At 35.1% G+C, this 144,179-nt stretch overlaps 1 protein-coding gene and 1 non-coding gene across 4 annotated transcripts; one reads left to right on the forward strand and one right to left on the reverse strand.

Moving 5' to 3' along the window:
• The first annotated feature begins 9,881 nt into the window (after positions 1-9,881).
• On the forward strand, positions 9,882-96,575 carry UBE2E3 (ubiquitin conjugating enzyme E2 E3). 3 transcript variants are annotated; one of them, XM_012785820.3, is made up of 6 exons: positions 9,882-10,109; positions 11,578-11,796; positions 13,587-13,637; positions 90,617-90,749; positions 93,750-93,897; positions 95,938-96,575. In XM_012785820.3, exons 2-6 carry the CDS (start codon positions 11,603-11,605, stop codon positions 96,033-96,035), a joined length of 624 nt encoding a protein of 207 aa, XP_012641274.2. In that variant the 5' UTR covers positions 9,882-10,109; positions 11,578-11,602; the 3' UTR covers positions 96,036-96,575. The 3 variants fall into 3 exon arrangements, with proteins under 3 accessions (XP_012641274.2, XP_075861838.1, XP_012641272.2); XM_076005723.1 differs by lacking the exon at positions 9,882-10,109 and adding an exon at positions 10,158-10,534; XM_012785818.3 differs by lacking the exon at positions 9,882-10,109 and adding an exon at positions 10,645-11,041.
• Positions 96,576-115,490: 18,915 nt separating this feature from the next.
• LOC142872469 (small nucleolar RNA U13) lies at positions 115,491-115,592 on the reverse strand. Its single transcript, XR_012920726.1, has one exon. It is a non-coding gene; the product is annotated as a small nucleolar RNA U13 (small nucleolar RNA).
• Between the last annotated feature and the right edge of the window lie 28,587 nt (positions 115,593-144,179).

The raw sequence follows: 144,179 nt of genomic DNA on the forward strand, positions 1-144,179 counted from the left end.
CACTAATTTGCAGTCCTACCAACAGTGTATAAGCGTTTCTTTCTTTGCATCCATGCCAGCATCCACTGTTTCTGGACATTTTATAAAAGCCATTCTGACTGGGGAAAGTTGATATCTCATTGTGGTTTTAATTTGCATTCCCCTGATGATTAGTGACATTGAGCATTTTTTCATTTGTTTGTGGGCCATTTGTCTATTTCTTTTGAAAAGCTTCTGTTCATGTCTTTTGCCCACTTTTTAATGGGGTTGTTTGCTGATTTGCTTGTGTTTTGGTAGATTCTGGTTATTAGCCTTTTATCGGATGTATAGCTTGTGAATATTTTCTTCCATTCTGTAGGTTGTTTATTTGCTCTGTTGATTATTTCCTTAGGTGTGCAGAAGCTTTTGCATTTAATTAGTCCCATTAATTTATTTTTGTTTTTGCTGTGATTGCCATTGGGGTCTTTTTCATAAATTCTTTTTCTAGGCTGATATCTAGAAGAGTTTTTCCAACATTTTCTTTTAGAATTCTTATGGTTTCATGCATCATATTTAAGTCTTTTAGCCATGTTGAATCAACTTTATAAATGGTAAGAGATAAGGATCCTGTTTCAATCTTCTGCATGTGACTATCCAGTTTTTCCAGCACCATTTATGGAATAAGACTTCTTTTCCCCAGTGTATATTGTTGTCTGCTTTGTCAAAGATTACTTGGCTGTATGTGGATGGTTTTATATCTGGGTTCTCTGTTCTGTTCCATTGGTCAATGTCTCTATTTTTGTGCTAATACCATGCTGTTTTGGTTACTAGATCCTTGTAGTATAGTTTGAAGTCTGAAATAGATTAACAAAATCTGGTATATGTATACCATGCAGTAGTACTCAGCCATAAAAAAGAATAAATTAATGCCTTTTGCAACAAATTGGATGGAACTGGAGACAATTAGTCTAAGTGAAGTATTTAAGGAATGGAAAAACAAATACCATATGTACTCGCTATTAAATTGGAACTAACCAATAAGCACACACATGCACAGAGGGAAGTAAAACTCAGTGGAAATCAAGCAGAAGTGAGGGGAGAGGAAGAGATGAGCAAAAACCTATCTAAGGGGTACAATGAACACTATCTGGGTGGTGGGCACACTTATAGCCCTGACTTAAGCATTACAAAAGCGATCCATGTAACCAAAAACATTTGTACCCCCATAATATTTTGAAATAAAACTAAAGACAGTAAGTGCTACAGAAGTATTTGCTATATTTATTCAATGAATATTTATTGAGCTCCAAAAGAGTGCTAGGCACTGCAGATACAATTATGGTGGCACAGAGTGGGTAAGAGAGCCCAACATCTGAAGTATCCCAGGTGAAAGGCTAAATTCTGAATTCTATTCTTCTTAAAAAAAAAAAAAAGATAACCTGTCACAGTGTAAAAAAAAATTCAACTGCTGCTTTTTAACCATGTAATTCTCCTAAGATAAAATTTGTTTTCTTTCTCTTAACTAATGCCTACTTCTTCAGAGGCTGCTCTGTATGTGTGCACATGTGTATGTGTATGGAAGGAGATGTTACCTACATTCAAAAATACAGGTTTTTCAATTGTTGGATAGGTACTCAATATTTGTTGAACAAGCATATAAATATGCCTTTCACTTCTTCTGGCCTCCCCTTTAATTTATTGGGGGTGGGTGGGTGAAAGCACAATTCTAAAGGGCTGCTTATTACATAAAGAATAGGCAAAAGAAATTCTGCCATTGTTTTTAGGCAGTAAGCTCCTGTCCTTAGACCTCGAGGCTCTCCCTCTTAAATCATCTTCCTAGATCATAAGGCCTGTAGAGCAGAGATGATATCATATGTTGTTTGGGACATACCTTCTAGCATTGTGATTTATCCTTTGAAAGACATTTGCTACATTTTTTAAATGAATAAAGTCTCAGATATGCAAATAATTGTATTTCTTAAGTTCAGTTTTGTTGTGCTGTGCTTTTTGTGTGTATAGCAGAAATGCTCACAAGGTTAAGTTACAGCTTTTTTTTTTAAAGAAACTTTTCTAGAGACAAGAAAAAAAAATATAATTAATCTGACCAGGAAATAGAAATCTTACTTGATAAAGTAAGATTTGATAACGTAATCTTGTTAAAAATGAAAACTGGCATTAATTATTTTCTTACGAAACTCCAAATAACTAGAATTGCTGATATAATTTTTCCCATTTAAATTGACAGCTGGTTTGAACATTCGTATGTTTATATAGCCAATATAACAGGGGAATGGAAGGTGACTGGTTATGGTATACTTTATATAAGAAAGACATTCAAATTTTTAAAAGCCAAATTGAATTTTAACAGTTAATCAACTCATGTGGATACATATGGCCTTAAATCATTGCTAGCATAAGTATTTCCTTTAAGCACTGTTAGTGTTAAAAAAAAAAAAAAAGCTACAAACCATGTTAGTTAATTCAGTGTGTTCAACATCACTTATTTAAACAAGAGCCTAAATCATAAGGGTTCCAGAATTGTAAAAGACGTTCAGACTCTTTCATTGTACTGATGAAGCAACTGGTTGAAACTTTTTATAACCAGAAGTAGAATGCAAGATAGCAGGTTTCTGGGTCAATGACCACAATGTTTTGATTAAGGGGTAGAGAAAGTTTGACCAAATATGTTTTATTTTCCATCAGTCCTTTTAAATTCCTCTGCCAATTAGTCTGAGATTGATTGAAGTTGTTTGAGTTAAATCTTAATTGCCAGAATTTAGCTTTATAGAACATATAACTTGATCTCTTTTATACAGATATTTTATTAAACAGGTTAGAAAATTTTTGCTGCCCTACTATATTTTTACAAAAGAACATAAGTCTAGAGCCTAATATTCATTCTCTGACCATGGTTCTATTAGAAGTTTAGTGAGAAAATGTGGTCACTGTCCCCTTGACATTTATCTCTGAAGTCAGGGTCATATACCAAACATCCATAATTTATTCAAATGTATGAACTTACTGTCCTTTAATTTCTCGAAATACCTTTGGATTCTGGTATGCTTGACTTATGCTACCTTTCATGAAAATCGGTGCCATAAACATACTAAGCAGTGTGAAAAGATCATTTTTCTTCTTGTTGTTATTATATAATATTTCCTTCAATTGGCTTTGAGAGTGAATTAGGGTAACTTGGTTACTATTAAGGAATTATTTACTAAAAGCATTGTCTTAGGCACAAAAAATAGATACAGGATAGGACCTGACCTCATTCTAGTAGGGGGAATATATTACAGAAATAATCACACAAATAAATATTTACTTATAAACTGTGATAAGAGTTATATAGAATATATAGAATGTTATGATTGAGTATAATAGGATTATGAACTTTATGCTATCTTATCAGAGAAGGTCTCTTTCATGCTTATGAACAAGATGAGAAAAGACTGTTACACTGACACAAGAATTTTCTGATTACATCCTTTTGACAATCTCAACAGGAGGTAGTGACCTGGGAAACTGGGCTATCTACCCTGGTGGATATGACAGTATAGTGGAATGGGCATAGAATTCCAAAGTTCTATCTACAGTTCTGTCAAAAGCTATCTTTAAGACTTTGGTGAAATCATTTAGTGCCTCTGATCCTCAATTTCCTTGTTTGAAAAAGTCTAGTACTTCAACATCCTTTTCTTGGATTTCACAGTACACAGTGTCCACTACTTTATGAGCCTGAATTGGATAGGCTCCTTACCTCTACCACACACAGAGTATATATTATTGAAAATTATTTATCACCATTTTTAACCCACTCACATCACTTTGTGATGTTTACTTTAGCTGAGTTATTCTGGGATATTACAATCCAGAGAAGTTAAAAACATATGCATTTTGACATTTTACTAGGCATACCTTTGAGATCTTTTATAAATTATGATGAGCCTCTAGACTGCCCTAAAAAAACAAACAACAAAAAAAACTAAAGAATTACTCTTAACATAGAAACATCCCATTTAAAAAATATTTTGTTTTACTTTTTTAGTTATAGAGATATTCAACTGGAACAGAAAGTTGTTTATCATGTCAAATTAAACTACTTTACTTACAGCCCCAAATGAAAGCATATTGTTCCTTACTGGGTCTTTTCCAATTAGGTAACCATTTGTGCAATACAGAAGAGGTAGCTGGAATCACAAGTAATCAGGCTTCTTAATCCAAATATGTTTGCATATTTCATTCAAATCTCTTTTATACATTTTTCAATCATTGTGCATACAATTTTGTTTTCTGAAGCAGAAACCATACATTTAACCTGATTTTACACATGAGATATTGTAAGCATCTCAGGAAAATTTAAGTGACAATGTTAAGTAAAAATATCAATTAACAATATGGTGGGTGATATCTTTTGTTTGTTTTATTTACTAAGGAGGACATGAGCTGATCTCACGGAAAAGGATTTACCAACAAGGACAAATTGATAATAAAAATGTTAGTTATAATACTCATCATTTTATATTCATGTATCATATTCCATTGAGTGAATGAACCATAATTTACTAAAGCACAGCCCTTATGTTGGACAGTTTGAGTGGTTATCATTTTTATATAGTATAAATTACATTGGGATAAACATTATCAGGCATATAGTATTGGAAAAATATTTTGGATTATTTCCTTAGGATAGATTCCCAGAAGTAGAATTACTAGGTTAAAGGATATGAACATTTTTATGATTCTTGAAACACAGTGCCAAATTGCTTCCCAAAAAAGGTTATATCAATTTACAAAGCCAACAGCAATTTGGGAAAGTGCCCTTCTCATAATAATCTCACAGGTATTTGGCATTACAGAGTTTTTAGATTTGCAAATTTTGTGGGCAAGAATGTAGTACCTCATTTTAATATCTATGTCTTAGATTTTTTAAAAGTAAAGATCAATACTTGTTTACATACAGTTTAATAATCTTGAATCTAACATGTTTAACTATCTGTGATGTTTTGATATTTTTATAAACCTACACAATATTATATGTGATATATACTAATCCCTTTTCATAGTACAAACCATTTTGTCTAGTCTGTTGTTTCAAGTTGGTGCATGTGTATGTATAGGAAAGCATATTAAGGATTCAATTTTTGTACCTGGTAAAATATATATTTTGTCCTGTGATTTTTTTCTCTGTTGCTTTTTAGCATAGTATATCATAACTCCTCTTTATATATTAAGTACTCAAATTGTTCTAATTTTTCAAGGAGTGACTTTTTAAAAACTCTTGAATTCATCTGTAATTTTGTTGATGTGTGATATAAAGCATGGTTCTAAGTGATCTTTTTCCAAATTGGTAATTTGTTACATCAGTTGTTAGTTGCATAATCCTTTTTTTTTTCTGTGTTTTAGGTAAAATCTCATTTGCTATATAGTATAATATCTAATTCTTGGTTGCTTCTTCTTCAGTGACCTTTATTTCCTTGAACCAGAGCTGTTTTCTTTAAGGTGGATTGTCCTCACATGCCTTTTTCAGGATTTTAAAATTGCTCTTCCCTATTTTTTCTTACATAAACTTTAAAATTTTGACAAATTCTAAAATAGTCTGTTACAACTTTCATCATTTCTTTTAATTTATATAAGAACTTAATTAAAAAATCATAAAAGAAAACAGCACTTATTTTTACCAAATCTACACCTTTGCATTTATTCACATTTTCCCCCTCATTATAAAAGTAGTACCTGCTCATTAAAGAAAATTAGAGAAATACTGAATTTCAAAAAAGGAAAAAAGGTTATTCATAGTCATTCTAAAATCTAAGTATAATTAATGTTTTGGAGTATTTTTCTTTCAGACATTTTGTCTTCCTAATTGTAAAATTATGGTACATATTCATTTGACAAATATTAATTGAGCCTTTACTTTGGGCCAGATACCTTGCAAGGCATTGAGTCAGACTGATTTCAGGTAATAAAGCAGACAAAATCCTACCCTCATTAGCATTTTATCATAATCTGTTTTTGTATTTTTGCCTACTCCTCACAAGTTTTATTTTATTAACTGCAAGTTTCATACAGTGGGTGAATCAGTTTGTGTAAATCATTTTTCTATAGTTGGGTATTTCCAATTTTTCAATGTTACTTTTTCCCACATTTAGAATGTTCCCTTAAGATACATTTCTTGAAATGGAGAAATTTGGTCAAAGAGTATAACCACATTTAAGGCTCTTGATAAAACTTCCAAACTGCTTTTCAAAAGGGTTGTACCAACTTTCATTGCCACTGGAAATGGACAAAGGTAAATATATTTTTTAACCAATTTGCCAGCAATGATTATAATCACTAAAAATTGTTTTTTGTTATTTTGATAGGTATCTCATTTTAATATGCCTTTTTGGATAACTAGTAAGGCTAAAATTTTTTTATAATGTTAAATAAATATTTCTTTAAAAATTTTTCTCTTCATGCCTTTTGCCCTTCTAAGGTGCTCACATTTTTGTTTCCTGTGTAGGAGCCCTTTATAAACACATGAGCCTTTTTGGGTATGTACCCTCCCTTAGAGTCATCTCAAAGGAGAACAGCAGGAAATGATTACTGAGTTAATCTGAAGTCCTTGAAGTCAAACCAAGGCTTATGCACCTTTCCATATCCAGGGGCCAGCTCCTGGTCTGGCACACAACAGGTTTCCAAACATGACACAATGGAGACATACCTAGATGTGGAGTAGTGCATTGGACCTTGGGGGGTCCAGAGAGACTGGGACTAACATTGGCAAGCATGGCTTTGTAAACTAAGGCTGGGCCAAGAAATATCTTCCTATTAAACTAATCCAGTTTGTATGGGTAGAAAGAGAAAATTGTATAGCAAGAGGATTGAAGGATATATGTAAATGGAAAGCATAAGAAACAGAAAAAAAGTAGGGGGTAAAATGAAGGGGTATTGAGAAGAGTTATTGTGTGGAAGGAAACCAAGCACCCTAAAATCAACAAAATAAATTAGTAAGTATTTATTCTACATCTATTATGTATGAGTTATGCTGCTGGCCATGGTGGGTGAGTTAAGATCTGCAGCCTCACCCTGGCTTACATGATCACTCAATTCAGAAACTTCTTAAGCAACTCAGTGATATATCCTGTATAATCTTGGTTAGATACAGATTTACTTACGTATATAGATAACACTGAGACTCATCGAAAGGCTCAGGAAAAAGCATCTCCCAAACTAGAGAGGTGTAATGGATTCTGGGGCCTGCCTTGTCTGCCCTTACTATAGGGACAGGTCTCTTTTAGTCATATTTGGTAGAAAAGGAAAAAGGAGGTAATTGTGGTAATATTAATATCTATTGCAATTGGATTCAGTATCTTTCTTTTTATCTCTATGCTTTTCAGGGTTGTAAGTGACAGGCTGGCAGGACCCCATACCAACAGGAAGGAAAAAAAGAGACTGAGAGGGAACAATCTTGAGGGAGCTGGGGTACTACCTTCAGGAGCGTTATTGCAAAACTTTTTGTTATATATTTTATAAGATAACTGCACATACAAATTACAAATTTGTATGCCCCCAGAGTGTCTATAAAATATGATCTCTAATTTCAAGAATAGACATAGCCCCCCAAAAAGAGAGAAAATAGTAACAAAACAGGGTGTCCTGTGAAGAAGAACTTCACATTCGAAGCAATTTATAACTTACAAGTTGCTTCTGGTCAAGGTGGTGGGGTCCTATTACCTTGGAGGGGAGCTGTGAGCTGAAAGGAATCATCTGAACAACCCATTTAGTAAGCTGAATGAAGGCAGCAGCTAGGCACCCAACATTGTGGGGGCAGGCCGCTACTCTCCCTAACCTTCTGGAGACATTTGTTCTCTTTATGGTGACTTTAACAATATGATCAGTATTACTTATTGAACACCTGTTAAGTTCCAGGTATTGCTAAGAGCATTATCTATATTATCTATGTTAACACTGGCCCTATTAATCACTCCAGGTCCAGCCCAGTGTCTCTTCTGTTGACCTATACCCCATATTCCACAACTCCAAGCTGAATTAATAATTCCATTACTAATTATTAATTGACAATTAAGAATGCTTTACTCTCATTGTTTATTCCTTTAATATGGCACTTCTCATTCTGTAGCCTTACACTGCTGGTTGCCCTGCTACACATGGAGCTCAGTAAAAGCATGAACAACCCATCTTCCAAGCACTTAGTAGTTCCTAAACATTCTGTTGAGTGAAACTCCGTGACTTCAAATTCACCAAAGAATCATGAAATTTCTGAGCAGGAGAGGACTTAGAACCTTTGATACAATCTCCTTTTACACAGGAGAAAAATTAAGTTGAAATAAGTAACTTGCCTGAAGGCATATAAACTTGGTAGAATGAGGATTAGAATCTAGGGCCCTGGCTTTTTAGCCCAATACCCTTTCCTCTACAGAAGAGGTTACCAAAAACACAACTAAGTATCTTTATCTACCAACTTCCTGGCCCCACCCAAATCCCATCAGCAATTGGCATTTAGGCCTTCAGGCTATTTCTGTGTTATTAAATTTCCTAGAAGACCCTACTCTTAATATATAGTTTTCCATTTACAGCTCCCCATTCCAAACAAAGCTCTAACTCCAAATTGGCTGGCTTTTGCTGTATAGCATCACATTGTGAAAACTGGGGGAACCCTTTGCTTGTATTTTCACTAACAAGTTCTTCCCAGAAGCGCCCTTTGATCCAGCCAAATCAAAATGCTCCTCTGCACACAGCCATCCTCTTTGTTGAGATAGGAGAGACATTCTTTCTGTTCATTCTGAATGGAATATCCTTCGTCCTTATGAACCTGGTGAACTTTAATCAACTGTTCCCTCTCTGCACTGGGAGCTCCTAGCAGGGAGTAGGGAGACCTGGCTTTAGTCACACAGTAATTGAACGTTTGTGTGTCTAGCACCCAGCAGCATAAAGCCCTAGATAAAGTTCACTGAATGAATGTGTTTTTGGAAAATTACATAAATAAAATTTGCTCTTTAGAGTTGTGAGCAACCCTTTACCAAAACTTTTCTACTTGGAGGAAAAGTTGGCTCATTCAGACTTTTCTTCTGTTCTTTAACTCTGGTTCATCTGTTATAATTCTGCCATTCTCACTCCCTCTGTGAACTCCACATTCTTCCAGCACCCCTGCCCCTGGACACTTGTGGGAGAGGAATTCACAAATTCCTTCGAGCCTCCATCACTAGAACAAGTTCTCAGTAGCTGAAGAAGGTCTGGGCTGCAAACAGGAAGTTTTTGTACTCCAGCTACTTTGTGCCCGGGGGGCAAAAACTCCACCTGGAGACTCTGCAAAAAGAATAGTAGAACAAACAAAACTAACCTTCGCTGTCCCTATCTGAAGCTCTTCTGGGTGGACATTCTGACCCAACATCATTTAGGGCTTCTCTTTCCAGAACTGCCATCTCCCGTCCAAGGCAGAATAGTACTACAGGAAAGTGTCAAGTTTTAGCCCTCGCCCTCCCTTGCTCAACTCCTCTCCCCCACTTTTTAAAATCCTGAGCGGGACATTTAAAAAATTGTTTTGGATTTTTAAGCTTTCAAACCATCCGAAAAATAGTCCCCTTTGGCAGCGACAGATGCAGGTTGTGAGCCAAAGAGAAACAGACTGGTCCCCTAGTCTCCAAATCCTTTTTACCTCCCTTAATGCCCCTTCCTCTAGCCCCCACGCGGGGCAAGAGGCAGCTCTCCCCGGCCTCCGTGCTGGGCTCAACAACACCCACCGGCCCCCGGGCAGAGGCGGGCGCCCAGCCACGCGCCCAGGGCCCTTGCCTAGGTCGTGGGGCCCCGGGGTCCCCAGCGGCCCGTGCGCAGCGGAGGGGACGCAGCCAGCCCCGGGTGGGTGGGTAGCCTAGTGGGCAGCCTCGCCCCAGAGGCTGGCCCAGGCCGGAAGCCACCCCGCGGCACGGCGGCCCCGCGAGACGGCGCCCGCGCCCCCGCCTTCTCTGGCACGGGCTCCGCGGCCAAGGGCGGCAGGGGCCAGCCCGCCGGGTCCCTGCCGCGCTCTTTGTCCTGGCCGCGCGCGGGCGGACGCGTGCGCCCCCCGGGCGAACGGAGGCGCGGAGAGCGCGCGCGGGAGCGCGCGGGAACAGCTCGCACCCGCCGGCCGCCGGCGGCGCGCACCCCTCCACCAGGCAAGCTGCGAGCACGCGCACCGCCGCCGCGCCCGCCCCTCCCCCCGCGCTCGCCTCGGAACTTGCTGACTGCGCGGCCGGGAGGAGTCGAGCCGGGCGGCGGCGGCGGGAGGCCACAGCGCGCGGGGGTCTCCCGCGTCCCCTCCGCCTCGCCGGGAGCTCGCGCCCTCGCCCAGCCGAGCTCCCACCCCCCCTTTTTTCCGAAGGCGCTGGGCGGCGCCACCCTCCGGCCGGAGCCCGGCACTGCACAACCCCCTCCGACTTTCAATGTTCCACACTCCCCGGCCAGAGCCTCCTCGGCTTCTTTTTTACCCTCCCCCCCCTTTCCCCCCCCCAGCTGCCTCCATTTCCTTAAGGAAGGGTTTTTTTCTCTCTCCCTCCCCCACACCGTAGCGGCGCGCGAGCGGGCCGGGCGGGCGGCCGAGGTAAGGCGGCGAGGCCGGGGGGCCGCGTGGGGGGCGGCCGGGGCGGCGGCGGCGGCGGTGGGGGAGGGGCGGGGGCGGGGGCGGGCAGCTTTGTTCGCGCCGGGCGCCCGCGCCGCCGGTGTCCGCGAGCCGCGGCGGGGCCGGCCGGGCTGCCCGCATCACTTGGCGCCCGGCGCGGCGAGCGCTGCCCCGGCCCCCGCGCGGCCCTCCCCACAAAGGGCCGCGGAGCTGCGTGGCCGCCGGCCGCGGCTCGCCTCCGCGGGCGCGGAAATTTGTTGTACTTCTTGGGGCTTTGTTTGTTTGTTTTTCCTCTGTTTCCTTTTTTTTTTTTTTTTTCGTTATTTTGGACAAAATGTCGGTCCGTGATGTAAAAATTGAGCGAGGAACCTTGGTGGCATTGGGAGCTTTGCAGAAGGTGCAGTTTGGATTCTGCTTTTCCCAGGGTGGCAGCTCGGTCTTGGCCGGATGAATCTTCTCTGCTGGCCGTGGAAGCAACTAGAGCAGCTTGTTAGTTGATTTTTAAATTTCTAAGTGTTGTGTTTAAAGGCTTTACGTGCACAGAGGAGAAATCGCCACCTTAAATAAGCATATGGGCGATTAACAGGGTGTGTTTTCCTCTGGGAAAGGGAATTTGGTAGCTTTGACCAATGTCAGTGTGTAAATATTTAGACGTTATTAGTGACTTTTTAGCATTTTTCAGCGAGATCTGTTATTTACAGTGTGTCATATGTTATTAATGCTCGTTGCCTAAGTTCCTTGGCAAATCTGTTTCATGCTTTCTGAGAAAGTAGACAATTGATAGATTGTCCAAGAGATGGAAAAAAATGTGAGTGGGTTTTCTAACTTGAGTTCGGTAAATCCCTGAACGCTGGCGTTCTGAGACACATCACCTCCCCTATAACCTTGTTGTACAATAACTGTGAATACTTTTGAAGCTTTTTCATTAAAACACGGTTTTAGGTGAATACTAAGAGAAGAAAATGCTCTTGTTTTATTTCCTAGATTTAACATTTTTCTCCTTTCACCCCCATTCTCTTTAAAAGTTTTCCAAGAGACAACTTCAGCAAGATGTCAAGTGATAGGCAAAGGTCCGATGATGAGAGCCCCAGCACCAGCAGTGGCAGTTCAGATGCGGACCAGCGAGACCCAGCCGCTCCAGAGCCCGAAGAACAAGAAGAAAGAAAACCTTCTGCCACCCAACAGAAGAAAAACACCAAACTCTCTAGCAAAACCACTGCTAAGTTATCCACTAGTGCTAAAAGGTAACGTGTAAAAGAATGATTGAGCAGTGTCAGGTCGTCTTCCAAGTGGTTGGACGCTTTTGTTGGTTTTCCATCAGTAGCAATAGTTAAGAAATGTTTGCTTCGTGATCAGTTTTATTCATACTTGAATGAGTTGTCATTCTTTAGGTGGTATATGAGTGACCTCACTAGAATTACGCTTTTCAGCAAACTTATCCCTGAACTTTGGTAACTTCAATAAGAGTGTCCTTGGGTAGAGATTAGACTAGCATTCTGACAAACTGTTTAAGGAGTTGGCAAGGAAAATTTGCTGAACCCAAATTATATGGTACATTGGGGATGTTTCCTTTTATGGGTCATAATTTTCTTTAATGAAATTGACACTCCTAGAGATTAGCAGTATCTCTCTTCATGAAACGTAATGATCAGAAATGATCACATTTGCTAGAAAATTTGTAAATTCCAGGCCTTAGCTATATTTGAAAGCAGATTTAAATTTGTGTGCCAAGTCTGCCTCCAGTTTTACAAACACAACTTTAAATCCTGCATCACAGGTATAACTTTTTGTAGTAAAGTTATGATTATCCCTCTGTGTTCTTGTAAGGGCAAAAAACACTGACAAGTAGCCATTTACAATTTTAGGTGTCTTTTGGTGATCGGAAACTTTCATTGTCCTTGTGCCTCTTCACTCTAAAACTTGTTGGATGTGCTTGACACATTAATACTCAACAACAGGAGAAACATTTTGTTGAATATAAGTGAAAGATCACTTGGTTCCTGTTGATTTGTATTTTCTGTGATGCTGAAAAAAAGATGCTATCAATGGGACTCCATCAGCGGTGGTAGTAGTAGTAGAGTATCCACAAACTCTAGTAATTATTCACAAAATGTATTTACAGCATTAGATTATTCTTATTACAACTAAAGGAAAAAGAAAATGTAGAAACTGATCAAATATTGCATTCTGTTGTGATTCAGAAATACTCTTATTTTTCTATGGATTTTTATCTTTATCATATCAGTAATCAGGTAATAATGAGAATATCTTATTGAATAACAGCAGTCTTTGAAATAATTTAATATCCTCCATTTGTTGTAATCTTGTTGAAGAACATGTTAAACATATCAAGTTTGAAAGCCCTTAAATTTGAATAAAATCAGAGAACTGCTGACCCCCCCCCCCCCTTAACTCAGGGCTAAATATTTTTATCCTCTCTCAAAATTTATTAAATTTAAGTGCTGTGTCTACGATCAGGGAAAATCAGAAATGGTTAAGTGACAATGCCAAGTAGTCTTTGGAAGTTTTTTTTTTTACTAGTAAAGATATTTGTAAATTTTAAACTTTTTTTTTTACAGGTAAAATATTGTCAAAACTATTAATGTGCTTCTGTGATGGCCTGTTAATTTTTAGCTCAGTAAAAGTGACTTGAAGTCATTGTCAAATATTCTAGTGCTTTCCCTCCTCCCTTTTTGTCTCATTTGCATATAAGCTTGAAAAGAGAATTTCTTTGCTAAAAAGTGTTTGAAAATAGATTATATATCCTTTACTGAGTAGTAGTGGAAGACTATTTCTTAAACCAGGTGTAAATGACTTACTTATTTACAGTAGCAAGTGAGAAAAAAAGCTGCAAAGTTTCTGTTAAGGGATTTGGGTTATGCCTCTGAGAACAAAGAGGAAGCAGCCATGTTAGCATTACTGAAGGCAAAGCCAGCCTTGCATTTAACTGCATGGTGGTAGAGGGCAGTGTAATTCCCCGGTTATTCTGCAGACTACCTCAAATCCTTTTTGTCTGTTCTCATTTCACTAACAGAATTCAGAAGGAGCTAGCTGAAATAACTCTTGATCCTCCTCCTAACTGCAGGTAAGAAATTTTGTTGTTTTGATTTCAGATTGTGGAAAAATATCAAGAGATTTATGTATTGCTTCTGGGTATGTGTGCAGCAGAAGAGGCTACATTTGCTTTACAGCTTTGCAACTGCGTTAGAAAAAAATTGTCTAAGGTGAATTAAATAAAATTGGGAGGAAAAAATACTTTTTAGCATGTATCATATACATTGTGGATTTATAAATATACTACTTGCGTGCTTAGATTAGCAGGAATAGGGTTGGTTTTTGTTGTGTTGTATTTCTGGTAGAGTGTGTTTATTCAGAAGTATATTGCAGAAACTTCTAAAATTTTGTTAAGCTTAAAAGTTACTGCTTATGTGCTATCTGAACTGACCTCCCAAATTTGTAAATTGCTGAATGTGGTGTTACAAAATGTAAATGTAGTAAACAAGAGTATAGTTGTTTCTGTTTGATTTATTCTGTAACTTGCTTTAAGGACAGATTTTATGTGCTAAGCTAATGGTTTCAGTTTTCTAGAGAATGCATTGTTGGGATTATTTACATTTTAAGCAAATGTCCTAATTGCTTGGGAAATTTCTCAGTAATTTTGGTAGTTGAAATATGTGTGTGAAAAGCAGTAAATGAATTAACTCAGGCAGAATAATTTAAGATTGTTGGTTGGTATAAGATACATTAAAAGTTGCTGGTTGATAATTTTTCCCCAGTAATTGTTTTTCATTTCATCTATAGTATTCTGGGTTTTTACAAAATTTTACAAACTTAGAAACAATATAATTTGCATAGAGAGATGTCCTCAAGAATGACAGTGGCAGTTTTATAGTTTGATAGGACGATGTTTTAGTGTCTAACCTATATTTTTGCTACAAGTTGTGTTCATTTGTGATCAGACCCTCTCTCTGAAGTCTACTTGAGATGTAATAGGGTATAATCCAATTGCTTCTTATTGTGTGTGTTAACTGGATCCTCCGATAAGGTGATCTGATCCTGATTTATCCAGTGAATTAGCGGTTTTGCTTATACTTGTAATCACAACCATTTCAGTTCAAACAGGAAACATGAATGTAAACTAATTTTAAGGAGATAGTGGTGTGTCAGATCTCAAAGTATTACTTAAGAGCTGTGCTGTCCAATAATGTAGCCACTAGCCACATGTGGCTGTTGACCACTTCAGTTGTGGCTAGTCCAAAATGACATGTGCTGTAATGTAACATACACATTGGATTTTGAAAACTTAGTACAAAAAAAGAATGTAAAATACTTCATTGATTTTATTTTATATGTTTATTATATGTTGAAATGACAGTGTTTGGATATGTTTGGCTATAAAAATGCTATTAAAATTAATTTCATTTTTTGCCATTTTAATGTGCTTATTAGAAAATTAAAAATTACACATGTGACATATTTCTACTGCTTTAGAGAACAAGTAAATCAAAGTATTTCCTTCCAGCCTTCTAAATGGTATGTCAAATCTGTAGCCATTTAGGGAGGTCAAGTTAAATTTGTTCTCTGGAAGAATCACTTAACTTGCAGAGTGTATTCTGATATTTCCCATTATGAAAGATGTAAAGACCTGTCAATTCAAAACTCTTAAATGTTTTTAAATTGCATGTAAGGTCAAACATTTTTAAAGGTTTCTGTTGGTTTTCTGCAAATGGCACAAACTAGTGTATGTGCATAAATCTAGAGAGCCCAATAGACATGTGTTGAGTGACCTCAGAGCCATAGCCTAGCGTTGCTGTTGCTGAAGAAATCTGCTTTACTTGTTTAGCCCAGGAATGTTTCCTCAAGGTCACTGAGGATTATGTTAGAGGGAGTAGAATCTTTCTGTGAGATAGAAAGTTTCTCTTGTCTTATATTTTTCTCTTTGCCAGACTTCATTTAAGTCTTTGAAAAGATGCTTTACATTTAATGATTAGACTAGTAAAATATCAAAACTCTGGGCTTGCTTGTGAACAATACCATATGTCATCTCTCCTTTCCCTTTTTATAACCTGTGATAACTGTCAACTATTGCAAATGACATAGTTCTCAAATTCTTTTAATATATGAGTTTAATTGTGACTGCGTAAGTGAGTAAAGAAAGAGCAAACAAAATGTAAATCTTAGGGGATTGGGAGAAGTTGCTGCTGCTTATTTGGGGACAGTGTTCTTCCATATGCCTTACATGTAAAATACCCACTCACGCATGTCTTCACAGTCTTTTGGGTGGAAGAAGGCCTTGTTCTTGTCCTTGAGTGGGAATTTGGGCACTGAGTTTTTAGTAGGGGCATTTCAGGATTTTGACAGATAAAATTTAGCTTGAATTTGTATTGTATTTTTCCCTTCATGTCAGATCGGCGATAGATTATGATGTTATGGTCTTTTAATTCACAGGTGCTTAGATGAAAATTTTAGCTTTATGGTGATTGTATGGTTTAAATTTATGAATTTATGCTGTAATTAAAAATGAAATTCTATATTCATAAATTCTAGAATATGTGAATTCCTATTGCCTGAGATCTGTGAAACCTAATACGTTTGACTTTCATGTCTAGTTATTGAATCAGAATTCCATTATGATTTTGAATATGATTTTTACAAGCTTGTCAAAGTATGTGATTAATTTAATTCTTTAATTCTTCCTCAGGGAAGAAATGTAAAGTATATCTGTGTACATTCAGAAAAAAGTTGATTGATATACAAGAAAACTCGGCAAAACCAGAATTATTTAAACTAGGGAGATTTTCTTAATTCCTTTCCTATGTTTTAATTCCTTAGTTATTACACTTTTATGTCTAATATATACCCAGGTGATCTTAGGATAGATTTAATTATTAAATTAAGTCAATGACTTTAAACATGTTTTAATATATTTTGACAGTATTGGTATTTCTTTTCCTGGTAGTATAGTTTGATACTGATGTTATTTCATGATAGTTTGACATAGATGTTATTTCCAGTGATTTGATGGTATTTCAGCTTTTAGGACTGGAGGGTCATGGCCAAAGTGTCTTAAGCATAGAGATATAATATTTGTTGGTTTCAATTTATACTATTTATATACTGGCTTTTAGATTAAGGTATAAGTAATTGATAGACCCACGAGAGTGAAGGAAATTGTATTATGGACATTTCCCAATCTGTTTTTAAAGAAAATTATTGACTGGAATTGTTCAGTGATGTTTTATTAAGACATTTACCTTCCATTGGTTTCCCAAAAGGTGTCCTTGACCTCTCAGAGTCACCGCATGTGCAAACACCAAAAATTTAGAAAGGTACTGGGTTTTTAATTTGACCCCTACTTTCTTTTTATATATGAAAAAGTACAAATATACACTCTTAAAATATTCTTTAGTATGTTCAGATTAAATCTGTTCTGAAGTAGATATTCAGGGGTATTTGTAAATAGTTTTTGGATGTGGAAAAGACATTACTGGGAGTAGGTATTACAAGCATGAAGTTAATAGTATTCACAATATGTTGACTGGCAAAACCTGAAATCAGGTACTATAATACTTGCAAACTTTGACAACTTCTTTTAAAAAAATCAGAAAAGAAGTAGTTAGGTGCTAAACTAGAACTTGCTTGTTATCCTGATTGTTTGAGGATGAACTCTACTTCCTTTTAAGGGTTGCCACCACTTTCCATCATTTTCTAGGGTAGACTAGAACTTTGCTACATAACAGGTGATCTGCAAACCTGCACCATCTGCATCACAGGTGAGATTGTTACAAATGCACACTCCTGCTTCCTAAAACAGAAGTACTAAGTCATAATCTGAATTTAACAAGATTTTTAGGTGACCTGTATGTATATTAAGGTTTGAAAAGTGCTGGTACAGTAGCAAATATGCTCTGAGTTCAGATCCATGCTCTGCCACTTACTGGCTGTGTTACTTTAGATTAAAGTTATGAAATATTTCTGTCCTTCAGTTTTCTCAGCTGTCAAAATGGGGATTAAAATGCTACCTCTCTTTAGAGGGTTGTTGTGAGGAGTAAATGAATTAATATATTTAAAGTCTTGTAGCAGTATAAATTGGGTCAGTAAAGTGGCCACAGCAAGACAAAAGTGGGAGAGACAGTGTAGCAGCATGCCCTCACTCTTGCTGGCATATTTTCTCCAGTGTGTCCACATCTTACTGTGGAAATAATTTCATCTGGGTCAGTTCACCACCTTATTGAGTATGTATCAAGCAGTTTGTGTTTTAATGTTAGTAAAAGCAGTTGTCTGGAACTTGAGTAAAAAGGAAAATTAGCCTAAAAACATTAGGCATAGATGAATAAATACTCTGTCCCTTTTAAAGGAATATGCATGAAGTTATTGATAGTTAATTCAATAGAGAATGCTACGATTGTCCAGTAAAGTATAATAAAAAATTTTTAGAAAGCACTGATGATTCTGTTTTCCCCCTTTTAACTATCCCATTATAAGAATTTGTGGTTTTGCTGAGAATAGAACTATATCAATATTTGTAAAATTTGGATTCTGGATTGATACAATTTACCAGTTACCTAAACATACATTCCCTCCTTGTTTGTGTTTTAAGGTGAGATTTTGAAAGCTTTTTCTAAAAAGCTTTTTGGTGTATGAAGGCAGGTAACAATTGAAATAACATATTTATATAGCTTTCTGGATTGCTTATTATATAGTACTTGCTTTTTTAAATTCTCCTGTAGATATAGATAGGTTCCTTTTTATTTTTTACTTATACATTTGATTATTTTTATTTTACTTATATTAGTGTGTGTTATGTGAAGGTACCCTATTATATAGAACAAAATTGTGTCTCATTAATTATCTAGTCCTTTTATATTTAATTCTTCCAAAAAAAAATCCTGGAACTCCTTTTTATAAAAAATTGAATCTTAATCGGAAGCTTGCTTTATGAGACAGGTAAAACGCAGAACTAGTCTGTAGGTATTTTTCATTCCACTGTAGACTGGTCATCTACAGATGGATAGTTTTTATTATTAGTTTTAGTATTAATTTAATTTTGGCAATCACCAGAGACCTTAAAAGTCATGAGGATTTTTCCAGGGACTCAGGCATTACTGATAATTTTAAATGGTTTATGATCAAAGTGAGTTGATGTTTTATTTTTCAGTAAGCCAATAGTTGCTTCAACATAGCTGTAGTACAGTACTTTGTCAATGCTGTATTATAATTATTTACTTTGTCTACCTTCTGCAAGGGTTAATGTTCCTTGAAGGGAGAGATTGTCTTACTCATTTTTGTATCTCTTACTTCACATGATGCTTAGCATATGGGGCTTTGCATATGAAGTCTCTTGAATTGACATAGAAATTCCAAGCAAAACAATGACTTTGGATTGGAGAAAATTTATTAAATTATTCCATATACTCTTTACTTTTTTTCATAATTGTGATATTTAATATGATTATGCAAAGGTTATTTAGCAACCATTTTTATTTGCTTATAAAAGGAAATTGATAATCACTGTAAACCTAATTTCCTCGATATATACCAGTGCAGCAGAAGGAATAAATACTGTTGTGTGGCTAACAACATTTTCCAAAGGAATAACTGATTGAAAACAGTATTCTTCCCATCAAAAAGATCACATTTTTATTACAGTTCTGTTAAGTTCAATGCGGATAATGTAATTAGAAGGTGGGTAAAAACTGCTTTTGAGAAAGTTATGTGGTTACTTTACAGCTATATGCTGCAAATTGTGTTCCTTTCTTAGGTAACTAATTGGTACTTTATTTCATCCTTGGAGTTGCTGTAACAACAGATGGATATGTTTAGTTATCAGGAAAATCAACAAGTCTTTCTTAGAGTGCAAGGGCTTTCAGATTGAAAAAGGAGAATTTTATCTTTCATTCCCTACAAATATGAGATAAAAGCATATAATAAAACCACTTGTCCATCTACAAAAATAGAAAGAAATTTTTTCTTCCCATACTGATTTTGACAGGTAAGTATTAATATATTTGGACATTTTATTAGAATCTAGAAGCTGAAACATCTTTAAACTTTTAATCTTTCTTTTGCCTCTGGATCATTGGTTCTCAACTGGGGCAGTTTTTACCCTCATGAGGATAGAAGACAACTGGCAATGGCTGGAGACATTTTTAATTTTCATAACTGGGGGAGAAAGGGGCTACCACTGATATTTATTTAGTGGCTGGAAGTCCGGGATGCTGCTAAATACTTTGCAGTGCATAGGATAACCCCCCCACAATAAAGAATTATCTGGACCGAAACCTCAGTAGTAATGAGGTTGAGAAACCGTGCCTCAGGTAATTTGTTCCTATACTTTGCCTCTTGACTTTTCGGATAGTTTGCCTTTGATGTTTTTCCTCTCTTACCAGTGATGCCTGCTTGATACATTCATTGACCTACAACTTTCTCAGAGCTTGTATCCTCACCTCCTGCTACTTCCATGCTATAGTTTACATATATCTTACATCATCTGACATATGTGCATATTTTTTTTTATGTGAAACCACAGGAATGACTACCTTGAGTATCTGCTAAATTATGGTCTTTTTGAGGCCAGGAATGCTTACAGCAGTATTTTTATTTTTTTTAGGTCTTCTACCAGTTAATTATACCCCTGTATGATGTAGCTTTAGGCTGGTTCTGTCTATTATGTTCTACTAGGAATATTGAATTAACATCACAGAGAAATACCATTGGAAAATCATCAAAATTCAGTTTTACATTAGATTACACACAGATTAGAAAGCCATGCTCTTCATTGGAGTTTTATTTTCATCATTAAGATAATACAGAGGTTGCTTCTATTGTCACAAGTCCACAGTCTTTAATTTTAGATGTATTTCAGAATGCTGAAATTTTCAGATTTAAAAAGATAAAATGATGGATTTGTTGTATTTTATGAACTACCCCCACAGCACTCCATAATCAAACACATTACTGTTTCTACAACAGATATGTATGAATATTCATTCTAAATAGGATAAGCAGAAACTACGCATAGGTTCAGGTCAGTTCAGATTAGGTGTTGCTACCAAATTATTTTGCACCAATCTTACCAAAAACTCTTTGTTTTTTAGCACTTTTGGGATTCCAGAATTGTGGATAAGCAATTATGGTGCTATCCAGTAGTTCCTTCCTTATCTGTGGGGGATATGTTTCTCAAGACCCCCCAGCGGAGGCTTGAAATGGTGAATAGTACTGAGCTCTACATATACTGTTTTTTCCTATCTGTGCATGCCTGTGATGAAGTTTAATTTATAAATTAGGTACAGTGAGATGTTAACTTTCCTTTGTCATATATTTGGCTTCCCTTTGGGATACCCATATTGCCAGCATCACTGTTCTTGGGCTTTGGAGCCATTGTTAAGTAAAGTAAGGGTTACTTGAACACAAGCGCTCCCAAGATGACTACTTAAGTGACTAAGGGCAGGTAGCATATGCAGCTTGGATGAGCTGGACGAAGAGATGATTCAAGTTTGGGGCAGGGTGGAGCAGGGTGTGAGCTTTCATCATTCTATTCTACTCAGAACAGGGCACAGTTTAAAACTTTGAATTGTTTACTTCTGAAATTTTACATTTAATATTTTCAGACAGCTGTTGACTGTGGGTAACTAAAACCACAGCGGAACTGTGGAAAAGGGGCCACTACTGTACTACTTCTATTACATGACAATGACTACAGCTACTACTTATGGTGAAAGGGTGTTTTTGTAGTATTGGTTTGCTTTCCTTTTTACCTGTTTCCTATTAGCTGATTTCAGCTTCTCAGCTGATTTTCAGCTTATTTTTGGATTATTGTGGTTTTTTTGTTTTATTTGTATGCTTAAATAGAAAAAAATTTTAGATTCTTGATTTTAGTGTTCTTTCCTCTTAAGGTGAAACTATACATTATATATCAGGGTTTTTTAAAGTTCTGTGTATGTTGGATTATTTTTCCACTTTGCTTTCAAATATTGTCTTTTAATCATTCTGTTCATTTTGGAATATATGGGATTGCACAGAAAGGAAGATATTCTTTAATACTTAAGCATGAAACTTGCCATTTTTATGTATGTATTTTGTCTTGTAGCACAGAAAGGAAGATATTCTTTAATACTTAAGCATGTAACTTGCCATTTTTATGTATGTATTTTGTCTTGTAGCATTTAAGTGCAATTAGGCTATAAAAGGAGACATTAAATTTGCTAGCTGTGTTGTGATTACAAACAAACCTAGAAGTCTTAGTAGCTTAATATATTAAAGTTTATTTCTTGTTCATATGCAGTCACTGTAGGTCCAGGGACTCTCCTGGGTAGCTTTTTGGTGTGTTGACTTGAATCTGTGCTGCTTGTGTTCTTGGAGGTCTGCCATTGGAGCATGTGTCCAGGCAAGAAACTTGGAGGGTAATGTGGCAACTTTTAAGTGCTTTGGTCTGGAAATAAAGGCTTGAACTAGTCACAGGGTCTTGACTAATTGCAGGGTGACTGAAAAATGTGGGAAAGCATATGGGTATTCAGAGAGATACCAATTTCTCAGCCTCAAAGGAGCTACATGGATAGATAATCACACACTCATGGTCTTCCATGAATATGTGACTTTCACCCTCACTTCAGAAGAGTAAAGAGGAAGTAATTGAATACCAACCTGGTGCTGTACGGGGTTTCACAGTACAGTAACCTGTTAACACAATATTTTGGTTAATTCTCAAAACAACTCTATGAAGTAAATATTTAGATTTCAAAACTGAAGGTGAGAGTTGTTGAGAACCTTGCCAAGTTCTCATGTATATATAATAGATCCAGGGCAAAAATCTAGATTTACTTTTGACAGGAACGCATTTTTTGTACAGTGCTGTTTTAGAAATCTGGTAAAAGCAGTCAGAGCTGATTATAGATCTATAGTTGCATTCTTGGTGTAAATATATCTCATGTGTTTGCTTATCTCTTAGAGGATCCAGAACTGTTCTCATAAACAAGTACAGTCTAGATGATGAGTTGGGAAAAGAAGAGAGTTTCCTTCTTTGTCTTAGGGGTGCCAGGCCCTTCTTGCATTTTTCTTTTTTAAATTATCATTCAGAAACATTTTCTTTTCAGGGGGTATTCCCCAAGTGGCCAGCTCTCTCTTGTCTTACTCTCTTTCCTTGTGAGGAAGAAGGTCAGGGATTGAATGTGATCATAATGGAAAAGGTCAATCTTTGTTTTTCTGCCTTGTAGTTCTTTGTGTATGGTTGTCTTGTGGGAAAAGGAATAACTTTTGAATTTACCTCTACTTTTTTCTCTGGCGTATTGTGAAGGAATCATGTTTATGAATTAATTGCCTTAAAGTTGGGAAAAAAATCCCTCTGCAGATAAGAATTTCTGTGCTCCGGTCCCATAGGATTTTAAGGGATTTTTAAAAGCTGATATCAGCAACATGTGCATGTGTTATCTTTTAATACTGTTAGTAGATCTGACTTTTTGTAGAAATTTGGCTTTATATTAGGTCCTGAACTAGTCACAGGGTCTAGTATTGTTTTATTAATGTATAGTTTCGTAGTTTATTTAAACTGTTTTTTCCTAAACTTGTGAATGTATACAAATATTACTCCTGGATATTGTATGGGGATTTGCTTTTGTCTAATAACTCTTTTTGGAAAAGGAACTGGTCTGCTTAGCAAAACAGACCTAATGTTATCAGGGTGACCTGCCATGTTTTTATGGTTTTGATGAAACTAATGAGTTTTATGAATCAAATCTGTGTCTTGTATCTTGTTTAAATGCAGTATTAAAGTTAAATTCTAGAACTTTTAGGTTATTTTTGTTGATATTTCATTGGTTTTATAGGGGCATATAGGTAAATAGCATAAGCTTGTTTATTACACCTATTTTAGATGTGATGGTCAGTGGGAAGTGATAGAGTAGTATAAAAGTAAGTGTCAGATTTCTAGGGTCATTCAATTCTTAAAAATCCCAGTCTCTTTTGGTCTTTGGTGTATATAATAATTGTTTTAATTTTACAGTTATTTGCCACAAAGAACACTTTGAAAGGAATTGCAGTATTGCAGTGCTTATTCATTGTCCAAGATTTAGTCTGCCTGTTTTGGAGGGATTTGGACCAGTTATGCCATTCTAAAGTTTCTTTGCTGCTTCAGTGTCCCAGAGCAAATATACTTTGTCATTCTGTTTAACTTCCAGCTTGTCTGGGGAGAAATAAAGACATCTCTAGTCCAAAATTGCTTTGGGGAGTATAGCTCCATATCCTTTAGTCTGAATGAAAGGCCTAGGGAAACATGAATTTTGTTACCTTTTTATTTTATTTTTCTTTACTTATAAATCATCATGATGATCTTCCCTTTTGTATCTTTGTGTCTCACTTTTTATAAACACTGTTCATTCCCTTTCTGAGGGTGGTTACTTCTAGTTAGTTTTGCCATTTACAATTTTATAGGTCCTTTACAAATGAATCATTTTTTCACATTAAATTTTAGTAGGTCAAGAATCCATTTATTCAGGGTCCCCAGGAGAATCGATCTCAGAAGATTGTGGCTACATATTTTTTATGGCTTCCTATTGCTTTCTGTAGTCTTCTCAATTTAAACAGTAACAACAACAAAATATAGAGGGAGCCATGAGGCATTGGCTTTATGATTTATTTTTGCTTCACACTTGTTTCTAGGGGCATTGGTGTTATTTGTTGGATTTGTGATATATACGCTTGTACTAAATTTACCTGGTATAACAATGAGGAAAAACCTGACATTTGAAGGCTTTGAACAGAACTTAGGGATCCATATGGAATTCAGTGGCAGTTTTAACTAGTGTGCCTTTAATTTTCCTTTATTTTACATTTACACCAGTGCTTTTTTTTTAAATTTCAGAATATTATAGGAGTATACATGTTTTGAGTACATAATTAGCTTTTGTGCAGTTTGAGTCAAAGTTGTAAGTGCCCTTCACCCAGATAGTGTGCATTGTATCTGTTAGGTGTGAATTTACCCATCCCCTCCTCGCTGATCGATCAGTTCAATTTAGTATTGAGTACATTTGGTGCTTGTTTTTCTATTTTTGTGATACTTCACTTAGAAGAATGGTCTCTAGTGCCATTCGCGTTGTTACAAAAAGATACTAGATCACTGTTTTTCTATGGCTGAGTAGTACTCCATGGTATACATATACCACATTTTATTAATCCACTCATGTATTGATGGACACTTGGGTTTCCACATCTTTGGGATTGTGAATTGTGCTGCTATAAACATTTGAGTGCAAGTGTCTTTTTTATAAAATGTCTTTTTTTCCTTTGGGTAAAAACCTAGTAGTGGGATTGCTGGATCAAATGGTAGGTCTATTTTTAGTTCTTTGCGGTATCGCCATACTACTTTCCACAGTTGGTGGAAGTGCAAACTAGTATACCAGTGATTTTTAAAAAAATTTAGAAGACATTTTTGTTTTATCCTCCCAGATGCTTAATTTCTCCATTTCCATTAGAGGATTTTGCCAAATATTCATTTTGTTCTTTTTTAAGCCCTGAAATAAGCATGTTGCAAATGATCACTTTTCCCTTCTACTGAGATTTCTTGATTTTTTTTTCATTAGCTTTTTATTGTGGAGAACTTGAAACATATACAGAAGTAAACAGACTAGTATGATGAAGGTCCGTGTAACCTTCATCCAGTTTCATTAGTTATCAATTCATAGCAGATCTTCTTTCATTTATTTATACCCACATCCATTTTACTCTCCCATATTATGTTAAGACAAATATCAGGCATCTTAATATGTGTTTTTAAAGATGCAGATATTTCAGTATACATTTTCAAAAGATAAAGACTTTTTTTAACTTAACCACGATGTCATTACATTAATATACCTAAAAATTTTACAGTATTTCTGTAATCAGCCATTATTCAAATTTACAATTGTCTCGTGTATTGTCCTCCCCTTCTCCAAACTTATTTGAATGAGAATCTAAATAAAATGTGGTTGACCCTTGCGCAATACGAGTTTGAACTGTGTGGGTCCGCTTACACATGAATTTTTTCCAACAAATGTGTTGGAAAAATTTTTGGAGATTTTCAAAAATTTCAGAAAACTCACAGTTGAACCACATAGCCTAGAAGTATTGAAAAAATAGGAAAAAATTAAGTATGTCACAAATGCATAAAATTATATACGTATGAGTCTATTTTTTCGTTTACTACCATAAAATATAAATCTGTTGTAAAGTTAAAATTTATCAAAACTTGTACATATTTACAGACTGTACATGGCATCATTTGCAGTGGAGAGAAATGTAAACAAACAAAGATTCAGTATTAAATCATAACTGCATAAAATTAACTGTAGGGCATACAGTACTACTATAGTAATTTCATACCCACCTGTAGTATTACCTGTAGTAGTAAATTATCTGTAGTAATTTCATACCCACCTCCTGTTGCTGTTGCTCAGGTATCTACTTAAAACGTGTGACACTAATCATCTCTGCGTGAGCAGTTCATCTCTCCAGTAAATTTTGTATTGCTATAAAAAGTAATCTCATGGATCTTGCGTATTTTTCATCGTGTTTAGTGCAATACCGTAAACCTTGAATAACACCATGGGACCCATATGAAGTGCCACTAGTGATGCTGGAATTGCTCCCGAGAAGCAGAGAAAAGTCATGACATTACAAGAAAAAGTTGAATTGCTTGATGTGTTACTGTAGATTGAGGTCTGCAGCTGCAGTTGCCTGCTATTTCAGACAAACGATTCATTTTATAAACACAACATAAACTTACTGTATCAAATACAGCATAGTTCTGTAAATGTATTTTTCTTATTTTCTTAGGTTATTATAAGAATATGATATATATAATACGTATAACATACAAAATATTTGTTAATTGACTTTTCGTTATTGGTTAGGCTTCCAGTTAACAGTAGACTATTAGTAGTTAAGTTTTTGGGGTGTCAGAAGTTACACTTGAATTTTCAGCTGCATGTAGGTTGCCTTCCCAACCCACCTATTGTTTAAGGGTCAACTGTAGATACATTGTGATTGGTGGCTATGTCTTTTATATTTTCCAATCTATAAAATTCTCATTTTTTTTTTGTTTTCATTTTTGCACTTTATTTATTGAAAAAACTGGGCTGGGTTCTTAGAGTCTGTATGTTGCTACCTGGATTTCTATGGCATAGTTTAATATCTTTCTTTGTCTTCAGTATTTCTTATAAATTTGGGAGTTAGGTCAAGAGGCTTGATTAAATTCAGGCTTTTTTTTTTCTTTTTAACAAAAGTGCTGGTGGTGTGCTTTTCTACCAAGACACACCTAAAATCTGGTTGTCTTTTTGTGATATTAGCAGCCTCACATATCATGTCAGTTACATTGTAAAGGCAGGATAAATGCTTAATTTTTTCCCCTTGTTTACCAGTTTTTTCTTCTTTTTCAAAATAATGAATTTGTTTCCTAGTATCCTTTATAAAATCATCGTTAACTCATATTTGTTGTGTTTCCATTGCAGTACTTCATTATATTGCCATTATTATCCTTATATAACTTCTTAATTTTAAATAAACCTCAACTTAAATTGCTTTGCCTTAGGATACCTTAGATGTATAAAAGTTGCATGGGCCTATTTGGTGGCAAAACAGTGCAAATAGTGTATTCAACCATTGCTCTAGGTATTACTTTGAAAATTGAATACTTATTAAATATTGTTTTAAATATATGACATTCTTTTGGCCACTTCTTTGTCAATTGTTACAGATAATTAAGTCTTAGGATTAGAATACTGAAATATCTTTATTAGAACTATAGGTCTGTTTTAAGTTTTGAATTAAACTGAGGCAGTAGATTAAGGTAGAAGGCAAACCTTTATCAGAAGCAAATTAATTTATCACAATAATTGAATTTAAAAATCAGTGCCCCTTGGATAGCTCAGCTAATAGAGCTGGAGGACTGTAGTTAAAAATTGACCCTCCTTACATATACATGAATGGGCCTAGGAGGAAGGGGAAAAAATGAAGAAAAAAGTAATATATTTTAAAAAAATTAAAAAGAAAAAAGAAAAGAATTATAAAAGAAAAAAAAATTAACCCTCCTATCTGTATACATAAGCAACCTCCTCCTTCTTCTCTAGTGTTTCTCAACAGGAACACCTTAGACATTTTGGGCTGGATTGTGCTTTGCCTTGGAAAATATTGAACATCCTTTGACTCTCCTGACTAAATGCCAGTGCAGTAGGGCTTCTCCCTGTGTTGTGGCCACCAAGAACCGCCTTCTCCCCCCATTTCCAAATATCTTGGCAGAGAAGGGGTTATCACTTCCACTTGTAAATTAATGGTCTAGATTCCACACTGCAGTGATAACAAATCATAAGGCTATAATAAACTAATTTTGTATAGCGTCGTTTTGAGTAATGCATAATAATTTGTAATAGTCATATTTTTTATGTAAAATCTATTATGACCAAATTTTTGTGATTTTTTTTACTGCATATGAAATTGTCTAATATGCAAAAAATATTTTCTTCCTCCAGCATTTTACTTTTTATACCTCCTTCAGCTCTGAAATCTCAGTAAATTTGAACTTTGTGCATGAGCTTAATGTATATATATGCACACACTGTTGCAAATATGTGACTTTATGTATCTCTTTGGTCTTTTCATTATTAGTGAATTTTATTTACAGGAAAACCCATGTTCTTAACAGGACTTTTCTCTTAGCTCATTGCCTCAAACTACACTTTTTCTTTTCTCTTTTAATCTTTTCCCAATTATCAACCTCTTTGTAAGAGTTGTTTTTTTTTTAATCCATTTAATTCTGTCATCTTTTCCTGTCTTATTATCTGCTGTCCAGCTTCCCATTTATTTTTATTTTATTGAGCCGCCATATATATAGATATATATTCTCCACTTTTCTCTCTTGTTTTCTTTCATCTTTTTATAATCTGGTTTTATCTCTTCCAATTTATTTCAGAAAAATTATTTGGTGATCTTAACTGTCAGTATTTTTTCATATGATTTATTCTTAATTCTTTTTTGTTTTATGTGCCCATCTTCTGTTTAGTTTCAATTTTTCTGATATATTTAAGATGTCTTTTTCTTCTAATTACTCTTCTTTAGCATTTACTTTTATGTGTGGTATCTCACTCTCATATCTTTTATCCCTTCCCATCTCCCCTAGGCACTCATGCCACATTGAATTTCAGCTGCTTTTTGATTAAGAATCAGAATCTCAATGGTTGTCCCTCAAAATTTTCTGCATCTGTCTCCTAATTTATCTTTATTTTTATTTTAGCTTTATTTTATTTTCCATTATGTATGGAAGCCCTATACTCTAGCAAAAGTGTGTTTCCCACCACCTGGGTAAAACTTGAGTTTTCTAGGTCCTGCATCTTTGTTTACCTTGTTTCATTGCCTAGAATGGCTTTCATCCTCCAAATGGTAGTGATCCTTTAAGGCCCGTTTGGGGCCGTTTCAAATCCTACCTCTTTGTGAATCCTTTCCTGCACATCTCTGCCTCTTATCCTGTGACCTTTCTTCCTAACTAAGTGGGCACTAAGACTGAGTACAGATCTTATGTTTCTTTATATTTTCATTTCTTAATATACTGCTCTTGCACTATATGAGAATAATTTTAATTAACTTAGTTAAAAGTAGTTAGATTCTAGCCAGATTCTAGAAAACTAGCCAGATTCTCAAAATGTGGAGCACCACAGCAATCTTGCTTTGAACATACACCTTGATTTGCATCTGTTGTCTTGGCATAAATATTAATAGGGTTTCCTTTCACTTTCAGAAATACCCCTGTTTGTATGATAAATTATAGGGTTGCCCTTACCCTGTTGCTATAAACGGGAGGTATTCTGGTTGGGCTTTGTGAATCAAGAGTCTTATAATCAACAGTTACCCAAAGTAGAGATTCTGATTTAGTGGACTAAAAGTGGCCTGAGAAGATGTATTTTTAGGATGCTTGTCTAAGGATTCAAATAGTAGTGGCTCTCTAACTATTCTTTGAGAAATGGTCATAGTTGAGATGGGGAGAGTGGAGAAGGGGCAGGGGAAGCTAAGTACCATTTTCCTCTATGAAGCTAGAGAGAGACAGTTAAGATTGTGTTTCATACTTGATTTTAGTGGCTACCCATTTCTTAACCTAAGTACTCCCATACTTTGCCCTGTGTCATAATGCAAAATACTGTGGGTAATAGTGTGTATGGGAGAAGTCTGTACTAGAACATTAGGGCTATATGTACACATGTATAGATTTATAGACTTTATGAGAGGCCAGGTACAGTGGCTAACACCTGTGATCCCAGCAATTTGGGAGGCTACAGCAGGAGGATCCCTTGAGGCCAGGAGTTGGAGACCAGCCTTCATCTCTATAATAAGAAAAATTAGCCAGGCATGGTGCTTTGTGCCTGTTGTCCTAGCTACTTAGCAGGCTGAGGCAGGAGGATCAATTGAGCCCAGGAGTTCAGGGTTGCAGTGAGCAATGATTGTACTGCCATCGTGCTCCAGCCTCTGTGACAGAGTGAGACCCTGTCTCTTTAAAACAAAAAAGAGAGACTTTATGACAATATGAAATTTTAGTGTAAATAGCTGAAAATAGAGTAAATCAGAACTTATAAGATACAACTCTGGGAGAAGATGGAGTGAGTGTAAAGCAACAGTGATATCCCTAAATCTCACTAGTATGTGTTTTCATTCAAAAAGGAGTAAAACAAAAAATCTTAAACAGCAGTCCCTTCAAATAACAGAGGACAATTCATTTGAAAACATGGATTATCTATCATTTGATTATTTGTAAAATAAGTTTTTTCAATTTATAATTTGTATTTTTGTTAAATACTTTTTTCTGTAGAATTGCAGAAAAGATGTTTTAAGTGTCTAAGTGGTAGATATTTCCTATGTTATATTCTGTTCTAGAGCATAAGAAAAGATGGAAAACTACCTTAACCATGTTTTGAGGCAAATGTGAACCAAATCTGTAAGCATAATACCAATACAACTAATTGACAATTATCTAATCTCAATGAACAAGAATATTAAAATTATTTAAAAAGTGGAATTTATTAATTATAAGAGTAGTACCCCTCCACAAAGGAAGTTTGTTAGAAGATTGCAAAGAATGGCAGTTGCTAGTACTTTGACATAACCACAATAGTAGGCTAAAGAAGAAAAATTGAACATTTCAAGAAATACCACATATAGAAAAAAGCATTTGGCATATTTTATTCATTTATCAGTTGTGAACATTTGGGTTGCTTCTATGTTTTTGCTACTGTGAATAGTGCTGCTATGGACATTTGTGTAAAAACATTTGTTTGAATACCTGTTTTCAGCTCTTTAGGGTATATTCCTGGGAGTGGAATTGCCATGGCATATGGTAATTTCTCTGTCTGACTTTGTGAGGGACTCCGGAACTAATTTTTATAAAAGCTGCACCATTTTACTTACCCAACAGTGAGTGTACCAGGATTTCAATTTCTCCACATCCTTGCCATATTTATTTTCTGTTTTGTTATTTTTTTTCATAGCTATCCTGGTGGGTGTGAAGTGGCATCTCATTGGGGTTTTGATTTGTGTTGCCAAATGGATTAAAATCTTATGTATTATAAAAGGTTAAGCTATCGGAAAACTTTGGAAAATGGGTATATGTATTATTGGTTGGATCTAGAACATTCACATTGTACAACTCCAGGGGGCACCATTCATAGTGTACGCTATATTCGGCGCAGCACAGAGTAAGTACAGTTTGAAGGACATCCTCTGAAGTTGTGCTGTGTGGTGGCCATTATTAGACCTTGAAGAATAAGTTTTTGAATTCATAAGCAAAATCACAAAGGAAATTATTGAAATTCTAGTATGTAAAGTAAGAACCTTGAGCTTTGAAAATGAACAAAACATTAAACACACAGGAAAAATATCTGCATTATCATTACAAAGAATGTATATTACACATAAAGAGTTAATTCATGTCAGTATCAAAAGTATCAAGATTCACTATAATTGGATGAAGAATATGAATTCATTCAATCTATTAAAGAGGTAAAAATTACAAACAACTTTGGAGAGATTACATTCCTTGGACTGTTTCAAAACCTATTGAAAGCTGTGAACTGACTTTTCAGAAAAATACTGAAGAATTTTTGGTTTTAGAGACCACAGAGTTCCTTTCAGTTTTATAAGCATGAATTATTACATTTAATGTAAATTAGTGTGAGGAAATGAAACAAGGTAAAATATGTCACTTTATTCAGGAAAGATAGGTGGTAAAAATACCAGTGTAGCTTCCAGAAGGTTGAGAGCTTGCATTTTGAAAATAGAATTTTAAGAGCTTCATAAAAGTCTGGGGAAAAGAAACATACAATTATGTTTTGACTTGGGTCTTGGAAGTCCTTTCCACCTACTCACTGAATGTACGAGGTTCACATAAAATCACTGAATCTCCATTTGGGAGAACAAGAAGTGGAAATCTAACCAAAGAGACAATTTGGAGAAGGGGGTGGGTTGATGTAGTAGGTTTGCTCAAACACTAGGGAAGGAGTAGGCAGAAAATTACAGAAAAAATAAGGGAGATTAGAAGCCTGAAGTGGCCTAATGAAGCTTCTTAAAACTGAAGGTAAAGATTCTAACATGTAGGGGCTATAGGAAATCTTTTAGGATATTGAAAGAAGAGTTGGGATTTAGAAGGTAACCTGAGTTGTTGTGGTTTTAGAGACTTGGGTAACTAACAAATGGATGTTTGCAGGGAAGAGGGTAGGAACCATCTGGATGCAATTCACCTGTTTGTTAATATACTGTTTTCAAATATGGATGAAGGGATTACAAAATTTTATTATTTTTAATCCTCTAATAAGATAAGGCTATCCTCACTATTAAATATTTGGTGACTAAAAAAAAAATGTGTTTGACTATATCTTTGTGTTTTAAGATGGAAGTTTACAGAGAAGTTTCACTTTTCCAGCTGTTGCATATGGAGATTCAGGGGCTTTAATATCACAAGCAGTAGATAGCACAGTATATAGAAACACAGTTGGCATTAGCTAGAAATACATAAGGCCTTCCACACCTAGCATTTGCTGGCAATTAAAATTCTAGGGATTAGGTTGACTTTATGGTTGGTTTACCAATCACCTGTTGGAATGGATTTGTTTTAATGGATTTCTGTTTAAATCCATTAAATATCACTTGTTGGCTATGTGATAAAAGCACTAGTACATTATTGACAATACAATGTCTTTTCAAGCTTAATACATATTGCTCACTGCTGTTAGGCATCTGAAGAGTTGTATGAAAATGTATGGAAAGATGACAGGAAATACAGAATGTTTAAACTGGCATATACCTATCAATTCACAAAGCCTCTTTTTTTTTTTTTTTTAAAGACAAACTTAGAAATGATTACAAATGAAGAAAAAACTCTAAATTCAGAGATTTGGATGCTATGTTTTTAAATAGTGCTTTCCAATAAAAATACGACGCAAGCCACATATGTAATTCTCAATTTTCTAGTAGCCATGTTAAAAGTTAAAATAAGTGAAATTAATTTCAATATTATTAACTCAGATATCCAAAAATCACTAATTTTAACATGTAATATAAAAATTATTAATGAAATATTTTACTCTTTTTTTGGTATTGTATTTTTGAAATCTGCTGTATATTTATATCTAAAACAGAGTTCAGGCCGGGCGCGGTGACTCACGCCTGTAATCCTAGCTCTCTGGGAGGCCGAGGCGGGCGGATTGCTCGAGGTCAGGAGTTCGAAACCAGCCTGAGCAAGAGTGAGACCCTGTCTCTACTATAAATAGAAAGAAATTAATTGGCCAACTATTGTATAAAGAAAAAATTAGCCGGGCATGGTGGCGCATGCCTGTAGTCCCAGCTACTTGGGAGGCTGAGGCAGGAGGATCGCCTGGGCCCAGGAGTTTGAGGTTGCTGTGAGCTAGGCTGACGCCATGGCACTCATTCTAGCCTGGGCAACAAAGTGAGATTCTGTCTCAAAAACAAAAAACAAAAAAAATAAAAATAAGACAGAGTTCAGACTAGCCACTTTTTAAAGGCTTAAAACAGCCACAGGTAGCTATCATCTATTTTCAAGCCTCACAGTGGCTATAGTATTGGGGCAACATAGATTTACAATGTTTGCTCTGTGTTCTTCTGCCTATCATGTATTATCTTTTCTTCCCTCTTCCCTCTTTTTATAGTGTATAGATTTCAAGAACTGGGGCACACCCTAATTTGTAAAAGGAAGATTAACAGCCCTTTCTTGGCTAGAGGTAATTAGATGTGAAAGGTCTGAAAGGAAACTCAACACACATTGCAAAAATACAGGTTGTGCTTTCCAAAGGATTTTGGTCTAAAACCTGTCTCTCTGCCCACGGGTCTTTGTTATTGGTATCTTATGTGGTATATGCACACGTTTTGTTTTAAGAGAATCTCCCTGTTCCTTTTGGGAATGGAGAATATATACTAAACATCACTTTTATGACAGGAAGTGTATTTATTTGGCTTAATTAGTATTCCTAGATGGAGGAGTTTATTTAGTAAAGAGCTTATATTAGATTTAAATATATTTTCATTGTTGTTCTAAGCTGAAATGTCATTTGTTATGAGTTTAATTTTTATATTAACATCTTTTAAACGAACATGAACTAATAATGTATTTGTAACTGTTTTATCATATTACAGATAATCTTGCCATTAGCAATTCTCATGTTTCATACCTCTGACGAGCAAAATGTGATACTCTCCAGACATGTTTAGAAGTACTTTGTAAATAACTTTAAGTCAAATTATTTGTGTCTTTCTAAGAACTTCCAGGAGGGATAATACTGTATCAAGATGTAAAATTGACAATCTAATTATAATGGAATTTATTGGATATTAACTTTAAATATGATATGGTTAGTTTCCAGATTTGTGATTATGATTTTGGATTGTGATTTTATTCACTATAATGTCATAAATGAGTTTGCTGTTTTCAAACACTAAATTTTAGTATTATAAAACTTCATAAAACAAAATTTATTTATTTGCACATAGTACCCAATAGAACCAGACTATATTTTCCAAATCTTCTAGTCATGGACATTTTTATTGCCATCTACTTTTTTCTTAGATGATGACTTATGACAAGCATCACTTAATTTCAGTTATGCATGCCCATTTGAATATAATTTCAAGCGCATTACTTGCTGAGTGTGCTACATACTATTTTAGGTAATTTACATGTATTATCATTTCTCCATTCTCCCAAGAAGATATTATTATGCTCTTTTTAGAAATGAGAAGAATAAGTCCTTCAGAAATTATATAACAAAAGTCATGCTAATAAATGATGGAAGCAAGATTCAGACTGAGATCTGACTCCAAAGATCATGCTCGTCCTTGTACTGCCTGAGATGTTCTGATGACATCAGGTATAAAAGTGTATACATGGGAATGTGTATGTGAGGTTGAGGTAGAGGGTTAAAGAAAAATCTAATACAATGAAATTAATCAGTTTACCACAATACTTTGCTTTTCCCTTCATTTTCCTTTGTATTATACGGAGTTTGAAATTGACTTATGGCAACTTCATTAACTCATAATTTTTAAAGTTAGAATTGAAACCAGTATGTATAATAGTTTTAGTTGTAAAACTTGACAATATAATGTTAATATTTTAAATCTCTCATTTGTATACACAAAAAATTAACTACATAGGTAGCTGTAGCTTAAGAAACAATATAATTGTTTTAAGTAACTTTTGAATTGGAGCTTAATATGTTTAATATCAGGAATACTTGACAGTTTGTGTACGTGTTTGCATGTGCTTAGGGCTTGTTTCTTTTTAAAGAGGCTAAGGCACCATAGTCTGCTATATTGTGAAAAAAGTATATATATATATATATATATATATATATATATATATATATATATATATATATATTAGTAAGCAACAGCCAAGACCATTGTTGCTTCATGGCCTTTTGTGAAATGTAGTTTTGAAGGCTAGTGTTTGTTGGTATGTTAAATCTTAAGGCAAACTGTCTTTCAAAGGAAATGTTTTGAAACGATTTTAAGTAAAATCAAGACTTTCTATTTGCATATAGTTGCATACTGGCAGCCTATAAAAACTCAGCACTGTATCTGTGTGTGTTATTTTAAAAAATTAACTTTAAATGCCTTTATCAGAACTCATTTGGTTACGGTGGCAGAATTCACAAATCAAATTTGGCTTAATCAAAATGTGAAATTGTTATTTTGTATAACTGAAAAATTCAGGGTAGATTTACCCTTTGGCCTGCTATCAGCATCTGACTTACCTTTCCATTTGCTAGCTCTCCTTCCTTTTAGTTGACCCCATTATTAGAAAGACTTTCTCCTTGCAGTCACAAGATGACTGGTAGTACCACCCAGCTACTTTATTCAAGTTGAGATGCAGTGTGAAATAGTGTGAGTCCTGGCCACAGTTTTTCCATCAGAAGTCTAATTGTATTTTATTTACTCTAGTTGGGTTAGTCATTAAACCAGTGACAATGGAGTGAGGGTTATGGAGGTGAAAGGTTATGTATGTATGGTTCCTCCCTAGGTCACTGCTCTATCCCTGAGATAGGTGTGGTATTAACTCCACTGGAAGCATATAGCTCTGAGAAGTGGTACAAATGTGAAATGGGTTGCTACAGTTAAGTTAATGAAGGTGAATAGCAAAATCAATATATCTCTGTTGTAGTAATAGGCATTCTCTATTTTACTTCCTCTCTCCCTATTATACTGGCTCACTTAACTAATTTACATTACCTGTATGGCACCTTAGAGACATTTGGGTTTGACTTCCCTGGTTTATATCTTCCTATTATCAGATGTACTGAAGAGTTTGTTATGGTTATATATATATATTTTTCTCTATTTAACATAGCAGTTCCCAACCTTTTTGGTACCAGGCACTGGTTTCATGGAAGACAATTATTCGTGGGGGTGGGGGTGGAGCTCTGTGGCCTGGTCCATAATAGGCCGTGGACTGGATTGGTACTGGTCTGTAGCCCAGGGGTTGGGGACCGTAGATTTAACAGATCTACTTTTATGGTTTTAGTCTTTCGGATATCTATGTCTTAAGCATTACATGAATATAGAATTACATTTGTGTGAGTTGTGAAGTGGCAAAATGCTTATAAAGGGTTGGATTAATTAGTTTTTTCAAGTGACTTTATCAAAACAATTTACTTATTGGTTAAACCTCAGCTGGAAGTCTTCAGCTGCCTCTGCCAGTCTCTTAGAAGTGCCTGTAGCCACAATTTTGGCTCCTGTATATAGGTACGGCTAAGCCAAGAGCTACTGATCTAAGAACCAGTGGATGTTTTGAGGGGTAGGAGATGGCATAGCTGGAATGGAGGAGGTCCAAGCCTAGTCCTTCTACAGGAACGTCATTGGGAGGCATTTCCAGAGTCCCTTACTCTGATAGCAAGATGGAATTAGAGTGAGGAGGCAAAAGTCTGTAGATTTGGGATTTGTGTGAAGAAGATAAAATTAACAAAAAGTGAGAGCTAAACCTGAGCATAACTAGTGTGGAAAAAATTCCTCCATCAAGATACTTTTACCACTGGCATTAGATTGAAAGGCATAGAGTTTGCTCACATAGGCATGGCTTCTCTTGTTGTAAAGGTGTATATTTATTCTATCCATAGTGTTTATGATTTCAGATTTTGTTGCCTTCTACCCTTTGCCTTTCCAGATTCCATTCAGACTAATTGAATTTTAGATAAACAGTGAATAATTTATATAAGTGTGTCCCAGATGTACATGGGGCATACTTATATGCATGTTAAATACTAGAGGTGCATACTAAATATTTCTTATTTAACTGAAATTGAAATTTAACTGGGTGTTCTTTTTGTCTTTAATTAAACTTTTTTATTTCAAGAAAATGAGAGATTCATATACAGTTGTAAAAAATAATTCAGGGATTTTCCTGTGTTTTTATTTGCTGAATTTGACAACCCTTTCTGGATCTTTTCACCATAAGACAACCTAACCCCAAAACATTTGTGTTTGCAAATAACAAATATTAGTTAGAAACCTTTTGGGGTCCTCTAAGAGAATAATGATTTTTGAGAGACTAATCTTTAAGATACTACTGAAATTATTTCAATGTTTTTAAAACTTCAGAATAAAACATGCAGAATTTGTAATATCTAATAATCTTTCTAGCAAGATACTGCATTGGAAATGTTAGGGAACAGTGAGCAAATTTAGCTCGAGGCATCTCTAAGCAGGTAATATTTTGAGCCATGTAGTCTCCAGTCTCTTTTATCCCCCAGTACGTCAAAGTTTTTCCACCTCCTTGACCCAGATTTGGCAAGAGGATTATAATCCTGATCTTTTCCAATAGGCTGTGGTGATTTTAATAGTGATTTTGTAACTGTGGAATTGTAATTTGGATACATGAGATCCTAATGCCCACCACCCCTTTGAATTAGATGAGGTAAAGAGATGAGTGATCCTTCAGATTTTCAGAGATTTTGAGCCTGATCACAATAGCTTACATCATCATCCTTTTCCCTTATCCATCAGTAGGTGATATGGCACGGGGAGACACATGGCCAGTTTGTTTGTCACACAACTACTTAGTCAACCTAGCTGTTGCTCCTCATTGATAATCAGATTTCCCCCTTAGTACTTTTGTTGTTTTATCAAGGGAATAGACTGGACTGGGGAAAGGAGAGGAAGTGGAACCAAGTAAAACTGAACTAAGTAAAATTGGTTATCTCCTTTTTCTTTCTTTATGCTTGGAAATACCTGGGCAGATACTATAGAACATTGTTCTCTAATGAGATGCAAATTGGAGCTGGAATTAATCAATCCATTTGATCTTCCAGTGGATGAATTTTGGTTTCCAGTTTTACCACCCCTGAAGGAGCCCTGCATTGACATATTCTTTCTGCCACCACTCTCTATGAGGCAAGACATGAATGGAGACCAGTAGAGCAGAAGGTGCTGCTGCAGGGTTCTATACACCAGTGCTGTCCGAGAGAACTTCCTACAATAGTAAAAGTGTATGCTGTCTGCCACATGTGGCAATTTAGCACATCAGATACGGCTAGTGTGAATGAGGAATTTATAATTCAGTTTTAAGTATTTTAAACTTAAAATACTTAAAATTGAATTATAAAACATAGTAAATAGAGTCATGAACTTTTTTCAAGGGTTCTAGAGGAAGGGGAAATTTCACTTTTCCTTGTTCCCTACTCATCCACTGAAACTAAAACTAGCATAGAATATTTTGTATTCTGAATTGTCTATTCATTCAGTCTGGCTTTTTAAAGTAGGACTTGAGAAATGATGAGATTTAACCTGTTTAAACTTTGGCCTTGCTGATAAAATAACCAATTGTAACATTAGGAGGTCTCAGTATTATAGACAAATATGATTGGTATGCCAGTCAGGTGGTTATTTTGCATATAGTATTTTGTTTCTTGTAAATAAGATTTGTCTGGAAGCTTTGTGAATAATTCTGCTAATATTTATTGAGTGATTACTATGTTCCAGTCAGTATTCTGAGTCTCGAAGTAGATTTACGAGTGTTATCCTTACCTTGAGATAAGAAAATTGAGATACAGAGAGAGGAAGTACTTTCCTAGGATCACACGGTTGGCAAAAGGTGGAACCAAGATTTGAAATCAGACAGTCTACCTCTAGAGGTCATGCTCTTAACTGCTAGACTGCACTAGTCTCTTACGTTGTTTTTAAAGTGGTCATAGACATTTCATTTGTATGTGAAGCTGACTACTAGGGGAAATGGATTCCTACTTCTAGCAGAGGTCCAGCTGGATTATATGCTGCAGCCCTGATAGTGTAAGGGAAGGTTTCCAGTTGCAAACCACTGAGGGCAGTGCTGGAGGCAGCTTCAAGTTCCAGCAGAGAGGGAAGGATCAGGTCTGGCTGTGGAGTCTCTAGTGGTGAGGAGGATGGAGGGAGGAATTCTTAGTGGCTTTGGGTTGGAAAAAGGGAATGTCATTTGGCATGTTTAAAGCATATCAAAGAGCAGTGGGTATGCTTAAGTCAGGTCGGCTTCCTACAAGCAAATGTTAAACAGTTACTGAGTTGTTTGTGATGGTTTAATTTCTTGAGAGCTAACTTGAAATAATTTCATATATTATGACCATATTTCTCCCTTGTAATCTTTGACAGAGTCTTTCAGTCTTGCAGTCTGTACTTTTTCCTCATCATACTGGGCTGTAATTTGTTTTATTTTTCATGGGAATATAAAATTAGTTGAATGAAACATTGTTGGATCTTGATGCATTAAATATTATAACAATGCTAAGGATGGTTATTCTAAAACAAATAAATGGACACTTTATATAAAGTAGTCAAAAAGTAAAGGAAGTAAGTGATTTCTTTTAGTCAACTCTTTCACCTTATATCATTCACCATCTTTGGAATGTCTGGTCTAGTCCTTGGTTTTCTTCCTTAGTAATTGTTTTTTGTTGTATTTTATTTTTGAGACAAGAGTCTCACTTTGTTGCCCAGGTTAGAGTGAGTGCCGTGGCATCAGCGTAGCTCACAGCAACCCCAATCTCCTGGGCTCAAGCAATCCATCTGCCTTAGCCTCCTGAGTAGCTGGGACTACAGGCATGTGTCACCATGCCCAGCTAATTTTTTTTTGTATATATATTTTTTAGTTGGTCAGTTAATTTCTTTCTATTTTTAGTAATGATGGGGTCTCACTCAGGCTGGTTTCCAACTCCTGACCTTGAGCAATCCGCCGCCCACCTTGGCCTCCCAGAGTGCTAGGATTACAGGCGTGTGCCGCCACGCCTGGCCTAGTAATTGTTAATGTAATATCAGTGTGATGTTTTTCCTAGGCATGTAATATTTTTGACGTTAAGAGATTGGGCACATTACAAAACAAGTAACTGAAAAGTAAGTGACCCTTTTCACTATTTATCTATATAACCAACTTTGAATTATCGTAATGCTTTTGTTTATTTTAGTGTATATAGTTGTTTGAAGTCAATAACCCAAAATGGTTTTCCTCTTTTTAGTGTTTATTTTTCTAACTTCTACTAAAGTGTTCATTGTGAAAATTTCTTCTAACAGCTGTGCTGTGGGCTACAGCTAAGACTAATTCCTTTAGGAGATGTAATAGGTACTGTTTTAAGGATTTGTTGATATCAAGAATTGCAGGGTGATATTAATAAAGCGTATTGGCCCTTAGTTACTTTATAAATGCTTATTTATCATTAATATATAACCTGGTTTTCTTTCTAAGCTAACTTTTCCAGTTTTTAAATACATTTTTTACCCGTCATTGATTCTTTGCAAATGTATTTGTATTTGATATTATAAATACTGTTTTTATTTTCTGTTTTATTTTAGCCAGATATGTGGTTGCAAGTGTAATCAGATTCTGGTCACATCCAGTTGTTACCCATTCTGGATTACAGTAATTTTTTACCAACTATAAACAGAGTAAAATGAAAGTCTACCACATATTAATTCTCCTACTATACTGGTATAATAATTGGGAAATACATGTTTGTAGTAGGCTGTGTTTTTTATTGTCATTCTCTGTAGTTCTTATTTTCATTCAGAGAAATCAGTAGAAATCTTCATTTCCCGTGTACCAGAGCTGGTTACAGGTTTAGTAACATGTTACTATAATTATATTTTGTTTGTCATATCCTACGTTGAGGGATTAGTTTTTTGAGGTGGTCACTTTCAGGTTTTCTTTTGAAAATAAGATTAGTGGTTGATATTTTTAGCTGTAGAAGTCAAAGGATTGTTTGCGTATTTCGAGATTTTGCATATCTGCTCTAATCTCTTTGTGTGCTCTTCAGTAAGGGAAATGATCTGTAGGAACTATATGCACGTTTTTATATTTCTTTACGATTGGAAATTCTCCTTGCTGTGATGTAAAAATTCTAGTTAGGATTAGTATTGTTTTAGTTAGATTTTGGTAGTTTTGTAGCTGCCAAAAATGGATTCAAAAGTTACATATAAACTGGGTTTCACAGTTATAAAAGGAAATTGGTAGAATTTTTCTAAATATCCTCAACACTTTTCCTTTTTCTATATTTGTATAAACAATGCTTTCTAGTGGGATCTTAGAATAACTAAAACAGCCTGTGACTGATAAAAACCAATTTAGGAAAAAAAATCTTTTTTGCTAAGAAGAGGTATGATGTTATAGAGTATTGGATATATTTACCTCTTGTTGGTTGTTTTTGTTGTATCCTCTTTGTTTTTTCATTTTATGCTTGCATGTCTTCATTGGCAACATTCAAGTCTGCCTTGGACTTCTACGTGTTGAGTACTTATTTGCAAAAATGAACCCACTGATTTCTTATTAAGGGAGTGCCTTGAGTTAAAACTTCCTACTGAAGACTTGCAAACTTCAACTTCACATCATACAAAAGGCGGGGCCTTTACAGACTTACCTAATATAAACCGTTCACTTAGTAAGATTAAGGAGAAATTTTATAACTTGAGCACAAGGTCATTGCCTTATTTTTCAAATTTTATTTTTATTTTAATTAGAGCCAGAACAAAAATCCAGATCTCTAGGCTTCAGTTCTCTCTCAGTCCATTTTGTGTTGCTATAACAGAATACCTGAGACTAGGTAATTTATAACAAATAGAATTTATTGGCTCAAGTTCTAGAGGCTGGGAAATTGAATATCCAGGTGCCAGATATGGTGAGGACCTCCTTGCATGGATGCTGTTCATTCCATGGTAGAAGGCAAGAGAGAGAGGTGCAGTGCAGACAAAGAGAGGGAGAGGGAGGAGTAATGAGGGAGGAGGAAGGAGGAGAAGGAGGGCAGGGGAGAGGTAGAAACAGTCTGAAAAGAGCAAAATGGGCTAAACTCATCCTTTTATAACCCACTCTTGAGATAATGTTATCCATTCAGGAGAGGAGAGCCCTTGCAGCCCATTTACCTGTCTGAAGTTCCACCTCTTAATACTGTTAAAATGGCAATGAAATCTCAACATGAGTTCTGAATGGGGACAAACTTTCAAAACATAGCAAGTCCAGTGCTTTTTCCAGGGTACCTCAACCAAAAATAAACAAAATTTTCTTTTAGAAAAATAACATAGTGGCTACAAAGGAACCATGGTATAGAAGTGTCATTTAGTTATAATATTAGTTGCTAGTTAATGTCTTTCCATTCTACAGCTTTCATCTTTATACCAGCCTTGTATGAGCTTTAACAGTTTAATCGCTGAGATCCTCTAGCAAGTAGTATTATAAAAATTGGATCATACCATTATTTATTATTATTTTGGTTTTTAAAATGAATGAACCATGTGTCCTCTTTTTAACTGCTTTTAGGAGGAGCAAATGATAAGGATTGACTGTAACATGTTTTCCAGCCATTTAATTTCACTTTATGAACAGTGATTTTTATTTACTTGTTTTTAAGTTCCCTGAGTGAAGTTTATTAGGCAAAATGGACTCTATAGAATGTATCATATTTTCCTATCACTTCAGTATTCTCAGAATTAAACTATCGTTTTATGTGGAAGATGTCATCTTTTGAGAGCAAGCAATATGATGGGCCGCTAACTCCAGATTTCTGTCCCTTGCAAAGGGTACGTGTTCCTTTTCTTGCAGCAACACTTAATAGGCTAGCAACATTGATTTGCTTAAATAAATCCATTGCATATATTAGCATATACTATACATTTTCATATATAATATGAGTTATATTTCATTTTGTCTTATTCAGTTGACATTCAAGGCATTTGTCAGTTACAGTTGTCATTTGAATTGATTTTGTCTTATTATTTATATTATTTCCTAGATAGTTTGCTATATATTTTAGGTACTTTAGTACTTATTTAAATAAAAAAACAAACATGGCTAAGTAATACATATGGTTGAGTGAGTGGGTGTACATATAATACACTCACATGTATATGTGCTCTCTCATGGATTCGGATTTGTGTGTATAATTGATTTTAAGTCATTTATCTGACAACCACACATTGTTAGATAAGCGCATAAGAGATTTAACATGTAATGGCCATAAAATAATCTCTTTGTTATGCCTGAAGCCAGTTTAGAAGGTCTGACTGGGAAAGTGAGTGCGGTATATTCTACTTATATAAATAGCTTGAAATACACACACACACACACACACACACACACCCCCATGCCTATTTATGGCTTCATATATATGTATAGATATTTATTTGTAATTAAATTTAGGTTTTGATAAGGTATTAAATCATTTGATAGCATCACATTAAAGTTTTATTTAACACGCTTAAAGGCATGAATTTAGAGAGATTGACAAGTATTGGTATTTTTCATATAGAATATTTATGGAGTCCCTACTATGTGTTAGACGTTATGTGCTGTCTAGAATATAACAGTGAACAAGTCAAGCTTTGTCTGTGCCCATGCACTTCTTCCTAAAGGGAATCAGGAAGACATCATACACATTATTTTTTTTTTTTAAGGGGAAATCTGACTATATTGCCCAGACTGGCCTTGAACTTCAGGCTGAAATGATCCTCTTGCCCCAGCCTCCCAAGTAGCTAGGACTACAGGCATGTGCCACTGCACCCAGCTACATTAATTTCTTTAAATTGCAAATATGTTAAATGATGAAGGAAAAATACTAGGTGGTATTATAGTGTACCGTAGGAGTTATGTTATCTATTGCTATTTAACAAATTACTCCACAGTTTAGTGGCATAAAATAACAAACACTATCATCATACTTTCTATGAGTCAAGGATTTGGGAGAAGAGTAGCTGGGTGGTTCAGCATCAGGGTCTTCCATGAAGTTATAGTCAAGTTTTCAGCAGGCTGTAGTAACCCTAAAGACTTGATGAGTTTGGAAGGTCATATTCAAGGTGGCTCACTCACATAGCTGTTGGCTGGAGGTTTCAGTTCCTCCTTGTTATTATCTGGAGGCCTTAGTGTCTTGAAATGTGGGCCTGAAAACAGGCTGTTTAAATGTCCTCATAACATGGTAGCTAACTTCCTCTAGAATGAGTGATGAGAGAGAGAGAGAGAGAGAGAGAGAGAGGAAGAGAGCGCGCGAGCGAGCGAGCTAGCACAGGAGCACACCTGTATGGGTACACCACATGAAAGCCTCATTGTCTTTTCTGACCTTAGCTTGGAAGTCATACAGCATCACTTCTACATTCTGTTGATCAAGGATGTCACAAAATCCCACCCAAATTCAAAGGGAGGAGAAATAGACCATTCTTCTTAATCGGGAAATGTCAAGTTTCTGGAAGAGCATTTGGACCAGCAGTGTTGATATGGTCATTTTTGAAAAATACAAAAATTTGCTGCAGAAGGGAGAGCAAGAAGGGACACTGGGAGATCAGTTAACATATCTGTAGTAGTCTAGGAAGGAGATGATGGTGGTGGAAGGAGGTATAAAAAGAATTAGATAAATGCAAGAGATATGCCAGGGGGTAGACATCTATTAAATGAAAAAATGTGGATGGTGAAGGAAATGAAGATGTTAGGGATGACTCCCAGGTTTCTGACATAAGCAATTAAGTGGATGTGGTACCACACTCTTGGATAAAGAAATCCCAGAGGATGTGAGGGTAGAAGTTTTTGGTTTTGTTTTCAGTGGTGTTATGGTTGTGGTGGGTGGGGGAAGATTCTAAGTTCATTTCTGAACAAAGTGAGTTTAAGTTACTTGAGGAACATTCAGTGGAAATGGAATGTTGATGTTCTATCTCAAAGGCGCAGTCTGGGTTAGAAATAATTATTTGAAGATTTTAGGTTAATATGGTAGTACGCATGAAAAAGGTTCATCCATCTGAACGGACACTGAGAAGTTAAAAAGAGGGGAAAAAAACTTTGAGGAATGTCAACATTTAATGATTGGTTAGAGAAGGCTATGTTATCAAACAAGGCTAAGAAGGACTGGCCTAAGAGGTTAGAAGAAAGCAAGGAGGTTATGTTAAGGAAACTTTAGGTAGAAAGTATTTCATGGGTTTGTTGTAGTCAAGTAAGTTGACGACTGAATAATGTTTATTGGATTTGGCCTCTTGGAGGTGACTTCAGCAAAGTTGCTTTTTGTTTCTTGTTTTGTTATTTCATTTTTTTTTATTGATATAAAAATATTTGGGGGGTACATGTGATATTTTGAGGCCTGTATACAGTGTGTAATGATTAAATCAGTGTAATTAGGGTATCCATCACTTCATCCACTTATTTTTATTTATGTTGGGAATATTATAGTTCTTGTCTTCTAGCTATTTTGAAATATACAGTAAATTATTAACTATAATATCCCTACTGTGCTGTAGAGGTGAAGACAAATTGTAGTGGTGTAAAATGTGAGTGGGAGGGAAGAGCCTGGTTAGGGTTGATATATTGAAGAGATCAACATAATTTTTGAAAACTAAATAGAACTTCTGGAAATTCCACAAGGACTGAAAAACCTATTTGAGGGAATGATTGAGGAAAATTGTCCTGGTCTTGCTAGAGATTTAGACACACAGGTATAAGAAGCTTACTGAACACCTGGAAGATTCATTGCAAAAAGGCAATCACCAAGACACGTAGACTGGCCAGATTTAAAAAGGAGGAGGAACTCCTGCAAGTCATGAGGCAAAAACATCATCAAGTAACTTACAAAGGAAAATCTTGTCAGGCTAACTGCAGGCTTGTCAACGGAGACCTTAAAAGCTAGAAGGGATTGGGGCACCATCTTCAGTTTCCTTAAGGAGAAGGAATGCCAGCCTAGAATTTTGTGTCCTGCAAAACTAAGTTTCCTATATGAAGGAGAAATAAAGATTTTGCCCGACAGTCAAACACTGAGGGAATTTGTCAAGACTAGACCTGCCCTGGAGGTAATATTCAGAACTACATTATACATGGATCAGCACAATAGAAACCCACCAATGTAAAACTACCCCAAAGGGTAAGGCTTGGAGCTCATAAAAAACAATAGTAAGAGAGGTAAAACAAAGCAGTAAAGTACAAACCAATAGAACAAACAGAACAGCACCACGTATAGCATTTGTGTCAATCAATGTGAATAGTCTGAGTATCCCACTCAAGAGACTTGGGCTGGCTGAATGGAAAGAAAAATATAACCAAAGTATCTGGTGTCTCCAGGAAACACATCTAACCCACAAGGCCTCATAGAAACTCAAGGGGAAGAGATGGGGAAAAATATTCCCTGCAAATGGAAACCAAACAAGAACGCAGGTGGAGCCATTCTCGTATCAGATAAAATTGACTTTAAATCAGCAATAGTAAGGAAGTACAAAGATGGTCATTATTTAACAGTAAAGGAAGCAATTCAACAAGAAGACATAACAATCCTAAATAATTGTGTACCTAATACAGGAATGCCCAGATTCATAATGCAGATTATACTCCATCTAAGCAAAGAGACAAACAGCAGCATTGTAATTGCTAGGGACTTCAATATCATACTCACAGAACTGGACAGATCATCAGAGCACAAAGTAAATAAACACTGGATTTAAACGGGACTATAGAACAAATGGTTCTGACAGACATTTACAGAACATTTTACCCTAGAATTACTGAATATGCATTCTTGTTATCAGCACGTGGAACATTCTTCAAGATTGATCATACCTTAGGCCACAAAACAGGTCTCAACAAATTCAAAAAAATCAAAATCATACCATGTATCTTCTCAGACCAAAGTGGAATAAAACTAGAAATAAACTCCAAGAGAAATACTTGAACATACACAAACTCATGGAAATTAAACAACCTTATGCTGAACGATTATTGGGCCAGTAATGAAATTATGATTTCTCAAACTGAATGGCAAAGGGGACACAAACTACCAAAATCTGTTTGTTTCAGCAAAAGCAGTCCTAAGGGGAAAATTCATATCCTTAAGTGGTTACATCAAAAAGACAGAAAGGTCACAAATTAACAATCTAATAGTAACAAATCTCAAGCAACTAGAAAAGGAAGAACAAACCAAACCCAAAGTCAGCAGAAGAAAAGAAATAACTAAGGTCAAAGCAGAACTAAATAAAATGGAAAACCAAAAAACAGTACAAAGGATCAGTGAAACAAAAAGCTGGTTCTTTGAAAAGATAAACAAAATTGATAGACCTCTTACTAGTTTAACCGGGACTGGAAGAGAAAAGACCCAAATAACCTCAATCAGAAAGGAAAAAGGAGATATTACAGCTGATACCACAGAAACACAAGTTTCATCAGTCAATACTATGAAAATCTCTATGCACATGAATTTGAAAATGTAGAGAAAATAGACAAATTCCTGGAAACACACCACCTTCCAAAACTCAATCAGGAAGAAATAAAACTCCTGAACAGACTGATAATGAACAGCAAGATTGAAGCAGTAATAAAAATCTTGACCAGATGGATTCACAGATGAATTTTACTAGACCTACAAAGAAGAGTGGTACCCGTACTGTAAAATTATTCCATAATATGGAGATGGAGGGAATCCTCCCCAACTCATGCTATGGAGCCAGTATCACCTTGATAGCAGAGCCAGGAAATGACACAACCAAAAAAGAAAGCTACAGACCGATATCTGTTATGAATATAGGTACAGAAATCCTCAATAAAATAATACCAAACCGAATTTAATAGCACATTAAAAAATAATACACTGTGACCAAGTGGGCTTCATCCCAGGGATGCAAGGATGGTTCAACATATGTAAACCAATAAATGTGATTCACCACATAACCAGAAGAATGAACAGGCCATATGATCATATCAATAGATGCAGAAAAAGCATTTGACAAAATTTAAAACCCTTTTATGATTTAAAAAAAAAGCCCTTAACCTAGGTATAGACGGTTATCTTAAAATTGTTAAAACCATATATGACAAACCCACAGCCAACATCATACTTAATGGGTAAAAATTGAAAGCATTCCCACTAAGAACTAGAATAAGACAAGTGTGCCCACTGTCACCACTTCTGTTCTGCAAGGAGCTAGAAGTGCTACCCAGAGAAATAAAGGGTATCTAAAAGGGGAAAGAGAAGATCAAACTATTGCTTTTTCCTGACAATATGATCTTGTATCTAGAAAATCCCAAAGTTTCCACCAAGAGACTTGTGGAATTGATAAACAAATTCAGCATAATCTCATGTTACAAAATCAGTGTACACAAATTAGTAACATTTCTATGCATTAGTAACAGTCAAGGTGAGTGTCAAATCAAAAACTCACTACCATTCACAATAGTTACAAAGAAAATAAAATACCTAGTACTATACTTAACCAAAGAGGGTGGGAAAAGATTTCTACAAAGAACCACAAAACACTAAGGAAAGAAATCATAGATGGTACAAATAAATGGAAAAATATATCATGTTCATGGATCCATAGAAACAGCATTGTTAAAATATTAATACTACCCAGTGTCCTTTACAGACTTAATGCAAGCTCCATTAAAATACCAACATCAAATTCACAGATCTAGAAAAAATAATTCTGTGCTTCATTTGGAACCAAAAAAGAGCCTGAATAGGGAAAGTAACCTTAAGCAAAAAGAACAAAAGTGGAGGCATCATATTACCAAACTTCAAACTGTACTGCAAGGCTATAGTAACCAAAACAGCATGGTATTGGCACAAAAATAGAGACATCAACCAGTGGAACAGAACAGAGAACCCACATCCAAAACCATTCACATATAGCTAACTGATCTTTGACAAAGCAGACAACAATACCCACTGGGGAAAAGAAGCCCTGTTTAATAAATGGTGCTGGGAAAATTGGAAAGCCACGTGAAAAAGATTATAACAGGACTAATATCTTGCACCACTCACAAAAATTAATTCAAGATGGACAAAAGTCTTAAATGTAAGGCATGAAACCATAAGAATTCTAGAAGAAAATGTTGGAAAAACTATTCTAGATATCAGCCAAGGCAAAGAATTTATTTAAAAGACCCCAATCGCAATCACAACAACAACAAAAATAAATTAATGGGACTTGATTAAATGAAAAAACTTTTGCACACCTAAGGAAATAATCAACAAATAGACAACCTAGAGAATGGGAGAATACATTTGCCAGCTATACATCCAATAATGGGCTAAGAATCAGAATCTACAAAGATCTAAAGTAAATTAGCAAGAAAAGCAAAAACCAATGTAAAGTGGGCAAAAGACATGAACAGAAGTCTTTCAAAAGAAGATAGGCAAATGGCCAATAAACACATGAATAAATGCTCAACATCATGTCACTAGTCATCAGGAAAATGCAAATTAAAACCACAATGAGATATCACCTTACCTCAATCAGAATAGCATGGATGCAGAGAGAAAGGAATTGCTTATACATTGTTGGTGGGACAGTGAATTAATACAACCTCTATGAAAACAGTATGGAGATTTCTCAAAAAACTAAAAGTAGTCCTACCATTTGATCCAGCAGTTCCACTACTGAGTATTTACCCAGAGTAAACAAAGTCATTTTATCGAAAAGACACTTGCACTTGAATGCTTATTGCAGCACAATTTGTAATTGCCACAATGTAAAATCAACCCAAGTGCCCATCGGTTCATTAACGGATTCATAAAATGTGGTATATGTGCACCATGGAATACTACTCAGCCATAAAAAAGGACGAATTAAAGCCTTTTGTAACAATTTCTTTGGAATTGGAGACCATTATTCTAAGTGAAGGATCTAAAGAATGGGAAAACAGATAGCATGGGTATTGATACTAGATATTGCATTGAAACTAACTGATGAGCATACATGTACACAAAGGGAAGAAAAACTCAGTGGAAATCAAGTGGGGCAAGGTATGGGGATAGGGATGGGTGAAAACCTACCTAATAGGTACCGTGAACACTATTTTAATGATGGACACACTTATAGCCCTAACTCAAGCATTACCAAAGCAATCCATGTAATTAAAAACATTTGTACCCCTTTAATAATTTGAAATTTTAAAAAAAAGTCCAAGTGGTGAAATAAAAAAGTATATTCTTAAGAAAATAATGCAAAATGTTTCTTAAAATGGTGGCCGTATTAAAAGACAATGTTATAATTTATTGAAGAATGAACAATTTTTATTATGTGATAAAGGCAACAGTATTACTTTGAATTTATCATATCAACAGATAAGAATGGAATAAAAGTAAATTAATTGGTTTAGGAAGTTATCAAGAAATGATAGACATATAAAAGTAAATGCCACAAATTATGTCAAAGCAAAGTGGTAACAAGAATTGGGATGTACTGAAAAGAAGGCACAGAAATCTGAATAGAGTATAGTCATTAACTCACTAGTATATGGTCCTTGTCCCGTACACTAGACATGAAACCCACAAAGGTAAGTCTGTAGCTCAGTTATTTTACAAATAACTATACTAGAGGAGCCCAAAGTAGAAATTGGGTACTCTTCTCACCAGCCAATGTTGTTTCTGTTGTATAGTACGATAGAGCTTGTCAGAGCTGTGAGAATGAGACCAGAGTAATTATCAGTGAACACTAAAATTTGTTCTACTAAAGTGGCTTTGTGAAGTCACAGGAAATTTTAAAATTTAAAATAACCACATGCTACTTATGGCATTCATATGACAGACCTTGAAATAAATGGTAGTGAGCAATGTAGTGGGCTTGGTTTCAGGGGAACTGAATTTTAATCCTAAATCTGTCATTAGTTTAGCTTTGTGAATCTGGACAATACATGTAACCTTTACCTGTACAAAGGTACCTTCTTTGTACCTTTTTGTCTTTCTCAATAATGATGGGTTTGAAGTCGGGGATATGAAAAAAACCTCACATTTATTGAGCACTCTGTGGCAGGCAGTGTTACTTTCTTAATATTTTCTGTTTAATCTGTAACCACCCTATGAGGCTGCCCATGTTAGAGTTAGTTTACAGTTTAGCCTAGGTAACTTGACAGTTATTACCTGGCCAGTAAGTGATGGAGGTAGAATTGCAACTCAAACCTGTTGGCCCCCCAAACTGATGCTTTTTACACTGCATCAGTGTGTCCTAAACTTCATTTATTTTTGTACAGCTTTAATGACTGTTGCCCTATCAATGTGTCACTACTACTGTTACATACGAGATATTTTTCTTTAAATCTGTATTGTTATATTTAATGTATTTCAGAAGGAAACTCATGATAAAGTGAAATAAAACTAAACAAAAAACTGCTATGAAAGCCTGAAAAGATAAGGAACTCTCAGAGAGAAAGGAGTTTCTAGGTTAAAGACCAGAGCCTGGAGATGTCATAACACAGCTGTCCCCAACCTTTCTTGGCACCAGGGGCTGGTTTCATGGAAGGCAATTTTTCCATGGACTGGGGATGCAGGGGTGGGGTGTCATGGGTGTGTGTGTGTGTGTGTGTGGTGCGGAGCTTAGGTGATGTGCAGCCCGTTTCCTAACAGGTCACAGACCGGTAACGAGCTGCGGCCTGGGGGTTGGGGACCGCTGCCATAACAGTTCAAAGAAGTGGTCTTGGGACTGGCAGTTGATCTCATCTGACTGAGAACTTATAAACAGTATCAGAGACAAGAAAATGGAAAGAGTGAGGAGCAGCAGGATCTGATTTAAAAGAGAAAGATGGGGGTGGGAGACAGAATTGGACCAAGAGTAGTAGAACCTGGGTTATAGAAGGGTCTGGGACTGAGGATGGAATACTGTTGGGAGTGGGAGGAAGGTAGACTCTGAAGCAGGGGCATAGGAATTGGGAAGTCTAGAAGAATATAGGACTGGGAGCTCAGATTAAATTAGGACAGTGGCCAGGACTACAGGGATTGAAGGAATGTGCAGATGAAGGCTAAGGCACAAAGGGACTACTAGGACAAGTAAGGGTAGGACCAATTTGGGGGGTGGTGGTACTCAGAAATGAAAATTTAGAGGTGGGTACATTTGAGATTGGGATGGTAATTTTGAGTTGAGGGAATAAGAAGGGGAACAAGCATGACTCCGTCCTATATAAAGCCAAGTTTTTCTTCTAAGAATGGACTCACAAGTGCAACAACAATTCTGAACAGTTTTCTCCAAGGGAAGACAGCTTGTATGTATACTATCTAAAATCATCTCATGTACATGCAATAGTATGGAATACCATCCTTTTTGGAAATTTGGCTTCTCCTAGACTGTATACTGTGCCTACTCTGGGCTCTCCCTAGATCCATTTTGTGTAGAAGTGTCATGTTTCTCATTTACTCTTGTATCAATATGTTGCTTATTTAACAAATAGTGTTAAAGTCTTTAAAAATTTTTCTTAATTAATAATTAGATCTAGAGTACTATTTTAGCTTGCCTTGTCTTTCACCTCCCAACTAAAACAGGGGGCTTTGATAACTACCAGATAGAAAGTTTGGGCTGCTTTTTAAAAGAGAATGATTGACTTAGAGCCCTCCTGCTGCAGTTTTTTTTTTGGTAAAGTAATCCCATCTTCATGTCAGCCATTATCTTCCAACTCCATCTTCTGAGATTGGTTTACTTTTGTCTCTTATTTCTTTTTGCAGTATTTTTACTTTTCTACTTTCTCTTTCTACTCATTACCCTAGTTAATTTCTTTGTTTTAGTTTTTACCTAGCTCTACATGAGGAGACTGCAACAGTGATTAGTCTTTGGCTTCATTTATGCCTGTTGGACTTTCATTTTCTTTTTTCTTATTGTACTTTGTTGACCATCTCTTCTAAAATGAATAATCTTGAACAATTTTTAAAAAGGGTCATAGTACAGTAGCAACATATGCCAGTAAAATCTAAAGAACACTACTTATATTTAGAGATTCTGATTATCTTGGATGAATGCATTCTGGTGCTGTACACGCATACATAAAGACATACGTGCACATATAAGCACCCGTGTTTATGCATATGGTTAATATTTTTATCTGTATATACACAAATATATAGGAAGATATCGTGTATATATTATATAGTGTATCTGTTGTGTATGTATATACATATATACACAAACATACCTTTCAAGTTAGATAGGACTCAAAGGAGTGTAGGATAATTTGCTGATAACTTTGCATTTTGTTTCAATATCTAATGTATGTTCTTTTATTAGACCTTTTTAGTAACTAGGTTCTAAAGAGCTGGAAGAAGGAAGTCATTTTAATTACAGGAATTAGGGCTTCTTCATTTGGGTTTTCCAGTCTGTGGGGAACTCTTCATCTTTAAATTGATACAATTGGTAAAATGAATGGCCATAGTGTAATTGTAAACATATATATTGTTTACCTCCGGTATCTGAAGGGTCTAGAAAAGCTCTTGCCTTCTGTATAGGGGGACAGTTATTATTTTCCTGATAAATGATTATCTGGGCTGGGAGTCAAGAGAGACCTGGTTTGGGGTTTTTCCATTGTAAAATAAGGAAGTTGAAAATACTAAAACTCTTTTAAGCTAGAAAGTTTCTTTCTGGCTTTAAGATTTATAAGAATATGGGTCCATGAAATTCTTAGTTGATAGATATTAAATCATTGGAACATGTTCAGCCAGTGCTCAAAATTTGCTGTCCATAAATGCCAGTTAGAAGCATACTAACTTTGCATTAGTGTATTTTTCCTCCTATAATATAAACTTTTAAGCTTTCAAAATATAGTGTTCAGTGGAATTTTTAACTTGCCGTTGTTTCAGGTTGTTACTTTGGAAAGCAAGCATGGATTTTATTTTTAGTTTGCATTTTGAAGGAATAGCAGAAACTACAGAACTCCTAGGAATTGGCGGCTTCATTTGTAATTATATAAAAAATTAGAGGGCACAATGTACCAGTCATTTTTTTAAAACCTACTTACTATTAAATGCATAGTAAATTATTTTTAAATTTAAAATTTTTTTTTCAAGCTTTATTGAGATATAATTGACAAATATTGTATATATTTAAGATGTACAGCTTGATATTTTGATATACATATACATTGTGAAATAATCACCACAATCAAGGTAGTTAACTATCACTGACATCGCATAGTTACCATTTTCTTTTAAATTATTTTTTTTCTTGTGGTGAGAACAAATTTTAAGTATACAATATTGTCAACTATAGTCACATTGCTGTAGGTTAGCTCTCCAGAACATAATTCATCTTGCACAACTAACATTTTGTACTCTTTGGCCAACATTACCCCATTTCCCCCTTAGCCCACTGTTCTACTCTCGGCTTCTATGAGTTTGACTGTTTTTATATACTGTTAGTTTTTGTGGGAAGGTTGATGTGTTAGTTTCCTAGGGCTCCCACTGACAAAGCACCATAAACTGGGTAGCTTTGAACATAAATTTATTTTCTTACAGATCTGGAGGCTGGAAGTTCTCCAGTGTAAGATGTGGGCAAGGCCATGCTGTCTCTCTGAAACCTATAGGGAAAATCCTTCCTTGCCTCTTATAGCTTGTGGCATTTGCAGGCAATTGTTGCCGTTTCTTGACTTGCAGATGCATCACTCCAGTCTCTGGTTCCATGGTCACATGTCTGTCTTTTCCTGCAGTATCTCTTCTCTCTTCTCCTTATAAGAACTGGAGCCATATCAGATTAGAGACCACCCTGCTCCTGCAGGACCTCATCTTAACTAATTACATCTGTAATGACTATTTCCACATATGGCCACATTTTGAGATACTGGGTGTTAGAACTTCATTTCTTTTAGGGGAATAAAATTCAACCTATTAAGAGTTGATGAAAAGATTTTGATCTTAAATAATAATAATAATGTAATAAAACCAGAATTGTTGTTCTTTTTTCTTTTTACTTAATCATCATTTCAACACTACTACCTTTCCATCTGCTGAACAAATGTTATCAAACTCTCTTTTGTTTCTTGTGTCTAAGATCAAATAAACGCTGTAGTGTAGATTCAGAGAGAATGCTTAAAATTTTCTTCTATATATAGAGCTAAAAGAAGGAAGGTCAGCAGTTACAGTGGGTTTTATATGTAATGCATTAGAAAAAAAAATATTAGTTTTAGAAAATACACTTTAAAAGTCACCTCAGCATATCTGACTACCCCGATGTATGAGTATAAAAGCTATATGATTGTTGCTACCTGGGTGCTTTAAATTTTTTATTAAACTTTTAGATTTAGGGCATAGAAAAAGGTAGAAAAGAATGAGTGAATTTTATTTTTCCTGTTTTTAACATTTTATTTGGACATTTCAATATTTATATATGCATTTGAAACTAATGAACAGGTTATTGCAAACTTTTTCAATAATTTTGTAGACTATCATACATGAAAAGCAGTAATTATTTCATGAAAGGTGGTTTACAGAAATAGAAGATATAATTGCTACAGCAATATATTAGTCTTTGTGGACTTGCATATAGCATAACATATTTGCAACTAAAAATCATGAGTTTAGTCAGGATTTGTGATGTTTTTATTGGCAAACAAGATATTAATCCCAGTGGAGTGTTGTTTTCCCTTCTGAAATTATGGATTCATTTAAATTATATTTTTCTGTCCTTATCCAAGTTTTAAAAATTAATTATCCGGATAACTGTAAACTTCCCTGACTCCCCAGCTATAATTATTCTTTTCAATGTACTTTATCTATTTGTGTATCTTGTGTCCATGGTCATGGAACCAAGTAAAGAAAGCTAGCAGTGTTTGATGGATTGATTTCTTAATATTCTTATATACTAGTTTTCTATTTCTATTAGTTTTTATTTTATCTTCTTCAGATAAAATCTGAAAAAGGTTGGAAAATGTTTCTGGGTTTTGCCTCATAAAATTTAAATGACTTCTAAGTTCATCTAGAGGTTTGCAGTAGAAGTCCTGAGAATCCTTATCTGTGAAATCATCAGTTTTTCCCTTTTGATTAGTTTTTTTGCTGTTAAGGGTAGAAACTGCCCTCCCTCACAACTTTTGTGAAGATAAAATAATTATGTAACATTTTAGACATTGTACAATGCAGTATAGATGTAATAAGATACCATAAACGTAATTATTAGAACTTAAATGGAACTTTAAACTTAGATGTCCTCTGATTAATAATTGTTTGTTTTGGTAAATATACCATAAGTCTAGGAATCATGGGCCACCTTATTTATTTAATATATATCATTGATTGGTTAACATTTAGCTCCTGGTCAGCAGCACTGTAACTGATGCCTGAATGAAGCTTATCTAACATGTATTTTCTCAGTAAGGGAGAAAATGGCTGCCTTGTGCTTAGAACCAGCAGCATGTAAGCACTACATTTGGGGACCATTTCAAACAGTGAAATTGCCAACAAAAAGCACAAAAATGCAAAAACATGGTATGAAATAGATTGCAAAAAAGGAAAATTGTTTATAATATGTGAACTGAAATAGGAAGCCAGAGTCCTTCCTTGATCAACCTCAGCTGTGAATCAAGTTTTTCTCCACTCTGCACGTGTCCACAAATAACTACAAAAGCCCGATAGTATTGATTTTTAGTTTACAAATACCAGAGTCTCCTTGACTTACAATTGGGTTACATCCTGATAAACCCATCATAAGTTGGAAATATCATAAGTAAAAATGTATTTAGTGCTGGCAATACATTAGACAGTTTTTGAGTCCTTGACTTGTGGGATTTAGGTAGGTTGCAGTAAAACCTTGATAAAGTCAAAATAACGTAAGTAGAAACATTGTTGGACTGTCTATTTTAGGGAGTAGGTGAATTCACAAATATAAGATCCATAAATAATGAGGATTAACTGTACATTGAATAGTGAGAAAATGAATTGGGTTATTGTTAAAATTAGATTCAGATACTTTTTATCTTGTTTCCTTAATGTTTCACTTTAAATAGTACATCTTCTACCTTTGTCTTCTGATTTCTCAAATAATACTTGTGGCCACAGAATCTGTTATTACTGATATTTGTTGCAAATAATAATGAATTTAATGCTTTGCCCTTTCATTTATTAGTAAGGAGTCTGCTACTTAAAGTTAATGCTCAATAAATGTTAGCTATCATCATTATTACTTACCTTTAATTTAAGTAGACCCTTTTTATTTCTCCTTGTCCTTTACTGTCATAAGTGATAAATTAAGGGAAAAAGCTTTTAACATATTTCTTATGTTTGTAACCTTTCCTGACACTTATGTTTATTATTGATATGATTAGTCACTTTTTCCCCCTTGTTACTATCATTGTAAGAGGTCAAGAATGCAAGGAAATAAACATGTATGTTCAGTCCTTCATTTGAACCAAACATTGATAAGGACTTTAGCAATGAGTCACCAAAGGATTATTTCTTTAAGTGTTTTTTGATATTATCATCTGTCTTCTTACAAGATTAGTCTTTTGACTATTCTCAGAAAATGACTGACGGTGTAAAATTAACTTGCAAAGTGAATTATGTTAAAACTAGATTAGGAAAAAGACTCTATCCTACCATCTTATCTATGCACCTTGTACAAAAAATAATCCAAAAAAATTTTCAAAAAGGAAGGAAAATTTAGTCATTTATTTTGGAAACAGAGTTCTAGTCATCATGGAATACACATGCAATAACCATATTAGGTAAAGCTCCAACAAAATAGAACTGTAACTTAGCTATAAATTAGGCTTTGGAGTTTTCCTAATTCTATTTTTAGACTTCACATTTAATATATATGATGATACTGTAAAGATGAATGTATCTGGGCATGGCTTACGTCTGTAATCCCAGCACTTTGGGAGGCTGAGGCAGGAGGATCGCTTGAGGCTAGGAGTTTAAGACCAACCTGGGCAACACAGTGGACCCCATCTCTACAGAAAATAAGAAAAATTAGCTGGGCGTGGTGGCATGTACCTGTAGCCCCAGCTTCTCAGGAGGCTGAGGCAAAAGGATCACTTGAGCCTGGGATTTTGAGGTTACAGTGAGCTATGATTAGGCTACAGTACTTCAGCCTGGGTGACAGAATGAGACCATGTCTCTTAAAGAAAAAAAAAAAAGTAATCATGATGTGCTGTAGATATGTCAGTGTTACAGCAATCTGTTTTTCTCTAACATTTTTATTATGAAAATGTTTAAACATAAAGCAAAGCTGAAAATTTATAGTTGCAATGACTACTTGTATACCAACCACTTAGATTCTATCATTGAGCAATCTGTTTTTATAAAGGTAATTTGATGTAGCCATTTTATAAGTGAAAAACTATATACTCTAAAAAACAAATATATGATCTCCAGAGTTTTTCACGGAATGCAGTAAGAATTTTGTTTTTTTTACTTAGTTAATATTGCTGGAATTGTAGTAATTCAACTACAGTAATTTCAAAAGTAGTTTTTTTCTGATATATTATCATTTAACTTCAAATCAGCTCCATTAATAAACATAGACCAGTAATAAAATAATTTTCATGATTTCATTGGCAAGGCAATCAATTAAAAACAAATTGTTAATAAAGGTTTTTAGAATCCAGAGTAAGCTGTTGTTTGTGACTGTAGTCCAGCGTATGGGGGTGGAAAATGGGACTAAAGTTGGAAGTATTCTCAGGGAGTTAAAAATATCAAATCATTTCTAGGGGCACCAATGTTTTGGTATATAGTTAGGATTTAAGGTGAGTGTTGGCATTTGTCCTCAAACCAGACCACTTTGTCCAATATACTTGAATTCCTAAAAATATTCACCAGCCTAGACACTCTATTAAATAGATCAGAAACCCTGCTCTTAATAACATGTAGTACAGTGAAGTGGGCTTGCTTTCTGGAAATGCTTTCATTTTTTTACCAGTATCAAATAAGTGTAATTTTCACAGTGTTGTACGTTGAGTTTGTTGTTGAAGATGTTACCTATTTTTTCCCTTGACAGTTGCGATTTTTCATTTAGCCTTGTTAGGGCAAGATAACTTTGATATTTTTCTTCGATATTTATTGTGAAAACAGGTATAATTGCCTGGTATATATATATGCTGTTTAAGGATATTCTATTAGAACAGTTGTCTAAGGTACCTTTAATTATAGTTGTTAAATAGCACGTGCCACTTTTTCATCATTTAAGTGACCACCATCTTGTGTTATTGAACTTGTCTCAGAAGTAGGGGAAATATGAGGTCATTATGTTAAATTCTGGATTTGAATCATATTACTGGCTGTTAATCTTCCACAGTCATGTCTACATATATTAGCAGTGAAGAGTCATGTTAGTGACAATCTGTTAGTCTTTAGAGAAAAAAAGAAAGATTTGAATTCATATCTAGTCTTCCGTAAGAACAATTCTGATGTAACTATACAGTCCTTTCTTTAAAAAAGGAAAAAAACTTTCTAAGATTGTTCAACTTTTATATGGTAACAATTTTTTGAAGAGCAGAAAATGGATTTATGGAAATTTGTACATAAACATGTAATTACATTGTATCTAAAATGCATACAAATATTTTATTAATGTTCAAAAAATATGTTAAATGTTGAATAATACCAAGAAGCGATATGATTTCATTTACAGGGTCCGCAGAGCAGCTGATAATGATGACAGAACTGGGGAGCCTTTTGTTATAGTACCAAATGTGTTGGGATAATGAATACTTAAATAGTTGTAATTAAAACAGCAAGAAAAATTGGGAAGGGGGAACCTGAAACCCTTCCAGAGATCTAATCAAATTTTGAAAATAGTGATTGAGGCTAATACTTTTGATGTTCTCATAGAAACAGAAACAGGTTTTTTAATATAGTAAATATAGATTACATATTCTGTATATTGTCACATTTTCTTGTAATCTGAAATTTTATTTAATCTGAAATTTTTAAAATTTACCTTCAGTTACCCTTCAGTTTGATTCCCATAGAAAACAATTGTAGTCTCTCCTAGAGTATTTTGATTGTGCTGGTTTCTCTGTCTTGTTTATATGAAAAAGCAGAGCTGAGGCACCTCTTTGTGTCCTGTGTATTGTCTGTCAGCTAGTTATTAGATCTTTCAACCATCTTTTGATAATCCTGGGGATATGTTTTCCAAAGGTAGAGGAAAAAGAAAGAAAAAGAGGGGAAAGCTGTAAATAATTGGGATTAAATGGGGATTAATGTTCTTCAAGTTACGATAATGCCATTAATTTAAATATTTGACTCTAGCCCTTTTGTATATGAGATTTGTTCCACCATTGCTTCAGGTAGGTTGCATTAGCTTGACTGGACTGCCTGAATACATCTTTTGTGTCAGTTAATATAGTTTTGTTTAATTAAACATGTAGCACTGATAGTATTAGATCTATCGTACATATATTGTCAGTAAACTTGTGTAAGTTTGATTCTGATTGAAATTCATGTCTGACTAGATCTGTTGACCATATTATATTTTGTGTAACTTCTATAGTACCTGTAAAGATATGGTTGATAACCAGTTACTTAGGCAATTTGCATTTTAAATTTTTTTATTTGGACTTTACTAATCAGTTAGAAATGCCTCTCCATGAAGCTAATTATTTATTAGTAAAACGATTTGTGTGGAGAATTGTACAGAATATCTTAACTCATTCTTTCTAATTTACACTGTAGTTAAGAATATTCTATGTCTTTATTAAAAATTTACTCAGAATTTGTTAAGTAATGTGTACTTATGTTAAAACGTTCTGCAGCCTTTTAATAAAAGGGTCATATATTTTATAACTTATGCAAATTCCAAATTTGTAACAAATATGTATGTATATTTGTGTGTGCACATATGTGCATAAACTGAATCTTAGAATAAAAGATGGACTGTGACAGAAAGTGTGGGAAAGTTTTATAGTCACGATGTCCTGTTGCTTTTCTGTGTAAAATGCTAGTAGCTGCATTTTACCAGCCTTATGACCTTTACTTATGGCCAGCCTTACCTTTTGTTTGAAATGAGAGACGTGGTTAACTATAACGAAAAATACCAAATAAACTTGAAATAGAAACAATTTGACCCCTTAAATAAAAAGTTCTTACCAGAAACTCCTAGATATAAAATATTTAATTCTTGAGATTTAATTTAAAAATACAATAATTCATTATGGGTAGACTTTTAAAACATTTTGTGTTTCAGGCATTATGTAAGCTAGAAATTTTATTTATTTTTTTACTTTGAAAGTCTTAAAAAACAGTACATAATTATGAGAAGCAGTATTAATTGAGCATATTGTATGTTTTAAAGGTCTTTTATAGTGACAGAAAAACTCAAATTCTCTCCCAGTATCATTTTTTAAAATCAAGTATTAAAACTGTATGCAGTCCAGCTAAGTTTTATTTGCTGTCTCTCACTCTTTAACATTGCTGTAACTCTACTTTCTTTCTAGTCACTTGATTCTATGGAAAAAGTATATTCTTTCATTATATAAGTATACTCTTCTTATTCAATATCCATGTACTACATAATGCATAGAGAAGAATAGACGTGTTATGAAGCATAACAGCATAAACGCTCATGATATCTCACCTAGTTTAAATACTAGAACATATCATTAAATCTCTGTATATTATCTGTCCTGTCACCCTACTTTCCCTCACCCACATGTAATCATTATCCTAAAAATTTTTTCAATCATTCTATTACTTATTATAAATATTACTTATTGTATATATTCCTAAATAGTATATATTACTTATTTTTGAGGATTACGACATACACGCGCGCGTACGTGACAACATGATGTAATCATGAACTAATGTAATTATGATGTAATTAAACCTCTTTTTTTCTCTTGAATCTTTTTGCAAGATTTATTTGAGTCTTGGGATGTAGCTATAGTTAATTGAATTTCATTGCTGTGTACTATTTTATTATGTGAATATGCCTGGGTTTATTCTGTAGTAGAGAATATTGGTTATTCCTTTTTTTTTTTTTGTCATTAGGAACAGTTTTACTGTGAAGATTATTGAGCATGTGATCTGGTATGTGTGACTGAATTCTTTAATTGTAGATCTAAGAGTAGAATAGGCGGCTCCCATAGAGTATGTGCATATTTAACCATGCAAGATAATGCCAAATTGGTGATGCACCGATGTACAGTTTCACCAGCAGAGTGCAGTAGTTCTCTTTGCTCTACACATCTGTCAACTCTGACAATGTTTATATTTCCTGATTTTTGCTAATCTGTGGGTATAAAAGTGGTATCTCATCATGTTTTAAATACATTTTCCTGAATAATAATGAGGGTGAACTTTATTTATGTTTATCTTCTATATTCTCATTTCTGTGAAATGCCTGTTTTTGTTATCTCCCCCGGCCCCCTTGATTTTGTTTTATTAGGAGCTCTTACATATTCTGGATACAGATGCTTTTTTTTTTTTTTTTTTTTTTGAGACAGAATCTCACTCTGTTGCCTGGGCTAGAGTGCTGTGGTGGCGTCAGCCTAGCTCACAGCAACCTCAAACTCCTGGGCTCAAGCAATCCTTCTGTCTCAGCCTCCCGAGTAGCTGGGACTACAGGCATGCACCACCATGCCTGGCTAATTTTTTTTTTCTAGATATTTTTAGTTGGCCAATTAATTTCTTTCTATTTTTAGTAGAGACAGGGTCTCACTCTTGCTCAGGCTGGTTTCGAACTCCTGAACTTGAGCGATCCTTCCACCTCAGCCTCCCAGAGTGCTAGGATTACAAGGTGTGAGCCACCGTGCCTGGCCACAGATGCTTTTTGTGCTATATATGCTGCAAATATCTTTTGTTAATGGCTTGGTTCTTTATGGTATCTTAGAAGAACTGAATTTTAATACAGTTAAATTTATCAGTCTCTTCTATGGTTAGCATTTGTGTCATGGTTAAGAACTCTTTCCCTGCCCCAAGGTCTTCAAGATAATATATATAAATTTTATTTTAAAAGGCTTGCCCTTCACATTTATTTTAAATTTGTTTGGAATTGAGTGTAAGGTAATAATCCAATCACATTTTCTCCCATATTGATAACTGTTTGTTTTAGTACCATTATTGAGTAGTTCCTCTAGTGGCTAGAGTGCCACCTCTGTCATTTCATGGTTCTATTTTGCCTGTTTTTTTGTTAGGCTCTTTTCTTTTTTGAGATAGAGCCTTGCTCTGTCCCCCCAGGTAGAGTGCCATAACATCGGGCTAGCTCATAGCAACTTAAAACTCCTGGGCTCAAGTGATCTTCCTGCCTCAGCCTCCTGAGTAGCTGAGACTATAGGCATGTACCACCATGCCTGGCTAATTTTCTGTTTTTAGTAGAGATGGATTTTGCTCTTGCTCAGGCTGGTCTCTAACTTCTAAGCTCAAGCTATCCTCTTGCCTCAGCCTCCTAGAGTGCTAGGAAAACAGACATGAGTCACCAGGCCCAGCAGGCTCTTCTGTTCTATCAACAAAGTTGTCTATCTCTGTACAAATAGTATATGATGTTGTTTTGATTACTATAATTTGAATGAGTCTTGATATCTGGTAGTACAAGTACCTATATTTTCAGCAGGAGTTGCTTGACTCATTCATATAAAATGAGAATTAGCTTATCAAATTATGGGGAAAGTATTCTTGCAGTTTTACATGGAATCTTATTATTTATCAAAGTAGGGAGAAGTAAAAATCTTTAAAATGTTGAATCTTCTTATCCATGAACATAGTACATCACCCCATTTATTTAGGACTTAATTTCATTTGTGTTTTATAATTTTCTTTATTGCACACCTTTTGTTAGATTTATTTGTAGGTATTTAATATTTTTGATGCTATTATAAATTGCATTATCTAAAAATTTCAGCTTTATTTCTGTTCTGTATAGAAATTAAATTTTTTGTTGTTTTGTATCTAGTAACCTTGTCTAAATGCTCTTACTAATTCTAATAATTTGCTTGTATATTTTTTCAGTTTTATGTAGACAGTCCTATCATCCCTGGATGGTAATTTTTTTTGGTTTCTCCCTTCCCCCCCCAAAAAAAGTTCCTTTTAGTTCTGTTTCTTACTTTACTGTAGTATCTAGGACCACCAGGTCAGAATGAGCTTCCTGTCTGTTACAGATTTTAAACAGAGTGGTACAAACTTTTCATCTTTAACAGTGATGTTTGGTGTAGATGTTTGAAAAAAGTAACATCATTAGTTAATTCAGTCATTTTCTTTTTCTAGTTTTCCAAGATGCTATTTTGGTTGGTTTTGTTGTTAGATTATGGACTGGTAGTTAATTTCTACTTTTTCCCCCATACCATTCCAAATACAGAACCACCAAGCCTACACAGTTTTACAGGAGAAAATTCTATCAAATTCAAGTAAAAGTCATTCTAATGTTAAAACTCTTCAGGAAAAAAAACAAAAATATTTCTTCTCTGAAGTCAATATTAAAAATAGGCTAAGCACAAAGAAAAAGTTAAAAGCTAACCTCAGCTAATGAACATAGATCTAAAATGCTTAACAAACTACCTCCAAGAAAGTTCATATTAAAAAGAATATCATATATTAATTTATATATTAATGATATATATCAGTATATATAAATTGGAAAAGCAATGTTAATTTGACATTAGAAAACTATACAAATTCAATTTATCAAATGAATAGATTAAAGCAAAAGCATATGATTACTTACTTAGTAGTTAAAGTATTTGTTAAAAATCTAATACCGAATAAAGATTTTGCATAAGACCATTTCTTTATTATATAATCAATATTCACTTAATATGTTCCTTCTGGTAAGTTATACTTTTCTAGGAATTAGACCATTTAAATTTTTTTTCATTTCTATTGTTTGTGCCTTCTCTCAGTCTTTTCAGAGGTTTGATGTGTGTTTTATTAGTCTTGACCCCCCAAAATGTTGATTCTCTATTTTGTGTTCATGTTCTGTTTCACTAATTTATACTCTTCTCTTTGTTACCTCCTTTGTTACTTGTTTGAGTTTGTTTTTCTTTTTGTAACTTTTTAAGTTAAGTGCCTGACTTTAGTTTTTCTTCTTTAATGTAAGCATTAAAACTGTACATTTACCTCTGAATACTACTTTTGTGGTCCCTCTGATACTAATTTTTAAAAAATTTGTTGGAACTTGCTTTTTGACCTAGTATATAGGTGTGTAAATATTTCCAATGTGCTTGAAAAAAATACATTCTCTCTAATTGGTAGGTACAGGGTCCTATATGTCTCCATTAAGTTCATTGTGTGGTTCAAATATTCTACATTTTTTCCCTTTATCAAAAATAAAACAAGAAGTGTGGAAATGTGTGCATTTGTCTAATCTTTGCTGTAGTGGTATACCTTGAGGCTATTTTATTACATAAAGCAAATTTAAAATGTTTCAGTAAATGGAAGCATTTATTTTTACAGCTTTTGTTTTTTGTCAGTGTAAAATACCATATTACTCTGTGTGTGTGGGTTTATGTTTATTTAGTCTGACAATCTTTGAAGAGTTTTTGGTCTCTTTGTATTCATAGTGATTTGTTTCTGCCATTTACTTCATACTTACTGCTTCTCTCTCTCTTTTCTGCCATGAATATGCTAATAATATCTGCTTTTCTCTTTCTGACCAGCCCACCCACCTCCTTGCCTTTTTTTCCCCTTTTTGATTGATTGAGGTTTTTTGTGTGTTTATTAGTTTGGGGGGGTGTGTTTTTTTAAAAATTTCATTCTTCCTCTACATCCATTTTGGAGGATATATATTATTTCTGTTTTCTCAGTGATTCTGAAATTTTACTATGCTTACTTAAGTCTTAAGTTAAAATACCTTACTCCCTCTCATATAACACAAGGACTGTGGAACAGTTTAATTTCAGTCAGCTCCTTTCCTGATTTAAATGTTTCCAGACTGGTGACTTTATAAATGCCATTGTTGGTGTTTAACATAGTTTGCCAGGCTCACAAATGCCATTTTGGAAATGCATATAACCTGTTCTTACCATCTAAGAGTTGTTTTCTGCAATGGGAAACCAGCTTCAGGGGTGTTCCATTAGCAAAAGTTGGAGACCAATAACTGCTAATGATCACTTTTCTGAAGTTTTTAATCTCTGAAGAAGCAGAAGCTCCTAGTACCCCTTTGAGCAGATTCTATACCCAGTTTTCCATGGGAGATATTTTTGACAAAATGAACTTTTTTGTTGAAATAATATCTTATAAAAGCTACAATGAACATCATTATTTGAAAGAAAAAGAAAAATAGAATATAGTCTGTCTTATTCACCTGGCAGCAATTGTTTGAAATAACACATTCAACATTAATTTTTAATTGGTGACATTTATTTCTCTGGAGAGTCAGTTTCTGCTAGATGATAAAAATGTATTATCCTCTCATATACATGGATTACAGAAAAATCATTTGACTAACTTATTCAGATGGCTCCTATTTAAGAGAACTTCAATAAGTAGGGTGGATAAGGTAATGAGGTTTCAAAGAAACATTAGAGTGAGTCATTTAGTATTTCTGAATATCTTCTTTTTATCTCAGGACTTTCTCATTTGTACTAATTTCTTTATTGTTAACTAGATTTTGTAACATTATTTTCTTTCTAAATAAGAAAAAATTTACAATCTCTGAAAAATAAATTTTAAATTGATTGTAATTTAGAAATGCAAAAAAAATGAGCTTGAAAAAAATGTAATTTTTAAATACACCTCCTTATTCCCAGCTGATTCAGAACCACTGAGATTTATGGGCAAGTGCTTGATGTAATTTTAGGATTATCAAATACTATCTGAAATTGTTTGGAACTAGTATGTCACAATACTGTTTTATGCCCAGCTCAAAATTCAGTATGTACATTGAATTTTATTTCATTTCTATTTATATTAAAATCTCAACAGAGCTATTGAGAGAACAAAAATGTGCGTTTTAACAGGTGAAATGATCTGAGTATTAGAAAAAATTAGAATTTGAACTTAAACACAGCTTTTATTGTCAAGGCAAAACCTAAAGTTAACATATATAAAGAATATGTAATAGTTTGATAATTGTAATTTAGGAATGGTTAGAGAAAGAGGTAAGGCAAGACATTTGGTAATTTTATTTAGATAAATGGCAAAATTCTTTTTGGAAAAAGTATATAATATACGTCATATACAGATCTTTTGTAACCTATGTAGATCACTTAAGTGCTTTGTGGTTAGTATTCATAATTTCAAATTTATGTATATTATAGCAAAATGACTTTTGATTCAGTATTTGTATGCATTCTGTGTAAGAGACAATATTTTCATTGGCGAAAAGTGAAACCTATACGTAAAAGATTTCTAAGGTACCTGTTATCCTGTGATTTGTATGATGCAAGGCTGTTTATATATGTATATTCATTTTCCTGAGATATTCTTTTGGTGTTTGCAGTAGTCTTTCCAACTATTTTTTTTCTTTGAACTTAAACACAGTGTTTATCATTGTTGTGTGGAAATAATTACCATCATTTCATTGACTTTTTAAAAACGTGTTCCCAAAGAGTATGAATTTTTAAATAGTAATAACTATTGTTAATGTTACTGTAATACTCTATTATTCTCATTAGTAACATACATAACATATTAATATATTTCCATATATATTTTATATGTGACATTATATATGATAAAATATATAAACATGTATAATGTATTAAGCTTATGAGTAATAATATATAGGTTTACTCTGTATGTTCCCAGGGTTTCTGTCCTGGGAACAGCAGTAGTATCACATAATAGGTAATATAAACTTATGATAAATTCTATTCATCCTTCAATAGCCAGCTTTCTTAGAGTTCAAGATTTATTTGATATTGAACTCTAAAGATATATAGTTAAGTAAGCCTTCAGTGTGGTAGGTGATGTCACTACTGTACATTCTTCAAACAGTAGACATAACCCTGCTTTCCTTGAGTGGTATTTTGAAATACCACATTTCTACTTGAAATGGACAGGATGGAGGAACTAGATTACAGTAGGCAACATCTTGGACATTCTAATTTTTGCAAACAAAGAACAAAGAGTACTCAAACTACCTCATTCCAAGACATACTATGTAAAGATATAGTAATCAAGATAGACTAGTATTCGTATAAGAATGGACATAGATCAGTGGATATAGATCACAATAAAGAGCCCAGAAATAGATCCATATATAATGGTCAGTTGTTATTGTACAGAAATGCCAAGGTAATTCAGTAGGGAAAGGATTTCAACAGCAGGTGGTAGAATAACAGTATCCGTATGTAAAATACAGCAGTCATCAAATACTGTTATATTCAACATTGTTTAGTTAAATGTCAATGAGAAGAAGAAATCGATTCCTGGCAGGGGCCATTGTGTGGAGTTTGCACGTTCTCCCTGTGTCTGTGTGGATTTTCTCTGGGTGCTCTGGTTTCCTCCCACATCCCAAAGATGTGCCTTTTAGCTGAATTGTCTTGTCTAAATGGTCCCAGTCTAAGTGACTGTGGGTGGGTGGGTGAGAGAGCGCCGTGCAACGGAACAGCATCCTGTTTATGGTTGGTTCCCACCTTGCGCCTTGAGCTGCCAGGATAGGCTCTGGCCACCCATGCATGACCCCAAATAACTGGGTAAACAATTATCTTACTTGTTTTTATAAAATTTTCTTAAATGTATATATAGCTCACATTTATTTCAATGTTTAATGTTAGAAATGTTTTGATCTTTTAGTAAAGTTTTGTGATGTTTCTGTGACCAGAAATATGCTGTAGGAACTTAACTCTTGTTTATATCAATTAGCCTATGGTAAAATTGGTTTCATTATACGTCATTTCACATAAAGTCTCAGTTTCCAAGGACCTATCGATGAAATTAAGTGAGGACTTACTGTATTGAACCTTGATTTGTTCTCTCACATCATAAGTGGTCGTGTACTGCATAACAACCATTTGGATCAACAGATTGCATATACAGTAGTGGCCCCATAAGATTATAATGGAACAGAAAAATTTCTATCACTTAGTGATGTAGCCATCGTGACATAGCACAGCACATTACTCATATGTTTGTGATGATGCTGGTCTAAACAGACCTGTTGCACTGCCAGTCATATAAAAGTATGTAGGATATATAGTTATGTACAATACAGAATACTTGATAATAAATGACTATGTTACTGGTTATGTATTTTCTATAGTGTATTTTTTTATTATTAGAGTGTACTCCTTCTACATATATATATATACATATATATACATATATATATATAGAGAGAGAGAGAGAGAGAGAGAGAGAGATAAATATATGAGAGCTGTAAAACAGCCTCAGGCAGATCCTTCAGGGGGTTTCCCAAAGAAGACATTGTTATCATAGGAGATGACAGTTCCATGTGTCTTATTACCCCTGAATACCTTCCAGTGGGACAAGATGTGGAAGTAGAAGACAGAGATATTGATGATCCTGACCCTGTGTAGGCCTACACCAGTATGTGTATTTGTGTGTTAGTTTTTAACAAAAGTTTAATAAGTAAGTAAATTTCAAAAACTGAAAAAAGCTTATAGAATAGGATATAAAGAAAAGGTAATTTTGTACATATAGTGGTACAGTGTGTTTGTGTTTTAAGCTGAATGTTATTATAAGAGTCAAAAAGTTAAGAAAAGTTTATAAAATAAAAATGTTAGAGTAAGTGAAAGTTAATTTATTATTGAAGAAAGAATATTTTTGATAAATTTAGTGTAGCCTAAATATACAGTGTTTATCATGTCTGCAGCAGTCTACAGTAATGTCCTGGGTCTTCACATTCACTACCACTCACACACTAACTCACCCAGAGCAACTTCTAGTCCTTCAAGTTCCATTTGCAGTAAGTGCCCTATACAAGTGTACCATTTTTTATCTTTGTGGCATTTCTACAGTAACTTTTCTGTGTTTAGATATACAAATACTTAACATTGTGTGACAGTTACCTACCTATTTTCAGTACAGTAACATGCTGTACAGGTTTGTAGCCTTAGAGTAACAGGGTGTACCATCTAGGTTAGGATAAGCACACTGTACTATGATGTTAACAGAATGTCACCTAAGGGACAAATTTCTCATAACATATCTCCATTGTTATGCATTAAATGGCAAATAACTGTACAAACATTAACTCAAAATGGGTCATAGACCTAAATGTAAGAGCTAAAGCTATAAAACTTATTTTTATGCCCTTGGATTAAGTAAAGATTTCTTAGGACACAAAACGCATGAAATAAAAGAAGAAAATTGGTAAATTGAACTTCTTCAAGTAGAAGACACTTGAGAAAATGAAAGGGCAAGCCACAGAAAGGGAGAATCTATTTGTAAAACCTGTATCAGATAAAAGACTTGTATCTGGCACAGAGAACTCTTATATCTTAATAGTGAGAAAACAATCCAAAATGGGCATGTTACAAATGGAGCTCTATGAATGGCAATGATGCTTAATATCATTAGTCATTAGAGAAATACAAATAAACTATAGCTACATATTGAGGACTAGGATGGTTAGAATAACAAAAATAACAGACTATACTAAGTGTCAGGGAGGTTGTGGAGCAGTTGAAACTATCACACATTGCTTTTTGAGAAGGCAAAATGGTCTATCCACTTTGGATAGCAGTTTAGCAGTTTGTTGTTATAAATGTACACTTTTAGCATGTGACACAGTGTTATGGGTTGAATTATGTCCTCCAAAAGGTATATTTAAATCCTAACCTCCAGTACCTCAAGATGTGACCTTATTTGGAAATGGGATTATTGCAATGTAATCAGTTTAAGATGGGGTCATACTGGATTAGGGAGTTCTCAATCCACCATGATTTATGTTCTTATAAGAGGAGAGAGACACAGGGGAGATGGCCTTGTGAAGATAGATAGAGGTTTATAGGGAGAATGACGCCCAGTGATCAAAGAGAGATTGGTGTTAGACAGCTGCAAATGAAGGGCTGTCTAGGATTCCTGGCAACACCAGATACTAAGAAAAAGACATGGAATGCATTCCTTTCTAGAGGTTCTCCTAGAGGCTTTAAGAGAATATGGTCCTGATTTCACACTTCCAGCCCTCAACTGTTGAGAAAATCAATTTTTGTTGATTTAAACCATGCAGTTAGTGATTCTTTGTTATGACAGTTTTAGGAAACTAATACACCCAGGGATAACAAGTTAGGCTAGGCATTTACTCAAGAGGAATGAAAACATGTTCACACAAAGATGTACTCAAAATGTTTATAGCAGTTGTAGTCATAATGGTGAAAATCTGAAAACCCAGTGTTTATCAACTGGGTGAATAGGTAAACAACAGGTTGCTGTATACATATAATAGAATAAACTATTGATACACACACTCTCCCTCCCCCCTGACATGGATGAGTCTAAAAGCATTATGCTAAATGAATGAATCCAGTCTCAAAAGTGTATACACTTTATGCTTCCACCGTTAGGACATTCTGGAAAAGACAAAACTTTGGTGACAGAAAGTAGATTCCTGTGGTGGTATGGGGTAGGGAGGGGAGATTGACCTCAGAGAAATATGAGAGAACTTTTTTGGGATGGTGGAAATCTTTTAAATCATGATCGTGGTATATACATTTGTCAAAACTTATCACATTGTTTACTTCAAAATGGTGAATTTATTATAAATTATACTTAAAGCTGATTAAAACATTTAAAAAGAATACATTGAGGATATAATGAATATACTTTTAGGTCAAATAAAAAACATTTAAGACTGTACAAATATTTAATTTTGGCTGTGATAAAATTTCTGATGACTGTCAATTGCAGAATCAAAAAATGTTGCGTCTCAGTAACTTGACAAAGACACTGATGTCAAGGAGTTGAGTAAAATTTTAATGAAATGTGAGCGTGGAGAAAAGCATTACAATGTTGTCCCTAAGTATCCTGGGGATGGTGATGTAGGGGGTTGGTTCTAGGATCCCTGTGGATACCTAAATCCTCAAAATGCTGAAGTCCTTCATATAAAATAGCATATTTGCATATAACCTATGCATATGCTCCTGTATGCTTTAAATCATCTCTAGATTACTTATAATACCTAATACAATGTAAATGCTATATAAATAGTTGTTTGTATTTGTTTTATTTGTATTATTTTCTATTGTTTTATTGATATTTTTATTGGGTTTCCCCTTCCCCGTTGTCCCCCAAATATTTTCAGTCTGTGGTTGGTTGAATCTGCAGATGTGGAACCCATGGGTATGGAAGGCTGAGTGTATTTACAGCTTATTTTATTGGATGATTTAAAAAATCTATAGCTAAACTAATAAGTATTTTAAGTGGCCATTTGACTGTTTCTTTGACATTCTTAAAAATTTATATACTTAAATCTGGGAGGAAAAAAGTTTGTCCTCTTAGTGGGAAGATGGAGGATTGTCTTGTAGTCAGGCATTCATAAAACTTTCTGGTATACGTAGTTAAACAATGTTGATTTATCCTCATTCATCATTGCAGTCCCAAACCCCTGGGCCACAGCTTAGTATTGGTCCATGGCTTATTAGGAAACAAGCCACATATCATCTTCTGAGCTCTGCACCACCAGCACCCCCACCCACAGCATCCCCCCACACACACACCCTGACTCCTGGTCCGTAGAAAAATTGCCTTCCATGAATCTGGTCCCTGGTGCCAAAAAAGGCTGGGGATTGCTAGGGGACATTGAACTGTCTCTAATGCTGCATGTTACACTGTACTGTGTTTAGCCATTTTCATATTTGTAAATTCAGTTGGGTGGCATCTTACTCCTTTTATCTCTGCTACAGGCTACAATACCTGGCTTATGATGTACCTACAATAAATACTAGTAGATAGGAAAAATTTTTATAAAGAGTCAATTTTGTGCCACAATGCATTTTATCATGCTTGACGTTTATTCAACAAGCATTTACTGAGTAATTGTTATATGGAAAGCATTGTACTAGCTGCTTTGTGATATATAAAAGTGCTATGACATCTAAACTTTCAAGGTTAGAATATAATGTATTTCTGTTCAGTGTAAGGTATAGCATAAAGGATGAGGGTGGGTAATCACTAGAGATTTCGGGTAGATCATAGGTTAAAAATACTGGAAAAACTGTTTAGTGTGATGACAGAGGAAATCAGTTTTCCGTAGCTATGATGTTCAAAATAATCATAGTTTAAAATGTCATTTAATGAAACAGTTTGTGAGATTTTTATAAAGTCATTCTCCTTACTTCATATTGTTAGGTTGACCAAAAGAGTTAGACTGTGCAGTAAATGAACTACAGGGTGTCTCAAAAGTCTCCATACAAAGGAAAAATTTTGTAAAATTGTATAATGAATATTTTGTAAATAAAAGTACATTTAGTTACAACTTCCAGTTTTCCTGTGTATGATGACTTTTGGGACACCCTGTATTCTTTGCCCTAGAAGAGTGTAAGACTTGAATTTTCATTAAGTAGGCTATTGGAATTTCCTTCTGATGCTTTAGCACATTTCCATTTCTCTAAAGAAGTACAATGAAAAGTAGTGCTTTGGAGATTCAGTCCTTTTTTTTTTTTTTTTTTTCTTTATAAAGCAGAGTTTTGTCTTCATATAGAATGTCAAATAGCACCTGAACCAAAGCCTTTTACCTCTCCTCCCAGAGGCATTGAATAGTAATAGAAGCTTATTAGAACATAATACTTTTTATATAGATGATCAGTATAGCTCTGTACTAATTGTTAAAATGGATGTCAGGGTTTTCTATGAGTACTGTGCAACATAAGGATTCTTAATACCAGACATTAAAATAAGGTTTTGTCAAACAGAATTATATTTATGGCCAGTGCTTTTACTAGGAGAATTGAATGACAACTAAGCCACTGGCAAGGGGCAGTGTGGTCTGGAAGAGCAGTGGAATATGAGCCAGATCTCATTCGACCTCATTCTCGCTGTTACAAAGTGTAGAGGGTCATTTGGGCAGACCTTACTAGCGCTGTTGACTATAATATATTATTATGGTGCCTACCCATTAGACAATAGAAAGTAAATGTAAACGAGGAAACAGTCGTGGAACCTTCTGCTACATTCATCAAAACTAAGATATTAATGTTGGTAAATTACTACTAACTAAACTCTACGCTTTCAGATTTTACCAGTTTTTTCACTAATGTTCTTTTTATTCCAGGATCCATTCCAGGATACCGTTCTATTAAATTGTTACTTCTCTTTAGTCTTCCACATCAGTTTTCAATCATTTTCTAAGCTTTCCAGAGTTTGAAAATTAATCTGTTTGCCTGTGTTAGAAATCAAAGAATATGTACTGAACATTGCTCAGTCTTGTAAGCTCAAGGCTATTATGAAACATTAGTTACTGTTCTGTGCCTTCAGGGGCTGTTTACATATTTCGTGTTTTCTGACTTGACCTTAAGCTGCTGTGCTTGCTCTTCTAGTTGTCCCTCCATCAGTGTGATCTAACCAGAAAGCCAAACAGCAATGTGTACTAGGTAAATTCAATGAGATGGAGAAGTCACTTTTGGCATTAAGGAGAGTTTTCTATTTATTAATTGATTCCAGATAAAGAATATTGAAAGAGGCAAGAGTGATCAGGGAGGTAAAAAGAAATGGCATATGCAAAGACTCAAGGGATTTTCCTAGGATGCTGATGAAACTACTGAACTTGGAGTCGAGAAACAGGTTAGAATTCAGGTTCTTCTACAGATTAGCTCTGTGGCTTTGAGCAAGTACCTGACCTCAGTTTCTTCATTTGTAGAACAAGGGAATCATACTAAATGATCTCTAAAGGCCTTTCAGTTCTAAACATCCATAATTGAATTCCAGGTCAGATGTGCTAGGTATCTGGGTTGAAAATAGTGATAAAGAAAATTACATAATAGTAGGAGCTGTGAATTTCACTGTAACCCCAAAGTCAGGTGCCATCACATACAGATGGAGAAAAATTGGGTAATTTGCCCGATGTCACACATCTGGTAAATGCAACCAGATTTTAGATCTTTTGTGATTCTCAAGCCTTTTCAATACAGACTTAACTTCTTTTGTTATAAGAAAGATTATTCAGAAGGACATTGGGAATGGTGAGGAAGGAAGCTTAAAACTCAAGTTTTATACTTGTGCAACTGGAATAATAAATGAAAGTGCCATTTTTAAGAATAACTTTTTTTATTATAAAAGCGTATAACAGGTTGATCTTCCCTAGTTGAAATATCTGAAACGCTCCAAAATCTGAAACTTTTTGAGTGCCAACATGACACCACAAATTATCCTGAACACATTATGTTGTGACTGTATTAATGGTATGTTCTATTTTTTACTAAGTCCTTATGTGTGGATATGTGTAAGAAAATGATTGCTTATCAGTAGTGTATCACTTCAGAGTCAGGAATGATGGTAATGCCAGACAACCAACCAGCCTGTTCACATGGGTGGCTGAGGTAGTGATACTTTTAGTTTCTGATGAGTCAAACTTTGTTTTGTGAACAAAATTACCTAAATTATTGTATAAAATTACCTTTAGGCTATGTGTATAAGGTGTATATTATATATGAAACAAATGAATTTTGTGTTCAGACATAGATCCTATCCCTGAGATACGTGCATATTATGTATATGCACGTATTCCAAAATCCAAAAAAAAAACAACAAAAATCAGAACACTTCTGGTCCCAAGCGTTTAGGATAAGGGATACTCAACCTGGATTATTATAGAATATTTGATAAGACAGAAAAGCTAAAATGTACAATGAAAATCAACTATATTACCATAGATATAACCACTATTAATATTTCTACTCATCCTCTTTAAAATATGGTGCGTATACATATTGTTTACACATATACAAATTGTTTACACACTTTGATTACTGCTGTATACAGCTTTATGACCTACTTTTTCCCCCTTAATCTGTCATAAATGTTTCCCTATGTTATTAAACAATCTTTAAAATCTGGATTTTTTTTAGTGGAGACATCATAGTTGATTAAAAACCTTACGTGATTTAACTATTACTCTTTTGTTTGACATTTAAGTTATTTTGAGTTTCACTATTGTTATTTTGCTTTGAGTCTCCTGGCACAAAAGATTTTATCTACATCTGTTTATTCTCTGAGGTCAGCTTCTTAGAAGTGGGTTGACTTGATCAAAATGGCTCTTGATACATGTGGCTGGGAGTCTTTAAAAAGTTGTGTTGCTATCTCTTCCCACCCAGAAGTGTTTGAATGTGATGGTCCCTCCGCATTTTTATTATCAAATACTATAATTTTGGTCTTTGGCAGGGCCAGATTTTTATTTTAAACATTATTTTAATTTTGTTGAGTTTGAAGTGACAGTCGGGCAGACAAATTATGGTGTATAATGTTCAGCAAGTACTTGAAGAAAAGTGAATGGTACAAAATATGCAATGCTACAATTAAAGATACAGAAATCAACTATATGTCATTTATGTGAAACACGATGAAATCTTTAAGCAATAAATATATAGTGTATGTGATATATATGATTTATGGCATTGTATATAGCAAGAAGTAGGTTGCTAAAGACAACTTCAAGGTGGGATAGAAGTGGAAAAAAGAATCTTTAGTGGTAATAGAGAAAACTGGAGGCAATAGAGAACGAAGGTTTACATTAGTAGGCAATTGTGTTTTCTATAAGTCTTTATCCTAAGCAAGATTCAGTTTTAGTTTATTGTGTAGCCAACTGCATTTGTAATTTTAAAATCTCTGACCTAATTCCACTGTTACCTAGTAGAAATGTTTTGTCACATGTATTAATGTAGTCTTGATCTTCTTAATAACCCTTTTGCTATTTTATATTATATGAGCTTATAGATGATAACATACTACTAATGTCCCTGAATGGTTTTTATCTTAACCATTATGTTATTAATAAAAGCATTAATTGTCCACTAGTGTCTGATTTAGTTTACTGGACTTTTCCAAAGTTAGAGGTCTCAAACTGTTCAGTTCTATTTTAAAAGTATCTTATAGCATAACAATCATATAATGTCTAGTAATGTACTGATTAATGTTCTAGAATTAATTATATATAATTAAATAGCACATTATATTTTACATCACATTATATAGAATGTTTTCAATGTTAGGATTTAAAGTCAGAGAGGTTACTAAATGTTTACATAGGATTCTAAAATAAGATTTTACCTGTCTCTAATAGACCTTGTGTTTATGCTTTTAAGTCTGCATCTGCTTTTATAAGCAGAACGAGGAGGGAAATGGCAAGAAAGCATAAAGCAGGAAGAGCAGGGATCTAAAACTGTCATAATAGTCTACTTTTTAAAGACAAATGCATAGGCAAAATTACTTGTGCACTATGAGTAAGAATATTGTTGAGATATTTTCTCATTTGATCAATTTTTAAAAAGCTATTATATTATGCAGGATTTCATTGTAGCTTTTTGAGGTGGTGATAGGGAAGTTTTCCAAGGAGGTGGACATGTCCCTGGCTGAGCCCAGTGGAGCAGCATATCTTTGATAAATAAACTACAATCCAAAGATGTTAATGAGTTTTGGCAGAAGTTATAGCTTCTTACATCTGTCTGCGCAATAGGAGTAACAGTTACAAAGCCCAGGTAATTATATCGTATCTGAGGATTGGAATGCTTTCTTATGTCTCTGTTCCCTTTTTTCCTCATTATTCATGTCAGATCTCCCCCTCCCTCCAGTTGCTTTGAATCACGGTTGTGTATTTTATCACTTGATGAGGTTTTAAACCTGTGTAGAAGCTCAGACCACACCTCAGACTAATTAATACGTCAGAATCTCTGGCAGTGTGATCTGGGAGTCAGTAATGTTTTTTTTCTTTTATTCATTTATTTATTTTTTAACTTTTTGAGAGCCAGGGTCTTGCTCTCAGGCTGGAGTGCAGTGGCTCAGTCATAGCTCACTGCATGCAGGTTGACACAGCAAGTGTCAACCTCCTGAGTAGCTGGGACTACAGGCATGTGCTACCAGGCCTGGCTTCATTTTCTTTTTCTCTGTAGAGACGGAGGTCTCACTATGTTGCCAAAGGTGGTCTTGAACTCCTGGCCTCAAGCGGTCCTTGTACCTTGACCTACCAAAGTGCAGGTGTGAGCCACCCCACCAGGCCAAGGGATTCAGTAATTTTTAAAACTCCTGGGTGATTACATTTGGCAGCTGAGGTCGGGACCCATGGGTTCAGATATAGTAACACCAGCAATTAACTTAGTATCTCTTAAGAAGGTTGCTTAATAATCACCTGGGAGATTTTCTTTACACTGATTCCCTCTCTCCCTCTTCCCTTATTTGACTAACCAGTGTTAACTGATGGGAATATAGCCATGCCCATGTGTTGGGGCCAAAAGAAAATTACAGAATCAGTTTGTTAAGTACTGTTTTTCTTGCACTCTTTTTGGGATATATCCTGCTTATTTAAGTAACTTTGCATTACCTAGTATTGTTTTATATTGATAATTTTGTGTTATTAGGCCAGTATTTGTGTGATCTTTAGAGGACAGGGCCCGTCTCTGTTCTCTTCATCAGTGTATTTTCATCCAGCAGTGCCCAGCCATAGTGGTTACTCAGAAAATGTTACAAGAATAAATCATTGAGTTTTGGGAATATCTCATTGTTATCGTTATCTATATGTACTATATAGATTAGGAAGCTTTATAATTACGTCCACCAGAAGAAAAAGATCTTCCATAAAGCAGATGATAATTAGGAAATAGATTTATTGAATTTTGGAAATCTTTTGTAGGTCAAGCATTCTGTGTAGGCATTATTAAGTTTTGAACAAAAATATAAAACAATTCCTGGTAGAAGATACACTTCCATACCTGGCCCTCCTACATCAAACTCCAAAACAAAACATACAGAAAAAATAATGGACAAATAAATAGATGCATTTAGAGTCTGTATTTATTTTAAGCTTCATGATAAACTGGACTGGAGCTTGGCACATTTATCAGCTGATAGTTGTACTTTATGCAGTAATGGCCTATTTTAAAGTAGAAGGTGGAAAATGAAAATGAGATGATCTGTCAAATATGGTTGCCTTGTAATACAGATTTATAATATATTGGCAAAGTGGCTTAAATTTTAGATGAGCCACTAAGGTTTAGTGTGCAAAGAATGGGGGAAAGGAAGTTACCTAAGCAGGGACAAGTATTTCTAACTAAGATATCTGAAAGCTTTTATTAATCTGTTATTTCAGAATCAGAGAATCTCTGTTGTCAAAGTTCTCCCATTTTAGAATTGAGAATAAGAAAGCATATTATAGAAATTTACTCTGCTTATTTAAAATTCTTTATGGTTTAGATTTTCTCTTGCAGTATCTCCACAGTACTCTTAATGCTTCAGCCATAACTCTAGTCTTTACCCACTGGATACCCTGCATTTTCCCCTCTCCCCTTTTTTTTTAATTGTAAATTATACAGAAAAAATTCAGAGTAGGAAGAATACACAGTGAAAAGCAGCTTTCCGTGTCACTCCAGAGCAACAGATCCTTCTTAGAGATAACCACTATTAGCATTTCCTTACGTATTTTTCCAGAAAGAATCAGTTCGTATTGCCAGTGTATACATGCAAATAGCTCTTGTAGTTTTTGCCTATAAAAGAATATATATATCCACTGTTGTGTACCTTCCTTTTTTTTTCTTTCCATCTAACATACATCATGGAGATTGTTCCAAATTACTTTTTTGTTTACCTCACTGTGGGCTGATATGATCCCCACATCACCAGATGAAGTCTTCCTTAGTCTCTAGCACCCTTTTCAAACCCAGTTTCTTCTCATATCTCTTCATGGAATTACTCTCTTGTCTGCTTGTTCCTATTTGCTTTTTTGTCCCTCCATTATTTATCTGTTACAGATCTGTCATATATTATTATGAGTTAGGTTTGGTCCTTTCATCCCAGCCATTATCTCTCTCCCCTTCTTACTGAGATCTCACAAGTTTATATCTACAGCCCAGGCCTCTCTACCTTATTTTATCTGTCTCTGTCTTTGACATACTATCATTTGGATATTTCAAAGATTTGTTAATTTTAGTATGTCCCAAACCAGCTTTTTTGGCATCCATATCTTAGTAAATGGCATCTATAATCATCTGTGTTGTGTAGAACAAAAGACTACAAGCTATTCTTGATAGCCCCTCTCCCTTACTGCCCATATTTCAAAATATAAATCTGGTTGATTTTTTTTACCTTCTAAATATCTCTCAAATCCATCCTCTTCCTTTTATCTCCAGTACCAGATTAGTCCAGCCTGCCACCACTTTTACTAGTTGTCTACCCACCAGCCCCTCTGGTCCTCTTCGAGGCCATTCTCCACACAGCAACATGAGGAAGCTGTGTGACTCCCTTAGTGTGACTCCCTTCCTTTCTTAAAATCTTTTGGTGGCTTATTGTTTTTAGAATAAAAACAGATATCTTTAGTACAGCCTGACAAGGTCTTGCATGGGCATTTGTTACTACTTTCCTCATCGGATCATCTCTGGTTGTACTTAGCTCATGGTCTCTTTTGTTTCTGCCATATTGTCTTTATTTCCAGGCCCTGCTACTCATCTTGTTCCCTCCTGCCTTAGGACATTTGCATATGCTGTTAAGTATTCTTTCCCATTCCTTTCTTCTCAATCTAATTAACTCCTACTGGGTCATTCAAATATTTTCTGAAGCATTGCTTCCTTTGAATCTTCCCCAGTCTCCCTCAGCAAGGCATACCTCTCCTTTGTAGCATTTGTCACATTTTCTGTTTTTTGTTTTTTTGTGAGTTTATTTGATTAACATGTATATTCTCTGCTAGGCTGTAATCTCCCTGAAGGCAGTGAGCATTGTATCTTTAGTTTCTTGCACAGATGTCTAGCACAAAATAGTAGACACTCAATAAATCTTGAATGAATGAATTTATTTTCTTCATCATTGATTCCAGCAAGTATTGTATATTGCATATTGTGAAAGTTGAGATATTTTTGACTCAGTGAATTAATATGTTCACAAGGCACAATATGGATTAATAAGCAAAGCCATTTCATGCTTGGTTGTAATAGAGATTGCAGCAGAATTCACAAGTTTACTAGAAGGAGGTTATTCTGAGGGTGGGGAATAGGAAGATAAAATAATCAGCACTGCAAGCACATAACTAGATCTACCTTTCTAGTTAGTGGAATTACTTCTCTGTATTATTTTCCCACCCTTCCTCCTATCCCCAGTTGCCTGTATCATAGCTCTCCCAAGTAAATTATGAACTCCTAACTGCCTTCAGCCTAGAGAAATATGACATTTCCCAAAGCACTCAAGAATAACAACTGATCACTTATAAAACAGTTTCTGAAGTTTGGAAAGAGATATAGCGATATGGTTTTCCCTTAGAAAAATGTTACAAAGGCTGTTTAAGTTCCCAGCCTAGTTCACACATGTACATTTTGCATTTGATGTACTTAATTAATGTAGTTAAGTTTGTTCTACATGCTGGGGATATTCCAAAGCTGTTAGTTAACACCATTGATAACCTTGTTAAAATGAACAACTCATTGATAACTAAGATTACCTTTCCCTCTTCCTGTGTTCCAGTGAAGGTTGAGCTCTGTAGGCTTCAGTTGAGAGAGTAGAGAAGACTAGGATGAGAAAGGGTGGTGGGTGTTTGAATCAGAGATTCCTGTAGGCTGAAAGAGTAGAAAAGACTTAGAGGAGAAAAATATTCTTGAGGTTTCCATTAGTAAGAGAAAAGTCAAAGATCCGGATAATGGGTGGGGTTGGTCCTTCCTATAATCCCAACACTTTGGGAAGCTGAAGAGGGGGGATCACTTTAAAAAAAGGGGAAAAAAAGCCATGTGTGGTGACTCAAGCCTGTAGTCCCAGCTGCTGAGGAGGCTGAGGTGGTAGGATTGCTGAGCCAGGAGTTTGAGGTGCAGTGAGCTATGATGGTGCCACTGCGCTCCAGCCTGAGCAAAAGAGGAAGACCCTGTCTCTTAAAAAAAAAATCTCCTAGACAGAGCAGCCTTTTGAGTTTGTAAATATTTTAGTCAAGTCTGGTTTTACAATCCACAGTGAATGGGAATATAAAAAACAAGGGACTTAAATGTGAGATTGTGGCCACATTAGCTAAAAGCAATGTACTTACAGATGTTGATGTTTAATTTCACCATCACAGTTTATGCTTCTAACACCAGTACTTGGTTCATAGTAGTTGTTCAAAATGTGTTTTAACTGACTGAACTTGGGTTTGTTTTTTGTTTTTAATTATTTCACTTTGTGTATCATTGTACTTTCAGAGATGTTTTCACCTGTGTTTATACAAGTATTACTGTACTTTGCAATGAAAAATATCTGGACTAGAATTCTTATTCTCTTATAAAGTCTTTCTCATGATTATACATAATAGACTTGACTGAATTTGGATGATGCCTGTCATAATAGGACTTAAGACAGACAAAGCACAAGCTTTATTGTAGTAGCTTTGAAGAAAGACTATGTGGTAATTACTGGATCAAGAAAGCATTGCATTATATGTGCAGATAGAATTCTTCAGGCAAATGCCTTAAATATTTTTTTAGTTCATCAGTCTTTTCATTATATATACCTAACTGCCAGAAATAGTCATTAATTCTTTCATGAAGATGTTTTTGTAGATTGTGAATTTATTTATGTGTATGTATTTCACACACACAGCCATTTTAGGAGTATGTTCAGTCTAATCTCTTTAAACAAAAGACTATGAAAATAGATATTGCTTCTTTCTTTGTAGACCATGTGGTAAAGTTGTCAGGGCTGGGAAGAAAAAAGAAATCTATTTATGTGCCACACTCTCAATATATGAAAAGTAAACTAGGTCTCAAAAACCATACTTTCAAGTATCACAGTAATTTACAAAAGGGCCAGGAGGTTAGACAAGCATTTTTTCATTAATTTGTCTAAAAGATGTTAAGCTGATATGGGATGGTTCAAAAACTTTTTTAAAAGAATTAGAATCTGCTTAACGCAAATCTTATGAAAAGAATCCACTTTTTTATAGGATAATACTCTGATCATTGTTTCTTAAACACTTATTGAAGGTTTTTCAGAAAGAGTTACATACCAGCATAGCTTTTTAATGCAAATGAATCATATTCTTTTTGAAGTGATGCCTTATGGATTTTCTTTTGTAGTCTTTTCAAAACTTGAATTTAATATCATTTTGCATGTTTTTCCTCCCATCCCGACATCTTAGGTGATAAACGTAAAAGACTCTAAAGCTCATCTTGTCACTTGTTTTGTTAATCAGGATTCTCTTTAGAAATATAACCTCTAAAGTTGGAGAGAGTACTATATTAGACACTTAAATAAGCAAAACAGATATGGAACAAAAAGGTTAATAATCTAAATTATAAGTATTTATATGTTATTTTTTAAAGTATGTAGTAATAGAGGCTATTACAGAATCACCTTTAATATATTATCAGATACCTTTATTTCTCAATCTTTTAACTGTCTATAACCATAGGCAAGTCACTTACTCTTTCTGACCCTGTATTTTCTCACCTATGAAATTGTAATAAATATGCTTCAAAGATTACTAAAGATCAAGTTAGATGAGATATAAAGCCCCTGGCATAGAGCAAGTACACTAAAATGTTCCTTTGTTTACTCATCTTAATAGTAAAATACAGCTTGGGTGTACTTTGAAACTTTCATCTTTTTTTTTAATGTAAAGTACAGAAATAAATAGGACTTGAGTAGTAATCCAATAATCTTTACATAATGTGTTCATAATTTTGAACACATTTTTTAAAAGAAATAAAAGTATATGAAATTGAAGTCTGTGTATTTCCTTTCCAGTCTCATTCCTTTTCTTGTCTCCCCAAAGGCAGTGATTGTCCTGTGTTTTTTGACTGTGTTTTCTGTATAAGTTTTCTTTGACTTTGTATGTATATATCCATAAGCAATATGTAGGATTTTTTTTTGTTTTAAAACTTGCATAAATGGTATCTAGTTGCATACTTAATCCTTCAGCTTAACTTTTCATTCAGCATTATTTTTGAGATCTATCTCTTGCTAAAAGTATTTAGGTCATTCATTTTAATTGCTTATTTATTTCCTTATGGTGGACATTTATGCAGTTTTTCACTATTATAAACAATGCTAGGTTGACTATCTTTATATTTTTAATATTCTTCTTAGAACTCAGGAGAACCTATTTATTGAATCCCACCTTAATCCCCAAAATGTACATTACTGACCTAAAAATTTGTATAATGAACGTTCTCAATTATTAAATAACTCATTCCAGCCTTTCCTAAAGATTGGTCTAATTTAAGGGCTCCTCTTTCTAATTCTCTCCCTCCAGTACTTATGCCATGGTGCTAAATTGATAGCCTCTCTGTGGGAAAAGCCATATCCATCAATGTTAGGAACAGTTAGAGTTATTACTTACTTTAGTGGTATAAGTGATTGGTTTTAAATTCTAATATTATGTATTTTTTAAATGAAATGTACCAATTCTGAAGCATTATTTTTGCAATAAATGTATGTAGAAATTCTCATGACTGTTATAATACTTAATGCAACCTAACAGAATAACCTTTTATAAGTAGAAACTTCTTTTAAAGTATGTATTTATAGTGAATAGGTGAGCTACCTTGATAAACATTATCCTTTGTGTTTTCTAGAATGCTCCTCTTTAGCAATGACATTTTATCTAAAATTTTTATATTTCTGTTTTCAAGTTAAAAATACATTTTCCAGGAGCTGGGCATGGTATGTTCACTCCTATGATCCCAGTGACTCAAGAGATTGAGGTGGGAGAATAGCCAGGAGTTGGAGACCTGCCTGGGCAATATAGGGAGCAATGTGGTGGCCCACACCTGTAGTCCCAGCTACTTGGAAGGCTGAGGCTGGAGAATCACTTGTACCCAGGAGTTGTCCAAGCTGCAGTGAGCTACATACAGTCTTACGACTGCACTGTAGCCTGAGAGACAGAGTGAGACCTCATCTCTTGAAAAAATTTTTTTGCAGTAAAGTGTCTTGAGTCTGCAGACACTAGATATATTTCTTAATTACTGAAGTATTTCCATATAGTTTGGCACAATGTAAAAACTATACAATTTTACTTAATTTTGACTGAATCATAGTGCTTAAATGCCTCTCATTTTACTAGCAGTTTTATTAATCTGAATCTTATCTAGCTGTTAAAGTTGAAGAAAAGAAAGGTAGCTGACACAGTCATAGCCTATAAAAAAATGAATGTAATGCCTAAACTATAAAATAATCATTAAGGCAACTAATTCTCAAATTGAAATAACTTGTAGAAATTTGGTTTTTACCATAACACTGATTGTTAGGGTCTTGGTGATGTCAAGAATTAATTAAAACTCTCTGAGTCTATGTGACTTTTAAATATCTTCATTAACCCAGGATATATACTAATTGCTTTTCAGAAATTTTGAATTTTGAAAATATCTGGAAATTGCTCCAGTGTTAAAAGTCACCAATGAGAACAGCTGATTTTCATTCATTATTTTAATAGCAACAACCTTGGCCAGTCTTTTTTTTTTTTTTGTCTGCTACAGACACAGAAATTCCCCTTTCTTGTTTACCTCCCACATTTCTGTTTCGAATCATATGACCTAGTCCTCTTCACTGTTACAGAAGAGACTGCCCACTGTTAGGGCCAGGGTAGATTCCTCTCCTTATTTTCTTTGCTCTGCTGCTTCTGCGTCTGCTGTCCCAGGAGAATCCCTTTCTCCATTTTCATGCCTACTGAGAAATGCTTGCTGGTCACTTTCCTACCTTCCTACCCTTTTTATCCTTACCTCTCTCCTGTCAGTGGCTGGTTGGTGAGCTGTTTGTTTGCCTCCCTGTGCACAACACAACTGTCTATCACGTTTATAATCCCATTCCCTGTGTCCTCCATTTTTCAATCATTTCAGCCCCTTGAGTCTGCAGGAATAATCTTTCTTTGCCTCTTATTCTTTCCCTGTTTTCTAGTGTGTTTGAAAGAGGAGTAAAAGATTAGAGGTCAGAGTCAATACCTGCCAAGTACTTGAACTTGAAAGGCCAAGAGGGGTCAACCCAGGGCACCTTTGGAGTATGTATTTTTTAAATGTTTAGCCAGATATCATGACAAATAAAATATAACATTGCTTTTCAGTATTTTTTTACTTCAAATATACTTCATTTAACATAATGGAGGAAATGATTTAAATAAAGTTTTGTGGGCCAGCATTTAAACCACCTTATTTACTGTCATCAAAATGTGGTGTTTTACAGCCAATTTTTGGAACATATCCATTTGTAAGTTAGAAACTCTTTTTGTAACTAACACTTAGAGAAACATTGATGACTTCTTGTTTTAATACACAAACATATCCTTGTTCTGAACTTTATATTTTTTTACTAATAAGCTTTATTTTTCAGGGCAGTTTTAGGTTCATAGCAAAATTGAACAGCAAGTACAGAGAGTTCTCATATACCCCCTGTCCTTATACAACCGTCCCCACTATCATCATCCCACGCCACCCACCTATATTGGCATATCATTATCACTCAAAGTCCCTAATTTACATCAGGGTTCACTCTTGGTAGTGTACATTTTATGGGTTTTGAAAAATGTATAATGACATATATGTACCACATTATACTATACAGAATAGTTTCAGTGCCTTAAAGATCCTCTGTGCTCTACCTTTTCATTCCTTCTCTAACCCTTGGCGCAACCACTTATCTTTTTATTGTTTCCATAGTTGTATTTCTTTTAGAATGTCATAGAAGTGGAATCATAACAGTATGAAGCCTTTTCATATTGGCTTCTTTCACTTAGTAATGTGCATTGAAGTTTCCTCCATGTCTTTCCATGGCTTGTAGTTCATTTATTTTTGGCACTGAATAATATTCCATTGTCTGGATGTACTCAGTTTAGTTATCCATTCATCTACTGAAGGACTTCTTGGTTGCTTCCAAGTTTTGGCAGTTATGAATCCAGCTGCTATATACACCTGTGTGCAGGTTTTTGTGTGGACATAAGTTTTTGGTTCATTTGGGTAAATACGAGGGAGTGCTGGACCATATGGTAATGATAATGTTTAGTTTTGTAAAGAACTGCCAAACTGTCTTTCATAGTGGATGTCTACATCTAAAAAAAAAAAAAATGAGTCTGGACATTTTGCATTCCCTGTACCATTTAGCATTCCCACTAGCAATGCATGACAGTTCTGCTGTTGCTCCACATCTTCACCAGCATCTGGTGGTGTTAGTGTTTCGGATTTTGGCCATTCTGATAGATGTGTCATTGTTGTTTTAATTTGCAATTCTTCTTCTTCAATTTTTTCATATGCTTACTTGCCATTTGTCATCTTTGGTGAGGTGTTTTTTCTTTTGCCCATTTTCTAATCAGGTTGTTCATTTTCTTATAGTTGAGTTTTAAGAGTTAATTGTATATCTTGGATAATAGTCCTTCATCAGATATGTCTTTTGCAAACATTTTCTCCTAGGCTGCGGCTTCTCTTGACATTGTCTTTTGCAGAGCATAAAATCTCGACCGGAGTTACAGATTTGGAAGTTAAGAGAATATTGGTGCTATTGGAAGCCCTAAAATTGTATAAGATAGCCAAAAGAGTATATGTACGTAGAAAAGACTATAGAGCTAAGGTCTTGGCTTTGAGGGACTTGGCAATATTTAGATGATGGGGAGATAAGGAACAGTAATAGAAAATGAGAAAGAGGGGCCCAGAAATTTAGGGGGAAAACTGATAAAGTATTTTTTTCTAGGAACAGAACAGAGAAAGTGTATCAAGGAGGAAGTCATTGAGTGTGTCAGATGTTGCTAGACCAATTAAATAAGACGAGGAGTGAGAAGTGATCAGTGGGTCTAATAATAAGGCCATTGGTGAAGAGCTGTTTAAAGGGAGTGATAAGGAAGAAAAGCCTTTGGGAGAAGGATTCAAATAAAAGCAAGAGGAGAAAAATTGGAGAGAGCAGTTATAGATAATACATTTGGGGGAGTTTTGCTTTACAGGAGAGGTCATTGAGATGGAAGGTAGAGGGGTAGATTTGTGTTTTTAAATAAAGGTTAGAAAAATGTCAGTGTTGGATTCTTGTTGGTGTGACTTGCCAGAGAGGGAGAAATGGATGATCCAAGACAAACTTGGCAATTGCTGGAGTGCTGCCCTTGTAGGGGAGAGAGAGGAACTAGTGAAATGGTGTGTGTAGCACCTGTCTTGAGATTGTCAGCATTTTCCACCCATTTTCTACTCAGCTGTGACGCCTCAGTGGCATGTCAGCTGCTGGCCCATAAAATGTTTTGTTGGAGTTAGAGTACACTCAATCCTTGAAGCTGTTCTATCGTGTACTCCTCCCTAGCCCTCTCCCACCTCACCCTATGTCATGACTAGAAGATGGTTCCTTTGTGAGAATGAAAAGGAGCTCCTTACTCTGGACAAAGGCAACTAACACAAAGCTGGATTTTATCCCTCATTTGCCTTAGGCTAGGTGTATCGTACTACCATAGCTCATTCTACTCCAAGACAAGAAAAATTAAATTTAATATCTTGCTGTAATAGTTAAATGTATCCTTTGTCCTGCAGCAAATATTTAAGAACTGAGAATTTGGTGTAGGAATCCCAGCTCTTGCACCAACTGGCAGTAATGTATATTTGAAGAAACTTTAAGGCATAGTAAAGTCGACTTACCAACAAGTAATTATGAGTTTAGATTTTATTTGAACTGTCTTTCATATTTGTATCTTATAAATTAAGAAATGGTGTCGAGCACACTGCATCAAAATATAACTGGGACTTAGTAGCACCTAGCACTCATATCTTGTTTTTTTTAACAATATTCCCACTAAAAGGAAACAAGGCTTCTTGGAGAAATAGCTGGTTCCAAGGCTTGGAGCCTGGGACATCATGTTATGCCAGAAAGGAAGGATATGCTTAAAAATTGATAGCAGTATGTCACAAGGATGTAGGAGCCATTTTGAAAGGGTGCCCAGTGGCCAAATCTGGGGTAATCTGAGCATCAAAATAATTAAAGCCAATAATGAATTATAAAGCATTTGGGAAAAAAAAGGATACCATGATACCATGCCAATAAAACATAGGTATATGCATACATAAAAACCAGAGAAAAAAGGACTCGGGGGCAACTGTTAAGTATGGAGGCAGTACTGGAGTTGGAAAATGGTGGTTTTGTTGTTGTAACAGAATACTTGAAACTGGGTAGTTTATAAAGAAAAGCGATTTATTTGGTTCATGATTCTGATTGGCTGGAAAGTTTAAGATTGGGCATTTGCATCTGGTGAGGATCTCAAGCTGCTTCAATTCACAGTGGAAAGTGGAAAAGGAGCTGTTGTGTGGGAAGAGATCACATAGAGGAAGCCATACTCTTTTAGCAACCCATTCTCTTCTAATCCATTCTCTGGAGACTGAGAACTCAACTTAACCTTGAGGGAGGGCATTAATCTATTCATGAGGGATCCACCACTATGACTCAGAAAACTCCCAATAATGCCACATTGGGGGTCAAATTTCAACATGAGTTTTGGCAGGGACAAACCAAACCATAGTATTTGCAAATAGATGTTGAAACTAGGGGAGAAATTTTGATGAGGAGCAGGATATTTGCATGGTCTTAAAGTGTCTTCCTAAAGGTTGCTTATTGGTTACAGGGAAAAGGTAATAATTAAGCAGTAGGAAAATTTGAACAGCACCTTGTCTGGATGATGAAATGTAACATCACCAATGAGGTACAGATGGATACCATGTGCCTCTGAATGTGATATCCTCAGAATACATTACTTGAATTTAATCATGTGGAAACATCAGACAAGCTCAAAGTGAGCATTCTATTTTTTTAAAAGACTATATTCTACAAAAATGTTAATGTTATAAAAGTTAAAGAAAGGCTGAAAAGACCCATATTAAAGTAGATTAAAGACATAGGACAATACATGATCCTAAGACTGGATCCTACATATGGAGAATAATTAAATTTTTTAAATGGTATTACTGAGTCAGTTGACATTAAAATGCAAATTGTAGATTAAAGTATTATATTGATAAACAAACTGAAATTTTAACTATATTGTGGTTTATAGAAGATTATTTTTAGGAAATTGAAAACTGAAGTATTCATGGGGAAAATGTTATGTATGCAACTGACTCTCAAATGACTCAGAAAAAAAATGTGCACACACAAGGGATAGGGAGGGTATTTGAGGGAGAGAGAGAGGGAGGAACAAATGGGACAAAATACTAACAGAAGGAGATTCTGGGTTAGGTTACACAAGTGTGCTTTCCTTGCTTTTCTTGTACTTTTTTGTGTAAATTTAAAATGTTTCCAGGTGGATTTATATACATACTCATGAATACATTGGGCTTATTTCTTTTATGCTTATCTCATTTGTTATTGTTCTAGGTTGCTAATTTACCTTTAATACTTCCTTGATTTTAAAAAGATGTTAACATGCATTGCTTATAAATGTACATATTGATTTTTAATTTCTTTTAAATAGTGCTGGGCCTAAAGGAGATAACATATATGAATGGAGATCAACTATACTTGGCCCACCAGGTTCTGTATATGAAGGTGGTGTGTTTTTTCTGGATATCACATTTTCATCAGATTATCCATTTAAGCCACCAAAGGTAAGAACCTAGAAGTGTATTCTTAAATATTTATCCCTTTCCAAAATCAGTTATTTTGTAACTTAAATGTATATTGTTGTAATCTTTTTTATTTCATTGTTTTTCATGGATTGATATGGAAACTCTTAAGTAACCAAGGATTGTAAAACTGAAAGTAATTGACTCCTGTCTTTCACAGATAACTTTGTGATCAATAGAATTTTGTAATCAATAGAAAGAGGGTACCTGTTTGGCAGCTTCCAGAAATAAGGATTTAATAACATGAATTTTGTGCCAAATACCTTTGTAGTTAAGCAAAACCTGGAAAACCATATCAAAGAAAGGAGAAACTAATAATATCTAGTAAACTCAGTTTGTACCCTCTGTGGATGTGATGTAGTAATAGAAACTGAGGGTGGCCAAGTGACTTCTGCCTTTTTGTTGTCTCTGAGTTCATTGGAGGAATGAACCAGATGAATAATAAACAGAGAAGGGGTGAGTTGTGCCATGTTATGACTGCCAGTTATTTTGCAAAGCTTAAACATAACAATTGCTTAAATAGCTTCCTCCCCTGACTTCTCTTTCTAAAATTGTCAAGCCAACAGGTAAAAACCACCAGAATTAATTAAGCATGAGCAGAATTGATTACAGAGATGTTGACATAGCAAGGAAAAGTGTGTTATCAAGTCTGTAGCCCTTAACTATGATAAAATTTTTTCTTTAACATAGTTCCTTATGTTCTTTACACTATTTAAAATTTATGTAGCCTGTGTATGTGCATGTGTATGTGTGTGTGTATATATATGCATAAAAATAAAGGTTTTATTTTATGGGGAAAAAAAGACAGGATTATTTCTCAGGAAAACATTATCTAACAAGTTCTACCCTAGTGGTGTTTACTTCAAATCACAGGTACCAAGGTCCCTTATCACCTGGAGGTATTGACTCTCAATTGTTTTTAGAGTGCTTTAATTTGTGGTCCCATTAGAATCTAAGATCTTGAAATTCCTATCTTTTTTAATGCTCTCATGTCTGTAGAGTCTTGCTAAAAGCAATCAAAGGGCCAAAATCCTCACATAGATAACACCATAAGTTGTATTTACATTCAGAATGACATGTATTAAATGCTAGTATATCAGTAACTGTTCAATATGCTGGTTAAGTTTTCTGTATTATAGAAAAAAAGTAAAACCTTAGCAAAATACCTCATGTCTATATAAACGGTGAGACTTATTTTCTACATGCTTGTTTTTTCACATTGAAAATTGGTTTTAACATGTTAGCAAAATTAGGAAAAGAGATAGCAAGATTTATGTTATACAAATTTATTTTGTATGTGGAGGGAAATTAATTGAAGAAAAAGACTCTTACATTTATTTTTCTTAGCACCTTTTAATGGAAAATGGAAATTGACTAACGTAAGAATTTTAAACTATAGTTCTGTATGTGATTTGTCAGTAATTTTGATTATTGATAAATATGGTTATAAATTAAACATGTTTATTTTTTGCTGAAATTGCAATATTCTGATTTTTGTTGGTTCATTTCTCTTGCTAAGATATCTTATACAGTATTAAACATTACTAAGGTCTATTGTAGGATAAGAAAAAATAAGATTTCTGGTGTCAATCTTGTTAGGAATAATTTATTTCTTCATAGTGCTGAATCTTTTTGAAATTCAGAAAAAGTATTGACCCTTCTTGAAGAATAATAAAAATTTAATTTCTTCTATTGTTCTTGGATCCTATTCTTTTCACTGGTTATCGATAGCTGAAAAGATTGTATTTGTAAATTCCATATCTATTGAGTAGTCGTCTGTCAGTGACCTAAATATATATTCTCATATTCTAGAGAAGTACTAATGGAAATATAATGTAATTGACATGTATAATTTTAAATTTTCTAATATTTAAAAAGGTAAAAAAATTAATTTTAATAATATATTTTATTTAACTCAATATATCCAAAATACTATCTCAGCATATAATCAATATAAGAGTATGATTAATGAGATATTTTATATTTCCTTTTTGAGAATTTTGAGTCTTTGAAATCTGCTACATAAGAGTGTAAAATTGTAAGTGTAAAACTTTTAGCCCATTTCAATTCAGCTAACCACATAGGACAGAGGAGTTTTAAAGGGTTCTATTCTCCTCCTCCCAAACTAATGTCCTTCTTCCCTCCATCCCTCCCTCTCTTAATCATGCATTCTTTTCAGAAAAACACTTTTGAGAGCTTTTAATATTTTCTTCCCAGATTCCACTTTTGAGCTCACAGTACACTGCTACTTCCAAGAGATCAAGAATTGTCTTTTTTTTCTCTACAACTCCAATTGTGAATTAACCACCCAATTAGTATTTGTGGCTGTTTTGAAACTTGCCAGTATTTGTTCCTATGATTGATCTTTTTTTCTCACACATCTCTTTATCCAGTAGCTATAAAGACCTTGCTTACTTTAATATTTTAGTCCAACAAGATAGTGAATCAGCTGTGAAAATGATAGGCTAAGAAATAGAAAGGCAGGTAGTACAGATGGTTTTACCAATCTCCCTTTCAGTCCTTCTCCAGTATTTTCTCACATGTGGCAAGAAATTAGCTGAGTTGATACTGATCTTTTCTACTAAGATGCTAATATAATGTTTATTTGTTTTAAAATTCATCAGTTCCTCTTACTGTTAACACCAAAACATTTCTGTCCTCCCTCACTTTCTGTATGTGTGTGTATACATGTACCCAAATATATACATAGACTTACTGTATCATTTATTTAGGTTTAACTGATCAACTACTGGGTTTGTTTCTTTCTATACGAGGTAAAAAACAGAAAAATTTCTTTAAACTGAATCATAAAACAATTTAATTTTATTATTGAACCTAATTTAAGCTCAGCTCCATTTAAGTGTAGCTTGCTATTTAGTATCACCTATGATGTGTCACCCTTTATTTTTTCTGATGAGTGTTTCAGTTGGTAATAAAACATTCTTTTGTTTGTTTGTTTGTTTTTAATATGATTGTGCTCAGGTCACTTTCCGTACCAGAATCTATCACTGCAACATCAACAGTCAGGGAGTCATCTGTCTGGACATCCTTAAAGACAACTGGAGTCCTGCTTTGACTATTTCAAAGGTTTTGCTGTCTATTTGTTCCCTTTTGACAGACTGCAACCCTGGTAAGCAAATCTTCAATTTTTTCTCTAGTCCTAAACTAGAGACAGAAGCAAATCTTTATTAACACATACAGTAAGGCTATAAAAACCAACACATTTTTTCAGTTAGATTAAATGTGGATGGAGAAAATGCTAATGGTAGATCAGCGTAAAACATTTTGTGAGGAAATGACCAAGGACATTTTCAAGTAGTCCAGGCCAGAAATTTCTCAGTACCTTCATTTAGTTTGTTAATGACAAGCCACTCTATAATTATTTTATCACAATCATTGTGATGGAATCTCTACTTTTCAAATTATGTAGCTGCACACACCACTTCTGACAAGAGTAAAGCAACGTCTGGCACTAAGGGCCTCCTTTTCTTGCTCCTTCCACACTGGTATGTGCTTTGAAGACAATCACTTAGTAATGAAGGGCTTTCTTGTTCTCCCTTCCTTTTTAGATTAATTACAGTGAGAAAGTTGGACTAGATTATGATCATTTAAACTCAGAGATAGTCATTGGTGTATAATTCTTAACTTAAAAAAAATGACGAACTGCCACATGTGACTTTCAACTATGGGTAGCTGACTTGATAAAGTGATGTTTAGGCCTAGAGTTTCACATATGTTGTCTTACTGTGTGGTCATTTTTGAAGTTGACTTTTTAAAAAAATTACTAAGACACTAAAGGCTATTACTGTTACCGTAGGCTCTCGCACTTACACGTATGCAACTGGTGTATATCATAGATAGATAGATAGATAGATAGATAGATAGATAGATAGATAGATAGATAGATAGATAGATAGATAGATGTGTATATCATAGATAGATAGATAGATGGATGGATGGATGTATGGATGTAAATATTCATTGTATCATTTATTAAAGCAAAAGATTGGAAACAACCTAAATGCTCATTAATAGAGGATATAGCTAGTAGAATGAGACAACTCTATATTAACTAATGGAGAAAGGTCTTTAAGATATATAAGTAAAACAAGTACTGGGAAAATATATATACATAGCAATAATATTCTCAGTGCTTATCAATGCATATAGTATCTCTGGAATGAAATGTTATAAATGGTTAACAGTTGTTTCAGGGAGAGAAACTTCTGCATAGTTGGAGACAGGAAGGAAAAGAGTTTTACTTTTTTACTGGCTATTGTTTGGTACAGTTCAAATATTGTACCATATATACATATTTTTTTTTTTTTTTTTTTTGAGACAGAGTCTCACTTTGTTGTCCAGGCTAGAGTGAGTGCCGTGGCGTCAGCCTAGCTCACAGCAACCTCAAACTCCTGGGCTTGAGTGATCCTTCTGCCTCAGCCTCCCGAGTAGCTGGGACTACAGGCATGCGCCACCATGCCCGGCTAATTTTTTATATATATATATAAGTTGGCCAATTAATTTCTTTTCTATTTATAGTAGAGACGGGGTCTCGCTCTTGCTCAGGCTGGTTTTGAACTCCTGACCTTGAGCAATCCGCCCGCCTCGGCCTCCCAAGAGCTAGGATTACAGGCGTGAGCCACAGCGCCCGGCCCATATATACATATTTTATCTTTTTGAAAAATAAATTTGAAATAAAAGCTTATATCTCAGATTCAATTTGTAGTTGGAAATTCTGTTTATAGTGAAATGGCAAATAAGTTTTCAAGTGGAGGTGTGAATAGTTATTATGAATACCATTGTATTGTAAGATTAGAGTTTTATTTTAAAATCACTATTTTTTAATATCCATAAGAAAGCAGAAATGTAACTACCTAGTATACTTCCATTGTTAAATAAAATGCTAAGAAAACAAAATAGTTTTTGTATATTTTAAAGACATACGTTTTATTAAAATCAGATCTTTTCATTTTCTTAGTGAAAGGGGCTTTCCTGTTTTGAATATTAAAATATACATATGATCATGTTACTTTAAACATTTCTTTTTTGAAAATCTAGCTATTATATATCAAGATGCTGCTGAAAAATAAATGTTTCAATTTAATAGAATATTAGAGCTGTCCCTTTAAGACACCACATAATATCTTTAATGTTCTTTCGACTTTTCTAGCGGATCCTCTGGTTGGAAGCATAGCCACTCAGTATTTGACCAACAGAGCAGAACATGACAGGATAGCCAGACAGTGGACCAAGAGATACGCAACATAATTCACATAATTTGTATGCAGTGTGAAGGAGCAGAAGGCATCTTCTCACTGTGCTGCAAATCTTTATAGCCTTTACAATACGGACTTCTGTGTATATGTTATACTGATTCTACTCTCTGCTTTTATCCTTTGGAGACTGGGAGACTCCCAAAAAAGGTAAATGCTATCAAGAGTAGAACTTTGTAGCTGTAGATTAGTTATGTTTAAAACGCCTACTTGCAAGTCTTGCTTCTTTGGGATATCAAAATGTATTTTGTGATGTACTAAGGATACTGGTCCTGAAGTCTACCAAATATTATAGTGCATTTTAGCCTAATTCATTATCTGTATGAAGTTATAAAAGTAGCCGTAGATGACTAGGAATTATGTCATTTGTATTAAGCCCAGATCTATTTCTGAGTATGTGGTTCATGCTGTTGTGAAAAATGTTTTACCTTTTACCTTTGTCAGTTTGTAATGAGAGGATTTCCTTTTACCCTTTGTAGCTCAGAGAGCACCTGATGTATCATCTCAACACAATAAACATGCTCCCGAAGGCATAGTTTCCTGTCGTAATATTTTAAGTCAGTCTTGTTAGAAGGTGTGTCTGAGATGATTGTTGATGAAATAAAAATGTGGATATGAAGATTGACTACTAAGGACTAGTACAAATAAACCAATTATTAAATTGAAAACATTTAAAGTCTTATTAAATGTGTAAAGTTTTTTTCTTTAAGTCTTGAAGTAAGACAATACAGTGAGCTTAAATGTGCAAAACTGGATTTTAAACCATTGGTCTCAAAAACACATAAAGCTTTACTTTGATAATGTGATGTTTGAGCCAAGAAAAATAAAAAATTTTGGCTCGCTCAGGAGTCTGATAATGTCTTATGGAACCATCAATTTTGTTTCCAAATTGATGATTTCTGCCCAAGATTAGGCAATATTATTAAACAATAACATTGATCTGATAGCTAATCTATGGTGCATTTTTTACTTCTAATCCTGGTCTTGAATTTTCATGGTATGCTTTACCATTCTTATTATGACACTTGGCTAGCCAATATAGCCAGAGGCAGAGTTAAACACAGAAACTCTTGTCTGCCCTGAAGGTAGAATAGAGCTGTATATTATTAGTGTGCAGATGTGGAATTATTTGTCAATTGAAAAAATGCCAAATCATAAGGTTTTTGTAGGTTAAATTTCCTTCTTTCTAGTTATTATTAGATTTCTTATGGGAGTTAGAATTACTTTGCAATATTCAGATTTGATAAACAGTATAATTATGCTATTTTTCTCCTATCACTAGTATAATTATCCCTGGTCATATAGCCAAGGTTTTGGTACATGGGCCAAGTGTCTTCTCCAGTCCTAAATATGGAAATGGAATGTCATCTTAAAATTTATAGAGTGGAACTATTAGCATAAAAATGTACTGCTTCAAGATAATAAAGTAAAAAATGTACAGTGGCATATATTGTCACTAAGAATAGTGGGCTTCTACTTATTTGTCAATAGTAGTCTTAAATCAGAATAAAAATATAATTACACTTATATATGTATTTTTCTTTTAAACTCCCCTCCTCCCCAATCCTTATTACAAAGGAACACCATAGAAAACTATTTTAAAGAGTTCAGGCTTATGTCTGTGAAAACCTAACTAATAATCTGTAATGAATTTCAACTCAATGTGATATGAGTCTCTTGCCTTTTATGTAAGCTGTAAGGATTTTTATGAACTGTGAGTGAGCTATAGAAAGTCATTTTTCTTCTAATTCCAAGATTGTGCATTCTATATCCTAGAGTAATAAACTTTTGGTGCTGGAAAAACTTTCATCAGACTGGATATTAGGATGTTTGGGGATGCTGTGAATGGACTTCCTTCAGTTACTATGAGCCTAATTACTACCACCAACCTATTTTGCTTACTTGTTGATTGTGTAACATGCTGGCCTGGGACTAAGTAAGGGGAATTGGTTACTTAAAATATTTGTGGCTTTTCCAAAGCCTTCTAAAGGCTCTTCTCTAAGGCCACACAGATAGTTTGTGGCCTTGAATAAGACAACTTTGAGCTTTAGTTTATTTAAATATGAAACAGAAGAGTTGAACCTGATTGTTTCCTTGTTCTCTGTTAGCATACAAACTCTGTAATTCTGTTGTAAATTTTTGGTGTTCTTGTTCTGCTTTCTCTTTCAGGGAACCGGCTACACTTTCAAATGGACTTAATAGTGTCTTGGTGTTCTAGTAAAAAGATGTACCTATGAAATAAGAGCCACTACATGCCAGGCACTGTTCAGTCACTGATGTGCCCTGTCTCATTTAAGATCCTTAACCACTTCGGTACCAGTGTTGACTATAGTCAATAGCCATAGATGACCGTGCACAGTGACTTTAGCCAACAGCCATGATATGAAGGCGCACAGCAGAGCGTCAACTTTAGCTGACAGCTGTGATATGACTTTTCTAATTTTTCATTTATCAAAATAAAATTGTGAACATTTAAAAATAACGTAATGAAAACATATATGTATATGTTACCTGTTTTGATTTACATTACAAGTAAAGCTGCCTGTAAAGTAAAAAAACAAGCTTTCAGTGCTTTAAAGCTCTCCTCATCACACAAGAACAAAACAGATTCGTCGTCAATGCACAGCACAGACTATCGTGCGGACTGTGAGTGCCGGCTGTGTGCAAGGTTTCACGGCCGGTGAGCGCCGTACCGAAGTGGTTAAAGAGCGTTAGGAGAGTAGACATTGATGATCTTCAGTTGACAGTTGAAACTGTGCATAGACAGGTTAAATAGCTCCCTGCAGATTATACAGCCAATACGACATGGAGGTATAGCACTCACACATTCTACTACCCCACTCCCAAAACCATTAGGTAAAGAGTTTTGTTTATAACAAGTTAGTATTGAATACACACACACAAATATACTCATATACAAGTTATAACTGTTCCCTACAAAGTGGATATTCACAGATTTCTGTAGCTTTTGAAAATTATTCCAGTTTTGCAGATATAGTTTTGCATTTTAGTAAATCCTTATTTTAATATTCTATTTTAGTGTCAAATGGAACCTTACAAAATAAGACTATTGTTTCTAATGAATATAAGGTAGGTTTGTTTATAGTCTCCCCTAAACATGTATCATAGGAATGCTTTTAACATCAGTATCCCTTTTTTTTAGTTTGGAAAATGAGATAAATGGTATTTTTTATTTATTTAACCATATATTTCATAACCACATCAGAAAATTTATATTGATAAATATATCAAGTGTTAAATGACTATTTTTCAAAACAAGATATTTTAGTTAATCTAGACATTGTCCTTTTCTGTTGGTAAACAAGGAAATTTTAACTAATCACTGGGATAATATTCAGTCGACATTTGCAATTTAACTTATGTATATGCTACACTTTCTAACAAGAACTTTGAGGTGCTGTTTTCTAATGTATACATAAAGAACTTGGAGTCAGCCCACTAACTTGTCCAAGTATATTCTTATAACAATACAAGAATGACTGTATGGTACAATTTAAGTCAGTTTCAATCCAATGAAATTACAACCTTCAGTTATAGCCAATGTTAGTGCAGTACATTTTGCATTTTTACTCGACATTTATATTATCAGAATATAAATGGACAGAATTATAGCATAATCTGAAACATCAATTATCTTTCTCAAACTATTATAAATTGTTTTAAGAGCCTGAGATAATGATTCTGCAATAACATTATCTACTTATATTTTAGTTAGTGTTCCTTGTTTTAGGTAAATTAAATAAATTCATTTGTTTCATATCTCAGTTTTTTCAAGAAATACCCAAGTAATGAAAATTTATTTATAATTATACTTTAGTAGATACATATTTGAAATGAAACATAAATTTTTTCTAACAAGTTTGTCAATCTTTTTTGCAAAGTTATTCAATGATTTAACTGTGTATCTCTCCAATGTTTAATGGGATGTTTCTACTCTGTGGACCAATAGTCCTTTCAAAATGGTCATAAAATTGCTGGGAGTGTAACTGCATTGCCAACATTAATGGATGGTGTTAAAACCTTGGTCACTGTCAGATAGAATAAACCTTGTTAAATTAGAAATGAAGAGTGATCCTGTGAGGTGTATGCATGTCTAAACTTACACATACCCTATCTAAGGCATGTGCACACCTAGCCTCACTTTCTTCTTTTTCTCCCTAACTCTGTTAAATTCATAAGCACTTCTCTGAAGGGAGTATCTCTCTTGAGTATCTTTCTCATTTTAGTTTGATACTTGCTGTGCTTTCAGTTTCTTGTGATTCCATTATTTCATGAGACAGGAAGCCCAAGGTGATTATTAAATGACAACATCCAGTATCTTAATAAGACCAAATATTGGGAACCTAAGGATTTTTGTTTTTGTTTTTGTTTTCCATTCCTATAACAGAAGAGAACCTAAGTTTTAAAAAGAAAAGAAATTCTAAGCAATAGATTACCCAGATTCAGGCACAAGTGCAGTGTACTTGTCCTTTAATAGTCTTTGTCATTAATTTATACATAAAAAAGAGTCATAAATATGATCAGACAGCAGAGCTCTGGAGCCTAGTCCTGGATATATTATGAAATAAACAGAACCATGGAATAGCAAAAGGAATTTTTGACAAATCTAAGTATTATCAGTGATGTGAATTTAGAGAAATCTAAATTCATTTTAAATCTGTAGGTTACTTTGTTGAAATCTGACAAGGCTAAAGCTGATCATGCAAGTCTACCTAATATAGGCCACTAAAAGCAATTTTTTCCCCATATCCTTCAATCCCTAAAGTTTATCTCAAGTCTAACTGCTTTGATGAAACCTTTCCATTGTACTGCTCTCATGTATCTGTTAGTCTTGTCAGTCTGTCTCTCTGAGATGGCATGTGTACAAACATGAGAAATAATAAAAGGAAATCCAGCATGTACGTATTTCCGAATGCCAGCAACAAGCCAGGTGCCTTTCTCAGCAATGTTTGCGCTAAACCAAGAATCCTTTTTCCTTTTCTTTCTTATTTTTGGGGGTACTGAGGAAGGGGATATGGAAGGTAGTTGTGCTGTATAACCCCTTAGCTGATTGTCGTGAGTTTATTCTACAAATTTTAAGTGCTTGCTAATTGGAAGTTGTTTTGGGCAATGTGATACGCAGATGAACGAGTTTTAACATCCTTAAATAGTCTTCATTTTTGTGTCCAGATAATTTTTCCCTCTTTATAGCAGGGGGGAACACATCTTTACTAGTGTGTATCCATTTTCATTTAATGAGAAATTGAACATATGTCCTTGCTGATTTAGCAATAAAAATATTAATGTAATATTTGATAAGTTTTGGCCAATCTCTATAATATTAAATATGCTTAATATTATTTGATGCTTTTAGAATACTCTCTTTCAAACTGCTCTTAGTACTCCATGTCTCTTGCTTGCATTTTGGCATTTTGTTATATTCAGTTTGACATTGTATATTTCTGGATAATGTGCTTTTGGAGGATAATGTCTATATTTGTCTCTGTATCTCAGTACCTAGCCCAATATCTAATGTCGTATATGTCCTGTTTGCTGAATGAATAACTGTGGGTGTAAGTCTTCTCCATAAGGTATTTCAGAGACTTTGTGAAGCATATCAGTCACATCTTTAGTTCTCCATCAGGCTGGTTCATTCAGTGCTTTGTATATGGGTAGGTGCTGCATATATTTCTGTTAAATTGGAATATGGAAAGTAGTGCAATGAGTTATTCATATAATCTTTTAATGACTACTTGTTTAAAATGGGGATTGAGTTAATCTTATAAAAGTCCTTAAATATATCAGAATGCTTGGTGTCCTACAGAATTTACATAATTTTTCATTATCATGACAGTCTTCTTAATTGCTATCTCTCTCTTACCCTCTTTTATTGGTAAAAAGAAAATTGACACAAACGCATGTATCTGCTTATAGTATTCTTTTAAGGAATCTAATAGGAAAAATGAAAAGTGATGGCCTGTAAAAAAATTCTTTTAAGAAAAATATTTTAGGGAAAGGAAACTATTACATTGTTTGGTAATACAGAGGGGGCTGTAGAGACAGTTGTTTATTGAAATATTAGGCAAGGCTCTTCATTTTTTTCACTTCTGGGTTCTGTGATTAAGGGAAAATAAGATAAAAAATCAAAATAAGATAAAAGATTTTTATTTTTATTTTTTTGCCAGTAAATATCATTGAAAGGTGACTGGGTAAAAGCTCCCTAATTTCAAAAGTATAATTTCAGCAACTTCTCATTTATCTCTTACCCATAGCATGAATATTTTTAGTCAGCTGAGCAAACTCGGATATGTTGACTGCTCCTAAGGCCACTTCACAGTCTAAGATGGGAAAAAGCTAAACCTGGAGAAATGAGTTCTTGAGAGGTGTTGTGTACCAAGGGAAAGCCCCACAATTATGGGCCTGAGTTTGTAAGGAAAGTTAACAGTTCTCTAGTGATTGACATTGGGATACTTACGTCAGGTCTTTACATGAGCATTTCAGGTTTTCATCTATAAAGTGATGAAGAGTAGTTTATGAGGAGCACAAAGGGTATCACTGGCATACCCTCATCTGATTCCTTTATCAGTTTTTTAAGGAGCAGTTAAGCCCTCTGCTAACTCGCCATGGCTACACAACTCCCAAATGGTAAAGATCACTTTATATGTGTGTGAGACTGTGTTTTTTCTTGTATAATTTTTTTTAATATGTAGCATTTTGTTTGTATATCTTCTCTTAATCATGAGCTTCTAGAAATAAGGAAGATAATTTATTTCACTCAGTCAATGAGTTATTAGTTATATACTCTAGAATATTGGTTAGGTGTTTAGGATTAGCGGTGAATAAAGCACACGAAAATCCCTGCCCTTATGGAGTTTACTTTCAAATACAGGGAGACAGACAAAATATATAAATATATTTATGTTTGTATGTGTTACATGGTAAGTGTTATCAAGAAAACTAAACAAGGGAAGAGAAATAGTGTGTGCTGGGAGGGAGAAAGAAAGGAGAGGTTTCACTGCAGTATAAAAAGGGTAGTCAGGGAAGACATCACCAAAAAGCTGAGTCAAGAGCTGGAGATGGTGAGGGATAAGAGGGGATGAGTGTTCCAGGCAGAGGGAATAGCAAATGAAAAAGACCATGGCAAGAGCATGCCCAGTGTATTAAAAAAACAGCAGGAGCCTGGGAGGGCTGGAACAGGGTGAGCAACTAGGAGGCACATTGGAGGCCAGGTCAAGAAGACAAGGTGTACAGATCACTCAGGGTCTTAACCATCTTACAGCCCATTGGAAGGAGTTTGGCTGGTATTCTAAATAAGATAGAACACCGTTGGAGGGTTTTTTTTCAGCCAAAGAGTGACAGGATATGATTTTGTGTTTTATTAGAATCTCTGATTACTGTTAGGGAAAAGACCTGGGTGGGGAATTAGGAGCAGGGAGATCAGTTAGGAGACTAATTCAGGTAAGAGATACTGGTGACTTCAACCTGGGTGGTGGTAGTGCAGGCTGTAAGAAATCATCATGTTCTGGTTGAAGGTAGAGCTAACAAAATTTGTTGATAGATTAAATATGTGGTATGGAGGAGTTAAAAGTTTAGGGCCTGAGCAAATTAGAAGGCTGTAATTGCCATTGCCCAGCGTGTGAAATTTGGGGGTGGAATAGAATTGGAAAGATTAAGAGCTTAGTTTTTGACGGTTTAAATTTAAAATGCCTATGAAACATCCCAATGGAGTTGTCAAGACAGTGGACATACAAATCTGGAATTCAGGAGTGAGTTCTGGGCCAGGAGTGTACGTTTGGGACTCAGGAGTGTGTACATGGTATTTGTAGCTGTAAGACCTTGAGGTCACCAAGGGAATGAGTTCTGCTAGAGAAGAAAGCAGCTTAGGCAGTGTCAGCCTTAAGAAGCTGAGGTGAGGAATCAGTAAAGAAACCCAGGAAGAAACAGTAAAGAAGGAAAACCAGGAGAGTGTGAGAACTGAAAAGGAAGGTGGCATATTTCAAGGAGGTGGGCATGAACTACTGTCAGATGCTACTGATAAGTCAAGTTGAGGACTAAAATGTTCATTTTATTTAGCAACTCGAGGATGGTAGTCGTTGGTGACTTTTGTAAGCACAGTTTTGTTGGAGTAATAAGTAACAAGGAAGATTGGAGAAAGTAACAAGGAAGAGAGAAATTGGAGACTCCTGACAATTTCATATTGGTAGTATAGAGAAATGGGGAATAATTGGAGTGTTTTTGAAGATGAGAAAAGTTATGGCATGTTCATTCATTGATGGGGGGAATGGCAGATATAGAGAAGAAGGGGCGGTGTCCATGAAAAATTCCTCTTCTACACCATCTCATGGTGCTTTCAAAGCTCTTCCCTACTTTGGACATCTGTCTTCATGACTAGAGTGGAAGCTTTTTTGGGAAACAGTTGGGAAATGCAGCATCTAGCACTTAAAGCAATATTGTCATTCACCACATTCTTGAATTCCCCTGGTAGGCAGGAAGGGATAGGACCTAGCACAAACGAAGTGTTCAGCCTGTGCTAGGAACTTGCAGACAAGGACATAGGTCTGGACTGGAGGGTAGGGTGGTGGGAAGCTCTGTGGTTGCTTCAGTTTCTCCATGGAACAGATGTTACTGGCTAAAAGTGAGGGTGGTAGGGGTGGGGGGAGTTCATATGTCTGTGTGACCCCTTTGTATCCAGCTGAGTAGTCCTTGCTGAGTGTGTAAATGAATGAGTTGTCTGTCTGGATGAGCCTTTTATTTCTTAGTTACATGTTAATAATGAACGAGCAATTAAAATTCTCAGCTATACTGGAGTGGCTCTTCTTTTTCATCAATTCTGGTTAGCAATTATTAGTTCCTTTGAATTAAGAGCCTTAATATTTTCTTTCCTTCAGATGATTTTTTTCAGTCATTGACGAATCTACCTTGACACGAAATTTGACTAGAAAACTTAGGGTATTTGCTGAAAATTAATACTGCTTTAAATGCCAGAAGCAAAAAATGTTTATGCTGTGTTTCCCAGAAAGCTCATCATAGTCTAGTTAGGAAGAGAGATGTCCGAGGTAAGTGCAGAGAGCTTTGAAAACACCTTGGTGGATGATAATGGGATATGACTTCTCTGAGTTGGCTAGAAGAAATGATTCTAGAAAATTGAGTGTTCTTTACCCCAATTCTCTTTTATTGATGTGTTAATCAGAGAAAGGCATAGTAACACCAGTCTCTATTACCCTGTCGTCCATCCAGGTCTTGTGGTAAGACTTTGAGTTCTAGGCCTTCTCTCCCTTTGGGCTGTACTACTTGGGAAGTAAGCAATTTGGAGATCAGGTTTCATTTCCAGAAAACCCGTGGGGCAGTTCCAGCTTATGACCTAGGCTCATACTTTCTACAGTACTTATCTTTCCCTGCTACTGTCCTGACTTCTTCTTTCCCAAAGTCCATAAGTAAGAAGTGGGGCATTTTCTTTGCTTGTTTTCTGTGAAAACATCTGAGACAGACCCGAATTTTAATTGGCTCAGCTACTTAATTTTGCTTAGAGAGTCAAAAGAGTTAATAAATACTAAGATGTTAAAATTTCTTTTTTTCTGATTGGGTCTTGCAGAACAGTACCTTTGCGGTGGTTATTACACATTCAAACCCAACTGTACTTTTTATCTGAAAAAGAAAGAAGATGTGACTCTTTTTTCATAAGTTAAATTAATCATGACAGTATTCTAGAGTACTTCATATATAGACAGGGTGATAGTTGTTTTCCTCTTTTCTTATTTCAGGACATGATGTCTTGATTCTGTTCTTCCGGTCCTACTGTCTGTTCAGGCTCTTGGTTATCACTTATCTACAAGAACCGTTTTTAAAAAGCTACCCTCTTGTACATACAAATGACTCCCATCCACTTCAGTAGTGTGAACACCACTGTCACATTTAATCTTCCTGGGGTAAGCTCTTTATCAGGACACTAGGCTACTAAGACATTCAGTGGTTACTGAATGAAGTCCAGACTCCTTAGAAGCCTAGCTTTCTGTCATTACATTAGTGTGCTCCCATAATGAAGCGGAATCTATTTCAACAGCAGCCACACTCATTTTGTAGTGAAATACCAGAGTCACTCTTGTCAGTGGCAGCAATTCTATCACTTAAAAATATTTCCTCAGAGATACAGCAGTAGTGACTCATTGAGAACACTTCCTTTATCCAAAGACTCTTCTTTAAGGCTTTCTGCCCGTAGAACTACAACTCTTCAATGCTGTGACATTTTTATAATTTATTTTACTACCAGCAGTGGAAGTATTGATGCTTGTAACCTTGTTGCTAGCCATGTTAAGTTTCATTCAAGCATCAGAAAATGGATTGCTTAAGATACTTTGCTAGGCACACCAGTATTTTAAATGTGAATTGATATACTCGGTGCTTCAAGACAGATGGTGCATTGCTTCTGTGCCTGAGAGCATTTGGCAGTGCTGAAATTGAGCCTTCTGTTCAGTCCAAAATAATTCAATGATGAGTGGGCAACTTTTTTTTTTTTTTTTTTTTGCTGTATTTGGAAGTGTTTTAGCTCATATATTAACTATATGCAAGCAGCAAGCACCTTCATAAAATGACACTACAGACATAGGCAAGTACCTAAGCCCTGGATAAGTACTGTGTATCAGTTTGGAATATGGTACCACTTATTTTTATTTTCATTATAGTGATATGTTTCTAGTAAGATTAAGGACAGTTGACCTTTGAATAATACAGGTTTGACTGCAGGGATCCACTTACACGTAGATCACTTTCAATGCATGTATCAGAAAATTTTGTGTAGATTTGCAACAATTTGAAAAAATGCAAACTGCATAGCCTAGAAATAGTGAAAAAAATAAAAAGATATGTCATGAATTCATAAAATATGTGTAGATACTATTCTATTTATGTGTTAATGGACTGTTTGTTATCCTGTAAGGTTCCAGTGAACAGTAGGCTACTAGTAAGTTAGTTTTGGGAGAGTCATATGTGGATTTTCAACTGTGTGGGGCGCAGTCCCCCTAACCCCTACATTGTTCAAAAGTCTGCTATATTTGGCCACATTTAAACATGGGCCCAAAACTTTCCAGGTTCAAAGTTAACTCTTAGGCTAATGTTAGTTAAGCCAAAAGGGAGGCTTTTCAAAAGCTTTCGAAGTAAGTTTAAAGGAGTGGATGCTTTTAGATCTCATGTTCACCACATATCCTGTTTCATGTTATTCCTCTGGTTAATAACCTCTCCTCAGACACCTTGCTAAAACAGCATTGTCTCACTTAAGGTCTGGCTAGAAGATTACAATGAATAGTATCTTTAAAGTCTTTATTTAGAGAGTACCATCTCTAAAGTCCTATATTTTGTTAACTAAAATTAAAAATTGTTTCTTATTCCTTTAACTTGCAGCTTTTAGAGCCTTCTTAGTCATTAGCTAGAAATGTATTTTTTGTCTTCATGGATTTCCAAAGTAGGATTTATGTAACTATGGTTTTCATTTGGGAAACACTGGGTGTCAAATATCACAAGATGCCAAAAGCCCACAAGAAGATAAGAACACTCCAGTGGGGACTCTGAAGAGAAACAGCAAAAGCACCCCCATCCTGCAGTCTGAGTTGTGGGTTATCATGGTGGTAGAGGAGGAGGATGGTTGATTTAGGAGAGGGTACTGTTACATGGAGAAAACATCCAACTTACTTAAAGTTTGGAAAAGGTTTACTCCTTTGAGCTTGGGTTAAAATATTGTATTGCCTGCTCTCATAATGCTGGAAGGATAAAAAGATCAATAAAGTTTCCTCCAATTCTGTAAGTCAGACTTGTCTCTATTTTCTTAACATTTCCAGGGAAACCAAGATCACAAAGGGTGATGGATTCTAGTGGTGGGAAAATTGGTATTGATTCTATAATTTTACTGTAAATTCTTCTTCTGAGATTAAATATACTGTGCACAGGTTCTCTGAACACATCTCTAGATTCATTTCACATAACATGCCCTTGGACTGATCTTTTAATAGCCATCTCTTTCTTAGCATCTACAACTTGGAACATGTCCAGAAAATATATTTCCTGTCTACCACATAGCAGCGTATCCTGGGAAAATGGAACCAGAAGACTGATTTAGGAGAACACAAACACACCCCCAAAAAACACTGGTGACTTCTTTGAAAAATCACAGGAGTTTGCTCATTCTGCATAGTAGGGACAGTAACCTTACTTCCAAAGTTAGGGTCTTGCCTGGGAGTCTTTAAAATCACCATCTCTAAATCATTTATAGAATACATCATCCAATAAAATATATATTACACACATGTGAAAACTAATTACCAAGGGTTGAAGCCTAACATATTTTGACATTTTCTCTTGAAAGAGAGAAATATGGAGATTATGGCTTTTAATTTTAGAATTACTTAAGAGTAATTGGGGGTCACTGATTTATCACAATAGTTTCTTTGAGAGTAAAACACTCCAGTAATAATTGATATTTCAATTCTGACTTTTGAGTCTTTAAGATATTGAATTCTAGAGCTAAAATAGCTTAATTAATCTAACCACCAGCCTATAATAGAATAGCTAAGCTTTCAAATCTCTCTTATTTGCTATCTTGCTCTATAGTTAGGAATTTTTTTCTTTTTACTTCTCTGGGCCTGAATTTCTCAATTATGCAATTAAACTAAAAACGATGAACAACATTGCAGAAATATAGGAAAATTTACTTAGTAGTAAAACAATGGGCAGTGTAAAGTATCTGGAAAGACTTTTTTAAAGCATAAAATTTAATACAATTTTAAATTGTATGGATAATTATACGTTTCAGTGCAGCATGAAGCTTCACTATTAGAACATTGTTTTTGCTTGTGCTAATAGGTTATATTGCATCTTTTTTTTTGTTGTTTTTGTTTGTTTTTGTCTCTGGGCTCTGAAGATTGAAGTTTATTAATTGCCGAGAAGGACATAAGTGAGTATACTTCTTTTTTAAAATTTAACATCAACAATGGATACACATTTATTTAAGGATGTTTGGTTATAATTAAGCAGTGTGGCTGCCTTAAGATTCTTCTAGGACTTCACATTTGAGAACTGCTCTGATCTAATCATTTCTAGATGATTCTTCTGATTCCCAGACATAATTGAAAGAATGAAGGAGTTAAAGAATTTAGAATTGTTCTGAGTGTGGTGGGAACAGAGTCATGCACATTCTTCTCAAGAGAAAAAGCACACATTTTCTAGTCCTTGAGGATTTCTTTTAGTTCCATGTTTCCTCCAGACCAACAGTAAGGTGTTTTCACTTTTCTTTCTTTTCTTTCTTTTTTTTTTTTTTTTTCCAGAAGAGGTGTGGTGGAAAGGTCTTCCAGAACCAGAGGCTAAGCATACAGCAGTATAAAAAAAAGTTCTTTATTCCAGCTTCCAGAGTTCCTTCTCTTCAGCCTTTCCTGTTCACTGGAATAACGAAGCTATTAAACAGTGGTGTAAAGAAGTTCCATCCAGTGGTTGAAGCCCAGTAGAAAACAAGGAAGTAGGCTGGTGTAGATAAAATAAACCATCTGCACTCCAAGTTTTTCCCAGGTTCACTAAAGTGGGAGGAGAGACACAGTTTTAAATTTAATTTGTACTGTTGCAGATATGATTGTGATAATTTTCCAATGAATATTTGTTAATCTTACCTAATTTAAATAATCATGTTAAATAAAATATGCAAGTGTTAAATTGACTTCCTCCTGGGGGCACTTAGCATTTATTTCTTGTAATCTGTGGAAGGACAGAAAGGAAGTACAGAAGCCACCCTTTTCTTGATGGTGCTAGGCATTAGGAAAACTCAGGGTAATAGAAACATTTTATATTTTTATTCCAAAGTAAATGCAGTACATTAAGTGAACAAGTTTAGATAAATGCTTAGTGACATGCCAAAAAGCTTACACATACATTTGCTTAAAGGAGCTTTCCTTCTGGAATTAATACAATTCTAACCACAAAGAGGTACAAAAATTAATTCAAGGACTTGTTTTTCCCCTCCTTTTTTACCCCCTTCTGCCTTTCCTTCCTACACCCTTGCCTGTATTTACTATAGAAAGAAAAAGCCAGGTAAGCACATAGTTACCTACTTGCTTTTTTAAATTCTGAATTAGAGGGAGGTTTTTTGGGATCTCTCAGGTCACAACATTGACCGGCTCTTCACCACTCCCACTGCAGCCTTCTCATAACTTTTATGGCTTGTGAATTGGCTAGTGTTTCTAATGCAACTGACAAAAATATATGGGAAGTGTACCCTTCTTTACTTAACTTTTTATATCTTTTTCATGATGCTTTGCATAAAAACCAAAAGGTGCTTTTGCTTCTCTCTGCCCCCATCAGAACTGTGGTAGGATTTTTTGGATATACTGAATCCCACAGCACACCATAAATATCCACTAGATGTCAGTGTGTCACTAAATGAAACTTTAGCCTACCTGTTCTTAGAACATATTGGATAGGTAAACTCATTTATAATTTTTAACTGGAATGATACAGATGTTTTAGTAGTACAGATTAGTAATAAGTGATATTTGTCCTAAAGAGTATTAATAACAAGTGAAACTTTTATTTTAAAAATCCAGTACCTCCAGTATGAGGATTTCAAAATATTTATATATAGTCTCATTTTTTTGGCCATAATATCCACGAAGAGACAGAATGCAAATATGTTCTTCATTTTATAGTAGACTAGCCTCAATTTCATGGAGACAAAGTGGTCCCAAATCAATCACATAGTCAATGTACAGTGGAACCAGACTGGTACTTCTGGAAACTCAGAGCCTACTCTTCTCCTTTGGTATCTGCAGTGTATTTAGATGCAGATTCCCTTTGGAGAAGTCTGTCATTTGTATTAACTATCTTATAAACTCAACAAGAATGAAATAATAATTAAGAACAATGAGATAATTGGTTAAGTTAATATGGGGATGTTTATACCAGAAAATGTAAAAACAGAATTGTGTACAGGAAAAAGAATTAAAATCGTTTGTAGAAAGGATATTTGGCAATAATTTTTAAATTTTTTACAGATTTTAGAAACTACATCTATTCATAATTTTAAGATTTCACACTGACTGCATAAAGAGAGTGCTAAACAACCAAAAAGATAATAATGTTTTACATGTACTATTTTAGAGATAGTGAGCTCAGGCTAATGAGAGCCTCATATAAGTTCATTTGCTCAAGTGGAGAAGGAAAGAAAGGAAGTTGTAATTTGGTCTGGAAGGCTGAAATTCCTAGGTATTTGAGAATTATGGTACATATTGCATATTGTAGGTTTTACACTGTATGGTTTCCTTAACCACTTCTGTATGAGCATTGTCTATAGTCAATAGCCATAGACAAATGCACACAGCCTAGCGTCGACCATAGTTGACAGCCGTGATATGAAGGCGCACGGCCAAGTGTCGACTTTAGTCGACAGCCAAAAGCTTTTACTTTTACAGCTTTTATCTCTGCAGCTGCAGTATGTATGTTCAGCTAATAAGTTACTATGAATCTGTGACCTTTTAACAAGTCCTTAGTAGGAGTTATTATAGTTATTTTCCTAAAGCTGCCTGTAAAGTAAAACAAGCTTTTGGTGCTTTAAAGCTTTCCTCATCACACAAGAGCAAAACGGACTTGTCATCAATGCACAGCACAAACTATCGTGCGGACTGTGAGTGCCGGCTGTGGGCAAGGTTTCGCGGCTGGTGAGTGCCCTACCAAAGTGGTTAAAGAGAAGTCTCTATATAATCCTGTATATTAGGATTTAAATAGTAATTTACCCTAATTGTATGCGTACACAGGTTACAACTATGCAAAAATTATGTTTGTGGATAAAGATGAAAAGAGTACACAGAGAAGAGGTTAGGGTGGCGGGATTGTGGGTAAATTTAATTTCCCCTTTATCTGGCAATATTGTTTAATTATAATAAATAGAAAAAATGGTTTCTCCTTTATTGTCTGTATTGTAAAAATTTGCCACAATCTCAACCTTAGAAGGGCTATTCATATCAGTGAGCTATATTGTAAACAATTGTAATACACGAAGATGGGCTTTATGCTTGGTTTGTTTACCAGTGTTTCAGTTAAATCATAAAAATCAAGGCAGAAGTACAGGGTCAGATTTTCAAACTTCAGTATAAATTTCAAGTAAAGATAAATGATTGCCTAAATCTCAGCAGGGTGTTTGCTGTAGCATTTAGTACATTGTTGGTGTTTAGTAAATATTGATGAAGTGTTTAATAAATGTAGCTATCCTCCATTTGTGTTTTCATTTTCAGTGGTGTAATTTTAAAAGAGTTAGCAGCAAAGTCCAAAAGATTGCCAAAATTAAAAATTAAATAACCTATTGATTTTGCATGCTTGATATGTTTAGATTCAGAACTTGTATATAGCAAATTATATGTGGATCAAATTGAGGTATAAAATGATAACATTACATATTATAAAAGAAAACTTGTATGTCTTATTCAAGTAATAATAGTGTGGACACCATTGAATTATGTATGAAGATTTCCATGGACAGTAATAATTCACAACTGATAGTGCTTATCATTTGGGGAAGTTGGGCATTTGTATCAGAATTGGCTAAAAAACTTTGAAAACCATGTATGTTCCCTTACCACCATCTCCATCCTGTAATTATTGCATTTGGAGACCTGGCTCTCCAAACTTGGGTGTGGGTAGATGGAGGGGGTAGGATGTGTGATTCCAGGACATTTCAGGGTACTATAAATTGCTGATGTATATAGGACCTTCAAAAATCACTAAAATGGTACTGGCTGTAACACAGGGTACTGGGCTTACACTGGATTGCAGTTATCAGATAGTAGAAGCAAATCTAAGAGATAGGTAAATGAAGATGAATTCTTTGTTCAATCAATTCTTGTTAAATATAAAGGAAAGGAATCCAGGTCTAAGACCAAGATCAGACCAGCCTACCTCATGTCTGATTTGTAAAATATGAAAAACTTGCTGGACACAATGGCTCACACCTGTAATCCTAGCACTCTGGGAGTCTGAGATGGGAGGATTGCTTAAGGCCAGGAGTTCAAGGCCAGCCTGAGCAAAAGTGAGACCCCATCTCTACTAATGAAGAAACAATTAGCTGGCTGTGGTGGTATGTACCTGTAGTCCCAGCTACTTGGGAGGCTGAGGCAGGAAGATCACTTTAGCCCAGGAGTTTGAGGTTGCTGTGAGCTAGGCTGATGCCCTGGCACTCTAGCCCAGGTGACAGAGAGAGACTCTGTCTCAAACAACTAAACAAAAAACCTCCAACCTCCACAAACCTTTATTTACCAGTTTTTCACTGTGCCCACAACCTCACCATTAGAGAATCGTTCTTTGGCTTAAAATATAGTCATCTCCATATTCATCCAATAAGGATTAATATCCAGAATATTCAAGGAATTCAAGCAATTCAATAGCAAAAACTAATTGATTTAAAAATGGGCAAATGATCAGAATAGACATTTCTCAAAAGAAAACATACAAATGGCCAAAAAGTATATGAAAAAATGCTCACTATCACTAATCAGGGACATGCCAATCAAAACCACAATGAAATATCTGCTCACCCCAATTAGAACGGCTATTATCAAAAAGACAACGGGATGCCGGTGAGGATGCAAAGAAAGGGTAACAAACACACCATATATATGTGTAATACTGTTGGTGGTAATGTAAATTAGGACAGGCATTATGGAAAACAGTATGGATGTTCCTCAAAAAACTAAAAACTGAACTACCCTAGAATCCGGCAATCCCACTACTGAGTATATATCCAAAGGAATGGAAATCAGTATGTTGAAGAGGTATCTGCACTCCCATGTTTACTGCAGCATTATTCGTGATAACCAAAATATGGATTCAACCTAAGTGTCCATTAGCAGATGAATAGGTAAATAAAATGTGGCATATATAAACAAGGAATACTGCTCAGGCATAAGATAAATACCATATGTTGTCACTCGTACATGGAAACTAAAAAAGTTAATATGAAGTAGTTTAGTAGTAGTTACTAGAGGCTGGAAAGGACAGGGAAGGATGAGGAGAGGATGCTTAACATAAAACTATAGCTAGATAGTAGGAATAAATTCTAGTGCTCTATAGTTTATTGTATATTTTCAAATACCTAGGAAAGAGGGTTTTGAATGTTTTCAACACAATGAAATGATAAATATTTGAGGTGATGGATATGCTAACTACCCTGATTTAATCATCATGCATTGTGTACATGTTTCAAAATAACACACTGTACCCCATATAGTACATATAGTGCTGGTACATATGTAGGACATTCAAAATCATCCCCACCCCTAGGTGTATACTCAGTTTAATTGTTGGACTATTGTATCAATTAAAAATTGTATCAATTTTAAAAAGGTATGAGATCAAAAATAAAGCCTTTTTATAGAAGTGAAAAAATATAGTCATCTCCCGAAATCATTTCTTTTTAGTGCTGATATTATAGGAATTAGTAACACATTGAGTTTTATTAGTGACTATACAGTATAGCTTATTGCTCATAAAAATCTCTGCTTCCCCTGCAGCTGCCTGAAGCAAGTTGTTAGGTAAATGAGGATTTCAGTAGGGAAAAGTGAAGAGAAGTTCAGAGTGCCCTAGCTACCCTTCAGGGCCCTAATTGCCCCATGGCTATACCCTCCCAGAGAACAGAAATCAGCACCCTTCTTGCTTCCAACCTGAATGTAAAAGAATCCCGTGGGGATCTTCCTAAAATGTAGTCTCTGGCTCTAAGGTGTTGGGCAGGAAAGTGTGCCTTTCTAACAAGCTCCCAGGTAATGTCCATGTTGCTCTTATGGAGGAACAAACTTAATCTTCATCTGTCTGTGGCAAGCCCTATAACCCTGCACCCAAGGTCTTTTAACACAGTAACTGCCATGTTGTATTTAACTCATACTAGTTTTGAGCCCAGGACCTTGTGAAGCTTATGTAACTCATATCTCTTCACCTTGGGAGCCAAGAGAACTATTCAAGTTGCATAGAACTCATGTGCAGAAAACAATAAAAAATAACAAATTTTTCATTAAATTAGAAAGGATCGTTTTGATTTTGAAGTTTCATTCTGTTTTCATAATAAAATACTGTGGTCCCAAGGAAAAAAATTTTTTTTTCTAGTGTGGCAGTCAATGTGTTAAACCAGAAGTTCTAGCACTTGAGTGAGAATTAAGGTCACCTGGAGAGCTTGCTAAAACAGAGATTTCTAGGCCTCATCACAGAGATTCTGATTTTCAGCAGGTGAGGGCCACAGGTTTGCATTTCCAACTGCTAATAATAGGGGCAGCCTTGGAGGAGCAATGGTTTGGACAATAGATCCCCCCCGGAGCCATATGAGCAACTACAGAGCGCCTGATGCCCCCCCCCAACATGTGCTTGAGTTCTAAGTTGTGGTGTTTCCTGGCATGCTGCTAAGGTGAGCCCAGTCTTTTCATTTTGGTTTTTCCTAAGTTCGCATCAGACGGGTATTGTGCTGACGTAACAAGGTTTGAGGGAGGCACGTCTCACACATGTGCATGAACACCCAGCTGGTCATGCTTATGAACCATGAAAGAATTGGTGGCTCTTCATTTTGCCAAAAAATAAAATCCAAGAGATTGCCTCACTCAAACTCTCAAGATGTCTTCCTTGTCTTTGTAAGCTTAGCCGGGCGCAGGAAGATCAAGCTTTGTATTGCTTGCTTGTAGGTTATCAGGAAGATAAAAGAAATTCAGTAGGCATTGAATTCAGTAGGCACTGAATCAGAATCCTTTAGATCGTGATTTCCTGGCTGTGGTGGGTCTCATTGTTTGAAATCCACAACTTAAGGACATTCAGCCAGAGTTAGCAATGATGCTGTTTTAGATGTTGCAGGCTTTCTGTTGGCAAAACCTTTTCAAAACTTTGATAGAAATATTTTAAGAACTTGGAAATACATTGAAAAAACATCCTTAGGCAACTTAGGAAAACTTCTTAAAGTTCTTATCTTTTTAGAGCAACTTATCCTTAAGTTAAAGGACTTATCCTAAAGTTAAACTTATCCTAAAGCAACTTATCCTAAAGTTAAAGATGGGGCTAAATATAGATTTCAACTTCAAATAAGTTGGTGAGAATGAAAACTTCAGTTTATTATTGCAACAGCTTAAAATACAAAAACTCAGATTTTTGTTTCCAATTAGCGGTTACCTTTTTATCAATTCTCTCTTCTTCAATGTCTTTGAATGTATTATTATCAGTATTATTATTATGAGAAAATATGGTTACAATTCCTTGACCTTCACATAGCACTATTTGAGAACAATCCCTTCAGTTTGAGGATTACCAAAATTTATTTTGTCTCAAAGATTAAATACGTTAAATATTGTGTTTAAAAATAAACATGTTAAATATGGAAATATTTTTCATTTTTAAAGTCAGTTTTTCTCCTTTCATTAATATAAAGCTACTGTATTTGAGCTCTGTGATTTATAAAATTTCTTTCAGTGGACATGCATTTAACGACATTAGCTTCCTCCTTGGAGATTTGTAAGAGAACTAATAAAGTATTCCATGACACCGCTGGGTGTTACAATTGGAAATAGCTAAGCGACATTGGTTTTATAACAGCATAACAACTTGTACTACATAAAAACTACAATAATAGGATTCACCAAATATTGCTTGTTAGAAGCTGGTCTACTTAGCAATGTTATTCTGAACAGATCTTATCCAAAGCACATTTCTTTTCCTTCCACACTATACAAACCTCTAGGTTATCTACTATAGTAGATGAATTTCTAGATAACTTTCCATGTTAACAGTTTAGTTACACATTGTGTGTCACGAAAAAGTATTTTTAAATGGGAAACCTCCTCCAACTCATCAACCCACTGAAACTGATTTCCTTTGTAATATGTTATAACCAGGCTTTTTGCCTAATAGCAATCACCTCAGTATGTAATTAGAGCATTTCCTCATGTGTGTGATCATTTGATTATATCTTTCCTGCCTGGACTTCTGAAGCCCAGGAGCACAAGGACCAAGGCTTCTTATTCTTCATTGCATCTCCAAGGCCCAGCATATTGTCTAATTTGTAGTAGCTCAATAAATACTTATTAGCTATTTACTATTAAATGTTTCTCAATGCTTATATGTTACATGAATTATTTCCATAGAGAATATGTATTAATAGTTATTTAGTGCCTCAGTCCCCCAAATTTCTTCCTCCAGTTCAAATAAAGGAGAAGTGATTGCTTGGGAACCTCCAAACTGCCATATTCCTCTCCTTAAAATGTGGCTGCTTTGGAAATGGAAACATTAGTATCAGATGCCATCCATCTCATTAAAAGTCTAGAAACTGACCGGGCAGAAGCTGAAGAAGCTTTAAAGAAACAAGATCAAGAGAGACACTGCTTAACACAAAAGATCAAGAAAGACACTGCTTAACACAAAAATCGACTCTTGGTCAATCTGGAAATTTGAAGAACTCCCGTCAGCTGTGCAGAAAGAACACGAGGCTTATTTAAGAGATTTTATAGAATTACCATGGCATCTTGAAAATAAAGTTAATCAACTAAAACATTTTGAGGAAGAAAAGACACAGAAGAAGCGAATGCAAAGATTCAAGCAGACATAGACTTCATGATTGAGCGTGGCCCTCTGCTGAAGTTAAAGCAGGACCAAGAACTTGTAGCCCTGAAGGAAATTTACACACAGAAAAAGGGAGATAAATGAATGAATGGATATGCATTTCACAAACTGTTAGATATGCAAAAATGGTTTGAACATGAGAAATTAATATTATTGTAAAGGTTTCATTTTCAGTGAAAATTGACCTGCTGTTTATCTACACATACTACCATCTATTGGTATTCAAGTTAACTGTGTCTTTTTCCCTTATCTTTATACTTAGAAGTATTTTTTTTCTTTTATACTTCAGCATATTATGGGGGTACAAATATTTAGGTAGGTATATTGCCCTTGTCCCACCTGAGTGAGAGCTTCAAGTGTGTCCATCCCCTCAAAGGCAATCACAGCAACAACAAAAATAAATAAATGGGACCTGGTCAAATTAAAAAGCTTCTGCACAGCCAAGGAAACTATCAGTAGAGCAAACAGACAACCTACAGAATGGGAGAAAATATTTGCATGTTACATATCCGATAAAGGGCTGATAACTAGAATCTATATAGAACTCAGGAAAATCAACAAGAAAAAATCAAACAACCCTATCAAAAAGTGGGCAAAGGACATGAACAGACACTTTTCAAAAGAAAATAGACTAATGGATAACAAACATATGGAAAAATGCTCAACATCCCTAATCATCAGGGAAATGCAAATCAAAACCACAGTGAGATATCACTTATCTCCAGTGAGAATGACTTTTATCAAAAAGTCCCAAAAAGTGATAGGAACACTTATCCACTGCTGGTGGGACTGCAAACTAGTACAACCTCTGTGGAAAGCAATATGGAGATACTTAGAAATACTAATAATATTTAATATACCTACTAATAAAATTTTTGAGGTTTAAAATAGCTTGGTATTTTTTAAAGCTGTCATTGGACTGAGGGCGAATGCAAGAAGAATATATCAGTAAATTTTATTGTTGATGAAAATATGTAAGTGAAGTAAAGTTTTAATGATTAAACATATAGCTCTTCTATTGTGGGATCATATTATATTTAAAAATATATATATATACCTGTCACAAAATGAAAATTGCATCATAGTTGCTTATAGACATTTTAAAGTAAATAAAACAAGTTGTTAAATGAAAAAAAAATGTGGCTGCTTTGACTTTCTCTGACTGACTTCGAGCATAGCCTAGAGAACCCACTGGCTGCAGGCTTTCAGTTTTGTTTCTTCTCCTGGTAAACTTAAACCTCACAGAGCCTATTACCGAAGGGGCTACCTGGACACACTGTATTCACTGTTTCTGAAGTCATTTTGCGAGTTGTTCCTTATGGTTCTTAACCCAGCCAGTCCTAAGAATTCTCTCCCTCCCTCTTGTGTCCTACCTCTCCATGTTCTGGATCCTCTGCCCAGCTAGCCAGGTGTCTCTCACTCCCTGACATAATTTCCTGTGGGAGAAGAGAAAGGGATTTTTGACTATAAAAGTGTTAATTCTGTCTTAAAATGTGACATCAGGAAATATATAGAAGCAAATTTATTTCTACATTTAGTATTGATGCTATTTCTTTGAGGTTTTAGATATAAAATATATAAGAGTTTTACGAGTTTAAAATAAAAAGATATGTTAACCAGGCCTTACTTCATACTATTAATATCTTGGGCCATCTGTACAGTTTCAGACTCTTTTTATTTTTAGTAATACAGCTTTGTTTTAGATCTTACGACCACTTCCCTCCCTCCCCCATTTGCATCTAATCATCTAATTCCTTTCTTCTTATAGTATTTTTTATGACATAATCCACTTAATTGGATTAATTAAATTTTTAGTTTTATGTTCTGTGAAGAGGAAGAATGATTTGATAGTTATAATACCTTCAACCTTTTAGCAAGATTTTGTTGGTTTTTTTTCTAGTTTATGAGAAAAAGACAAAATTTGATGAGGTGAAACTATTGACAGTAAGACTTGGCATACTAGTGTGACAGTTAACAGCATGGGCCCTCCACCCCGTGCTATCTGTTTAACTTTGGGCAAACTGCTTCACTCTGTGGTTTATGTTTTTCATCTACAAATGCAAATAGCAACAGTACTTATTTCATAGGATTGCTGTAAGGATCAAATGAGATATTGGTTGTAAAAAACATATCTCAAACAGTTCCTTATATTCTTTATTTTCAGAAAAGGAACCCAATTTTTTAGATAATCTCACTGTTTTAAAAATTTCAGAATATACTGGGGTACAAATGCTTTGGTTACATATATTGCCTTTGCACCACCCAAGTTGGAGCTACAAATGTGCCCAACCCTCAGACATCATGCACCGTACCCATTAGGTGTGAATTTACCCATCCTCTCCTACCCTCTCCCACTTGCCCAGTGCCCTATGAATGTTACTTCCATATGTGCACATAAGTGTTGATCAATTAGTACCAATTTTATGGTGAGTACATATGGTGCTTGTTTTTCCATTCTTGTGTTACTTCACTTAGAATAATGGGCTCCAGGTCCATCCAGAATAGTACAAGGGGTATTAGTTCATACCTTTTTTATGGCTGAGTAGTACTCCATGGTATATATATACCACATTTTATTAATCCACTCATGTATTGATGAGCACTTGGGTTGTTTCCACATGTTTGCAATTATGAATTGTGCTGCTATGAACATTTGAGTGTGGATGTCTTTTTCATAGAATGTCTTTTTTTCCTTTCGGTAAATACCCAATACTGGGATTGCTGGATCAAATGGTAGGTCTACTTTGAATTCCTTGAGGTATCTCTATATTAATTTCCATAGAGGTTGAACTAATTTGCAGTCCTACCAGCACTGTAAGAGTGTTCCTATCTCTGCATCCACACCAACATTTGTTGTTTGGGGACTTTTTGATAAAAGCCATTCACACGGGAGATAAGTGATATCTCATTATGGTTTTGATTTGTATTTCCCTGATTATTAGAGATCTTGAACATTTTTCATGTGTTTGTTGGCTATTATTAGTCTGTCTTCTTTAGGAAATTTCTGTTCATGTTCTTTGCCCACTTTTTAATGGGGTCGTTTGATTTTTTTTCTTATTGATTTTCCTAAGATCTATATAGATTCTAGTTATCAGCCCTTTATCAGATGTGTAGCATGTGAATATTTTATCCCATTCTGTAGGTTGTCTATTTGCTCTTGTGATAGTTTCCTTAGCTGTGTAAAAGCTTTTTAATCTGATCAGGTCCCATTTATATATTTATGTTGTTGCTGCAGTTGCCTTTGGGGTTTTTTCCATAAATTCTTTCCCTAAGCCAATGTCTGTAAGAGTTTTTCTAACATTTTCTTCTAGAATTTTTATGGTTTCATGCCTTAGGTTTAAGTCTGTTATCCATTGTAGTTGATTTTTGTGAGAGGTGAGAGGTGTGAATCCTGTTTCAACCTTCTACATGTTTCTATTCAATTTTCCCAGCACCACTAATTGAATAAGGATTCTTTTCCCTGGTGTATGTTTTTGTCTGCTTTGCCAAAGAGTAGATGGCTATATGAGGATTGTTTTATATCTGGGTCCTCAGTTCTGTTCCATTTGTCTATGTCTCAGTTCTTATGCTAGCACGATGCTGTTTTGGTTACTATAGCCTAGTAGTATAGCTTAAAGACCAGTAAATTGATGCCTCCCAATTTGTTCTTTTTACTTAAGGTGCCTTTTGCTACATGGGGTCTTCTCCGCTTCCACACAAAGACTTGAATTACTCCAGACCATTATCCCTTATAAATATAGATAGAAAAATTCTCAATAAAATCCTAGCAAACTGAATTTAGGTGCTTATCAAAAAAATAGTTCGTCATTACCAAGTGGGCTTCATCACAGATATGCAGAGATGGTTCAATATACACAAATCCATAAATGTGATTCACCACATAAATAGAAGTAAAAAACAAGAACCATATGATCCTCTCAATAGACACCGAAAAAGCATTTGACAAAATTCAGCACCCTTTTATGATAAGAACACTTAACAAAATAGGCATAGACAAGACTTACCTCAAAATGATAAAGACCTATATGACAAACCCACAGCCAATATCATACTGGACAGGGAAAAATTGAAAGCATTCCCATTTAGAAATGGAACCAGACAAGGTTGCCCTCTATCACTGCTTCTATTCACCATAGTGCTGGAAGTCCTAGCCAGAGCAATCAGATAAGAGAAGGAAATCAAGGGCATCCAAATGGGGGCAGAAAAGGTCAAACTGTCACTATTTGCTGACGATATGATCTTATATCTAGAAAACGTCAAAGATTCTGCCATGAGACTACTGGAATTGACAAATTCAGCAAAGTCTAAGGTTATAAAATCAATGTACAGAAATCAGTACCATTCCTATACGCCAACAACAGTCAAACTGAGGACCAAATCAAAGACTCCATACCTTTCACAATAGCAACAAAGAAAATAAAATACCTTGGAATTTATTTAACTAAGGAGGTAAAACACCTCTACAGGGAGAACTATGAAACACCGAGGAAGGAAATAGTAGAGGACATAAACAGGTGGAAAACATGACCAGGCTCATGGATCAGCAGAATCTACATTATTAATATGTCTATACTACCCAAAGTGATCTGCGGATTCAATGTAATCCTTATTAAAATATCAACATCATTTTTTGCAGATCTAGCCTAGTTCTTTCACATTCTTTAATCTCATGATTAACTGAAACTATTACACCTTGTCATATCTGGCTATTTCTTTATTTGGCATAAGCATTTCTAACTATAGATCAACTTAAAAAAAACAAAACTGCAAAAGATAAAAGATTAAAGCAGTCAGGTAACTTGTGTCTCCCTGTCACGATGTCGCAGAAGCAGCATGCCTCTGCCTGAATCCTAGAACACATTCTTGTAATAACCTTGTGAAACTGCCTTGCGTTTGGCAAATGTTTGAAGAAATCTGTTAATCACTGTTAAATCCTAAATATATTTATTCTTTGGAGAATAGATTTCCTGGACCATATATAATGCATCTATCCCTGGACTTCAAGCATGCTACTTTTCTTTTTCTACTAGTTCTAAGTTTATCACTGCTGGTTTTATAACTGTGCTCTCAATAGTTGACATCAAGCCTTCAAAACTTAGTTCTGGGAATAGGCAGCAGGAAGAATAAGGCAACAAAATTCTTCCTGCTTTACTTTATATTTTACATAATTTTACTCTTTAGTATCTAGGTTCACCATTTAAAACAGATATTTATTTCATAAATGTTTATTAGTTTCCTAATATGTTGTTTTTGGGGTTTAGTTTTCAGAAATCATTTGAATAAGCCAAGATAAGAAGGTAGGGTAGCTACACTTTAAGGTAAATCATTTGAAATGTTATTCACTCTTAAAATACATCATTCAGTTTTTTTCTGCTTTTAGAGAAAACTTTTTCTCTGAAAATGTCTCTTGGTTTTTTTTTTTCTTAGTTAGGTATTCACATTTCTAATTAACATAAGTATTCTTTGAATCTTGATTCCCTTAATTAAAGCATACTCATACAAAACTCCTTTTAGTCAAATTGAAACAATTACTCTACTGTATGTGCCCTATAGTGTCTGTAAAAAGAGAGATTCATTCATCTTTCCTGAGGGGTAAGCTAGTAGTGGGTTTTCTTCTTTTTTACACAGGTGGTCTTAGGAGCCTTGTGAGACATAAATAAGAAAGCAGGAGCAGGTAATGATCATATATATTAAGGATGGGAACCCTCTTTAGGACTCCACTAGGAGCTCTCGTTAAAAGGTCACTCCTTAGCTCCTATAGCAGCCATCCATCCAGATGAAGCAAGAATGCAACCATAGAGAGTAACCAAGGTACACCGGGTCACAGTCTTGACTGTAGCACCGTGTGTCACTCAGCTTCCTCGTTAACCTGGGAAAGTCTGTGCAGCACTGAATAATCAAAAGCTTTGTGACATTTTGAAAGCCTGAAACATCACTCTCTTGCCTGTGGAGAAATGGAGGGGAAGGACATTCCAGTTAAAGGATACATCAAGTATAGAGGCCTGATAGAGTAGATGGCAGCTAGCGAAATTTTTAGGAACAGAGTTGATACACTGGTGACTAATGGATAAGAAATGTGAACAAAGGGGTTGGATTTTAAAAAAATGACCCTAAATCTTTTGCTTTGGGTGACTCACTATATCAATCAAGAGAAGAAATATTACTAAGGAGGGAAGTAAGAACAAGAGAGAGAGCGAACTCACTACTACTGTGACTGGTGGTCTCCATATTGTGATTTATTTGATTCCTATGGAAACCCCAATACGTAAGACTTTATTTGAGACTAAGTAATTTGCCCAGGGTTACAAAGCTAAAGTGACAGAACCAGGATTCAAGCTCAGGACTCCTCTCATTGCCAAGCCAGTGGCCTTTTGTTATAGCATCATGGTAAATGGGAACATAAGCCACACTTAGCAAGGATGCTGCTAACACCATGCCCCAATTCTAGAAAACAAACTCATCAACTGAGTAGAACTATGCCAAATAAATTAATAATTATTATAAGAACTCAATGTCTGTACCAAGCTTCCCAGTCATACTTTCTCAATTTGCATCAAATGTTGAATATGTAATTAAAGAGAAACTTAGGCACATAATTGAATCACTCCAAATACAGCACTGGGGTTTTTTGCTATTTTGATAATTATAAGCTTGATGATAGGCCTTGAAACCAAATATCAAACATTCCTATACTGAACCAACTGCCATTCACAATCCCTTCCTATATTGAACCTTCCTTACTGGGAACTTTTATATACAAAGTCCTTCCAGTATTAAGCAGTTCAGTGTGCTGCTTCAGATATGATTAACTGCCCCTTAGAGCACAGATTGGCTCAGGTCCTGAACAATGTTGGGGGGAAACTTATCATTATTTCCATTTCCCATCACAGAGCACATAGAGCCTATGTTGTACAAGATTCAAAGCAGTGTTTCTTGAAGCGTAGTCCAAGAACACGTCATTTGAATTGATAGTTAATATACAGGTACCTGGGCCCCACTCCAAATCTACTGTAAAAGAAATTATTGCAAAGTGACCCAGGAATCTTTTACTAAATATCTGCTGTGATTTTCATACACATTAATCGTTGAAACAACTGATCAAAATGTAGACAGGGTGCTGTTGCAATACAGTGGTATTCAACAGCAGAGATACAAGCAAGAACAGGCCCTTAGAAATAGTTTCTCTATAACCACATATTGTTCATTTTTCTTCTACTTATTCTGAGATAGGGACACACAAAGTAGAAAGTCCTCATTTTATTTGCTAACAATGACTGTTGCAGTCAACATACCTATTGTAGTGACAGCCTCCTAAAATGATGCCTCTTGCTGGTTAAAAATGTATGGGGTAAAAATGTGTGAGAGGGGTATTTCATGTGCCACAAAACACTGGTGCTTAATTTTTATGGTTTTATTGTTTTTTTAATTTCTATAGTTGTAATCATCAATGATTTTTAACAGAGCCAAGAATATTTCTTCCAAGGAGTGCTCTATTATAGTGCTGTGCGAGGCCACCCCAGTATAATATACAATCAATGAAATGGAAGCAAAAATATGTCCCATAGTCAGCATAGCAGGCCATGGTCACTCTGATTTCTTAAACAGTATGAAACAGAAAATGACCAACTAAGAATAGAACAAAGTTGTTACCACAAGTTCAGTACTTGTCCCCAAGGCCTAATCAATGAGAATAAAGAACAAGGACAAGTGGTTTGAGGAAAAGGAAAGAGTTTATTAATTTACCAGCAAATGAGGAGGGCAGTGGACTAGTGTCTCAAAGACTGCCATCCGCCCTTTAAGCAGAAATACGGGGCTTTATAAAAGAGGGTGGTTTTCAGTGGTTGGGCTCAGGTCAGTATCACAGGTTGTGGCTTCCCGCTATTGTTGTTTAACTGTTAATATAATTGGTGGTTTTGGTAGACCTTATCTCCGGTGATGGTGACAGGTGGTCCCTGGGCTCCTGACCCTCCTCCAGACAATTCTGTGGAGCCACCTCCTGTGGTTTAAGATACTAGAAAACAAACAGCAAAGAATATTTTCCTGCTCCTTTGGCTACTGGCCTCAGGGAAGTAAGGCAGGTTTTTAAGTCCCTAAAAGGGTGTATTTTAGAGAGACAACTCCTAAAATATTTCCTTGCCCTTTTTCTGACCTTTACCTCTGTTACAAAGGGTTTCTGGAGACAGCTTTATGGCTCTAAAATTCCATTTTTTTATATTTATAGAGAGATCAATAAAATAATTTGATTCATTCCATGTGGTTAAAGGGGTGAGATGTTGATTGAAGACTCTCAGTCAAAAACCTCTGGTGCCAGGAAGCTATACTTAGTGCTAAGAAGGAGTCTTTTAAAGAGACACTTCACTGAGCACTTGACAAATAAGCACAGAAGATATGCTCTGCTCACTGCTGGAGCCTGAGTCCTATCCTCACAAAATTAAATGTATTATAGTTTGTGATTTTGATGAAGATTAATTTGTGAGCATTAGCCAAAGCATTGTGGCATAAAATAGTATAAAATATCAAAGAATTAACCAGATTTTATTATCATGAAGAATTCTGCTTAAAACATGTAGCTGAAAAGTTGAAAAACTCAGGCAACTTCATTGTCATTTGTCTCTACAATACTAAGCAATGAAACTCTCTGATATTTTCAGTTACTTTTACTAAATTTACCAGCCCCTTTCCTGAAATAGTCTAGAGACTCCTTTGAGAACTATAAGATAGTCATATGAAAAAATAAGGATAAGTCATCATATTAATGACACATTTATCCTAAAGATATAGGGTGGGGGACACCGTGCTAAGCTAGAATAATCAAGAGGGGGCTTCCTGGAAGAAGGGGTCATTTGACCTGAACCTTGTATGAGGGAGCAGGAAATGAAAGCAGATAGTCGAAATAATTCTGATGATAATGAAAAAGTCCATTTGATATATGATGTGCTTAAATATAGTTGTAAGAGAATATGTGCATTGAGAAGGAATAAGAAATAAAGTTGGAAAAATGAATTCATTGAAAACTGGTAGGTTCAGGTTCATGCAATACCTACTGTCCTGCGGTCTTCAAAATATATGCTCCTGAGGATAAAAGTACCAACGCACAGATGAGAGGCCCTCTTAGCAATCACAAGCTTAGTCACCTGTAACAAGAGTCCAGTGTATCGGGCATCTCACTTTTTGGCTACTCTACCACCTGAGGATTCACTGATTTTTCAACTCACCTCCTCCTAGGCTTCTTCTCTATCTTGCTGGTTTTTCTCCTTCCCTCCTTTTCTTTGACCTTTACTCATTTTTGGCCCTTTTTTCCAGAGGGGAAAAGCAAGCTAGCAAACAAGAACCCCCTCCCTTCATCTCCTGCAGAGCAGCCTCTGCTTTCTCTGATGTCCTGTTTCCTGCTAACATCCCAGCTCTACCCCAAGTTGGGCAAGAGTGAACAATCAAGGCATTCCTGAAGAAAGCCAGTTCTCTTCCTAAGGAAAATTCTGGTGCCGGCTACTAAAATCCTAATGAAAATTTAACCTCATTACACATACAATGACAAATGACAAATATAACAATTATAATCCTCCACTTTTTTTTCTATACCTGGAATTCTCTGCCTCACTAACTTGAACACTCCATCTACATTTTCTTTCTAAGTGGCAGTTGTTTTATTTCTGGGTAATCAGTGCTTGTTCTTTCCCCTCGCCCTTTTCCCGTCTCCCCACCTCCCCGGTGGTGATGAGAGAGATATTAAACTCTCCGTGTCAGGAAGAGTCACTTAAGGCCTGGTGTCCTTTAAACTGCTCCCTAGAAGCAACTAATAGTCATTACTCTTTAATGACTCCTTGCTCAACATAATGTGGGTTTTACATTCACATACATCCTCTTATTTAATTATCTCCATAACCATATGAGAGAGGTATAATTATGCCATTTTTATAGATGTGGGAACACAAGATTAGAGAAATGAAATAACCTGGCCAAGACAATACAGCAAGTTCAGGGCAGAGTGGGGAGTTGAAAGCAAGTTACTCTGATTCCTTATTACTTTCTATTATTTCAGCTTCTCTCCAAAATTTTTCTTAAATCTTTGGCTTGATTGAAAGAAGAATTGCAGCTGCATTAATGTGAAAATAACCACCAGTATGTCATCTCTCAAATTACTATTAAAGTTTAAATCTTTCAAAAAACATGCCCCATATTAATGAGACTTAGGCATTTCTCTGAACTCCAGTCACGGAAAACACCTAACAGGTTGATTTTTCCATTTTCTAAGGATTTCTTTAAAGCATATCCCTTATTACCTAGTTCAGACTCATTCCTCTCAACCTTTGAGTCCATTCTTGGCATGTCCTTAAACACTACTATATATCAGTGTCCAGAGAAAGAGAACCAATGGGGTTTATGTATGTGTACACAGAGAGAGAAAGAGAGGGAGAGGGGTGGGGGAAAGAGATAGAGAGATTTAAGAAGCTGACTTACATGATATGACTGACAAGTTAAACATCTGCTGGGTTTATTGGCAGGATGGAGACCAACGGAAGATTTGCAGTTGGATTTCAAAACAGTTTGGAGATAGAATTCCCTCTTCATTCCAGGCCTTCAATTGATTGGATGAGATTCATCTACGTTAGGTAGGGTAATCTGCTTTACTCAATGTCTACTAATTTAAATGTTAATCTCATCTAAAAGAAAATGCCTTTGCAGAAATATCTACAATAGTGTTTAACCAAATTTATGGGTACCATGGTCTAGCCAAGGTAACACATAAAGTTGACCATTACAACTACTTACCCCTGAGCTGCTGCTTTTACTTAGATGAGCATCTGTGAGTGCAGAGGAAAATGCTGGAAGCAAACACACCAGAATCTTTATACCTAGAGAGGATGTGTCACCTTGGGCCATGTGGAGAAACTTAATTTTTCATAATACATTCTGTATTGCTCAATTTTTTCAGAGTAAATTTTTTTTTTTTTGAGACAGAGTCTCACTTTGTTGTCCAGGCTAGAGTGAGTGCCGTGGCGTCAGCCTAGCTCACAGCAACCTCAAACTCCTGGGCTCGAGTGATCCTTCTGCCTCAGCCTCCCGAGTAGCTGGGACTACAGGCATGTGCCACTATGCCCGGCTAATTTTTTATATATATATATCAGTTGGCCAATTAATTTCTTTCTGTTTATAGTAGAGACGGGGTCTCGCTCTTGCTCAGGCTGGTTTTGAACTCCTGACCTTGAGCAATCCGCCCGCCTCGGCCTCCCAAGAGCTAGGATTACAGGCGTGAGCCACAGCGCCCGGCCCAGAGTAAATTTTTATTACTAATTTTCAAATTAATTTTTTATCAAAATAACCCATGGATATAGTTAAAGTAAAATAGTGCTATGAAGCTTGTGAGGAATTGCACAGGCCTCTGTTCCACCACTTCCCATCCTCTGGTCCCTATTCTGTATAGGTATTTACTTTCAACTCGTTAAGCTTTTTTTTTCTGGTTTGCTTTTTGTTTTGTTTTGCTTTGTTTTATGAGATTGAGTCTTGCTCTGTCACCTGGACTAGAATGCTCTTGCATCAGCCAAGCTCAAAGCAACCTAAAACTGGACTCAAACAATCCTCCTGCCTCAGATTATAGGCAGGCACCACCACGCCTGGCTAATTTTTTCTATTTTTAGTAGAGATGGGGTCTTGCTCTCACTCAGGCTCGTCTTGGAACTCCTGACCTCAAGTGATCCTCCCACCTTGGCCTCCCAGAATGTTAGGATTACAGGTGTGAGCCACCACACCCAGCCTCTGGTTTTAAACTCTGTATTTCTAATTACACATTTATACTGCTGTTTCTTGGCTTTCCAATTTGAGACATAACCTATTGATGTGACATTCTACCATGGAAGATGGAGCTTTATACTACCCCCATCAATTATACTACCCCCACTTTGCCTCCATTCCTCTCAAACTTGCCAGGTTTGGGTCAAATATATATTCAATGTTACTTATTATGTCATCATAAAAGTCTTCTACAACAAAGCAATATAGTGAACTATAATTACATTTTCTTTCTCATACAACTTCCCACCATGAAAATTGCCTAATTTGATTTTGTACTTGGTTTTTTATTTTCTTAGCGTTAATGTATTTCCAAACAATCTCTGAGATTTCTAAAACTCCTCTCAATTGAGTTGAACACATAGCAAATCTATGTTTCATTACCTCCAAGTCAGCACTCCTGGACTCTGTGTCTCCAGTTCTAGCATGAGTTGCATGCTATTTATTATTTAATAATGTCTTTCCTGTTCATTTTATCTGCTTTAGCTCTTTATGGAACTCTTATTAATGGATGTTAGAACTCCTGAGATGATTCTCTTATGTAAAAAATTTTTTTTCCTATTTTCATGATTTTTCTGTTTTTTTTTTTGTTGTTGTTGTTGTTTTGTTTTGCTTTCTTAGAGACATCCTCAACATTACCTCCCAACTAATTGAATCTTTTATTTCTGTTATATTTTTAGTTTTCAAGAGCTCTTTCTTATTCTCTGAATTTTGGTATCTTGCTCTTATTTCATGAATTCAGTATCCCCTCTCTTTTAACTTTTCTTCACCTTATTGCATTGCCCTTGATTCTTTCAAAATTTTTATTTTCCTGCTTGTTTGCTCTGGTTTCTCTTTTTCACATGAGCATCTTTCCTTACATGCCAGACAATTGTTGGCTGTTTATTCATACTTCAGAGTCAGTCACTAAGAAACTATTTGGAAGTTATGTGTGTGCGTGATTGTACTTGTGGACTGTGTGGGTTTTACTCTAAGATAATAAGGCTTTCAATGTCTACAAACACCTAAAGGCCAGTATGTTTACAACTTTTCTTTTAGGCTTAGTTTAGTAATAAGAGCATTCTTCCAGTTTTCAGCCTGGGAATAGAATCTTGTTTGCCAACATCTGGAAGCAGAGCAGAGCATGGGGGAAAGGGGTTTGAATATCACTATTAGTATGCAGATTTTTATTTAATACCCCTGTTTTCCTTTCTTGTCTCACCCTTCCTTCAGCTATGTCTGTTGTCCCTGAAGTACCCATAATATGAGAAACAATGGCAGGTAGTACTACAAGGTGGGGTGGAAGTCTGGGTGTCTGATTACCAATGGGACAAACTTAACTTTCAATCAGTGTTTCATTCTTGGGAGCCTGTTCCTGTGCCAAACTCCTGCCTTCAGAGGTACCAAATGCTTCCAGTTCTGGAGCCTTTCCATAAGCAAAAAGATAGATAAATAAAATAGAATCTACTTCTCTCTCTCTCTTTTTTTTGAGACAGTCTCACTCTGTCACCTGGGCTAGAGTGCCAGAGCATCAGCCTAGCTCACAGCAACCTCAAACTCCTGGGCTCAAGCAATCCTCCTGCCTCAGCCTCCCAGGTAGCTGGGACTATAGGCATGTGCCTCCATGCCCGGCTAATTTTTCTATTTTTAGTGGAGACAGGGTCTCTCTCTTGCTCAGGCTGGTTTCAAACTCCTGAGCTCAAGCAATCCTTCCACCTCAGCCTCCCAGAGTGCTAGGATTACAGGCCTGCACCACTGCGCCCAGCCGAATTTACTTCTCCTTTTAAGTTTTCCAAATTATATTTGACAGTTGATGTAAAAATTGTAACATTGCCTGACATGGTTCTAAATGTATGTGAAGGAAATATTTGAGACAATTATATTATAAACAGAGAAAGGTAAAGGAAAGGTAAGTTTTCCATAATTCACTTAAACTGGTAAAGGGCCAATACCAGTTGACTGTGATACATTCTGTAAATATAATGCAATACCTAAAGTAACCACTAAAATGGAATACAAAGAGATACCCTAAAAAAATACTATAGATGAATCAAAATACAATTTTAAAAAATATTCAAGTAATGTTCACAGGAAGGTAGGGGAAGGAAAACAGACAGGAAAAACAAACAAAACAAAAAATAAAATGGCAGACTTACACCTTAACCTATTAATAATTACACTAAATGTGTGTTCTAATTACATCAATTAAAGGACAAAGGTTAACAGAGTGAATTAAAAGCAATACCCAACTATTTATTGCCTACAAGATATTTACTTAAAATGCATTGAAAGAAATAAATGGAAATATCTATTGTTCTATCTATATATAGTGCTAACATTAAGGAAAGTAGAAATGGCTATTCTAATATTGGATAAATCAACTCAGAGCAAAGAAATTACCAGAGACAGAGAGGGACATTATATAGTGATGAAAGTGTCAATCCACAAAAAAGACATAATAATCCTGAATGTGTATGCACCGAAGAAAGAAAGAAAGAAAGAAAGAAAGAAAGAAAGAAAGAAAGAAAGAAAGAAAGAAAGAAAGAAAGAAAGAAAGAAAGAAAGAAAGAAAGAAGAGAGAGAGAGAGATGCCAAATATATGAAGCAAAAGCTGATAGAACTGAAAGTAGAAATTCACAATTATAGTTGGGGACTTCCATGCCACCCCACCTTACCAATTATTATAATTAGACAGATCATTAAAGATATAGAAGAACTCAACAACACTATCAACCAACAGGATCTAATCAAACTTCGTATAATACTTCATCCAACAACAGCAGAATACATTTTTTTTTTCAGGTGCTCACAGAACATACAAAATATATACCAAGGTAAACCACATCCTGGACAGTAAAACAAATTTTAACAAATTTTAAAGAATTGAAATCCTATAGCATGTTTTCTCTGACCACAGTCCTATCAAACTCTTAACAAATAAAAGAAAGATAACAAGAACATCTCCAAATACTCAGAAACTAAAGCTACACTTATCATCCATGGGTCAAAGGAAAAGTCTTAGAAGAAATTTTAAAAAATACATTAAACTGAATAGAAACCAACATACAACATATCAAAACTTTTGAGACATAGCCAAAGCAATGCTGAAAGGAAAATCTATAGCACCAAATATTTATATTAGAATATTTTTAAAAAGAAAATTTCGAATCTAAGCTTGCACCTAAATAAACTAGAAAAAGAATAGCAAAATAAACTCAAAGCAAACAGAAGAAAAGAAATAATAAAATTAAGAGCAGAAAACCATAATGTTGAAACAGAAAACAATAGAGAAAATCAAATCTTTAAAGAAGAGCTGGTTCCATGAAAAGTTTAGTAATATTTGTAAACCTCTACCAAGACTGACAGAGGGAAAAAGAGAGAATAGAAATTGTTCATATCAGAAATGGAACAAGAGATATCACTACAGATGCCAAAAGGACAATAAGAGAACACTATTAACAATATCACATACATAAATGTGGTAACTTAGATAAAAATGGACAGATTCCTCAAAAAACACAAACTGTCACAACTCACCCAATGTGAAGTAAATAACTTGAATAGCCCTATGGCTATAAATAAAATTAATTCATAATTAAATACTTACAAAAAAGAAATCTTCAGGCCTGCATATTTCAAAAAAATTCTACCAAAAATGTAAAAAATTAACACCAATTTTACACAATCTCTTCTAGAAAGGAGGGAATAGTGCCAATTCATTTATATAAAGCTAGGAATAACCTGATAACCAAAACCAAAATCAGGTACAGACCAATATCTCTCATGAATATAGATTCAAAAATACTTAGCAAAATATAAACAAATAGAATTCAGCAATATGTAAAAGGAGTTCATCATGACCAAATGGAATTTATTCCAGGTATACAAGGCTGCTTGGATATTTGAAAATCAATATAGTCCACTATTAGACTAAAGAAGATAAAAGTCATAAGCTATAGACAAGCTGCAGACCTGGAAAGAATATTTGCAAACGTATTTGAAAAATCTTATATGTACAATATATGTAAGTTTATATGTAGAAGAACACTAAAAATTAACATTAAAAAGAATCCAATATGAAAATGGATAGACAATATGGAGATGCATATCAATGAAGATGTACTGAAAGAAAATAAGAACATGAAAAGATGTTGACCATTCTAGTTATTTGGGAAATGCAAATTAAGGCCATAATGAGGTATTACTACACAGCTATTAGAACGGCTATATGTAAAAAGGAAAACTTTCTGAAAAAGGCAAAACTTATGCGACTACTCTATGACCCAGCAACTGAACTCCTGAGAATTTATTAATCAGAAATGAAGAATTATGTTAGTTCAAATATGTGTTCACAAATGATTATAGCCACTTTATGAGTAACAACTGAAAACTAGAAGCAATTTAGATATCCTGCAACAAATGAATGGTTAGGCAAAGTGTGGTATGCTCATATGATGGAATACTACACAATAAAAGGTAACAACCTGGATGAGTCTCCAGAGAATCATGCTGAGTGAAAAGAGCCAATCCCAAAGGTTACATACTGCATGATTCCATTTGTATAACATTCTTCAAATGGCAAAATTATAAAAATGGAAAACAGACTAGTGATTGCTGAGGGTTAAGGAGGGGTGGGGAGAGAATTGTGTATAGCTATAAAAGGGCAACTTTAGTGATGCTTGTGAAGATGAGAACCTTCTGTATCTGGACTGTATGCCAAGCCCTGGTTGTGATATTGCACCATCACTTTAAGATGTCATTATTAGGAGAAACTGGGTAAAGGGTATACGGAATCTCTCTGTATTATTTTTTACAACTGCATGTTAATGTACAATCAAATAAAAAATTGATTTAAAAAATTTTTAAATCATTTTCAAGACAGTATGTACATTTAGTGCAGAAAGAAATTTGTTATAATGTTTTCAAGTGTCAATGCTTACCCTAGTGAGCACTGATGTAGTTTTGTCCAAAAGCTGTGAGGCTGGACCAGCCTCATCATTGGAATGTCTCATTTTGTTATATTCCTTCTTAGATATGTGTTCTTCCCCATGCCTTTGTCCAAAGAGAACCTACTCACTTCTGATTATTGAATATTCTAAATTATTCAAAAATATTTCTCAATATTTCAAATATTAAATGGTCCATGGTATGTGTTATTTAAGGATATCTTTTAACCTCAATGGAATACAGTATTAATTTCATGCAGTTACCAAAAACTATCTATTTATAGTTTACAACACTAAGTATTTTACATATTTACTTACTTAAGAACTTTTTATAGGATTTAACACCTAGAACAGTGGCATAGCTTACATTTACCCTTGAAACATAGTGAATAATATGAATATCAAGAAATGAAGAAAATAGGCATATCAATGGTATAAAGTTTGTATCAAGCTGTGAAACAGAAATCAAGTATTATAATGCGTTTCTCTTTTGTTAGGGAGCCGTAGCCACCCCACCTAGCCTGTGCCTGTCCCACAGGGGGCTGCCCTCCTTTCATGTTCTCTTGTGCCTTCTCCAGCTCTGTGAAATCAGTCTCCCCAGGCCTCAGGAGTTGAGTTTTTTCCCTCTCCAAACTTAATTTCCAGACCCTGAGTGAGTACTCAGGGTCTTCTCCAGGACTTCTCAGAGATGTTCATTTCGTGAGGCTCCCAGAATAGTAAAAAACAAAGAACTATTAATACTAAATCAAGTACAAAAATAAGGGTATATGTGAAGTGTTTCTGTTTGACACATGAACATTTTAGCAATGGACCCTATTCTTCTGCCAGTCCTGTCTGCCTCTCTCTGTGGCTGTGATGTAGTCTTCTTTGGAAGATAGTGACTAAAGTCTAGTGAGCACAGTCCTTTCTGAAAGTTGGTCCTGATCCCGTTTCACCTCCATTAAAGATGGCCCTATGCTTTCCCTGCTTCTTTGCATCTCTTAATAGTACTTGACTTTTCTACCTTTAGACACCAAGTGCTGTCTCCAGGGCACTTTTCTCACTGCTGTGAGCTGTTCAGCCCAGAGCAGGGCGAGCCTCAACATCCTGACTCTCCTGGTGAGAATATCCCTCAGCCCAGGTCTGCAGAGCTTGTTAAAATATGAGCATTAAATGGCATAAGTATCTTATCACTTTAATTGTATGTCATTTACAAATAATTTCTCCCGTTTCAACTACTGTATTACTTTTTATAGATATTATAAAGAAAAAGCAAAGCTTCCATTTTTGTCATATTTATAATAAATTTACATTCACATTAAATGTGACAAGTGTTTCTTAAAATGGAAAATTTCAGGGGTGGTTTTGTTGGTTTATAAAAGCCACAGGTAATCATTTTTTTAAAACATGTACTATATTTTCGATTTAAAATTTGTTTAGTTTTGAATAGGTAGTACATCCATATGGTTTAAATGACAAAATGTTTCCTTTCCACTCTGCTTCCAATTCACCTGTTTCCCCTCTGTAGTTAATTTTTCCAGCTTCTCGTGTGTCCTTCCAGAGATACTGTGCATGTGTAAAAGAAAATGTTTTTATACAAATGGTAGGATACAAAACACATCATTCTACATCTTGTTTTTTCTTCCACTTAGCCAAGTATCTTACAGATTGTTCCATAGCAAGACATAAAGATTTAATTCATAGATGTAATCTATGTATATTACTTTATAGATGTACCATAATTTATATAAACAGCTCTACTGATCAACATTGAGGCTATTACAAATAATAATATAATCTCGTACTTAAATTACTTCACCCACAGGCAATTATATCCGTAGTTCTATGGTATAGGAGAAATCCCTAGAAATTCAATCACATTTTTTTAAAACAGGCAGTTGTGATACCGACTATAGAATTTTCATGTACTTGATAAATGCACAAAGCAAAATGGTTTCAAATAATGTTTAATTTTAATTGGTAACATTCTAGGAATTTTATGAGGAAGTAGATCGTAAGATCTGGAAATTATATGGGTACTTGTTTTTTGCTTTTGTTTTTTAGTTTGTTTTTACTTTCTTCTCCTTTTCTTTGTATTTTCACTCTCTTCTGTTTTTCTTTCCTCCTGCCTGCCTTCCTTTCTTTCTCACTCCGTTTATTCCCATTTCTTCCCTTCTATTTTGTTTCTATTAATGGTCAGATTGAGAGCTATGTAACCACTAGGTGGTGGTACAAGAACACAGGGAGAAGTATTTTTGTAAACATACTAGGAATTAGTTTTGATTTCCTGCTCAGTTTTTAAATTGCTATACACTTGGGCCCTTAAATACCTCCTAAGGGATGCCATTGTGATTGCTGTTTAGTAGTTGAGCCAACATAAAATTGATGTTGAGCTTTACAACAGCTGTTATAGACCACTTTATGTTGATGTTGAGGCTTTTTAAAAATGCTCATTGCTTGAAAATGTTAACTCTTCGGTAGGAATCTGTTAAGTTTTCTGAGCGATTTGAAGGGCTTGCTTATATTCCTGAATGATTTACAGATCTTACAATGTTGCGGTTGAGACTACTTAGAATTTATAATCCTGCTTTACTTAGCTGACTGAATTTTCAGTAAAGGAATAGCAATTTCTAGGTACTTCCTATGGAAATGTCAAAAGGCATCTGCTTACTACGGTTTTACCCTACTGGCTGCACTTCAATGTTTTGTACAACCTTGCAGCTTTGATCTTCATCTAAATAGCTAAAATATATTTTTAAGTGTTTTGAAATTTGATATAAAGGTATTTTTCTGGGTGTGAACTGACTGAATTTTCAGTAAAGGAATAGCAGCTTCCTAGGTACTTCCTATGGAAATGTCAAAAGGCATCTGCTTACTATGGTTTTACCCTACTGGCTGCACTTCAATGTTTTGTACAACCTTGCAGTTTTGATCTTCATCTAAATAGCTAAAATATATTTTTAAGTGTTTTGAAATTTGATGTGAAGGTATTTTTCTGGATGTGTATTACCTTAATTAACTTTTGGACGTGTACCTTGTTCTCTTTTAATATTCTGAATCTGTGCTTAAAAATTTTGGATTGGTGAATTCTCCTTAAATCACAAAAGAAAGGACCCTAGCATAAATATTGAAGGATCTTTGCTTACATTAGAACTGGATGATCATTTCAGTCTTTAAACACTGCTGAAATTCTGTATAATGTATTCAGTGCAGGAGTGTGGTTGTAGTTGGCCTGCAAAACACTCTGCTCAGAGCTGGCACACAGATTCTTATCCTATGTAGTGTCCCTGCTGGATATACAATGGCTCTCCTGCTTCATCAGAACGTTCATGTCAACTGGCAAATCCATATCTTCCTGGAAGTAACCTTACAGTAAAGTACCTACTGACTTGCTTTGATGGGTCAGTTATTTTTGGACAAGTCTTAAGGTATATCACTTCATTTGCATAGTTATTGATAGTGCTATATACCATTTTTACTAATCTTCCTTGGGTTAGAAAATAAAGAGTGCTAACATTTTAGCTAAATTGTCTTGCACGATTTAATGATAATAGGCCTTTCTTCCCATTTATCATATGGTCTTACTAATGAAATTCTATGATTTGGTATCCAATAGTGGTCTGTTATAACATCACATCTGAAACCTTCATTTAAGGCATTTGGTGTTTAACTAAAAGGAAAATGGCTTCTTTGTGCCTGTTCACACATTATGAAAAAACAAAAAAATAATCACAGACTTCAATTCAGCAGACGAACGCTTAAGTTAAAAGAAGCAAGCCTCCTTTAGATGATAAAAGTGTTACAACATTGTCCCAGTAAATAGAATCAACTGCAGCTGATTCCTTGGGTTTATTAGGAAAGATAGCCCATTTTGTGATCTGCAACGTTTAAATCAATTGAACTATAGTGAAATCTCTCCCCTGAAATGGCTATTACACAGCTTGCAACCTTTTGTTCAAGAGATTAAGTTTGCATCTCCTCACATTATCTCCTTGTAATTGGAAAACTTTCATTTTGACAGAGAAAATGTGCCAGTATCCCTGTGAGCCTTGCCACAAGCCAATGCAGAATGCCATCTGGAGGATGCATGCCCAACTCATGCAACAGCCTCCTGTCGGGTTGTATCTGGAACTTTGCAACAGAACAACTAATAACATCTTAAGCTCCATTTGTCTAGCTCGCTAGTGCTATTGGCAGAGGTCATAACCAGCAGTGGTTTTGTTGATTTGCTGCATCAAATGTAATTAGGTTAAAGCACTCACTGACAGAGCCTCTGATAATGGCATAAAAGCCTCAGGCTTAAATTTACCCATTGAGTCAAATTTAAGTAGATCAACAAAGACATTCTAATTTCATCACTAGAACAATAAAACTTAATAATTTTTAAAGGTGCTTATTTGGGACAATAAGATTTTCCTTTCTTTGGATCTCATAATTTTTTTCTTTTAATTTAATTTATTTTATTCTACTTTTTAGTCACTAGCTTCTGATGAAGTGGTTGATGTTTCCTGCTAGGAAAGATGGTTTCGTGTATACAAGCCATACCTTGCTTCTGAACCTTACCCTTGAGCACACTGTGGAAAATGATGAGACGTTTTTGTTAGGCTACATCCAAATACCTTTGAACTCTAGCAGTTGCATGCTCATAAGAGTAGAGGTAATATTATCACTGACCTTTTAACCCTTGCTTACTGGAAAACTCCAGTAGTACCAGCAGACTTTTTATAAATGAGTCAGTTTCAGGCTATGAGTAAGATGGAGAAACCATTACTTGGGGTTAAATTTAGGGCAAGGCTAGGCCCAGAACACAAGGCAGATTTTAGCTATAATTAAGAGTCATAGAAAACTATGAAAAACATTTCTGCCTTATGCAGAGAAGAAAAAAATCACCAGAAAGAAGGTTTAACAGTTTCCTGCATAAATATTGTAAAACAAGTCAGCAGGGGTCTGTGCCAGAGTGAGAGAGAGCTTGGAGGTGGTCTCAGCAGGAATCTTGTGCTTCTCTGGGGTGGCTGTACTGATTATCTGGATGAGGGTTTCTTTTTAGAAACTAACAGAGGAGTTAAGTATGATGTAATATGCAAAATAACAAAGACATGTGAAATGCATTTTTTATTGGTTTCTAAATTTCCTCTCATGTTCACTGGTTTTCGAATATATCCCTAATCCTAGAATTTGCTAAGAAACCTGAAATTTCCAGGGAACAGCAGGGATTTCTGGGGGCTTTGTACCTCACGGTGTTAGTTTGAGTGTTCCAGGTATGCTGCTTTTGATAAAAGCAATAGGCATATGTGAGAACGAGGTTAAGTAAGTGTTTATTTGAGGATTTAATATTGTACACACTCTAGGAGTAAAGCAATTATCGTGCTGTTAATTTCATATTCATGTATGGCTTATTTATTTGTTGTTTACCTCTCTGCATAATGAAAATGCCATGGAAATCTGCTTCTTCTAGCACTCTAATTTTAAATGAAGCTAAATGTTATGTATAATTTTAAGATACTAATTCGATTCTATTTTAAATACTCTATGCATGAGAAGCTCCTACATTATTGCAGAATCCATCTTTAAACAGAATCAAAGCATAATTGTCTAAGTAATTATGGAATAGGTAGTTACTATACTAAAACATGAATCAGAAGCATCATAGGTATATTTTGAACCATATAGTTCTCTAAGCCCATGTGTATATGCATATATTCCCTATCTTTCTAAGAATGAACACCTCAATTACTTTTCCGGAAAATGTAATGCAGTCATGAGATAATAGCTCATTGCCCCTACTGATAAATTATTTGCATCTGGCTTACTTGTAATCTGGTGGCAGAGTCAATGTTTAGTTAAGTGATTCTGAAAGCTTCAGGGGCACTTCAGTTTTAATCTATTTATATGATATGATATACTTAAAGAACCAATAATTGGCAGAATTCTGAGCTAGTTCATCTTCTGGGAATAAAAAAATAGAAAAGAAAAATAAAGAAATCCATATCCAATATGTATGGAGTTTCCTTCTCCAGTCTGGGTTCCTGGCCCATCCTTGCTCTTCTCTGCTTAATACCAGAAACCAGAGTTGTATGTCACCCAAGTTCTTCTAATATTTTATTTATTCAGTAAGTATCACTGTGTGCCTACCATGTGTGTGGATAAAATCCCTATTCCTGGGTGGCTGCAGCCTGGTTGAGAAGGTAACACATAGATGTAAAATATTGAATAAATAATACTGCAAGTCAGTAGAAATTGAAATATTCCAAAGGCAGAAATTGTTGAGGAAATTCACTTCTGAAAACTCTTAACATAGTCTGCAAAGCTTGGTATGTGCCAGTTGTTCAATTTCCATTGTTATTTACAAAAGTGAAGCTTTGAATTAAGAAAAAAAATGTACCATCTGCCTACCCGTGTAATAATGCTTGGTTTTATTCCCAAGCATATCAACCACTGGCTTGGCATTTTAACTAACTGAAGCACTTTTCTCATTAGAGTGTGTCTGTGTCTACAAAATGCCTTTTTTCCTGGTTGCTCATTTTAATCTTTCTGCCCTCCAGCTCTGCCTGTGCTGGACTTAAGGCTTTCTCTCTGTTTGTATGGCCAGATTGTTAAATGACTCTTACCTTCCAAGTACCTCATGTGCAGGCTACACCTGATGCCCCTCCTTTTCCAGTTACTTAGTCAATCCAAGAAACCCTTTATCAATTGATTGTTTAGAAAATATTTATATTGAGGCCCTATTTTCTGTGGATATAAAGGCCATCTACAGCTCTTTGAAGATACAAAGAAGTATAGGGTACGATACCTGCCCTCAACTAACTGCAGTCAAAGAAAAAAGTACATGTAAAAATATTCTATTTTAAGTAGAGTTTTCTAAGGACCAGGGTGAATGTCATTTATTCAACAAACATTTATTGAGCATTGTGATGTGTCAAGCACTTGGTGATTCACTGGACATATAAAGAGGAATAAATCATGCATGTTGCTTGTCCTAGATGAATTTAGAGGACATAGCTACCATGGTAGGCCAGAAACTTGTTCTTCAAAGTGTATATCTGAGGACCAGCAGCATTGGCATCACCTTAAAGCTTGTTAGAAATGCATAATTTTAGGGTCCATGCAGATTAATTGAATCAGAATTTGCATTTTATCAAAGTACCCAAGTGATTTGGAATAAAATTTGAAAAGCACTGAGCTAGAGAGAATATTGAATTCTTCACAGAAGAGCCACAACAAGTGGGGATCATCAAGTTTTATTAAAAGAGGAAGGAAGGCAAATTGAGGCACATAAAAAGGGATTGGATAAAATATGAAATCTAACTTCTGAAATGAAGTTTTGGAGGCTAGTTGGGAGTGATTCTTCCAAAAATGATGAGGAATGACCCAGCAGTTGATTGATGATCCACAGGGATGAGTAGTGGTTGATAAAGTATAATAATATGAAATTCAAAGCTGGGAGGAAGGTGAGTGGTCTAGATTCTAGTCTCTAGAAGTGGTGATGGAGTGCTAATGATGGTGCCATGTCTGAAGGCAGGGCTTCCTCATCCAGAGAACATGGAGGTAAATATTAATGTTCTCACAGGTGATCTTGAAGTTAATTCTTAATTATTATATTTTGAATCTTAAAATTATAGTGACAGTCAACACATAGATATATATGCATAATATAATGTTTTTATATATGCCAGTTTTTTCAAAACACACTTAATTGTTGGACCTTAGATATGACAGAAAAGGAGTTATGGGGTAATCTGCATCAGTAGACTTGTTTCAAAATTTATGGAGAATATTGTTTAGGAGAAAAGGGATGTTTACATCTTTATTTATATAGAGTTAAATCCTTATAATCAAGAGAGATCCCACACAAGACTGTGAGAAAATGAAGTTTATCTGTGGGATCTTTACCTACTTCATCATCTTTTCTGCTATGCCCCTCTCAGTTTGTGCAGTCTAACACACAAGGAAATGAAGATATCATTGTGGCAGAAGTCAATAAGGGTTATACTGAGGCACCAGTGACCTTCTCAAATGTATCTTTTCAAAGCACACTATGTTGAGTGGTTTCTGTCCTTTTGTGAGATTAGTCCTCTCCACAGAGTTACTTCCATTCATGGGTTTGAAAGAATTTAAGGGCCCAATTCTGTGTGACCCAATCAGCCTTATGATAATCATAGAAAATTTACATTTGCTTATTAAGCCCTTAAGACTGCCTTAGCAAATGATTTCACTTCTGAGATGCTTTAAAAATGACTTCCATACCTCATGCTTTTTTGACATCTGTTAGTGTGGCATTCAGTGTGCTTTAAACACATGACTTATCTGCACACAAACCTGAGCTGACAGGGAGAAGCCCGAAGCTCTCCAGTAAATGACAGACTTAATCAGTAAGACATAGAGCCTAGAGCAGTGTCTTAGATAAAGTCTACCTTACAAAGCTCAGAGACCGTTGGAAAATTTTCAATGCCAGTGTTGCAAATGTATCAGCACAATGATGAGAAGTTATTCTTTTCTCTGAATAGTGTCTTGAAATAACTTGATGGGCAAATCCAGGATTTTATATTCTTAGCCAACAATAATTCCTAAGTATGGAAAGCTGGAGAAGTAAATGAGATTTGGGAAAAGAGTTTGCTAGCTAGGAGTAGACCATAGGCGAAAATTTTATAGCAGACTTAGAAGGTTAATTGACCTAATAAGTTGGAATAGCATTTTCAAAGCTAAATTATTTTATCGTTATTTAAAAAAACATGTTTTAGGGTGAACCTTTTCTACATAGCCACATAAATGTCCTCTCATGATATGAATTAGTTGCTGTATTGAACATTAGTAAATATACAGTGTTTATGGAATAATACTTTTCATTACTTTGAGTTCCACAGGTAAAGGTGTTACACTACAAAAATGACAGGTGAATATTTCACTGATGGCAAATCTTTACCAGTTAATGGAAGATTTGATATTTTACTTATGAAGGTCATTTGGAGCCATATACTGTGTGATAAATTAGTCCAGTGATCGATTTCTGGTAATTTTGTTTTAGGTCAAAAGAAAGATGGAAGGAAGGATAGACAGAAGGAAAGAAAAAGGGAAAGGAAGAAAGACACTGTGCCTATGAATTTTACTCATTTGTATTGAAAATTCTCTCTTTAGTTCCAAACGGCAGCAGCATTGGCTTTATGATTCCTTGTAGAGAGGCTGTGATGGCAGCAAATGTGAATATTCAGTGTGTTTGTCCCAAACAGATTTCATTGTTCTGCAGTTTCATGCTTATGAGTTACTTAACTTTAACAATCACTTTCATTATGTCTATAATGAAAGCCATGCTATATATGTGAGTATACTATTTCTATCATTATTGGTAATGGAAGTTCTAAGTTTAATTTTTTATTGTATGAACATGAGAATTTATATAATAACAAATTATATAATTGGAATGTATAGGTCAGAGAAGAATATTTTCCTTTATTCCTCAAAGGATAGCTGTATTTTATGAAATAATTTGTTCATTAGGATCAACAAATATAATTTCTGAAAATATGAGGATAGAGTCAAAAATTATTTTTCGAACCTTTAAGTTAAGGTCATATTTTTTCCTAAATATATTGGACATCCTTTGACTTAAGTAGTATTAGTTCTATATTTTATATCTTTGCTAATATCGTATTTTCATTCAACCTTCTTTCCCACCATACTAAAGTACCATCAGTGAGAAAGACTCAAAGTAGCTTTCCCAGTTAAGAGACAAGAAACAAACAAACAAAAAACTGGGAACTGATAGGATGGCTGCTGAGTGGCTTGCTATTGGAGTTCAGCCCATGAAAGAGAAGAATGTGGTAAAAGAAAGTGGCACCACATAAATGATT

The sequence above is a fragment of the Microcebus murinus genome, chromosome 8, assembly GCF_040939455.1.
Source record: "Microcebus murinus isolate Inina chromosome 8, M.murinus_Inina_mat1.0, whole genome shotgun sequence".
Lineage (NCBI taxonomy): Eukaryota > Metazoa > Chordata > Mammalia > Primates > Cheirogaleidae > Microcebus > Microcebus murinus.

Coding starts and splice junctions, on each gene's coding strand:
- UBE2E3 (XM_012785820.3), top strand. CDS start 11,603: ATGTCAAGTGATAGGCAAAGGTCCGATGATGAGAGCCCCAGCACCAGC. Junction 13,638..90,616: donor GATCCTCCTCCTAACTGCAG/GTAAGAAATTTT, acceptor TCTTTTAAATAG/TGCTGGGCCTAAAGGAGATA. Junction 93,898..95,937: donor TTTGACAGACTGCAACCCTG/GTAAGCAAATCT, acceptor CGACTTTTCTAG/CGGATCCTCTGGTTGGAAGC.